The 144,179-nt window shown below is 44.3% G+C and overlaps 1 protein-coding gene across 1 annotated transcript; it reads left to right on the top strand.

Annotated features, from left to right (window-relative positions):
• The first annotated feature begins 34,287 nt into the window (after positions 1-34,287).
• TMX3 (thioredoxin related transmembrane protein 3) lies at positions 34,288-133,921 on the top strand. The gene is made up of 16 exons (XM_040431880.1): positions 34,288-34,407; positions 42,013-42,064; positions 56,269-56,308; positions 58,293-58,416; positions 68,791-68,836; positions 70,747-70,827; positions 73,390-73,489; positions 74,596-74,673; positions 76,230-76,296; positions 113,852-113,950; positions 115,781-115,838; positions 120,746-120,799; positions 122,045-122,101; positions 123,952-124,081; positions 128,828-128,896; positions 133,136-133,921. The coding sequence occupies exons 1-16, from the start codon at positions 34,371-34,373 to the stop codon at positions 133,397-133,399; spliced, it is 1,356 nt and encodes a 451-aa protein (XP_040287814.1). The 5' UTR covers positions 34,288-34,370; the 3' UTR covers positions 133,400-133,921.
• Positions 133,922-144,179: the final 10,258 nt, after the last annotated feature.

Below are 144,179 nucleotides of genomic sequence, written 5' to 3'. Positions count from 1 at the left end.
CTCTATTTTCAATGAATTCTTGTGGAGCACCTAAAGGGTTAACAAAGTTTGTAAAATCAGTTTTGAATACCTTCAGGGGTGTAGTTTATAGAATATGGTCATTTTTGGGGCTCCTCTAGACAGCTAAAGTCCAGAGGAGCCCCAATAATAGTTCCAGTGTTCACATGAACGGCGGCTTGGCCCCCGCCTAAGGTGATGTCTGCTTCCCCAGTTTGCCTTCATTGTGGTTGCACCCAATCCGGTGCAACACAAACAGGTGAGCATAATGTACTCACCTTTATTTAGAGGAGACTGTTTTGCTTCTACACACTCACCCTATGAGCACTTTTCTCTTCTTTTGGCCATTTCTTACTCCTATCAACAGGGAAGGGGATAATGATTAGATCGGTCTGATCCCCATCAATCACAAGAATAGAGACCCTGTATACTGCAGGCTTCACAAATTAAATGGAGAGGCAGGGGCCCACCCTGGTTTATCATATTGGTTTGTTTTGTAAAACTAATTGAAAATTATCAGAGTGACTGAAAATGTCTTCTATTATGTAAGCCTCGCAAAGTGACTTCAGACCTGAACTCGTCCCTAAAAATTGGGTTTTTTAAAATTTCTGAAAAATTTCAAGATTTGCTTCTAAACTTCTAAGCCTTGTAACATCCCCAAAAAATAAAATAGCATTCCAAAAATGATCCAAACATGAAGTAGACATATGGGGAATGTAAAGTAATAACTATTTTTGGAGGTATTACTATGTATAATAGAATTATAAATTTATAAATAAAAATTTATTTTTTTTACTTCATTTTACCAGTGTCATGAAGTACAATATGTGACGAAAAAACAATCTCAGAATGGCCTGGATAAGTCAAAGCGTTTTAAAGTTATCACCACTTAAAGTGACACTGGTCAGATTTGCAAAAAATGGCCGGGTCTTTAAGGTGAAATAGGGCTGAGTCCTATTTGAATGCTTTGAAGATATGTACAGTAGTAAGATAAATAAGAGTGGGGGGGAATTACAACAGTTTTTGGGTAACAGCTGATCAAAGAGAAAGCCTAGAAGCCCCCATAAATTCGATAGAGGTGGAGGCAATATTGTCAAGGATAACTAAGAACAAGACCCCAGGAATAGATGTGATTCCATTTGAAGTTTATGTACAATATAAAGAGATACTGAAATATATAGAGAATTGAGGGGGCACTCACAAAAGGGATCACTAGATAGATATAGTACAGATATTTATTAATAGTATTAAGAACATCCCCTAAAAATCATTAAAACATATATAAAATAAATATGCACTAACAATATTCACTGACAATATTCACTGACAATATTCCTGACACCAAACTCTAAAGATGAATTAGGGATTGCCGACAATGTGATATAATGACACAGTAATTGTCCCAATATGAGTTCTGTTCCACCCAGGTGCAGGGATAAAGTCAATGGTAATGCAATTGATACCGGCCTGTTGGAGCGGTGATACTACTAATGTCCCTTTGTCCGTTTAGGACATACAGAGGTAGGTGGCAGATTTGGAGACTGAACTCCAGTACTTACAGTCTCTTTGTCGCTTGCAATGCTCCGGTCTAACCCTTCCTGGCTGGCTCTGTGCAGCGCTGATATCCCAGGGCCACTGAGGAAGGGGTGTATGACCCTGAAACGCGTCTGGCATAGACAGAGTGAGCGTGGATTCTGGAAAAGAACAAGCAAGCTCTTCACCTTAAAGATATTGGCATATGAGATTTCTCTCCAGCACAGTATCGGAGGTTAAGTCGCACACCAGTGACGTCAGTGCAGCGTCCAGCCGGCACCCTAGAGAACCAGGTCACGTGGGACGCCACGTCTTGGCCGAGTGCACAACGCAGGACGCGGTGAGTGTACGGCCGCCTGGGATATCAGCGCTGCACAGAGCCAGCCAGGAAGGGTTAGACCGGAGCATTGCAAGCGACAAAGAGACTGTAAGTACTGGAGTTCAGTCTCCAAATCTGCCACCTACCTCTGTATGTCCTAAACGGACAAAGGGACATTAGTAGTATCACCGCTCCAACAGGCCGGTATCAATTGCATTACCATTGACTTTATCCCTGCACCTGGGTGGAACAGAACTCATATTGGGACAATTACTGTGTCATTATATCACATTGTCGGCAATCCCTAATTCATCTTTAGAGTTTGGTGTCAGGAATATTGTCAGTGAATATTGTCAGTGAATATTGTTAGTGCATATTTATTTTATATATGTTTTAATGATTTTTAGGGGATGTTCTTAATACTATTAATAAATATCTGTACTATATCTATCTAGTGATCCCTTTTGTGAGTGCCCCCTCAATTCTCTATATATTTCTTTATCTTTTGAGTCCTGAGGGTAGGACCAGAGGGTGAGCACCTACCCATACGGAGCGAGGGTGAGCCGCTGTACGTTATACGCTTTTTCCAATAAAGAGATACTAATGTCACGGGTGGTGTTGCAGAAGGTGAGGCGGGGAAAAAAAGAGAAAAATACATTTCCCCCCCTTTTTTTCTTCCTTTTTGCCCCCACCAGTACAAGACAAAGCAACAGGAAGGTACAAGGGGTTATGTAATTATATATGGCTGTTTATTACTTATATTGTTAATGAATAAGAATAACTGAAAAAGTTTATTACTCTTGATATACTTGTATCTATTAAAATTAATAAAGATTTATATATATATTTAAAAAAGGGGGTTCTAGTCCTTCACATTGCCTCCTGCATGTTCATGTTCCTGTTCCCGCACAGCATTTGCATCCACCACATGGTCAAAGGCTTTGCTACAGACAGTGACTGACTTTAGCGGTGACATGGCTACAAGCAGTAAGTCATCGCGGAGGCCATTCATTGGCTGTGGCTATGCCCATGCTGCAGCAGATGTAAGATTTATTTACAATCAATTTTATTCTATTCAGTAAACGGGGGTTTACAATTAATCGTGCACCTAGCCTGAGTTCCTTCTATTAAGTAGAGCCACCCTTATTTGAATAGATGTAAACATCGCGTGGGGCCTAGAACATGGACGTGAGGGAGGCAGCACAGAGGACTGGAGTGGTGGAGGTAGGCTGTGAGCACTTGCAAAGAAATTATTATTCCCGGAGAACCCCCTGTAAAGGGTTATTCCAGTTTTTATGTCACTATTCAATCTAGAGTGCTAATCCTAAAGTAAAAAAGGTCAATGACCTTTTCCTTACAGCTTCAGTCCAGTGCTGAGGGACCGACATCTTATGGTCCCTGTAGTATAATCTTGCGGATAGGGTCACATATGTCCCCAGGTAGCACATCACTGCTGGGTCAGGCTGAGGCCAGTGATTGGCTTCAGTTTCATACGTGACCCTATCCGCCCAGATGTTTACACCACAGTCGAAGACCTATGAAGAGAGCCAGGGAGTCAGAACAGAGTGGGAAGAAACAGGTGAGTATGGATTTTACCACAGATGCAGCTGGCTGTGATGCAAACTAAAAAAATATATATTTTAGAGCCCCCTGGGATGTTACCAAGTGAATATGTCACTTGCTAGTCTCTTTACAATGCTCCTGAAAGGTGGATTGTCTGCTGAGAGGATATGTATAAAAGGCCATTCATGTAAAGATGTTCAACAGAGAAGACATGAGACAAAGATAATTGGCTGCAGAAAGCTTCTTGCTGTATACTGGTGACATTCTGTCATGCCATATCATAAAATCTGTGTCTCAAATCTTCAGGTCAGGATGGGAAATAATTGAGTACTCAACAAGAAGATACCAAGTGTAGGCACTGGTCAAGTACTCCAGACCTGTGCAATGTTTATTTGTTGGTGCTCAGCACATGAAAATAGCAGTCCATAATTCAACTAACAAGAGAAGCAAGTGGCACTCACTAATATGTAAAGGAAAGGAATGGCTGTATCGCTTTACCCCAGGTCATTAACAAACAACAACTAGTTAGCCCTTATTTTATCAGTAGACCAGCTGGATCTGAAGAACAAGTAGCAGCCACTGCATGGGACATCACTCTAATAAGTAGTTGCAAAACTCATGACCATATTCACAACAAGCAGATTTTAAAAAATTATCTCCAATCAAAAAGGGGTCCTTTGAACTCCGAAACACGTTGTCCTACAATAAATCTGATTGCACTAAACATCCGGTTGTGATATGCGCCTCGTGTCCACACGCTCACTAGACAGCTAAAGTCCAGAGGAGCCCCAATAATAGTTCCAGTGTTCACCTGAACGGCGGCTTGGCCCCCGCCTAAGGTGATGTCTGCTTCCCCAGTTTGCCTTCATTGTGGTTGCACCCAATCCGGTGCAACACAAACAGGTGAGCATAATGTACTCACCTTTATTTAGAGGAGACTGTTTTGCTTCTACACACTCACCCTATGAGCACTTTTCTCTTCATTTGGCCATTTCTTACTACTATCAAAAGGGAAGGGGATAATGATTAGATCGGTCTGATCCCCATCAATCACAAGAATAGAGACCCTGTATACTGCAGGCTTCACAAATTAAATGGAGAGGCAGGGGCCCACCCTGGTTTATCATATTGGTTTGTTTTGTAAAACTAATTGAAAATTATTGTTTTTGGCGACAGAGTGACTGAAAATGTCTTCTATTATGTAAGCCTCGCAAAGTGACTTCAGACCTGAACTCGTCCCTAAAAATTGGTTTTTTTAAAATTTGCTTTTCCATCTGTCAGAAATTCCTATCCAGTGATTGTCGTTACCACTATTACTACAGCGTGTAAGGGGTACTGATAGTGATCCCCATATTAAATGCTAAAGATCGAGTGTTTGGTGATCCAGACGCTGGTAAACATCTGGATAATGGCGTCAGAAAAATACATAATAAGGTGCAAAAGGTGATAAGATGGGCAAGCACTCATCTTCTCTCTCCTTTTCTGAAAATAAAAAGACTCCCATATGTGAGAAACAGAGATCAAGTAATCTGATTGATGCAGGGATTTATTAGGAGCATTTAGTGCAAATTCAAACAAAATTATGGGACAGAATATCTCAAGCTGTATAGCAGCTAGAAATACATCCATACATATTTGGGAGTGAGATTGGCAGGTAATAACTCTCACTTCTGAACCACATTTTAAGAGATAAAACTTGGGCTGTATGAGAGCAATTACTCCAATCCTGGTCTTGATTTAAAGCTTAGATTCTTAGCTTCAGCTCATATTTGTAGGTGCTATATAGCCGGAGATAAAGAAGAATCTCATACCCCCTTGTAGGTCTGGTAAATTATCACAATTAATTGAACATTTTACCTCAAGTGCAATTAATGAACTTTTATTTTGTTAGTGATGTGCTGAGTTGGCAGTGGAGGCCCCTTTCTTTTGTCTCCACCCTGGGGGGTGGCAGTCTCTCTGGCATGCATGATGGTGCACTGGATAACACACATGCCATCATGCCTGGAACGTAACAAAACTTGGATAGACTTAGAAGCAATATAAAAATAGCAAAGACAGGTGCACTCTGCAGACTTACTAAGCCCTCAAACTGATGATAAAATTGAGAGATTAGCCAACATGTCCTACTAGGAGGACATGTCTGAGCCCGAGCACCGCACCAAGGTTTCTCAAGTAGCTCGGGTCCTAACACTCACCTACCTGAGCCATATGGGCAATACCAGGAGCCAGTGGGCAAATTACAGGAGCGTAAAGGTCCGACTCACAGACAACTCACCAGTTACCTCCAGCATGAAACCATGCTAGCAATGGGAGGAGGGAGGAGTCTGCGAGTCCCACTCAAGACTGGCTGATATGGCCCAGGCCTCACAGGTGCACCTAAATGTAGCCTGTGGATGGAAAACAGGCTCATTTAAATTTGAGTTTATACACCTCCAGGTATCTCTATATGCAAACAAATGAAAAAAATGGTGTGTTGTTAAACAGGCAGGAAGTGCTCAAACCCATATGCAGTTGTGCATATATAAACAGGGAAGCAAATCCTGCACTTGTGGCCCATTGCTAATGGCGATCCCCAGCAAAAATGCTTACAGTGGAGGATGCCTGCGGCGGACCACAAGTACGGGTAACTGGTGAGTTGTCTGTGAGTCGGACCTTTACGCTCCTATAATTTGCCCACTGGCTTCTGGTATTGTCCATACGGCTCAGGTAGGTGAGTGTTAGGACCCAAGCTACTTGAAAAACCTTGGCGCGGTGCTCGGGCTCAGACATGTTCTCATAGTAGGACATGTTGGCTAATCTCTCAATTTTATCATCCGTTTGAGGGCTTAGTAAGTCTGCAGAGTGCACCTGTCTTTGCTATTATTATATTGTTATACTGATTATCACATCCACATAATTGCTATCTTGTGTAGGATGTCTATTGTGGTACTTGTGGTCCGCCGCAGGCATCCTCCACTGTATGCATTTTTGCTGGGGATCGCCATTAGCAACGGGCCACAAGTGCAGGATTTGCTCCCCTGTTTATATATGCACAACTGCATGTGGGTTTGAGCACTTCCTGCCTGTTTAACAAAAACACAATTTTTTTCATTTGTTTGCATATAGACTTAGAAGCAGCCTGGGGTCCCTGAAGTATTACTTGCTGTCTGTCCCTGTCCTTACACATTAGCAAAAAAAAATCTAAATAATAATAATAATAATAATAACAGCAAAACAGCAAAAAAGTTTATTAGACAAAAAGGTCAAACATTACGTTGTAGAACACATCTGAAAAAGTGCACCAAAAAAATCTCAATTGCGCCAAAAAATTATACACATGTGGACAATACTAACCCTACTAACCATACTAACCCTTTCCCAACCAGAGCCGTACATGTATGGTGCTGGTTGGGACTTTAAAGATGGCGCCCGCTCACAAGTGCAGCGGGCGCCATACCTGCCGGATGCCTATTTCATACAACAGACACCCGTGGCTAATGTCCAAGACTGACAGTAATGCCCGTCACGGACATTTAGCCCTTCAGATTTCCATGTTTGACTACGGCATCTGTACACATTAATACCCGCAAGCGTGCATCCAGGTGTGCTCTGGCTTCCCCCTGCAGGGATCGCGGGAGATGAAGTGTGTGTGCAGCAGCCCCTGTCCTCCTGTGTGACAGGAAGCTGCTACACATTAGTTCCTATGGAGCTCCTGCCTGTGGCAGAGCTCCATAGGAACACAGTATACACTGACAATGAAAAGGGTAACAATGTTTTGAACTTTTGACGTTCAGGCTCCATATCTCACCATCCACTACAGTTTCGAACATGAGACTGCCATCATTTTATAGACAATCATCTTGGCTATCTCATACATAAATTGGACTTGCAACTATTTAGCATATGATTAGTTATGCAGATACTTGTCATGTAACTGCATTGTTGCTGTTTTGCTTCTGGTGGAGGAACAATCTTTTTCTTCTCATATACTACAAATTACAACCTGTTCTCACATTCCCTAATAGCTCAGTGTGTTATTAGGTTGATTCACAAGTAAAAGGTCACCGGTTTGAATCCAGGAACAGCCGTGAAGAAGGTTTCCCAAGAAAAAGGAAGCAGCATTATCCAGCTCATCTATAGCAGTATCTCAGCCAAGAAAATTGCCAAACTGCATCATGTGAGTGCCATGGCAGAAGAATATGAAGTCCATCCATCCATTCCAAAGCCAAGAGGTGGATGTCTAGGCAAAATATCGAAGTGAACAAGTCGGCTCACTATTGCAAAGCATACGAGCCACCTCCACTGCTGTGTATGTCGTATACACAGCAGTGGAGGTGGCTCGTATGCTTTGCAATAGTAAAATTGCTGACGTCCATGGCAAGCACCGTGACACGCACATTACACAAGTCTGGAATGGTGGCCCAAAAATAGGTGAAGAAGCCTCATCTTCAATAGTGTCATAAGAAGTGTCAGCTCTAGTTTTAAAAAAAGCATTAACAGTGGACATCAGAAGATTGGAAACGGGTGATATGGTGCGATGAGATGAAAGTCAATAGATTGGGCTCTGATGGGTGCAAATGGGTCTGGAAGAAACAAGGGAAAAGGGGGCTAATGGATTAATAAGCTTTTAACTCGTGTGCCCTTAGAAGCCATCACAGCCATACCTACTAATGGCATGGCTGTGATTGGCCAGTGCAGCATGTGACCCAGCCTATATATAAGCTGGAGTCACGTAGCATCGCACGTCACTCTGCTCTTGCTAGTGTAGGGATAGGATGCTGCTGCTGTGAGGGAGAGAATAGGAAAGAATCTTATATCAGAACTTGTTGTTAACTCTGCGATCTACAGCAATTTTTTTTTTTGTGTGGACGCAATGCAACATTTTTGTGCCCTGCCCTGAGCCTAGTGACACAGAAAAATACGTTTTATCCGTCTGTTAGTTAGGTGGGTGTCGGCGGCAATTTTGTGCAAGTTCAGTGCACCTGCAGTGCATATGTGCCAGGGGAAGAGAAAATAAAATAGGTAATCCATCTGTGAGTTCAGGGACCCGGGGGGTGACATATTCACATTTTTTTCAGTAAAGTACCCCTGTGCTGCATATGTCAGTGTAATCAATTCAGTAAATCAATTTGTTAGATTCTGAGGGGACAAATTATAATTTTTTTGTTAAAAAGTACACTTGCGCCCTGCACTGCACTTGTGATAGTGAAAGAAAATCAGTTAAATCCATCTGTTTCACTGTCGGAGAAAAAATCTTATTTTTTTTCCATAAAGCACCTTTGCGGCCTGTGCTGCATTTCTGATAGTCCAATACAACCGTTAAATACTGCTGTTATATTATGGTTTAAAAAAAAAACACCCTTTTTATGCTAGATACTACATTTGAGGCCTTTGATACATTTCTGACAGTCCAATACAACCGTTAACCCCTTAGGGACACAGCCTTATTTCACCTTAAGAACCAGGCCATTTTTTGCAAATCTGACCAGTGTCACTTTAAGTGGTGATAACTTTAAAACACTTTGACTTATCCAGGCCATTCTGAGATAGTTTTTTCGTCACATATTGTACTACATGACACTGGTAAAATGAAGTAAAAATAAATCATTTTTATTTATAAAAAAATACCAAATTTACCAAAAATTTGTAAAAAATTGCAAATTTCCAAGTTTCAATTTCTCTACTTCTATAATACACTGCTCAAAAAAATAAAGGGAACACTTAAACAACACAATGTAACTCCAAGTCAATCACACTTCTGTGAAATCAAACTGTCCACTTAGGAGGCAACACTGATTGACAATCAATTTCACATGCTGTTGTGCAAATGGGATAGACAACAGGTGGAAATTATAGGCAATTAGCAAGACATCCCCAAAAAATGAGTGGTTTTGCAGGTGGTGACCACAGACCACTTCTCAGTTCCTATGCTTCCTGGCTGATGTTTTGGTCACTTTTGAATGCTGCCGGTGCTTTCACTCTAGTGGTAGCATGAGACGGAGTCTACAACCCACACAAGTGGCTCAGGTAGTGCAGCTTATCCAGGATAGCACATCAATGCGAGCTGTGGCAAGAAGGTTTGCTGTGTCTGTCAGCGTAGTGTCCAGAGCATGGAGGCGCTACCAGGAGACAGGCCAGTACATCAGGAGACGTGGAGGAGGCCGTAGGAGGGCAACAACCCAGCAGCAGGACCGCTACCTCCGCCTTTGTGCAAGGAGGAACAGGAGGAGCACTGCCAGAGCCCTGCAAAATGACCTCCAGCAGTTCACAAATGTGCATGTGTCTGCTCAAACGGTCAGAAACAGACTCCATGAGGGTGATATGAGGGCCTGACGTCCACAGGTGGGGGTTGTGCTTACAGCCCAACACCGTGCAGGATGTTTGGCATTTGCCAGAGAACACCAAGATTGGCAAATTCGCCACTGGCGCCCTGTGCTCTTCACAGATGAAAGCAGGTTCACACTGAGCACATGTGACAGACGTGACAGAGTCTGGAGACGCCGTGGAGAACGTTCTGCTGCCTGCAACATCCTCCAGCATGACTGGTTTGGCATTGGGTCAGTAATGGTGTGGGGTGGCATTTCTTTGGAGTGCCGCACAGCCCTCCATGTGCTCGCCAGAGGTAGCCTGACTGCCATTAGGTACCGAGATGAGATCCTCAGACCCCTTGTGAGACCATATGCTGGTGCGGTTGGCCCTGGGTTCCTCCAAATGCAAGAAAATGCTAGACCTCATGTGGCTGGAGTGTGTCAGCAGTTCCTGCAAGACGAAGGCATTGATGCTATGGACTGGCCCGCCCATTCCCCAGACCTGAATCCAATTGAGCACATCTGGGACATCATGTCTCGCTCTATCCACCAACGTCACGTTGCACCACAGACTGTCCAGGAGTTGGCAGATGCTTTAGTCCAGGTCTGGGAGAAGATCCCTCAGGAGACCGTCCGCCACCTCATCAGGAGCATGCACAGGCGTTGTAGGGGGGTCATAAAGGCACGTGGAGGCCACACACACTACTGAGCCTCATTTTGACTTGTTTTATGGACATTACATCAAAGTTGGATCAGCCTGTAGTGTGTTTTTCCACTTTAATTTTGAGTGTGACTCCAAATCCAGACCTCCATGGGTTGAAAAATTTGATTTCCATTTTTTTATTTTTGTGTGATTTTGTTGTCAGCACATTCAACTATGTAAAGAACAAAGTATTTCAGAAGAATATTTAATTAACTCAGATCTAGGATGTGTTATTTTTGTGTTCCCTTTATTTTTTTGAGCAGTGTACATAGTAATACCTACAAAAATAGTTATTACTTTACATTCCCCATATGTCTACTTCATGTTTGGATCAATTTGGGAATGATATTAGATTTTTGGGGGCTGTTACAAGGCTTAGAAGTTTAGAAGCAAATCTTGAAATTTTTCTGAAATTTTCAAAAACCCACTTTTTAGGGACCAGTTCAGGTCTGAAGTCACTTTGTGAGGCTCACATAATAGAAACCACCCAAAAAATTACCCCATTCTAGAAACTACACCCCTCAAGGTATTCAAAACTGATTTTACAAACGTTGTTAACCCTTTAGGTGTTCCACAAGAGTTAATGGCAAATGATGATAAAATTTCAGAATTTAGATTTTTGGGCAAATTTTCCATTTTAATCCATTTTTTCCAGTAGCAAAGCAAGGGTTAACAGCCAAAAAAAGCTATTTTTATTGCCCCGATTCTGTAGTTTGCAGAAACACCCCATATGTGGCCGTAAACTACTGTACGGGCACACAGTAGGGCGTAGAGGGAAAGGTGCGCCGTATGGTTTTTGGAAGCCAGATTTTGCTGGGCTGGTTTTTTGACACCATGTCCCATTTGAAGCCCCCCTGATGCACCTCTAGAGTAGAAACTCCATAAAAGTGACCCCATTTAAGAAACTATACCCCTCAAGGTATTCAAAACTGATTTTACAAACTTTGTTAACCCTTCAGGTATTGCACAAGATTTAATGGAAAATAGAGATACAATTTAAAAATTTCACTTTTTTTGGAAGATTTTCCATTTTAATATTTTTTTTTCCAGTTACAAAGCAAGGGTTAACAGCCAAACAATACAAATTTTTTATGGCCCTGATTCTGTAGTTTACAGAAACACCCCATATGTGGACGTAAACTGCTGTATGGGCACACGGCAGGGCGCAGAAGGAAAGGAATACCATACGGTTTTTGGAAGGCAGATTTTTCTGGACTGTTTTTTTTTACACCATGTCCCATTTGAAGCCCCCCTGATGCGCCCCTAGAGTAGAAACTCCAAAAAAGTGACCCCATTTTAGAAACTACGGGATAGTGTGGCAGTTTTGTTGGTACTAGTTTAGGGTACATATGATTTTTGGTTGCTCTATATTACACTTTTTGTGCGGCAAGGTAACAAGAAATAGCTTTTTTGGCACCGTTTTTTATTTTTTTTATTTACAAAATTCATCTGACAGGTTAGATCATGTGGTAATTTTATAGAGCAGGTTGTCATGGACGCGGCAATACCGAATACGTATACAATTTTTTTATTTATGTAAGTTTTACACAATGATTTCATTTTTGAAACAAAAAAAATGTTTTAGTGTCTCCATAGTCTGAGAGCCATAGTTTTTTCAGTTTTTGGGCGATTATCTTAAGTAGGGTCTAATTTTTTGTGGGGTGAGATGACGGTTTGATTGGCACTATTTTGGGGTGCATATGACTTTTTTATCACTTGCTATTACACTTTTTGTGACGTAAGATGACAAAAAATGGCTTTTTTTACACCGTTTTTATTTTTATTTTTTTACGGTGGTCACCTGAGGGGTTATATCATGTGATATTTTTATAGAGCTGGTCGATACGGACGCGGCGATACTTAATATGTATACTTTTTTTTATTTATGTAAGTTTTACACAATGATTTCTTTTTTGAAACAAAAAAAATCATGTTTTAGTGTTTCCATAGTCTAAGAGCCATAGTTTTTTCAGTTTTTGGGCGATTAATTTGGGTAGGGTATGATTTTTGCGGGATGATATGACGGTTTGATTGGTTCTATTTTGGCGTACATGCGACTTTTTTGATCACTTTTATGACCTTTTTTGGGAAGTAAGGTGTGCAAAATTTCCATTTCATCATAGTTTTTTCTTTTTATTTTTTATGGTGTTCACCGTTTGGGTAAAGTAACATGACCGTTTTATAGATCAGGTCGTTACGGACGCGGTGATATCAAACATGTGTAGGGAATTATTATTATTATTTTTTTAATCAGTGATAAATGTGTTTTTTGATCTTTACTTTTTTTTCACTTTTTTTTGACCCAGACCCACTTGGTTCTTGAAGATTCAGTGGGTCTGATGTCTGTATAATACAGTACAGTACACTATATAGTGTACTGTACTGTATTTTACTTACACTTTGTCTGAACAGATCTATGCCTTTAGCACAGATCTGTTCAGCACCATGGACAGCAGGGTGCCTGAGAAGGTGTCCTGTTGCCATGGGAACCTTCCCCGTCTGCTCAGTTGTGGCCACAACTGCGCAGACGGGGAAGGGTAAGGAGGGGGGCTCTCTCCCTCTGTGATCCCATCCTGTCTGGGGGCTGCAATGGCACAGCAGCCCCCCGATGGGAGAGGGAGGGAGCTCCCGACTGTTAACCTCTGCTCTTCCATACCGCGGTCCGTATGGAAAGGGTTAAACGGCTGACATCGCATCACAGATGTCAGCCGTTTATACCAGAGTGTCAGCAATGTGCTGACACTCTGGTATACCCACTGGCCACCAATGATTATTCAAGAGGAGGCGGGCGGGGGATCGCGATCCCGCCTGCTGCACCGCCCGCCTCCCGCACCGCCCGCAACCCTCCCCCCTGCACCTATCGTCGCCATAAAATCATTCAGGGGTGCAGGGGGGGAATGAAAAAACTATATTTTAGGCATATTAAAGGACCGCGGGGATCAGAAACTGCAGAAAGCGCAGAAAAACGCAGGTTTGTTGCGATCGCCGACATGGGGGGGTCACGGGACCCCCCCCCCCGCGCATTTAGCCGAGCAGCAAATCATTGAGCAGGCACCTTGTTCCGATCACCGCCGGGCGGCAGTGATCGGAACAACACATGACATACCGGTACGTCATGTGTCCTTAAGTATCAGGACATCATGACGGTACCGGTACGTCATGTGTCCTGAAGAGGTTAAATATTGCTTTTATATTTTTGTTTGAAAAAAAACACCCATTTTCTGCTAGATACTACATTTGCGACCTTTGCTGCATTTCTGACAGTCCAATACAACCAGTCAATAGTGATGGACGAACATCTGCCGGGACGGTTCGCAAACGCGATCAAATGTTTGCGAACCGTAAGTTTGCGTTGGGTCCCATTCTTTTTAATGGCAGGCGAACCTGAAAAACCTTCAGCTCATATTTGCAGCCAAGAAATAATTACTAGAAGTGCACAAATAGTCCCACAACATGGACAGTGACATACCAGATGTATTATTTGAATTTGCGATCTCCATTCATTATTTTTTTTTATGCAAAATATCGGCAATATAATTTTTTGCGTACGCGCATGCGCAAGTGCACTATACAGTACACAAGTGCACTATAAAGAAAGTATATTGGTATATAACACCCCGCTTCAATCTGTTTTTTTGGGGGACAACTGGTATATCACACCAGTAGAAATTATTTGTTCCAATAACGCTTATCCCTCTATATACCTGCAGTATTGCAGCAGAACCGCACACAACTGCCGCACAATACATAGAACATAGAAAGTATATTATAACATTGTACAAGGAAGGCAATCCATTAGAATATACATGAAGATAAAACGTAACTTTTAATAATTTTACTATGAGGGTCCATTCACACGTCCGTAAGTGTTTTGCGGATCCACAAACCCGGACACTGGCAATGTGCATTCCGCAATTTGTGGACCGCACATCGCCGGCACTATAATAGAAAATGCCTAATCTTGTCTGCAATTGCGGACACGAATAGGACATGTTCTATTTTTTTGGAAGCACAGATGCGGAAGTGCGGATCCGCAAATGCGGATGTGGATCTGCAAATGTGGATGCGGACAGCACATTCCGGACCCATTGAAAATAGATGGGTCTGCACCCGTTCCGCAAAATTGCGGAACGCATTGCGGACCCATTTTGCGGACGTATGAATGGAAAATAAATTAAATTATTAAAGTTAAGCAAAAAGTATAGATGTGGTAGGCAATAACAAGTGCTCGGCGGCACCAAATCAGAAACCATATGTCCTACCACAATCCGGGGGGTTCCAGTGCACATCGATGAATCCAGGAGGGAAATCAAAAAAACATCCATCCCTGGGCTAGATGATGATGTGGTATTGAAGGACAGGGTGGGCAAAGAACTGTCCCTGATATTGCCATACAGGGGGGTGCTATTCTGGCCCTGATAGCCTAACCACAGACCACCCGCCCTGATAAGAGCGACCCCGTCCGGAACCTTACCCTATATAAAAATGGCCCTAGTAAGCCCCTAGCCCCCTGACTTCCAGGTGATCACTATATAGATCTATGTGTTTTTGACTCATTATAAAAGCATATTATAAGTATATTACATCCCTCTGTGTATCACACATATAGATAGCACACCTATACTAGTGCTTAAAATGACATTTGTGGCCCTATTAGCTAGCGTTTGGTGTCCCTAACAGCCTGTTCCTGCTCCACACAGCAACCTCTTCCTACACTGGCAAACACTGAATGTAAAATGACGGCCACATCAGGTTTATTTATAAGGTAGGGGGTATATCCATGTGCTGAAACATCTCAATTGGCTGTCCTGTACCACCTGATGGATGTGTCATGGTTCAAAGTTCTTCACAATGTAAAAGAATATGGCGGGCGCAAATTTCTCCATATGTTCGCATGTTCGGCGAATCGCGAACACGCAAAGTTCGCCGCGAAACGACCGCCGGGCGAACCGCAAGGCCATCTCTACCAGTCAATACTGCTGTTACATTGTTGGTTGACAAATTCACATTTTTTGTGACCGTGAAGTAATTGGATAAAATTCGCCTGCCACACTGTTGTCTGACCTCAAGAAATTTTTCTATCTTTATGACACCGGAACAGCCTTACTGTCAGTGAACTTAATTGTTGACTATTGGCGGTTACATTGTCGCCTGACATAAACCATCTGTTAGTTTAGTGGGTGAACGCAAAGAATGAGGAGAGCGTCAAATAAGGGACGTTTCCCCGGTCGTGGTGCTGCTGGTGTTGGTGGAGCTCCTGATGCAGGGAAAGGACGTGGTCGATCTGTGCCAGCTACACGCACAAGTGAAACACCTTCCTCAGGTGTGAGTAGGCGACAGAACCTTCAGCGTTATTTGGTAGGGCCGAATGCAGCTCTACGAATGGTGAGGCCAGAACAAGTACAGGCAATAGTAGATTGGGTGGCTGACAGTGGCTCCAGTTCCTTGACATTGTCTCCCACCCAGTCCCTTGCTGAAAGATCAGAGTTGGCACCTGCAGCCCATGGCCATCAGTCTTTCACCTCACCTCCTTGCAAATCAGCAAAGCAGTCTGATCCCCAAGTCATACAGCAGTCTCTTATGCTTTTTGATGACTCTGCTAGCAGGGTTTCCCAGGGCCATCCACATAGCCCTGCCCCAGAAGTGGAAGAGATTGCGTGCACTGATGCCCAACCATTTATGTTTCAGGATGAGTACATGGGAGGACCACCACAGCACGTATCGGATGATGACGAAACACAGGTGCCAACTGCTGTGGCTTTCTGCAGTGTGCAGACCGACAAGGAAGGCAGGGGTGAAGACTGGGTGGAAGATGATGTGGAGAACAATGAGGTCCTCGACCCCACATGGAATCAAGGTCATGCGAGTGACCTGTGTAGTTCGGAGGAAGAGGCAATGGTCCCACAGAGCCACCAGCACAGCAAAAGAGGGAGCAATGTGCAAAAGCGGAGCGTCCATCCCCTAGACAGTACGCCTGCTACTGCCCACCGCACCAAGGGACCGAGCACACCAAAGCCAGCTCCAAGGAGTTCCCTGGCGTGGCAGTTCTTCAGACAATGTGCTGATGACAAGACACGAGTGCTTTGCACGCTGTGCAATCAGAGCCTGAAGCGAGGCATAAATGTTCTAAACCTGAGCACAACCTGCATGACCAGGCATCTAAGTGCAAAGCACTTGGAGTAGACAAAACAAAAACCACTGCAGTGGAATAGACACCTCAAAAACCAAGAAAGGTCCCTAGCTCCTCCTGCTTCCTCTTCTGCTGCAGTCTCAGCCTCTACATCCCCCTCCGGAGTGACAGTGGCACCTGCCACCCCGCAAACAGAGGATTGGCCAGCAACGCCACCACCTGGGTCACCAAGCATCTCCACAATGTCCCATGGAAGCATTCAGTTGTCTATCTCCCAAACACTGGAGCGAAAGAGGAAGTACCCCCCTACCCACCCGCGATCCCTAGCCCTGAATGCCAGCATTTCAAAATAACTGGCCTTTGAAATGCTGTCATTCCATCTGGTGGAGACTGAGAGTTTTAAAAACCTTATGGCGGTGGCTGTCCCACAGTATGTCGTTCCCAGCCGCCTCTACTTTTCCAGGCGAGCCATCCCTTCCCTGCACAACCAAGTGGGGGACAAAATCAGGTATGCACTGCGCAACGCCATCAGTGGCAAGGTCCACCTAACTATGGATACTTGGACCAGAAAGCACGGTCATGGACGTTATATCTCCCTAACAGCACAGTGGGTAAATGCAGTGGTGGCTGGGCCTGAGGCGGATAGCAGTTTGGCGCATGTCCTTCCACCACCGAGGATTGCAGGGCGTTTCTCTTTGCGTCCTGTTGCTTCATCCTCCTACTCCCCTTCCTCATCCTCTACCGCCTCCTCATCCGGTCAGCATAACACCTTCACCACCAACTTCAGCACAGCCAGTGGTAAACGACAGCAGGCAGTTTTACAACTTATCTGTTTGGGGGACAAACCCCACACCGCGCAGGAGCTGTGGACGGGCATGGAACAACAGACCGATGAGTAGTTGGTGCCAGTGAGCCTCAAGCCCGGCCTGGTGGTGTGCGATAATGGGCGAAATCTTGTAGCAGCTCTGGGCCTAGCCTGTTTGATGCACATCCCTCGCCTGGCGTATGCACTGAATTTGGTAGTGCAGAAATTCCTGAAAAATTACCCCAATATGTCAGAGCTGCTGCATAAAGTGCGGGCCGTCTGTGCGCGCTTTCGGCGTTCTCACCCTGCTGCTGCTTGCCTGTCAGCGCTGCAGCGTAACTTCGGCCTTCCCGCTCAACGCTGATCGTAAGATGGTGGTAGACGCGCTGCTGGTGGCATTCCCACCTGACAGCGGGGGCACAGTGGAAGCACAAAGCGAAGGCAGAGGAGGAGGAAGAGGTCGCCAACGCAGCTGGGGCACCGCCAGCACCTCAGAAGGCAGGGATAGCCGAAATGTGGAAAAGCTTTGTCAGCACGCCACAACAACCAGCACCACCAGCTAATATGGAGGCAGTGTATTGTCTGAACGTGTGTTTAGCATGGCAGGGGGCGTTATCACAGACAAGCGCAGCCGCCTGTCCACAGCCAATGTGGACAAGCTCACCTTCATTAAAATGAACCAGGCATGGATCCCACAGGTCTTGTCCGTACCTTGTGCAGAATAGACATGTATACCGGCCTCACCCAGCCAATGTTGTACTCCAGCGCACTTTCTCTTTGTTTTATTTTTTATATTTCCCAATGTTTTGGGGTATACCCAAATTTGAACAAAATAAATAAATAAAAATTTAAAAAATTTAAAACAAAACCAAAAACTAGTGTAGGCTACCTCCTCCTCCACTGCCGCTTCCACCTACACTGCCTCTTCAACCTCCTACTCCATATGGACCTCCTCCTCCTCCTAGATCAAGATTTATTTATTTTTACGTATTTTATGTTATTTAAAGTCATTTCCCTATCCACATTTGTTTGCAGAGCACTTGCCATGCTCTTAACCACATTTTGCTGCCCTCTAGCCCTTTCCATGACTTTTTTAGAGCCATTTTAGTGCTACAAAGTTTGGGTCCCCATTGACTTCAATGGGGTTCGGGGTCAAATTTGGGTTCCGAACTCAAACTTTTTTTCAAAGTTTGGCCAAACCCATCGAACCCGAACTTCCAGGTGTCCGCTCAACTCTAGTGTTGGATTCGCCCTCACAGTCCCCAGACCTCATCCCAATCGAACACTTGTGGGTAGGGTTTAAATAAAACAACAACTGTATTTGTACCTAAGGCTACTTTCACACTTGTGTTTGGTGAGGATCCATCATGGATCTGCACAGATGGATGCGTTCAGATAATACAAACGTCTGCATCTGTTCAGAACGGATCCGTTTGTATTATCTTTAACATAGCCAAGACGTATCCGTCTTGAACAGCATTGAAAGTCAATGGAGGACGGATCCGTCCCCATTGACTTACATTGTGTGTCAGGATGGATCCATTTGGCTTAGTTTCGTCAGACGGACACCAAAACACTGCAAGCAGCGTTTTGGTGTCCGCCTCCAAAGCGGAATGGAGACAGAACGGAGGCAAACTGATGCATTCTGAGTGGATCCTTTTCCATTCAGAATGCATTAGGGCAAAACTGATCCATTTTGGACCGCTTGTGAGAGCACTGAACGGATCTCACAAACGGAAAGCCAAAACCCCAATGTGAAAGTAGCCTAAGTGAGTCGACCAGCATGCACCAACATTCGGAAAGTGTAGAAGAGACCTGGGAACAGATTCTGGTCAAGATATGCTTGAATCTATAAAATTATGGCAGTCTCACGTTAGGGAACTATAACAAGCAATTATTAGATTGCTTCTTTCTTAGACTCCAATGCTCTAACATCTGAGTCTATGAGAATTACACTGACGTGAAAAAGTGTTACAATTTTTTGAACTTTTGACTTTCAGGCTCCATATCTCACCATCCACTACAGCTTTGAACATGAGACTACCATAATTTTATAGAAAATCATCTTGGCTTTCTCATACATAAATTGGACTTGCAACTATTTAGCATATGATTAGGTATGCAGATTATTATCATGTAACTTATTTTTTACTGTTTTGCTTCTAAATTTTAGAATTTTAATTTTTGTTATTTTGTTAGTATTTAGTAAATCCACCTTTAGCTTTTAACACTGCCTGAATCCTTCTGGGCATGCTCTAAATCAGATTCAAGCATATGTTGACCAAAATCTGTTCCCAGGTCTCTTCTACACTTTCCCAATGTTGGTGCATGCTGGTCGACTCACTTAGGTACGAATACAGTTGTTTTTTTAAACCCTACCCACAAGTGTTCGATTGGGATTAGATCTGGGGACTGTGGTGGCTAATCCAGCATCTCTACTTCATTGTCATATAAGTAGAACCATTTCTTCATCAATCTTGACATATGGTTTGGGTCGTTGTCCTGCTCGAAAACTATGTCATCCAGTTCATACCCACAGTACTCAAGTGTACGAAGTAACTCGTCTTGTAGGATACTCACATATAGCTCAGCATTGAGACCACCATCGATCCTGTTCAAGTATCCAACACCTTTGGCTGTGAAACAACCCCATATCATCAGGCTTCCTCCACCGAACATGACAGTTTCTTGATCCATTAGCCCCTTTTCCCTTGTTTCTTCCAGACCCATTTGCACCCATCAGAGCCCAGTCGATTGACTTTCATCTCATCGCTCCAAATCAACCGTTTCCAATCTTCTGATGTCCACTGTTAATGCTTTTTTGAAAACTTGAGCTGACACTTCTTATGACACTATTGAAGTTGAGGCTTCTTCACCTATTTTTGGGCCACCATTCCAGACTTGTGTAATGTGCGTTGCACGGTGCTTGCATGGACGTCAGCAATTTCATTATTGAGAAGCATACGAGCCACCTCCACTGCTTTGGTGTGTTTGTTGCGCCAGAAATGATAGACCTTGTGGTGGGCCGACTTGTTCACTCCGATATTTACAAAACCTACTACAAACATGTGCATGCCCAGATCATATGACTACGAACGACCATATTGTAAGCAAAAAATATATCTTTATTAAATACAATTCATTAAAAACACAGAATGGAGTCCACACCTTACAGCGGGATTGTCCTGTTCTCACAACATGTACCCCCGGGGTCTATATGCAGCTCAACAGGCAGATATCACCATTCTACTAGTTAATAAGATGAGACTTGTTTCTGTAGTCTGTGGTTTTTATTAACTGGCAGTAGATAAGGTAAACTATAAGAAAATGAACATACTGAATATACAGCACAATGTAAACAAAACTTATACAAAAACATTAATTAATCCCTTACCGACGATGCTTTAGTAAGAGACACACAAAATGAGGCTGCCCCTTCCAAGAGGTGAAGGGAAAAGGAAGAAAGTGCCTCTTTCCCAGAAAGCACTGTGAGCAGGAAGTTAGGTGACCTAATGCCTATGCATAGTTTATAACAAGGCAGACAATGCACTTACAGCTAAAGGTCACTAGATGGCGATGTAGGCACACATATGAACACACACATTAACAAAACTATGCAATGGTTAGTGAAGGGAAGACAGTACAGGGATAAAAGATGTATAAAAGAGAGACAACCGAGATGAGGCTAATATCCGCTTACATATACTGGGAAGAAGCGAAAAATATGTATACATAATATTCAATTGCATATAATCATATACTGTACATTAAAGTGCCAGTGCAAAGAAAAAGAAAAAGTCAAAGTATATTGGTCTCCACTGCAGATTGCACATTAGGGCTCATTCAGACGGCCGTATGCTGTCCGCAAAAATGCGTATCAGTTTTTTTGCGGATTAGATGCTGCCCTATTTACTTCTATGAGGCCTTTTCTTCCATTTCACGGCTCCGCAAAACAAATAAAACATGTCCTATAGTTGTCAGTGAAAATCAGGACATGGCCCCAATGAAGTCTATGGGTCAGCAAAAAAACACAATGCAATCCGTTTTTTTGCGGACATGCTGAATAGAGTTTAGCGGACACCTGGATGTTCGGGTTCGGCAGGTTCGGCCGAACTTGAAAAAAAAGTTCGAGTTCGGGACCAGAACTTGACCCCCAACCTGTACCCCATTGAAGTCAATGGGGACCCGAACTTTTAGGCACTATCATGGCTCTTAAATTGTCCTGGAAAGGGCTAGAGGGCTGAAAAAGGCATCAAAATGTGCTTAAGAGCATGACAACTGTTCTGAAAACAAATGTGGATAGGGAAATGACTTAAAATAACATAAAATACAGAAAAATTTAAAATAACAATCTGGATCTAGGAGTAGGAGGTTGAGGAGGTGGTGGATGGGTGGATGTGGCGGTGCAGGTTGATGTGGCGGTGTAGGAGGAATAGGTAGCCAACACTGATTTGTGTTATTTTTAAATTGGGGTATCCCCCAAAATATTGGGAAATATAACAAAATAAAACTAAGAATAAGTGCACTTGAGTACAAGAATGGATGGTTGAGGCTGGTATAAATGTCTATTCTGCACAAGGTACGGACAAGTCCTGTGGGATCCATGCCTGGTTCATTTTAATAAACGTAAGCTTGTCCACATTGGCTGCGGCCTGTGATAATGCTCTCTGCCGTGCTAAACACACGTTCACACTATACACTGGCTGCAGGGCAGGTCAGCACCTCCAAGGCTGACAAAGCTTTTCCACATTTTGGCCATGCTAACCCTGCCTTCTCAGGTGCTGTCACGGATGAAGTTAGCAGATAGCTGGAACATATAAATAAACGAGCGACTGGCTTGATCCCAAACTAAGGAGCTAATAGGTGAGCCCTATAAAACCCTAAGAGCTCTCCCTGACTGCTATGCACATGCAAGGGTCTGTATGGTAGACGATTGCATGCCCGCGTACCTAATACTGTGTGACACCTGAAAACCCTATAATAGTGAGGGGACACGACCACCGGCTCCCTGCACTTAATACGGACGGAGTCAGGATCATCTAGAATCAAGCCAGTAAGGAAACACAATAAATTAAATGGAAAATGCAAATGTGATCGCACACTACATCCAGCATTCTGCCTCCATGCTGGATGAGACATTGGTGTACATTTTGGCCAAAGCGTAATAAGCCACTCACCGCGTCAAGGTCGTCTCATTTGAGTGGTCCCTAACGCTATTTCCTACCTGTTTATGGGCCATGACAGCCACATAAAGTCCAGGGAATGCAGGTCAGCATGCAAGCCAAGCACACTCTGCTTTTAACCCCGTCCGGTGCCATTACAGCTTTCATCGGATCCAGGGATGCAAGTACCAACATGCATGCTGAGCCCACTATATACTTCTCCTGGAGCCAAATGGCTACTGGTAGGTTCTATATAAGCAGACTCAGTTTTATACTGACTTTAAAACCAGCCTCCAGGACAGATTGACTGGTCAGGTGTGCAGGACTCAAAGGAGATCGCCACACCTCCAATACATACTACAAAGAAAAAAATGTGGGGGGGTTGAGTCCGCACAACTCGCCTGTAGGTGCAGATCACTAGGGCGAAATACATATACAAACTGAAAATGCAAATGTGATCGCACACTACATCCAGCATTCTGCCTCCATGCTGGATGAGACATTGGTGTACATTTTGGCCAAAGCGTAATAAGCCACTCACCGCGTCAAGGTCGTCTCATTTGAGTGGTCCCTAACGCTATTTCCTACCTGTTTATGGGCCATGACAGCCACACAAAGTCCAGGGAATGCAGGTCAGCATGCAAGCCAAGCACACTCTGCTTTTAACCCCGTCCGGTGCCATTACAGCTTTCATCGGATCCAGGGATGCAAGTACCAACATGCATGCTGAGCCCACTATATACTTCTCCTGGAGCCAAATGGCTACTGGTAGGTTCTATATAAGCAGACTCAGTTTTATACTGACTTTAAAACCAGCCTCCAGGACAGATTGACTGGTCAGGTGTGCAGGACTCAAAGGAGATCGCCACACCTCCAATACATACTACAAAGAAAAAAATGTGGGGGGGTTGAGTCCGCACAACCCGCCTGTAGGTGCAGATCACTATGGCGAAATACATATACAAACGGAAAATGCAAATGTGATCGCACACTACATCCAGCATTCTGCCTCCATGCTGGATGAGACATTGGTGTACATTTTGGCCAAAGCGTAATAAGCCACTCACCGCGTCAAGGTCGTCTCACTTGAGTGGTCCCTAACGCTATTTCCTACCTGTTTATCTGAACAAACAGCAGAAGCAGCCTCCAGCAGTGAACACCTCGTCCAGGAAGTAGTATAAACCGCAAAGTGAGGCAGTATGGGCGGGATTATAAAGGAAGACGATTAGTCGAAATAAGTGACACCTGGCAGAAGGAAAGGAGATGAGAAAGTGAAACCAAAACAAAGAACATCATACAAGAGGTAGAGAAGAACGTCTGCCAGATCTTCTCACAGAACTGGCGGTGACAGTACCCCTCCCTCTACGGGTGGACTCCGGACACTCAGAGCCCACCTTCTCAGGATGAGACCTATGTAAAGCCCTGATGAGACGAGTGGCCTTAATGTCTGGCACTGGGACCCACATCCTCTCCTCAGGACCATAACCCTCCCAATGAACGAGGTACTGAAGAGAACCGCGGATAATGCGAGAATCCACAATCCTAGAGACCTGAAATTCAAGATTACCATCAACAATAATCGGAGGAGGAGGCAAAGAGGAGGGTACAGTGGGTTGGACATAAGGTTAATAGGGACTTGTGAAAAACATTATGGATCTTCCAAGTCTGAGGAAGATCAAGACGGAAGGCAACGGGATTGATGACGGACAAGATTTTGTAAGGCCCAATAAACTTAGGACCCAACTTCCAGGAGGGAACCTTCAGTTTGATATTCTTTGTAGACAACCACACCAGATCACCAACATTCAGGTCCGGACCAGGCACACATCTCTTATCCGCCACACGCTTATATCTCTCACTCATCCTTTTCAGATTAGCCTGAATCTTTTGCCAAATAAATGACAAATCTCTCCTCATCAGGTAAACCAGAAGACCCCTCTCCAGAGATTGTCCCAAACTGCGGATGAAACCCATATGCACCAAAAAATTGTGACTTATCAGAGGACTCCTGGCGACGGTTATTTAAAGCAAACTCAGCAAGGGACAAAAAAGAATACCAATCCTACTGATTCTCCGCCACAAAACAGCGCAGATATGTCTCCAGATTCTGATTGACGCGTTCGGTCTGACCATTCGACTGAGGGTGAAAAGCAGAAGAGAACGACAACCAAACCCCCAAGCGAGAACAGAAGGCCTTCCGGAATTGCGTGCCCCTATCAGAAACGATGTCTGAAGGAATGCCATGCAATTTAACAATATGATCAAAAAACGCTTGCGCCAGACTCTTAGCATTGGGTAACCCAGGAAAAGGAATGAAATGTGCCATTTTGCTAAAACGGTCCACTACCACCAGAATCACAGTCTTCCCCGAGGAACGAGGCAGGTCCGTAATGAAGTCCATGGACAGATGCGTCCAAGGATGGGAAGGAATGGGTAACGGGAGGAGAGAACCCGATGGCCGTGAATGAGGGACCTTGGCACGAGCGCAGGTCTCGCAGGCTGCCACAAAACCCTCAACCGTCTTACGAAGAGCCGGCCACCAGAATCTCTGAGCAATGAGATCCACTGTGGCTCTACTCCCCGGGTGCCCAGCAAGGACAGTATCGTGGTGCTCCTTAACCACTTAAGGACCACAGGTTTATACCCCCCTAGTGACCAGGCCCTTTTTTACAAATCGGCACTTCACAAATTTAACGGTTTATTGCTGGGTCATGCAACTTGGCACCCAAATGAATTTTACCTCCTTTTCTTCTCACAAATACAGCTTTCTTTTGGTGGTATTTGATTGCTGCTGCGATTTTTTGTTTTTCTGATATTAATCAAAATAGACAGCAATTTTCTCAAAAAAAGGGTATTTTTAACTTTTTCTGGTAAAATTGTTCAAATATAATTACATTTCTATACAAGTTTGTGTCAGAATTTATTGTGCTACATGTCTTTGATAAAAAAAATCCAATAAGTGTATATTTATTGGTTTGCGCAAAAGTTATAGCGTTTACAAACTATGCTACAAAAATGTGAATTTCCACATTTTGAAGCAACTCTGACTTTCTGAGCACCTGTCATGTTTCTTGAGGTGCTAGAATGCCAGGATAGTATAAATACCCCCCAAATGACCCCATTTTAGAAAGAAGACACCCAAAAGTATTCACGGAGGGGCATGGTGAGATCATGTATGATAAAAAAAAAATTCACAAGTTAGCGGAAAATGACACTTTCTGAGGAAAAAAAATAAAGTTTCCATTTCTGCTAACTTCTGGCAAAAAAATAAAAAAATCTCCCACGGACTCACTATGCCCCTCAGTGAATACCTTGGGGTGTCTACTTTCCGAAATGGGGTCATTTGTGGGGTGTGTTTACTGTTCTGGCATTTTGGGCGGGGCTAAATTGTGAGCAACCCTGTAAAGCCTAAAGGTACTCGTTGGACTTTCGGCCCCTTTACGCACCTAGGCTAAAACAAAGTGTCACTCATGTGGTATCGCCGTACTCAGAAGAAGTAGGGCAATGTGTTTGGGGTGTATTTTTACATATACCCATGCTGAGTGAGAGAAATATCTCTGTAAATTGACAACTTTGTATAAAAAAAAAAAAAAAGTTGTCATTTACAGAGATATTTCTCACACACAGTATGGGTATATGTAAAAATACACCCCAAAACACATTGCCCTACTACTTCTGAGTACGGCGATACCACATGTGTGAAACTTTTTTGCAGCCTAGGTGCACAAAGGGGCCCAAATTCCAATGAGTACCTTTAGGATTTCACAGGGCATTGTTACGCATTTGGATTCTAAACTACTTCTAACGCTTTAGGGCCCCTAAAATGCCAGGGCAGTATAAATACCCCACAAGTGACCCCATTTTGGAAAGAAGACAACCCAAGGTATTCCGCGAGGGGCATGGCGAGTTCATAGAAGATTTTCTTTTTTTGGCACAAATTAGCGGAAAAAGATTTTTTATTATTTATTTTTTCTTACAAAGTCTCATATTCCACTAACTTGTGACAAAAAATAAAATTTTACATGAACTCGCCATGCCATGATGAACGCGCAGGTCATCCCCTGAAGACGCCGAAATACACGGGGAAACATGTAGGGATGCAGGCACAGATTTTAGTTCAGGGATTATAGGTAGAGACCCCATAGTGGGAAAGTTCATTCAGATAGTGATAGATAGAGTGAAATTGCAGGGTTGAGAGACCTGAGAAGTGATCAGGTGTTCCACCCACACAAGGTCCATCTGAACACGTATTAGAATATATAATACACAAAGGAAAAAAATTCCCTTCCTGTCTTCCCTGAGGAATTTTAAGTTAGTTCCTAAGAGTTATATGTGTTTTAACCGCCTCCGGACCGCCTAACGCAGGATCGCGTTCCGGAGGCGACAGTCTCAGGCAGAGTCACGCATATACGCGTCATCTCGCGAGACGTGAGATTTCCTGTGAACGCGCGCACACAGGCGCGCGCGTTCACAGGAACTGCAGGTAAGCGAGTGGATCTACAGCCTGCCAGCGGCGATCGTTCGCTGGCAGGCTGTAGATGGGATTTTTTTAACCCCTAACAGGTATATTAGATGCTGTTTTGATAACTCTATAGTATATTAAATATAGCGTCGCAACCTCTAGAGGGATCCTTTTGTTTGTTGGATGAATTATGCACGTGTAATCCCAGATGTGCAGTATATTAGAGGGTTTTTTCACCCTAACCAAAAAGCTGTATTTCTGTCCTAAATGTGACAGTGACTTATGCACGTGTAATCCCAGATGTGCAGTATATTAGAGGTTTTTTTCACCACATTATGCCAAAGCCGAATTTCTGTCCTAAATGTAACAGTCACTTATGCACGTGTAATCCCAGATGTGCAGTATATTGGAGGGTTTTTTCACACTAACCAAAAAGCTGTATTTCTGTCCTAAATGTGACAGTGACTTATGCACGTGTAATCCCAGATGTGCAGTATATCAGAGGGTTTGTCCACCCTAACCAAAAAGCTGTATTTCTGTCCTAAATGTGACAGTCACTTATGCACGTGTAATCCCAGATGTGCAGTATATTAGAGGAATTTTTCACCCTAAACCAAAAAGCTGTATTTCTGTCCTAAATGTGACAGTGACTTATGCACGTGTAATCCCAGATGTGCAGTATATTAGAGGGTTTGTCCACCCTAACCAAAAAGCTGTATTTCTATCCTAAATGTGACAGTCACATATGCTTGTCTAATCCCAGATGTGCAGTATATTAGAGGGTTTTTTCACCCTAACCAAAAAGCTGTATTTCTGTCCTAAATGTGACAGTGACTTATTGTCACCGCCAGCTCTCTGAGAAGCTCTGGCAGACGTTTTCTGTACCTCTTGCATGATTTTCTTTGTTTTGGTTTCACTTTGTCATCTCTTTTCCTTCTCCCAGCTGTCATCTATTTACACTGATTGCCTCCCTTTATATTCCCTCCCATACTGCCTCACTTTGCGGTTTATACTACTTCCTGGATTGTGTTCACTGCTAGAGGCTGCAACTGCTGGTTCCTCAGATAAGTCTTTTTCCTTTATTTATGTTTCAGTGCTGGCTTGATTCTAGGTAACCCTGACTCCCTCCGTATTAAGTGCAGAGAGCCGGTGGTCGTGTCCCCTCACTATTATAGGGTTTTCAGGTGTCACACAGTCTAGGTACGAGGGCATGCAATCGTCTATCATAAAGATCTTTGCATGCGCATAGCAGTCAGGGAGAGCTCTAGGGGTTTTATAGGGCTCACCCATATGTTCCTTAGTTTGGGATCAAGTAAGTCGGATGTTTATTTATAACTTCCAGTTTTCTGCAACACCATCCGTGACACTTATGCACGTGTAATCCCAGATGTGCAGTATATTGGAGGGTTTTTTCACCCTAACCAAAAAGCTGTATTTCTGTCCTAAATGTGACAGTGACTTATGCACGTGTAATCCCAGATGTGCAGTATATTAGAGGCTTTTTTCACCCCAGTATGCCAAAGCCGTATTTCTGTCCTAAATGTGACAGTGACTTATGCACGTGTAATCCCAGATGTGCAGTATATTAGAGGCTTTTTTCACCCCAGTATGCCAAAGCCGTATTTCTGTCCTAAATGTGACAGTCTCTTATGCTTGTCTAATCCCAGATGTGCAGTATATTAGAGTTTTTTTTTCACCCTAACCAAAAAGCTGTATTTCTGTCCTAAATGTGACAGTGATTTATGCACGTGTAATCCCAGATGTGCAGTATATTAGAGGCTTTTTTCACCCCAGTATGCCAAAGCCGTATTTCTGTCCTAAATGTGACAGTGACTTATGCACGTGTAATCCCAGATGTGCAGTATATTAGAGGGTTTGTTCACCCTAACCTAAAAGCTGTATTTCTGTCCTAAATGTGACAGTGACTTATGCATGTGTAATCCCAGATGTGCAGTATATTAGAGAGGTTTTTCACCCGAACCAAAAAGCTGTATTTCTGTCCTAAATGTGACAGTCACTTATGCTTGTCTAATCCCAGATGTGCAGTATATTAGAGGGTTTTTTCACCCTAACCAAAAAGCTGTATTTCTGTCCTAAATGTGACAGTCACTTATGCACGTGTAATCACAGATGTGCAGTATATTAGAGGGTTTTTTCACCCTAACCAAAAAGCTGTATTTGTCCTAAATGTGACAGTTACTTATGCACGTGTAATCCCAGATGTGCAGTATATTAGAGGGTTTTTTCACCCGAACCAAAAAGCTGTATTTCTGTCCTAAATGTGACAGTCACTTATGCTTGTCTAATCCTAGACATGGAGTATATTAGAGGATTTTTTCACCCCAGTATGCCAAAGCTGTATTTCTGGACTTGCAGATAGCCTATGCTGGTGCACTATCGTTGTATAAAATGGCTGCCGATCATGTATTGATATTGACTAACTGAAGAAAAAAAAGTTCGTTTTCAGCAGTAGTTGGCTCAGGGCAGGCTTAAAAAAATTGTGCACTGCACCCACAAAACACTTTTGCTGTAGATCGCTGAGTACATAAACCAGTTCTTGATAAGATTTCTCCCTAATCTCTCCCTCACAGCAGCTGCAGCCTCTCCCTACACTAATCCGAGCAGAGTGACGGCCGGCGCTTTGTGACTCCAGCTTAAATAGAGGCTGGGTCACATGCTGCAGTAGGCCAATCACAGCTATGCCAATAGTAAGTATGGCTGTGATGACCTTTTGGGGCAAGTAGTATGACGCTTGTTGATTGGCTGCTTTGCAGCCTTTCAAAAAGCGCCATAAAAATCGCTGAACACCGAACCCGAACTTTTACGTAAATGTTCGGGTGCCGAAAACCCTAAAGTTCGGTATGAACCCGAACTTTACAGTTCGGGTTCGCTCAACTCTAATGCTGAACTGTCCGCAATGGGGCGCTGTATTTCTGCAGTGATGGGGGAGGACTTTAAAGTCAGCAAGTGTCGTGTGTGTGTGTGTGTGTGGGGGCCCTTATTGTTTTTCGCCCCAGGGCCCCATTTCACCTAGAACCGGCCCTGCCAAGCTGGACACATGGCACGAACTGGCGCTCTACGCCTTGGAGGTGCTGGCCTGCCCTGCCGCCAGCGTTTTTTCTGAGCGTGTATTTAGTGCTGCTGGTGCCATTATAACAGATAAGCATATCCACTTGTCCACTGGCAATGCTGACAAGTTGACTTAGATAAAAATGAACAAGGCCTGGATTGCCCCAGACTTCTCCACTCCACCAGAGGAACGCTGAGCTGATGATGAACAAAAACGCAATTTAGGGCTCTTTCACACTTGCGTTCTTGTCTTCCGGCATAGAGTTCCGTCGTCGGGGCTCTATGCCGGAAGAATCCTGATCAGGATTATCCTAATGCATTCTGAATGGAGAGAAATCCGTTCAGGATGCATCAGGATGTCTTCAGTTCCGGAACGGAACGTTTTTTGGCCGGAGAAAATACCGCAGCATGCTGCGCTTTTTGCTCCGGCCAAAAATCCGGAACACTTGCCGCAAGGCCGGATCCGGAATTAATGCCCATTGAAAGGCATTGATCCGGATCCGGCCTTAAGCTAAACGTCGTTTCGGCGCATTGCCGGAGCCGACATTTAGCTTTTTCAGAGTGGTTACCATGGCTGCCGGGACACTAAAGTCCTGGCAGCCATGGTAAAGTGTAGCGGGGAGCGGGGGAGCAGTATACTTACCGTCCGTGCGGCTCCCCGGGCGCTCCAGAGTGACGTCAGGGCGCCCCAAGCGCATGGATCATGTGATCACATGGATCACGTCATCCATGCGCATGGGGCGCTCTGACGTCACTCTGGAGCGCCCCGGGAGCCGCACGGACTGTAAGTATACTGCTCCCCCGCTCCCCGCTCCTACTATGGCAACCAGGACTTTAATAGCGTCCTGGGTGCCATAGTAACACTGAACGCATTTGGAAGACGGTTCCGTCTTCAAATGCTTTCAGTACACTTGCGTTTTTCCGGATCCGGCGTGTAATTCCGGCAAGTGGAGTACACGCCGGATCCGGACAACGCAAGTGTGAAAGAGGCCTTAAATGTATGCTGTAAAAGGTACTCAATCCACAAGATTCAGATGCACCCTTTTCACCGCAAAAAAGGATATATGTTTGAATCTTGTTTTTTCATCCTCCTCCTCTTCCATACAGTATATATGCCCTCACTACAATGTTTATAGAGTCCGCTCACCTTCAGACCCTCACTTCCAATGTTTAATACGGTCTGCTCATGTGTAGGCCCTCACCTCCAATGTTGTATACGGTCTGCTCACCCCTAGGCCCTCACCTTTAATGTTTTATGTGGTCTGCTCACCTGAAGGCCCTCACCTCCAATGTTTTATATGGTCTGCTCACCTGTAGGCCCTCACTGCTAATGATTTATACGGTCTGCTCACCTGTAGGCCCTCACCTTTAAGGTTTTATGCGGTCTGCTCACCTGAATGCCCTCACATATAATGTTTTAGATGGTCAGCTCAGCAGCAGGCACTCACCCCTAATTTTTTTATAGGGTCACCAGCATGCCCTCGCTCTGAATGTTTTGGAGGATCATCAGAAGGCCATCAAGGATAATTTTTCAAGGGTGTGTATTATGCCCTCCTTTATGTGTAAGAAAGGGTGTATTGGAGTGCCGGTTCCTTGTAATTTTTGGCAGCCCTTTCACTTAGTGCATAAGCTTTATGAGTGTAGGAGTCCCACTACCTGAACAATTGTACCACCATGTGAATGAGGCCCTCCTTTAGGTGAAATACAGGCTGTATCGGAGTGCTTCTTCCTTGTAATATTTGGCAGCACTTACACTGTATATACAATTGAATATACAGGAAAGAATGTTTCCTAACAATTTTCCCTCTAAAAAGTTTTTTTTTTTGTTTGTTTTGGTGGGGGGGGGGGGGGGGTTGGGCATTTTTTTGTCAGTCTGTAAAAGTGGCGTACAACATGGTTCCCAGCAGCGACATCGGAGTCCAAGATGCATGGTCCCCCTGCTGTTCATGATCGATTTCAATTTCAGAGGTGTTTCCATCACTTTCAGACCTTTTCCTATGAACCAGGCACCCTCCCCTCATCCAATCAGGGGGTGGCTGGTTGTCTCCCATTAACTTCCATTATACTCGGGTTCTCGGCCAAACGCACGAATATCGCTATGTGTTCGGACCGAGTACCCAAACACTTTGGTGCTCGCTCATCACTAATGCTAATCCAACGCTTATTTTGTAAATTAGAGATTCTTGGCAAATGCATTTTGTACAAAATTATTTGAGCCCGTCTGCCACACGTCAAGGCGATCTCTGTAAGACGGGAACCTAACACTAAATACTACCTGTTATGCGCCATAAAGACCACTATAAAATTCAGAGAGTGTAGGTTCCACATGCATGCTGGGTCCACTCTGCTTTTTTATCATTTTTGGTGCCAAAATGGCATCCATTAAATTCAGGGGATGCAGGTACCAACATTTTTTCTATTACTATGGCATTATTGTACTTTATTTGGCCTGCAGAGTTCTGTTGCATTGTGTTTTTTTTTCTTTGTGTTTCTAGCCATGGCAGCGCGTACCTGCGCATTGGGATGTTCTGACTGACGCCCTTTTCTTTGCAGTTTGTACTGGAGGTGGGTGTGGCTGACACTTCAGTCGTGCACTCCTGACCAGCCTGTCTGCCCCATAGGCTGATTTTAATTAGTGTAAGCATAAAACTGTAGCCTGCTCTCCCTCACTCACTGGAAGCCATTTGGCACCAGGAGAGGTAAAGCGTGGACTCTCATTGCATTCATTGGAAGCCATCTGGCACCAGGAGAGGTGTGGAGTGGGCTCAGCATGCATGTTGGTACCTGCATCCTTGAATTTAATGGAGGCCATTTTGGCACCAAAAATGATAAAAAACAGAGTGGACCCAGCATGCATGTGGAACCTGCACAACCTGAATTTTTTGGCGGCCATTATGGCACATAACAGGTAGCATTTAGTGGATAATAAATAAAAGTAGGACGCACAGGGTTGCGGGTCCACCAACCAGGGTGCTCATAGTCCAGTAGTATCACCCCACTACTCAATAATGCCTTGAAAAATTATATAGAAAAGACTGGGCACACCTAAGACGTTGGGTCACTAAATTTATTAGGGTTGGATGCAATAATATATGATATGTCTAAAATTGACATGCAATAATATATGTTATGTCTAAATTTTAGACATATCATATATTATTGCATCCAACCCTAATAAATTTAGTGACCCAACGTCTTAGGTGTGCCCAGTCTTTTCTATATAATTTTTCAAGGTAGCATTTAGTGTAAGGTTCCCGTCTTACAGAGATCGCCTTGACGTTTGGCAGACGGGTAATTTTTGTACAAAATGTATTTACCAAGAATCTCAAATTTACTAAATAAACGTTGCATTAGCACCAGAATATTTTCTATAATTATAGCATTATTGTACTTTATCTGGTTTGCAGAGTTCTGCTGCGTTGTGTTTTTTTTCTTTGTGTTTCTAGCCATGGCAGCGCGTACCTGCGCATTGGGATGTTCTGACTGGCCCCCTTTATCTTTGTAGATAGATAGATGGATAGAAAGATAATAGGAGATAGATAGGTAGATAGAGAGATAGTAGATGGATGATAGATAGGTAGATAGATAAGTGATAGATAATAGGAGATAGATAATAGGAGATAGATAATAGGAGATAGATAGATAAGTGATAGATAATAGGAGATAGATAGGTAGATAGAGAGATAATAGATGGATGATGATAGATAGATAGATAGATAGATAGATAGATAATAGGAGATAGATAAGTGATAGATAATAGGAGATAGATAATAGGAGATAGATAAGTGATAGATAATAGGAGATAGATAATAGGAGATAGATAATAGGAGATAGATAATAGGAGATAGATAAGTGATAGATAATAGGAGATAGATAAGTGATAGATAATAGGAGATAGATAAGTGATAGATAATAGGAGATAGATAAGTGATAGATAATAGGAGATAGATAGGTAGGTAGATAATAGGAGATAGATAGGTAGGTAGATAATAGGAGATAGATAAGTGATAGATAATAGGAGATAGATAAGTGATAGATAATAGGAGATAGATAAGTGATAGATAATAGGAGATAGATAGATAAGTGATAGATAATAGGAGACAGATAATAGATGTAATGTTAACCAAACTGTAACGCTATTATAATAAAAATGAAAGGCTGCGGCCCGAGGACGGGGTGAGGACACCTAACGCCCGCCGGTGTGTGACACTGTGTGACCCCATTCCGCCGCCAGGGACCGCTCCGGGTGTCTCCAGGAAGCAGTGTCCTCACCACACACATGACGGGGAGGAGGGACGGCTCCATCACACAGTTTCCTTCCGGTATCACATCCTCCTAACATGGCAGCTGCCGGGCTGTGCTCCTTCTTAGCAACAGGTAATGACAGCAGCGCTTTGTGTCTTCCTCCATGGGGAGTTTGATGAGCCCTGCCACCGCCATGTGAGCTTCTGCTGGAAAGGGCGTGCGCCCACCTATCCCTGCACCCTGAGTGTGCGCCCACCTATCCCTGCACCCTGAGTGTGCGCCCACCTATCCCTGCACCCTGGGTGTGCGCCCACCTATCACTGCACCCTGGGTGTGCGCCCACCTATCACTGCACCCTGTGTGTGCGCCCACCTATAGCTGCACCCTGGGTGTGCGCCCACCTATCACTGCACCCTGCCACCTATAGCTGCACCCTGGGTGTGCGCCCACCTATCACTGCACCCTGGGTGTGCGCCCACCTATCACTGCACCCTAGGTGTGCGCCCACCTATCACTGCACCCGTGGTGTGCGCCCACCTATCACTGCACCCTGGGGTGTGCGCCCACCTATCGCTGCACCCTAGGGTGTGCGCCCACCTATCGCTGCACCCTGGGGTGTGCGCCCACCTATCGCTGCACCCTGGGTGTGCGCCCACCTATAGCTGCACCCTGGGTGTGCGCCCACCTATCGCTGCACCCTGGGTGTGCGCCCACCTATCGCTGCACCCTAGGGTGTGCGCCCACCTATCGCTGCACCCTGGGGTGTGCGCCCACCTATCGCTGCACCCTGGGTGTGCGCCCACCTATAGCTGCACCCTGGGTGTGCGCCCACCTATCGCTGCACCCTGGGTGTGCGCCCACCTATCGCTGCACCCTGGGTGTGCGCCCACCTATCGCTGCACCCTGGGTGTGCGCCCACCTATCGCTGCACCCTGGGTGTGCGCCCACCTATCACTACACCCTGGGTGTGCGCCCACCTATCACTGCACCCTGGATGTGTGCCCACCTATCGCTGCACCCTGGGTGTGCGCCCACCTATCGCTGCACCCTGGGTGTGCGCCCACCTATCACTGCACCCTGCCACCTATCGCTGCACCCTGGGTGTGCGCCCACCTATCACTGCACCCTGCCACCTATAGCTGCACCCTGGGTGTGCGCCCACCTATCACTGCACCCTGGGTGTGCGCCCACCTATCACTGCACCCTGGGTGTGCGCCCACCTATAGCTGCACCCTGGGTGTGCGCCCACCTATCACTGCACCCTGCCACCTATAGCTGCACCCTGGGTGTGCGCCCACCTATCGCTGCACCCTGGGTGTGCGCCCACTTATCACTGCACCCTGGGTGTGCGCCCACCTATCACTGCACCCTGCCACCTATCGCTGCACCCTGGGTGTGCGCCCACCTATCACTGCACCCTGCCACCTATAGCTGCACCCTGAGTGTGCGCCCACCTATCACTGCACCCTGGGTGTGCGCCCACCTATCACTGCACCCTGGGTGTGCGCCCACCTATAGCTGCACCCTGGGTGTGCGCCCACCTATCACTGCACCCTGCCACCTATAGTTGCACCCTGGGTGTGCGCCCACCTATCACTGCACCCTGGGTGTGCGCCCACCTATCACTGCACCCTGGGTGTGCGCCCACTTATCACTACACCCTGGGTGTGCGCCCACCTATCACTGCACCCTGGATGTGCGCCCACCTATCGCTGCACCCTGGATGTGCGCCCACCTATCGCTGCACCCTGGGTGTGCGCCCACCTATCACTACACCCTGGGTGTGCGCCCACCTATCACTGCACCCTGGATGTGCGCCCACCTATCACTGCACCCTGGGTGTGCGCCCACCTATCGCTGCACCCTGGGTGTGCGCCCACCTATCGCTGCACCCTGGGTGTGCGCCCACCTATCGCTGCACCCTGGGTGTGCGCCCACCTATCGCTGCACCCTGGGTGTGCGCCCACCTATCGCTGCACCCTGGGTGTGCGCCCACCTATCGCTGCACCCTGGGTGTGCGCCCACCTATCGCTGCACCCTGGGTTTGCGCCCACCTATCGCTGCACCCTGGGTTTGCGCCCACCTATCGCTGCACCCTGGGTGTGCGCCCACCTATCGCTGCACCCTGGGTGTGCGCCCACCTATCGCTGCACCCTGGGTGTGCGCCCACCTATCGCTGCACCCTGGGTGTGCGCCCACCTATCGCTGCACCCTGGGTGTGCGCCCACCTATCGCTGCACCCTGGGTGTGCGCCCACCTATCGCTGCACCCTGGGTTTGCGCCCACCTATCGCTGCACCCTGGGTGTGCGCCCACCTATCGCTGCACCCTGGGTTTGCGCCCACCTATCGCTGCACCCTGGGTTTGCGCCCACCTATACAATTGTACATGTATGAGATGTGCGGTCATATATGTGAATGGACAGTATACGATTGTGTACATGTATGAGATGTGCAGGTCATATATGTGAATGGACTGTGTACCATTGTGCAGAGCTACAGTTAGGTCCATATATATTTGGACAGAGACATTTTTCTAGTCTTTGTTCTGTACATTACCACAATAGATTTTGAACAAAACAATTCAGATGCAGTTGAAGTTCAGACTTTCAGCTTTAATTCAGTCGGTTGAACAAAATGATTACATAAAAATGTGAGGAACTAAAGCATTTTTTAAACTCAATCCCTTCATTTCAGGGGCTCAAAAGTAATTGGACAAATTAAATAATTGTAAATAAAATGTTAATTTCTAATACTTGGTTGACAACCCTTTGTTGGCAATGACTGCCTGAAGTCTTGAACTCATGGACATCACCAGACGCTGTGTTTCCTCCTTTTTAATGCTCTGCCAGGCCTTTACTGCATCGGTTTTCAGTTGCTGTTTGTTTGTGGGCCTTTCTGTCTGAAGTTTAGTCTTTAACAAGTGAAACGCTCTATTGGGTTCAGATCAGGGGACTGACTTGGTCATTCAAGAAAATTCCACTTCCGCTTTAATAAACTCCTGGGTTGCTTTGGCTTTATGTTTTGGGTCATTGTCCATCCGTATTATGGAACACTGACCAATCAGTTTGGCTGGATTTGAGCATACAGTATGTCTCTGACAACCCCAGAATTCATCCGGCTGCTTCAGTCCTGTGTCACATCATCAATAAACACTAGGGACCCAGTGCCACTGGCAGCCATTCATGCCCAAGCCATCACACCTGCCTCCGTCGTGTTTTACAGATGATGTGGTATACTTTGGATCATGAGCTGTACCATGCCTTCATAATACTTTTTTCTTTCCATCATTCTGGTAGAGGTTGATCTTGGTTTCATCTGTCCAAAGAATGTTTTTCCAGAAATGTGCTGGTTTTTTTAAGATGTTTTTTGGCCTCATGCACACGTCCATTTTTTTGGTCCGCATTGGGGATGCAAAAGATGCGGACAGCTCTCCGTGTGCTGTCCGCATCCGTTGCTCCGTTCCGTGGCCCCGCAAAAAAAAATAACATGTCCTATTCTTGTCCACGCTTTGCGGACAAGTATAGGCAGTTATATTAAAGGCTGTCCGTGCCGTTCCACAAATTGCTGAACGCGCACGGACGCCATCCATGTTTTGCGGATCCGCGATTTGCGGACCGCAAAACACACCACGGTCTTGTGCATGTAGCCTAAAGCAAAGTCCAATCTAGCCTTCTTATTCTTGAGGCTTATGAGTGGCTTGCACCATGCAGTGAACCCTCTGTATTCACTTTCATGTAGTCTTCTCTTTATGGTAGATTTGGATATCGATACGCCTATTAGGGGTGGGCGATATGGCCTAAAATCTATATTGCGATATAATTTTAAGCATGTGCGATATGCAATATATATCGCGATATATTGTTTTCTATATTTGGGGGGGGCGTGTTTAAACTTTTTTTTACTTTTTATTTAATAACTATTAGTCTCCTTAAGGGCTAGAACGTAGAACCCTTGTCATATTCACCCTAATAGAGCTCTATTAGGGTGAATAGGACTTTACACTCTCCCTGCTGCCCTGTGCTTTGTGCACACAGCAGCAGGGAGCTGATCCCCCTCCCCTAAACGGTGCCATCCACAGATCCCCTCCCTCCCCTAAATGGTGCCATCCATAGATCGGATCCCCCCCTCCCCTAAACGGTGCCATCCCCAGATCCCCCCCCTCCCCTAAACTGTGCCATCCCCAGATCCCCCCCTCCCCTAAACGGTGCCATCCCCAGATCCCCCCCCTCCCCTAAACGGTGCCATCCCCAGATCCCCCCCCTCCCCTAAACTGTGCCATCCCCAGATCCCCTCCCTCCCCTAAACGGTGCCATCCACAGATCCCCCCCTCCCCTAAACGGTGCCATCCACAGATATCCCCCCTCCCCTAAACGGTGCCATCCCCAGATCGGATCCCCCCCTCCCCTAAATGGTGCCATCCCCAGATCCCCCCCCTCCCCTAAACTGTGCCATCCCCAGATCCCCCCCTCCCCTAAACGGTGCCATCCACAGATCCCCCCCTCCCCTAAACGGTGCCATCCACAGATCCCCTCCCTCCCTTAAACGGTGCCATCCACAGATCCCCCCCCTCCCCTAAACGGTGCCATCCACAGATCCCCCCCCCTCCCCTAAACGGTGCCATCCACAGATCCCCCCCCCCTCCCCTAAACGGTGCCATCCACAGATCCCCCCCCCTCCCCTAAACGGTGCCATCCACAGATCCCCCCCCTCCCCTAAACGGTGCATTCCACAGATCCCCCCCCTCCCCTAAACTGTGCCATCCACAGATCCCCCCCCCTCCCCTAAACGGTGCCATCCACAGATCCCCCCCCCCTCCTCTAAACGGTGCCATTCACAGATCCCCCCTCCCCTAAACGGTGCTATTCACAGATCCCCCCCCCTCCCCTAAACGGTGCCATTCACAGATCCCCCGCCCCCTAAACGGTGCCATCCACAGATCACCCCCCTCCCCTAAACGGTGCCATCCACAGATCCCCCCCCCCCTCCCCTAAACGGTGCCATCCACAGATCCCCCCCCTCCCCTTAACGGTGCCATCCACAGATCCCCCCCCCCCCCCCCCCCCCCCCCGACGCTCACAGGAATACATTTAAAAATGAATCAGTAACTTTAACTTTATTCATTGGTGATCTCTTTACTGTATACCTTACTAGGTCTTAGCTCCGATAACAGCAGGCAGTGCGGGGGGCGGCGCTCACTCACTGACGTCACGCGCCTGCGCCGCCTAGTGGGAGGAGCAGGCGCGTGACGTCAGTGAGTGAGCGCCGCCCGCCCGCACTGCCTGCTGTTACCGGAGCTAAGACCTAGTAAGGTATACAGTAAAGAGATTTACTGATTCGTTTTTAAATGTTCTACTGTCAGCGGCGTGGCCCTGTATATTCTAACCCCCAGACAAGAGTCCCTGTCACCATGGGAACGCCTGGGGGTTAGAATATACCATCGGATTTGAGTTTTCACGCGCTCACTGAGATCGTGAAAACTCAATGATTTACTGTCAGTCCCTCCCCTCCTCCTCTTTTGTCATTGGTGGTCAGCGGCAGCCGCGCATAGTGGGGAGGGAGGGACTCTCTCCTTCTCCACTGTGCCGGCTCAGGATCATATCGCGGTCCGGCGATATAGGCGATATGCTCAAAATCCATATCGTGGCACAAATTTATATCGCATATCGCCTATATCGTCTATATCGCCCACCCCTAACGCCTATATCCTGGAGCGTGTTGTTCACTTGGTTGGCTGTTGTGAAGGAGTTTCTCTTCACCATGGTAATTATTCTGCGATCATCCACCACTGTTGTCTTCCGTGGGCGTTCAGGTCTTTTTGTATTGTTGAGGTCACCAGAGCTTTCTTTCTTTCTCAGGATCTACCAAACTGTAGATTTTGCCACTCCTAATAGTGTAGCATTTTCTCGAGTGGGTTCTTTCTGTTTTCCCAGATGAAGGATGGCTTGATTTACTTGCATGGAGAGCTCCTTTGACCGCATGTTTACTTCGCAGCAAAATCTTCAAAATGCAAGCACCACATCTCAAATCAACTCCAGGCCTTTTATGTGCTTAATTGAGAATGAAATAATGAAGGAATTGCCCATGAAACAGACTTTGCGTCAATTGTCCGATTACTTTTGGTCTCTTTAAAAACAGGGTGCCAGGTGTAATGGAGCTGAAACTCCTAAACCCTTCATCCAATTTGTGGATACCCTCAAATGAAAGCTAAAAGTCTGGACTTTATGTCCATGTCCATTATATAACTATAACTTGAACAGTTGAGAAAGGCTTGTATGCCGAAACGCGTCCTGGTTATAGGACACTTTCTGGAACTTGGAATGAAATAAAGAAACCTATTTGCAAAGACACAGCTGCTGGGATTTGTTGTTCCAAATATATATGGACCTAACTGTATGTGTGAATGGCCAGTACATGATTTTGTACATGCAGATCATGTATTTGAATGGACAATGTACGCTCGGGGTACAGATATTATATACAGTGGGGAAAATAAGTATTTGATACACCGGCGATTTTGCAGGTTTTCCCACCTACAAAGAATGGAGAGGTCTGTAATATCATAGGTACACGTCAACTGTGAGAGACAGAATCCCAAAAAATCCAGAAAATCACATTGTCTGCTTTTTAAATAATTAATTTGCATTTTATTGCACAAAATAAGTATTTGATACAATAAAAAAACAGAATTTATTATTTGGTTCAGAAGCCTTTGTTTGCAATTACAGAGGTCCGGCGTTTCTTGTAGTTCTTGACCAAGTTTGCACACACGGGCAGGGATTTTGGCCCACTCCTCTATACAGATCTTCTCCAGATCTTTCATGTTTCGGGGCTGTCGCTGGACTACATTGAGTTTCAGCTCACTCCAAAGATTTTCGATAGGGTTCAGGTCTGGAGACTGGCTAGGCCACTCCAGGACCTTCAAATGCTTCTTATGGAGCCACTCCTTAGATGCCCTCGGTGTGTGTTTTGGGTCATTGTCATGTTGGAATACCTAGCCACAAACCATCTTCAATGCTCATAAGGAGGCTGTTGGCCAAAATCTCGCGATACATGGCCCCATCCATCCTCCCTTCAATACGGTGCAGTTGTCCTGTCCCCTTTGCAGAAAAGCACCCCCAAAGTATGATGTTTCCACTCCCATGCTTCACGGTTGGGACCGTGTTCTTGGGGTTGTACTAGGGGTGGGCGATATAAACGATATATGATATTATTGCCATATGGCCCTGTGGCCATGGTGGAGAGGTTCGGGTGTGGGGACAGGTGTCTTTTATACCGGTAATGAGTGCAGAATAGGAGGGCTTCTTACAGAAAAACCAACAGGTCTGTGAGAGCCAGAATTCCTGCTGGTTGGTAGGTGATCAAATACTTATTTTATGCAATAAAATGCTAATTAACTATTTAAAAATCATGCAATGTGATTTCTGTTTTTTTAATTTTTTTATTCTGTCTCTCACAGTTGAAGTTTACCCACGATAAAAATTACAGATCTCTCCATTATTTGTAGGTGAGAAAACTTGCAAAATCGCGGGTGTATGAAATACTTCTTTTCCCCACTGTAGATGGAGGGTTGGGAATATGTATACGAGGTGCAGGTGATATGAGTGAACAGTATATGATTAAGAATATGTGTTTGAGGTCCAGATAATGTATGTGAGTAGGAAGGGCAGGTAGTCCAGTATATACGAGGGGCAGTTGAACACATCCTGCCCTTATTATTTCCCTGTGTTTTCTTGCAGTCTTATTCCTGTCGGCCCCCTCCTCAGCGTTTGTAGAGGACTTGGGTGAGACGTAAGTATACTGTGTGTACAGATGTGTGTCTACACCAGGGCTTCTTATACTATCCCTACCCAGTCCTTACTAGCCAATTCATGGCGGGGCCTTACAGCGAATTGTTATATCCGTTCAGCTCCAAACAGATACCATACGTGCAGCGCTCATCTTATCCTAATCAGCGCCATACCCACCTGGCAGCGCAGCATACCCTCCTAGCAGTGCAGCACAGCATATCCCCCCCTTCTCCGGCAGTGCAGCAGAGCATACACAACCCTGGCATTGCAGCACAGCATACCCCCCCCCCCCCCCCGGCAGTGCAGCACAGCATATAGCCCCCCCCCCCCGGCAGTGCAGCCCAGCATACCCCCCCCCCCCCCCCCTGGCAGTGCAGCACAGCAGCCCAGCATACCCCCCCCCCCCCCCCCCCCGGCAGTGCAGCACAGCATACCCCCCACCTGGTAGTGCAGCACAACATATCCCCCTGGCAGTGCAGCGGAGCATGCCCCCCTGGCAGTGCCACACAAAAGAGGGATATCTCTAAATGCGTTGCTGGGAATGTCTAGAAACCTGCCTAATCCTCTACCCATAGAAACTAATTATTTTGTCATTCCCTGCTTGGATACTGAGTCTACCTCCCACTTATGGCTCACGCACACGGCCGTACAATTTTTTGCGGTTCGAAAATTGCGGATCCACAAAAGACAGATGCTGGCCATGTGCGTTCTTCATTGAATGGAACAGCAGGCCCCTAATAGAAGAGTCCTATCGTTGTCCATAATTTGGACAATAATAGGACATGTACTATTTTTTTTTTGCACATGGATTCACTTCCTTTTTTTTTTTTTGCTGCCCTATTGAATGGAAAAAAAAATAAGTTTGACCCACACCTATCGGACATTTATGGAATATGCTGTGGATATTCCTATGTGGGATAGGAATGCCCTTTTAATAGGCTGTGTTACAGGGCCGAGATTCAGTCCTGGTTAAGTGAGGAACATCACACTGCCATGTGGTTCCATAGTCATGACCCCGCCCCATCCAGTGCTGACATCAGGTACAATAAATTTGGGGTAGGCAGGTGTTAATATAGTAGCAATACACCTAGTCACGTGGGCATTCCTCACCCAGACCAGCTTCCTGGGAAGTCTTAGATGGAAGAAGTAGGACCATCTTACATTCTAAGGCTAAGTATATGTTGTCTATGGTATTAGACTATAGGCCAGTTACATGGTGGATGTATAACTGATATGACCACGATATTGAAAGTATTTGTATATGTTGTACATTGTAGATAAGTAAAGGTGTCGTTTATGTTACATCTGCAAGAGTTGTGTGTTATTAGTGGTGATGCCAAGGCACCATGCTGTAGCTGTGGTATAAGCCGAGAACAATCCCACAGGCTAGGGGGAAAAGCAGGTCGGAGCCCTGCGTCATGGTCGTGTCCTGCTCATATAATTCAGGGGAATTACCGTACCTGCCAAAATCAGTCAGCAGTACTATATGGCTGGGATGGTTTTATGTACCTGCTCCTTACCTGCCAAAGAGCCACAACCCAGAATTTGAGAAGGTTTGGTCTACACAAAGAGCAGCAGAGGGATGTGTGCTGGAAGGTAAGATAAATCTGCCTTTTCACCTGTATGATGAATACGCTGATGCAATGTTCACATTATGCAATGTTCTATAAAGTCCTATGCTGATGATTGGTGCTCTTTGCCAATCAACTACATGGCACTGTCTTGTTTCCCACTTATGTAATAGATGTTGACTGTCAATACAGTATGACTTTGTCACCCAACTTTCCTGACTTTTTGTAAAGAGAAAGGAGATTGTGGATTCTAGGGCTATCTTTCTTCTACTTCTCTATACCAGAGGTGACGTGAGGGTACTGGTGTCTTGTCTTGGTCAAATACCCGTTACAGCTGGCACAATGGGGAGCCTGCATCCAGGATACACTGACTAACCATCATACAGTACCAAGTGCTAGGGGCGATGTGTCACATACACACCATCACAAGGCCGGCCTAGGGGTGCATTTACACAAATGTATTTTCGGTCGGCGTCCGATCCACAGCTTTTTGCCGATCGCATGCGCACCCATTAATTTAATGGTGCTGCAAAAACTGCACACAGCGCACGGATGCCACCCATGTGCTGCCCACATCCACGCGGCCCGAGCTAGAAATGGTAGAACATGGCTTATTCTTGTCCGTTTTGCAGACCATAAACTTTGTTTCAATGGCACCAGCAAAAAGTGCCAGATGCACACGGACTGCATCAGTATTTGGAGGATTTGCGGAAAGCAAAACGGATACGGTTGTGTGAATGCACCCTAATAATAAGCTCTTTAAGAGAATATTCAGACGCGGGAGATTTCTGTGCTGGTCCCATACATTTGAATCCAGCTTGTAGGAAACCATGTGCAGCCATACAGAAGAATGGACTAGGCTTTTGGTCAATGAATTTTCGGCAACAAATCTGTCACATGTGACTATATCACAAAGGTTACCATTAATGGCCAAGAAGCTTTTGAAACTGGACAGGCCCTGATATTTTGGGCGGGATACCATATGTGAGAAGGTTATTATATTACTAGTTCTACATTTTGCTGATTTTTTTTTTTTAACATCACAACTTATATTTCTTCAAATAACTTTTGATCCAGTTTTTTTCCTATTTCACATGGTACAAAAATATTACTCGCTTCCTCCATCCACTAGGTTTCTCGTGAAGAGGTATTGGGAACTAAGAAGCCAAAATATTTTGGGTCTCATAATTCTGTAATGCACATGTACACGTCCTACAGGCACCATCAGGAGGGATTTATCGAAATTAGAGCAGTGGCCAAATGGAGCAGTTGCCTATAGCAATACGTTATGTTGCATGCTAGGTTCTCTAGGACATCTAACATCCTCAGGATAGGTCATCAATATGAGATTGGCGGGAGTCTGACTCCCGGCACCCCCGAGATCCACTCTGTTGAGTGCTGTGGCCTCCTCGCAGCTTACCAGGCACAGCGCCATGCAATGTGTCGTGGCTGTTCTTGGTATTGCAGCTCAGTTCCATTCATGGCATAGGTCATATGACTGATGAATGTGGCGTTACATGACCTAGGAAGAGGCCTAAGCACTGGAGTGTAGGGGCCTCTTTGTACAGCTGATCGGCAGGGGTGCCAGGTCTGACATCTGGCGATCTCATATTGATGTTCTGTCCTGAAGATAGGTCATCAATATTTAAATCCCAGGAAACCCTTTTAATTTTATAAAGTGTCTCTGGAAAATCTTTTTTTTTTTTTACCCTATTGTGAGCTGGTTTAAAAATAATTGTTATTTGCTCGGCAATTCCCTACGGATATGGCCATATGTAGTGGGTCAGTTGTGGAAAGTACGCTGCGTACCTGGCTGAAATTTTTCCAGCGAGGATATGAGCTTGATAGCAGCTCCAGCTAGCTGTGCACATTAGATGAGTGTAGTCCCAACCCGTCCAGGCTTGTATGTCTATGGGGACGCTGGGGGAGAGACCGGTGTTGTGCTGATAGCTATCTAACGTGTGTGACCACTATAACAGCCACATGGTTATTTCTAAAGCCTCCAGGCATGGCGCCTGGGATGGTGCCATAGCAGTGGTGCAGCCGCCAGTCCATTTCGCCGTGTCGGTTGGGGCTGAAACGATTACTCGAATTAATCGATTAACTCAACACAAAAAAATCCTCAAATCAATTGAATCGATGATTTGTTTGTGCCATGTGACCACAGAGTGTGAGTGAAGAGCTTGCTATTACTCACGCTCTGTGGTCACCCGCCTGCTCGCAGAACGCTGCTTTGGATCCTGACGTACACACATCGTCAGGACAGTTTAGTTCACTGTCGCTGCGCCTGGGCACTGATGGCTAGGAGGGGGAGTGGGAGAACTGATGGCAGTGGAGGGAGCTGGTGGCCTTGGGAGAGGAGCTCATGGCAGTGGGAGAGGGAGCAACTGATGACATGGGGGAGCTGATGGCACTGGGTGGGGGAGCTGATGGCACTGGGGGGGGGAGAGCTGAAGGCACTGGGGGAGTGGGAGCGGATGGCACTGGGGGAGTGGAGCGGATGGCACTGGGGTGGGGGAGAGCGGATGGCACTGGGGTGGGGGAGAGCGGATGGCACTGGGGTGGGGGAGAGCGGATGGCACTGGGGTGGGTGAGAGCGGATGGCACTGGGGTGGGTGAGAGCGGATGGCACTGGGGTGGGTGAGAGCGGATGGCACTGGGGTGGGTGAGAGCGGATGGCACTGGGGTGGGTGAGAGCGGATGGCACTGGGGTGGGTGAGAGCGGATGGCACTGGGGTGGGGGAGAGCTGATGGCACTGGGGTGGGGGAGAGCTGATGGCACTGGGGTGGGGGAGAGCTGATGGCACTGGGGTGGGGGAGAGCGGAGCTGATGGCACTGGGTGGGGGAGAGCTAATGGCACTGGGGTGGGGGAGAGCTGAAGGCACTGGGGGAATGGAGCTGATGGCACTGGGGTGGGGGAGAGCTATTAATTTTTTCTTATTAGAGTACTCGATTAATCGTAAAAATAATCGGTAGAATACTCGATTACTAAAATAATCGTTTACTACAGCCCTAGTGCCGGTGATACCATGGGGCATTGAAGAGGGGCTGTAGAGTTATTGTAGGTCACCTATATGAGAACAGAGCATCCTATGCTACAACTGAATGTGATGCGACATTATTGCTTCCTGTTTCAGTATCTAGCGGTAGTATTGCTCAGAGCTTCCGGATAAATGTAAAGGAGTATAAGGCTCCCTTCACATATATTCGTTTCGTCCGACCAGCAATTTTAGGCTGGGAGCCGGGCACAGATTCGGCATCTATACAATAACTGCGCTGAACAGAAAAACTGAGCATATCTGGCATCCGGATGTATGAGAACATCCCCATAGAAAACTATTGGATCAGTTCTGGCTTCAGTTCCCCTCCAAAGTTTTCTAATTCTCACTGGAGGGGAACTGAACCGGATCACCAGATATATGTGAAGGGGCCTAACTGAGTAAGTAAACGCACTCTGTGTCCTCTTTCAGTACCTCCCCTAAAAAGGGTGTGTGCTCCCAGTTTAAATTCTCCTTCAGAATGGGAAATCTGCCAACTAGAGTCATCAAACTACAGAATATCGCACTACTTATGTTTTTGTAGTGTTTTTCATCACCAACGTAAAATGTGGAGTTTTAAAGCAGTTCTCCTGGAATTAAGAAAATAAAATTGCTGAAAAAATACTTAAATATTAATTTATTATAAATATATTTCCGAATACCTTTCAATATTTAAATCCCAGGAAACCCTTTTAATTTTATAAAGTGTCTCTGGAAAATCTTTTTTTTTTTTTACCCTATTGTGAGCTGGTTTAAAAATAATTGTTATTTGCTCGGCAATTCCCTACGGATATGGCCATATGTAGTGGGTCAGTTGTGGAAAGTACGCTGCGTACCTGGCTGAAATTTTTCCAGCGAGGATATGAGCTTGATAGCAGCTCCAGCTAGCTGTGCACATTAGATGAGTGTAGTCCCAACCCGTCCAGGCTTGTATGTCTATGGGGACGCTGGGGGAGAGACCGGTGTTGTGCTGATAGCTATCTAACGTGTGTGACCACTATAACAGCCACATGGTTATTTCTAAAGCCTCCAGGCATGGCGCCTGGGATGGTGCCATAGCAGTGGTGCAGCCGCCAGTCCATTTCGCCGTGTCGGTTGGGGCTGAAACGATTACTCGAATTAATCGATTAACTCAACACAAAAAAATCCTCAAATCAATTGAATCGATGATTTGTTTGTGCCATGTGACCACAGAGTGTGAGTGAAGAGCTTGCTATTACTCACGCTCTGTGGTCACCCGCCTGCTCGCAGAACGCTGCTTTGGATCCTGACGTACACACATCGTCAGGACAGTTTAGTTCACTGTCGCTGCGCCTGGGCACTGATGGCTAGGAGGGGGAGTGGGAGAACTGATGGCAGTGGAGGGAGCTGGTGGCCTTGGGAGAGGAGCTCATGGCAGTGGGAGAGGGAGCAACTGATGACATGGGGGAGCTGATGGCACTGGGTGGGGGAGCTGATGGCACTGGGTGGGGGAGAGCTGAAGGCACTGGGGGAGTGGAGCGGATGGCACTGGGGGAGTGGAGCGGATGGCACTGGGGTGGGGGAGAGCGGATGGCACTGGGGTGGGGGAGAGCGGATGGCACTGGGGTGGGGGAGAGCGGATGGCACTGGGGTGGGTGAGAGCGGATGGCACTGGGGTGGGTGAGAGCGGATGGCACTGGGGTGGGTGAGAGCGGATGGCACTGGGGTGGGTGAGAGCGGATGGCACTGGGGTGGGTGAGAGCGGATGGCACTGGGGTGGGTGAGAGCGGATGGCACTGGGGTGGGGGAGAGCGGATGGCACTGGGGTGGGGGAGAGCTGATGGCACTGGGGTGGGGGAGAGCTGATGGCACTGGGGTGGGGGAGAGCGGAGCTGATGGCACTGGGGTGGGGGAGAGCTAATGGCACTGGGGTGGGGGAGAGCTGAAGGCACTGGGGGAATGGAGCTGATGGCACTGGGGTGGGGGAGAGCTATTAATTTTTTCTTATTAGAGTACTCGATTAATCGTAAAAATAATCGGTAGAATACTCGATTACTAAAATAATCGTTTACTACAGCCCTAGTGCCGGTGATACCATGGGGCATTGAAGAGGGGCTGTAGAGTTATTGTAGGTCACCTATATGAGAACAGAGCATCCTATGCTACAACTGAATGTGATGCGACATTATTGCTTCCTGTTTCAGTATCTAGCGGTAGTATTGCTCAGAGCTTCCGGATAAATGTAAAGGAGTATAAGGCTCCCTTCACATATATTTGTTTCGTCCGACCAGCAATTTTAGGCTGGGAGCCGGGCACAGATTCGGCATCTATACAATAACTGCGCTGAACAGAAAAACTGAGCATATCTGGCATCCGGATGTATGAGAACATCCCCATAGAAAACTATTGGATCAGTTCTGGCTTCAGTTCCCCTCCAAAGTTTTCTAATTCTCACTGGAGGGGAACTGAACCGGATCACCAGATATATGTGAAGGGGCCTAACTGAGTAAGTAAACGCACTCTGTGTCCTCTTTCAGTACCTCCCCTAAAAAGGGTGTGTGCTCCCAGTTTAAATTCTCCTTCAGAATGGGAAATCTGCCAACTAGAGTCATCAAACTACAGAATATCGCACTACTTATGTTTTTGTAGTGTTTTTCATCACCAACGTAAAATGTGGAGTTTTAAAGCAGTTCTCCTGGAATTAAGAAAATAAAATTGCTGAAAAAATACTTAAATATTAATTTATTATAAATATATTTCCGAATACCTTTCATTAGTTATAATGGCTCCATTGGTCTTGGGAGCAATTGTTAGGAGAAATAAAATGTCAGCTGTCCTATTAGTACACGCAGAACCTGTCCTAATCACACAGGAGGACAAGTTACTTCACAACACTGAGCTAAAGAGCTGCCTCATCCTCCTCTCTCCAATACCAGTCAATAATTATTGTTCTGAATACAGTTTAATATGATCTTCAGCTGAATCTCTGTAGGAATGGAGTTCATGAGGAGACATGAAGTACTGAGAGGATGGACAGGACAGACTGTGGTAATGTGGGGCTGTGGTAATGGAGACTGCATACAAGTCCTGCTGCTCATTACTACATTCGCACCTCCTCTCTGTACTTCATGTCTCCTCATGAACTCCATTCCTAGAGATTCAACTGAAGATCATATTAAACTGTATTCAGAACAATAATCCCTGACAAGTAGGAGAGGAGGATGAAGCATCTCTTTAGCTCTGTGTTCTGAAGTAACTTGTCCTGCTGCGTGATTAGGACAGGCTTTGTGTGTACTAATAGGACGGTGGCCATTTTATTTCTCCTAATGATTGCTCCCTAGACAAAACGAGCCATTATAACTAATGAAAGGTATTTGGGAATATATTTATAATAAAGTAATATTTAAGTATTTTCTTAATTCCCAGAGAACACCCTTCTCGGCACAGTACTGTTAATGGAGCTTCTTGCCATGCTATTAGGCTGGGGCTACGTGGCAATCTTGACCAAAGATGGCTGTGTAGATCAGCATCTAACACCAGCCTTACTGACTCACTGAGCATAACTGTATTTTCCCTTTTTTCTCAAAGTTTCTGAGGTTGACTTTTCTGACTGCTCAGTTTGCAATCTCCCATTTTAAAAGGATCAGAAATAAATGGCTTCCTTCTTCCAAAAGCAGCACCACACCTGTCACCGGGTGGTGTGTGGTATTGCAGCTCATCCCCATTCACTTCAGTGGAGCTGAGCAGTAATACCAGACACAACCCATGGACGGTTGTGAAGCTGTGAAGGTTGTGAAGATTTTTTTTTTCTTCTAATTCTGGACATCCCCTTTAAAGGGCACTTGTCAGATCCCTTGTGCATAATGGTGTAGTGACAGACACATTAATATCGTATATTAACACTACAGTGGAATTTCAGCTGTGGTGCAGATGTGACTCCTGCAGTTTGACAATTTAGGCGCAGGCCTCCATCGTGGGTTTCAGCTTTTGCAAAACAAGGGTGAAATAAACTGAAAAATACTTGTAACGTCAGGATTTTGCAACTGATTTGTTTAGCGGAAGTTGCCATGGCGGATTTTTCCCACTGGAATTTTTGTTCTGTGTGACCATACCATAAGACATATAGGGGCACATTTATTAAGACCAGCCTTTTAGACGCTGGTCTTAATAAAGCCCTGCAATGGCGGTGGATCCGCTGAAGTTATGAAGAGACGTCGGCCCTTCCATAACTTCGGCACATACAGTGCCATTCTTGCTGTCTTACATTTAGAACTTTTTCTACGCCTGAATAAGGCATAGAAAATGGTAAATGAGCCAGCCTGCCCACAGTTTAAGACCTGGCGTAAGTGGGGCGAAGTCGCGCCTAATTTAGGTGTATTTCAGAATAGTAAATGAGCCCCATACTTGACAGCTACATGCTAAGCATCTACAGATGCCTCCATGTAGTAGCACCTTCCGTCAGTATATCTGTACCACCTGACTCAATAGCTGATGAGCGGGCGGCGCTGAATGCCACAGTCCGAGCGCTGCTAATCTTTTCATGCTGGGATTTATTACCGTGCGGTTCACTGAGTAGCCATCAGACAATGTGATGAGTACATACAACTGGAGTATGTGGATTTCCACCGCATTGTGCCAGTGGTGCAAGCTTCGCTTTCTAGATGATGAAACCGCATGTCACAATCACCACAACAATGATTGGTTATGACAGGAGCAGGCGACGGAAAGCTGAGAGAGCCCCCGGGGACGGGATGCTGCAAGAATAGCAAGATGGTGTAACAGCATTTATCCGCTAGATTGTAGATGATGCATTTAACCTATCCAGCGTTTCCTGCCAGTCATCGTTGTCCGATGAACGTGCATGTTTGGAGGGGGGGTCCACGTGGCGGTGTGTCAGATGCGGTAGTGCAGTGTGGTTTTGGCTGCATACCTTGTACAGGTGAAGTACATTGAAGCTGTAGGGCAGTTTTCTTATTTTCTTCACTTTTGCCACTTTTATGGTTTCAAAAAGTTGCAAATTATGGTGCATTCCATATTTTGCGCTATAATTTGAAACTTTTTACCCTTCTCGTTACTTTTCAAAAGTGGCAAGAAAAGTATTGGGGTTTTGCAGGCTGCTTTATAATGAAGTCTGTGACATGAAGTTCTGCTGTGACTGCGGTAATCAGGGAGATCAAGGTGGCAGTGTTTCAAAAACTGGAGATTGGGGGGTTACCTGCTTTTTGTATCTCTAGTCTTAGGGTACTTTCACACCTGCGGCAGAGGATTCCGGCAGGCAGTTCCGGCGCCGCAAAGTTCTGCTGTTCCGTAAAATTATGGTACCTGTTAAAATCTAGTACCCTCGTCACTTCCGGTAGTGACGTAGCCGCACCAGAAGCTTCAAAAGGAGGTGTGATCTTAGAGCCCGGCACCTGATTGGCTGAAAAGAAGGCGTGTTGGCGCCTGCGCACAACCAACCTGGGTACCGTCATTTTACATGCTGCGCCTGTGAACGCACCTATGATTTACGGGCTGAAAAGAAGGCGTGTTGGTGCCTGCGCACAACCAACCAGCCTCGATTTACGTGCCCATCCTTCATAAGCGCGAGCTGTAATATTTCAGTACCCTCTCTGTTTCACAAGGCAATCTGGTTCACGCATGCGTGGTGGCCTGTAAATCAAAGGTACCCTTCCTCCCTCCCTGTGCGCGTTCACAGGCGCTGCATGTAAAATTACGGTACCCAGGTTGGTTGTGCGCAGGCGCCAACACGCCTTCTTTTTAGCCCGTAAATCATAGGTACTCTCCCTCCCTCCCTGTGCGCATTCACGGACACAGCATGTAAAATGACGGTACCCAGGTTGGTTGTGCGCAGGCGCCAACACGCCTTCTTTTTAGCCCGTAAATCATAGGTACTCTCCCTCCCTCCCTGTGCGCATTCACGGACACAGCATGTAAAATGACGGTACCCAGGTTGGTTGTGCGCAGGCGCCAACACGGCTTTTTTTCAGCCAATCAGGTGCTGTGCTCTAAGATCACACCTCCTTTTGAGGCTTCTGGTGCGCCTACGTCACTACCAGAAGTGATGAGGGTACCAGATTTTAACAGGTACCATAATTTCACGGAACATCGGCAATCCGGACGCAAACTGATGGCATTTGTCAGACGGATCTGGATGCGGATCCGTCTGACAAATGCATTGAAATACTGGATCCGTCTCTCCGGTGTCATCCGGAAAAACAGATCCGGTATTAATTTTTTTTTCATTTTTAAAGGTCTGCGCATGCGCAGACCGGAAAGCCGCATCCGTTTTGCCGGAACTCTTAATGCCGGATCCAGCACTAATACACTTCAATGTAAATTAATGCCGGCATTCCGGCAAGTGTTCAGTATTTTTGGCCGGAGAGAAAACTGCAGCATGCTGCAGTATTTTCTCCGTCCAAAAAACGTAAGAGGGACTGATCTGTAGACATCCTGATGCATCCTGAACGGATTGCTCTCCATTCAGAATGCATTAGGATAAAACTGATTAGTTTTTTTCCGATATTGAGCTCCTGTGACGGAACTCAATACCGGAAAACAAAAATGCTGGTGTGTGAAAGTACCCTTACTTATTTGTTGGATCTAAGGCTACTTTCACACTAGCGTTCGGGTGTCCGCTCGTGCGCACCGTTTGAAGGGGCTCACGAGCGGCTCCGAACGCATCCGTCTGGCCCCAATGCATTCTCAGTGGAGGCGGATCCACTGAGAATGCATCCGCCTGCCAGCGTTCAGCCTCCGCTCCGCTCAGTGAGCGGACACCTGAACGCTGCTTGCAGCGTTCGGGTGTCCGCCTGGCCGTGCGGAGGCGAGCGGATCCGTCCACACTTACAATGTAAGTCAATGGGGACGGATCCGCTTGAAGATGACACAATATGGCTCAATCTTCAAGCGGATCCGTTCCCCATTGACTTTCAATGTAAAGTCTGAACGGATCCGCTCAGACAACTTTCACACTTAGAAAATTTTCTAAGTTTTAATGCAGACGCATCCGTTCTGAACGGATGCGAACGTCTGCATTATCGGAGCGGATCCGTCTGATGAAACATCAGACGGATCCGCTCCGAACGCTAGTGTGAAAGTAGCCTAATATTAAAGGGGTTGTCTCACGAAAAATATTCTACAGTTTTCAAACCAGCACCTGGATCTGAATACTTTTGTAATTGTATGTAATAAAAATTTAGTATAGCCACTGAGTTATTCAATAAAATGTATTTGTACAGCGCCACCTGCTGTTTTTTTAAATTTATTATTTCTTTGTCCTGCTCACTGAGATGGCCGCACATGCTCAGTTTTATCGTTCAACTGCCTCCTGAGCTGTGATAGGTAGAGAACAGACACGCCCCCTTAGCTGCAGCAGAATAGACACTCCCCTTGAGCTGTCAGTTTGATATAAATCTCTGGATCCATGTGAGGTACAGGGCTGGCTCTAACTTTGTCAGAAAGAGATTGCCATGTACTATATGATGTCGGATTTTCATTTTTTACTTTAGTCATGGGATAACCCCTTTAAAGATTTTCTTCATGACTATCTTCCTTATTTTAATCAAATCTGATATTTTTCTTCTGTACCTCCTCACTTACAGGACCCACACCTATCAGACATTTATGGAATATGCTGTGGATATTCTGTACCTATCTGAGATAGGAATACCCTTTTAATAGGCTGTGTATGAGTTCACGGTATGAGGTGCGTTGACTAACCTCACATGTACTCCCTGTACTTTGGAGAAAGAGGTCTCAGAATGGGGTGAGGTGTTCTATGCCTTGCAATGACTTTGTGAGTCTCCTGACCTGCTCTTCCTCAGGCAGTGGTAACCTGTCCTAGCCTCCTGGTAGAATCATCTTCGTTCCTCCTCACCGTGGTGCACAGTGAGAGCCACAACACTGGAGCAATCAAAATCCAGGCCTGACTAATCACAGGCAGAGCATAGTCACATGGAAGATATTGCTAGAGGTCGGAGCCCTGCTGCATGGTTGTGGAGGTGGGTGGATATAGTCCTGCTCATACGGCTACTTTCACACTTGCGTTTGGTGCGGATCCGTCATGGATCTGCACAGACGGATCCGTTCAGATAATACAACCGTCTGCATCCCTTCAGAACGGATCCGTTTGTATTATCTTTAACATAGCCAAGACGGATCCGTCTTGATCACCATTGAAAGTCAATGGAGGACGGATCCGTTTGTATTTTGCCAGATTGTGTCGTCGAAAACTGATCCGTCCCCATTGACTTACATTGTGTGTCAGAACGGATCCGTTTGGCTGCAAGCAGCGTTTTGGTGTCCGCCTCCAAAGCGGAATGGGGGCAGAACGGAGGCAAACTGATGCATTCTGAGCGGATACTTTTCCATTCAGAATGCATAAAGGCAAAACTGATCCGTTTTGGAGCGCATGTGAGAGCCCTGAACGCATCTCACAAACGGAAAGCCAAAACGCTAGTGTGAAAATAACCTAATTCAGGGGTATTACCGTACATGCCAGAATCAGTCTGCAGTACTATATGGCTACGATGGTTTTTGCCAAAGTCTAGCACTGGCCGGGACCTGCGCCTTACCTGCCAAGGAGCCACAACTCAGAATCTTAGATGGGTTGGTCTATACAAAAAGTAGCAGAGGGATGTTTGCTGGAAGGTAGCATAAATCAAGGTCATTTTTGGCTGTATGAAGAATAATAAACAATGTTCACATTGTATAAAGTTTACTACAGCCCTAAGCCGATGATTGGTGCTCTTTGCCAATCAACCACATGACATTGTCTTGTTTCCCACTTACGTAATAGATGCTGAATGTCAATACAGTATGACTTTGACACCAAACTTTTTGTAAAGAGAAAGGAGATCGGGGCTTCTAGGGATATTTGTCTCCTACTTAGCTCTACCAGTGGTGACCTCAAGGTACCGGTGTGTTGTCTTGGTCAACTACTTATTACAGCTGGCACCCTGAGGAGCCGGCATCCAGGATATATCACCTAAGCATCATCAGTTCCAAGTACCATGGGCGATGTGTCACACAAACTGTATCACAAGGACACCCTAATAATGAGTATATTCACACACAAAAGATGCCAATGTTTCGACTACTGGAGGTTGTGGGGTACTTGCTGTTTGTATCTCCAGTCTTACTTATTGGATCTAATAATAAATATTTTCCTTATGACCATCTTCCCTTTAAATCAAATCTGATATTTTTCTTCTCATAAATCTTATGACAAACACACCTTATTTTGATTTTGTGAACCTGGCCCCAGGACAACCCTTTGTTAAATGGAAGCTGTTCTCCAGATCTCTGCATTCAGCCACTGCAGGATGATCACTCATGTGGGTTGGTCTGGATCTGCTACAGCTCGTGGTGAGTTGTGTGCTCCCAAGAGGAAAAACCCTTCTCTATCATGTCAATATGCTCTACTAGGGCATATGGAAAGGACTTGACTTTATGACACAACCTCTTAAGGCCATTTTCAGACCATGAAATTTAATTTTATGATTTATATAGTGTTTGGGGTTACAATTTTATCTATACTGTTCAGTAGAAGACCATAGTGTAGATGTATATTCCATGTCATAAGGTTTTAAGAAGGAACTCCTATTTACTGTTTTGTTTCTGTTTCTTTTTGTAGTTTCAAGGATACTAGACAAGACGATGTTTGGCTTGTGGATGTAAGTCTTGGTTACTTTCAGTCTTGTATGCTATCTTGGTGAAGTGAAGTGTATATATATATCTGTCATTTCAGTGCCATTGATAAAGCTGATCATGTATACACTATACTCTTGTATATTGGCTTTATTTTGCCAGTCTTATTATGTTCACATTATGTTTTTAGCCTCCATTTAACTTAATCGGCAGGAAGAGCTTCCAATTTATGCATTAAAGGGCTTCTGTCACCCCACTAAAACTCTTTATTTATTTTTTTTGTGTACTTATAATCCCTATCCTGCGATAGATCTATACATTATGTTATTAATCATTTTCGTTCAGTAGATATGTCAAAAAACGTACTTTTATAATATGCTAATTACCTGTCTACCAGCAAGTAGGGCATCTACTTGCTGGTAGCAGCCGCAAAAAACCGCCCCCTCCTCCTGTTGATTGACAGGGACAGCCGCGATCTCCTCCTCCGACTGGCCCTGTCAGCATTTCAAAAATTGCGCGCCTGTGTTGATTCGGCGCAGGCGCTCTGAGATAAGGAGGCTCGCCTCCTCAGCACTCCCTCAGTGCGCCGATGACGTCTTCTCTTTCGGTGACGTCATCGGCGCAGGCGCACTGAGGGAGTGCTGAGGAGGCGAGCCTCCTTATCTCAGAGCGCCTGCGCCGAATCAACACAGGCACGCGATTTTTGAAATGCTGACAGGGCCAGTCGGAGGAGGAGATCGCGGCTGGCGCTGTCAATCAACAGGAGGAGGGGGCGGTTTTTTGCGGCTGCTACCAACAAGTAGACGCCCTACTTGCTGGTAGACAGGTAATTAGCATATTATAAAAGTACGTTTTTTGACATATCTACTGAACGAAAATGATTAATAACATAATGTATAGATATATCGCAGGATAGGGATTATAAGTACACAAAAAAAAAAAAAAAAGAGTTTAGTGGGGTGACAGAAGCCCTTTAAAGAGGTTTTCCGAGAGATATTTTTACTGATGACCTACCCTCAAGGTAGGTCATCAGTATCTGATCAGTGGGGTTTGAGAAGGCATTGGTGATTGCAGTAGCGCTGTGGCCTTCTCTCAGTTCACCAAGCCCAGCGCCATACATTGTACAGTGGCTGTGCTTGGTATCGCAGCTCAGCCCCATTCACTTCAATGGGGCTGAGCTGTGCCTAGGCCATGAGACCGATGAATGTAACATCACATGGTGTAGGCAAACCTGAAAAAGGCCGAGGTGCTAGCACGAGCACTGCTGCCTTCTCTGCTATAATGGAGAGGACCTCCTGAGAATTACTTGGCAGTACAGGCTTTGTATACTAGTGCAGCTTTGATCACTGAGAGAGATTGTGGCATGTTAATCCAGCTCCTTGCCTCCACTGACGAGCAGGCAATTATTGGGAAGGAATGGTCCCCTCCCAATAATTGCCTAGTCTAAATGCAGCATTATGCAGGCTGTGTAGACCTGCACCAAATTTATCACAGGGGCTTAGGCGGGATAGTCACTTTTTGTCTTACTTTTTATTTTATTGGTTGGTTGGCTTTACGACAGAATTTTATGCCAGGACTGTGCACAATTTTGGCACAAAATGGTGCATCTTAGGCCACACCCTTTTCCAAATAAACCTCACCCCTTAGGTGTGATAGGCACAGTTGATTTTTCTAAAATTGCACCAAGCAATACATCACTGGGCCACTATCTCCAGAGAGCTTGAAGACAGTGGCAGATATTTAATTTCTTTGATGGCATTACAGAGCATTTGAACATATGCTGCTCTCCACACTACCCCTGATCACTGGGGGTACCTGTAGCCGCGGACTTTGAGATTGTCTTATTTTTGGAAGAAGGATATTTTTGGTCAAATAAGTTGTTTAAAACAGACAACTTCTTTAAACCAACTTAATGGAAACACCAGTGTTAAAGTGGTATGTTTCCAATGTCCTCCTTATCTCATCTGTAGGTGAACCTAGAATTTTTTTTAATTCGTTTTTGTTCCCTAGTTTTATGCACCTTGGTGTGGCCACTGCAAGAAACTTGAGCCTGTTTGGAATGAAGTTGGCATTGAGATGAGGTCAAGCGGATCCCCTGTGAGAGTTGGAAAGATGGATGCAACAGTTCATTCAAGTAAGTGTCTACAGTTTGAATAATTTTGTTTGATCAGGTCTACACATGGCAGAATGTTTCCCCCACAAATTTACTGCATTAAATGCTGATTTTGTTAAAGATTGTGCTGCTGATTAATGTATACATATATTAAAGCGGCGAAATCTGCTCTCATATTCCTCGGTGCAGATTTTTTTCCGCTACATATCAGTGGGGAATTCGAACCTCCTATGTAATTTGCTACGGATTTGCTGTACAAAAAATCTGAAACTGACCTTAAAGAGTCACTGTACAGGCACTGTTTTAAATCACTGCCTGCATCCACCTGAAAAATAGCTGTAAAGTCATGGCCTCTAGGGGTCTCACTTCCACCTAATTTGCAGTCCACTGCCTGTTAGGCTTGATCTGTCCATAGTAGCAGAGACATATAAGATAGTTAATAGAAAATGGCATGTCAGAACTAGCTGAGCTCCTGAGCCTGATAGAAGAACTACTTCTACATCTACACTGCTTCTCAAGAGCAGAGAAGTTTGTGTGTCTGTACGTGTGATTTCTCACTCCTTTTCAGCCTTCTGAGCTCCCTAGAATTAAACAAGCATAGTGGAAAGTAAGTAGAGAGAGGTCACTGCAGACAGTAGTGGCAGATTCCACAGAAGCGAGACGTCCCTGCTTGTGAGAGAAATGCATCCAGCTGTGCAAGTGAAAGAGGGAATAATATAGCTGAACAAGACCGTTATGATTCTATAATGAAGCACAGCCATTATGCAAACTTTTTTGAAAACTCAGGTACACTTTAAAGAGGTTGTCCGGGTTCAGAGCTGAACCCGGACATACCCAAATTTTCACCCAGGCAGCCCCCCTGATGTTAGCATAGGAGCATCTCATGCTCCGATGCACTCCCTTGCCTTGCAATAGATCGCGCAGGGCAAGGGCTCTTTTGTTTACAATAACACACTGCCGGGAGTGTGTTCGGTGCCGTCACCTGTTCTGATAAGTGTGCTTTAGCGCTGTCCTACCCGTTTTACTGGCTAGGGCAGCGCTAAAGCCTGCCCATCAGTATGGTTGACGTCACCGGGCTTCCTGGCAGCCCCATGGAAAGCCCTGTTCATCACTGGAACTCCTGAAAATGCCTTTGCCTGCTCGATTTAGCGCAGGGCAAAGGAGAGCATTGGAGCATGAACTGCTCCGATGCTCAAGTCAGGGGGGCTGCCTGGGTGAAAATGGAGGTATGGGTTCAGAGCTGAACCCGGACAACCACTTTAATCTTTGTAAATTGCATTTACTTTTCTGCAGGGCAATACATTTCACATTTCCCGATTAGAATATGAAAGCAGTAATCACATCTTAAGGTTTTCTCATCCATGTACCTTTCAATTTCGCTTTACAAAACCTGTCTTTTTCACAGTATTTTAACGTGAGATCCTTAGTTACCTCCACTACTGTTTCTCTCTCCTGTTTAGGAAATGCGGTATAGCTTGGGTAGATTAAAACTGCAAGCCCTCACTAGCCCTTGTTGCATCAGGCTTTAGGCAAATCTTGTATTCACTCATTTTTCTAATTAGTCTGTTCAACAAGATTGCTACTGAGAAGTGCGTCGGGGATTGTACTAATCTTTAGAAAGTTTTCTTGGAGACAATGAGACGGTTTCATTCTGGATTATCATTTGCATCATTTGCTTTTAGTAGCCTCCAGTTTCTTTTAAAAATATTAAAGGGTATTTCCTACAAATGTGATAGCATGTTGGTCAGATATACTGCCACCTAGTGATCGAAGAATGCACAACTGTCAGGACCACTACTATACTTACAATGTAGAGGTCACAGTTAAAGGAAATCTGTCATCAGCGACCTCCTTATCCAACTATTTGCACAAACACATAGCTGTGGTTCACCAGATTAAAACACAGTTTTTTTTTTTTTTTTGTTTTTTTTTATCTGAGGCACTGTTCTAGAGTTATGAGACTTTTTCTTAAAGGATAACTGTCATATTTTCATAAAAAAATACATTTTAGCATATGTTACTGCTTCAGCAGCATTATGCATAAAGCAGTTTCTTCACTTACCACTGTTTTCCTTGAGTTTTCCCCTTAGTTACGGCTGTTTTGAATCCTACATTATGAGGATCTTCTCAAGATGGCTCCTCTGCCAGTTCTCTGAGGCCAAAACTGCATTCCCTCAGGTCACATTCAAACTTGCTGTAGCCAGCAGCTTCCTGCCAGCCAATCAGATTGTATTACTGAGAGACACGCCTCCTCACTCTGAAGCCTAATGCAGGCATGCAGTGTGAAGGACCGCCCCTCTGTCTTCCTAGCCGGAGACAGATCAGCCATAGCAATGGTCTTTTAAGGGAGCAGTGGAAAGGGACAGGAGACATGAATGAAAGCTGTTATTATAAGATAATTACAGATCTTTTGGCAATCATTGACAGACTTACTCAGGTATACATGCCTAGCTCTAATAAACTAGCAAATAAAAAAATATGATAGTTATCCTTTAATATGTAAATTATCCCTATGGTGCAATGAGGGCATCAGCGTTGCTCTTGTTGCATCCAAGCTTCCTTCCTTTCTGTGCCTAGCCACTCCCTCGCTGCTTTTATTGACAGGGCCAGGCAGTGGCAAAGTATCTAGGGAGTAGCTGGCCACAGAAATGAGTGCAGTGCAACAAGAGCAATGGTGACGCTCTCATTACACCAAAGGCCTAATCTGCATATTAAGAAAAAGTTGCGTAACGGACCGTAGTTACATAGTTAATACGGTTGAAAAAAGACGTAAGTGTGTCAAGTTTAGGGTGCATTCACACGACCGTAAGTGTTTTGCGGTCTGCAAATTTCGGATCCGCAAAACACGGATATTGGCTGTGTGCGTTCCGCATTTTGCGGACCGCACATGGCCGGCGCTATATAGAGAATGCCTATTCTTGTCCGCAACCGCGGACAAGAATAGGACATGCTCTATCTTTTTTGCGGGGCCACGGAACGGAACAACGGATGCGGACAGCACACGGTGTGCTGTCTGCATCTTTTGCGTCCCCATTGAAATGAATGGGTCCGCACCCGTTCCGCAAATTTGTGGAACGGATGCGGATCCATTTATACGGTCGTGTATATAAAACCCTCAACCAAGGATCTACAAAAGAAAAAAATGATGTTAACTGATATACAACTAATCAGTATTACAAGTACCGTATTTTTCGCCCCATAAGACACACTTCCCCCCCCCCCCAAAAGTGGGGGGAAAGTGCCCCTGCGTCTTATGGGGTGAATGCTGGCAATTTACATCGCAGTCGGCGATGCTGCAGCATCGCAGACTGCGATGTATTAGTGAGGAGGGTCTGTAGTAGGCGGGGAGAGCGGCGGGGCAGTGCAGGCACTGTACTCTGGCCCGCTGCTCAGTATGTACTGTATACGTAGTGTTAATAATCATATCTAAACTGCGCTCCCCATGTGTACTGTACTTACCGGTACATGTCACGCTCCTGTAGTAAGCACTAGCAGCTAGCAGGCAGAAATGAATATGTAGTGGTTGGTGAAAAGTGGATATGTAAGCTATGTGGACTAAATCAGAGATATAAGGTGGTAAAATTACAGGGTACATCAAGGATGAAATTAATACTCCATGGTTGTGTGGTAGATTCTAAAACACTCCTGCACAGGCCAGGTTTTTCAGGGCAGGTTTCGCAGTGGTAAATGGTGTCTTTCCTTATCCACCTTTTGGAACATACCCTGCATCTTTTTTGGGTCCTTCCCTTCCTTGCTGTCTGAGGGACTTAACCTGGAAAATGTTGCCCTGGTACAACACGGCACCGTAACTTCCTGAAGTACTGGGACCCTCCCCGGCCTGGCTTTAAAAAATGAGGGCCTTGATAACCTCTTGGAACTGGAGGAAAGTTCCTGTGTGGCCTGCAGATTGAAATAGCACGTACGCATTGCACATTGCCATCTGTACAATGTGAACGGTCAGCTTTTTGTACTACACTTTGTTTTTGGTGTGGCACTGTAGGGATTCAGAACTTGATCTGAAAGATCAACCCCTCCCATGTGCTTATTGTAGTCCAGGATGCAAACTTGTCCTTGTACTTAACCGCCAGCATGTTCTCATGGAGGAGAGCTCTGCTTTCACCTATTCTCAGTGGTTGCCCTACCAGGGATCTAGGGAGGCCTCTCTGAGTTTTGCGCACCGTGCCGCAAGCCACAATACTTCTGGCAGTTAGGGACATTAATAGGGGTATGCTGGTATAATAGTTATCCACATAGAGGTGGTAACCCTTATCCAGCAGTGGGTGCAGAAAGTCCCACACAATCTTTCCACTAACTCCTAGGAGGGGGGCGGCATTCTAGGGGTTCAATGCTGGAATCTTTCCCTTCATAAACGTGGAACTTGTGGGTGTACCTGGAGCTACTCTCACAAAGTTAGTAAATTTTTATGCCATACCTTGCCCGTTTGCTAGGCAGGTACTGGCGGAATCTAACCCTCCCTTTGAAAAGTAACAGGGACTCATCTACACATATTTTTTTATCAGGGGTGTACACCTCAGCAAACTTGGTGTTAAAGTGGTCAAGGACAGGCCTAACCTTGAACAGACGGTCAAATAACGGGTCATTTTGGGGTGGGCACTGTGTATTGTCATTGTAGTGTAGGAATTTCCAAAATTACTCAAAACGCTTCAAGGTCATGGTCTGACTGTAAATTGGAGTCTGATAGAAAATGTTCGAACTCCAATATTGTCTGATGTTTGGCTTCTTTACAACGCCCATATGCAGCACGAGTCCCCAACATGTCATCATCTCTGCTGCACTTACTGGGGTCCAACCTAGGGGTCTAGCATATGGCGAGGTAGGGTTCTGAGCTATAAATTGTTGGGCATACAAATTGGTTTGGGCCACCATTAAATTTATAAAATCTTCAGAGAAGAAGATTTAAAAAAAATCTTGTTCTGTGAAGCCCGCACTGTCTATCTGTATTCCAGAGTTGCCCACAAAATCCGGAATTTGGGGCTTATAATCGCCAGGTCACTCTAGGGAGGTGCCTCCGCTGCTACCCTGGGGCGCCTTCTAGAGGGTCCCTCATCAGCGGATGATGATGATGATGATGAGAGGGTAGAGGAGTAGAGGAGTAGAGGAAAGTGGCATCCTCTTCTCCCTCACTGGCCGACTCAGTATCAGAGGCAAGATTGTTTCAATCTCAGTCGGCTGAGGAGTGGGGTGGGGGGCGTGGCCTAACCTATTCGGGTGCGTGTCCTTTTGAACAGCTCACTCTAAGACAGAAGCATTGTGCTGTCTGAGTGTAAGCTGCAGGGAGAAAGTCACCATCCCTCCCACCCCTGCAGCTGACAGAAGTTGATTTTTACCTTCATTTTTTCAATACCTGTCAGCTGAGGCGACGTGGCCTAACCAGATCTGGGCATGGCTTAGCGGGACCTAGAAGTTGATTTTTAACTTAATAATCAAATTTTTTCTATCTTTCGGCTGAGAAGTGTGTGTGGGGGGGGGGGGTGGCCTAACCGAATTGGGGGCATGTCCTTTTGAACAGCTCACTCTCATTTTTTCAATCGCCGCCGGCTCACGGGTGGGGAGCGTGGCCTAACCGGATCAGGGACGTGGCTTAGTGGGAACTGGGGGCGGGGTTTTAAGTCTTTTGAACGTGGACACATTGTGGCAGGGGGCGTGTCTGGGCTTCTTCCTGTAAGAGTGACGCCCCTCTAGGCACCTTACTGGCTCATTTGCATACCAAATAAACTGGATTTTCAGAGGATAAAAACATCTATTGCTGAACAAAGGCACATCTGGAAATAAGGTACTAAGTGCTATTAGGCCATGGCTTTACTTCAATAGCGATTTTCCTGGTGACAGATTTCCTTTAAAGCTCTCCTACAGCAGTGAAGATAAATGGCTGGGTTGTTATGGAAACCTGGAGTAAAACTGTGTATGTGAAGGCTGGAGGACCTGCGAGCTTCTATTGGCTGATAAGGGTCATGTGACCAAGCTTCTTTTGGCTAATATATATAAAACTAACTACTGGAACGCGTGACGGATTGGCTCCGGATGCATTCAGGGTGCGTTCAGGGAAACTCGCACCATTTTGCAAGCAAGTTCAGTCAGTTAAGTCTGCGATTGCGTTCAGTTTTTAACGCGCGGGTGCAATGCATTTAATGCGTTTTTCACGTGCATGATAAAAAAATGAAGGTTTACAAATAACATCTCTTAGCAACCATCAGTGAATAACGCATTGCATCCGCACCTGCTTCCGGATGCAATGCGTTTTTCATGCAGCCCCATTCACTTCTATGGGGCCAGGGCTGCGTGAAAAACGCAGAATATAAAACATGCTGCGATTTTCACGCAACGCAGAAAAAAAAAAACGCTCATGTACAGAGACCCATTGAAATGAATGGGTCAGGATTCAGTGCGGGTGCTATGTGTTCACGTCACGCATTGCACCCGCGCTGAAAACTCGCTCGTGTGAAAGGGGCCTTAGTGTCGCTCCGGGCATACCCTCCTTCCTGATCTGGCAAAGGGCATAGATAGACACAGCTGCATGCTGGGCAGTACACTTCCCCTGGCAACCATATAACTCCCAGCATGTATCATGAGTGAGTCCTGTTCTGTTGAATAGGGCTATACACAACACTCGCCATGTGTAATACCACCAAACCTACGGTTTTGTCCCTCCATGTACAATGCCCTGGACGGATAGTAGAACAGAAAGATTATTCTCCCCAAACGTCACCATAAACAAGCATGTTTTGCTTGACCTGCATGTTTTCTTAATGGGGAGAGGGAAATGACTCGATAACAGACCCCTCTTGTCTCTGCGAGAGCTAAGGATCTAGCAAGGAAAAAACCAACATAGGTGTTTGATCGCTGGGGGACTGACTGCTGGGACCCCAGTTAGGCCTCATGCACACGACCAAAGTTCGGGTGCGGACCCATTCACTTCAATGGGGCCGCAAAAGATGCGGACAGCACTCCATGTGCTGTCTGCATCTGTTGCTCCGTTCCGTGGCCCTGCAAAAAAAAATAGCATGTCCTATTCTTGTCTGTTTTGCGGACAAGAATAGGCATTTCTACAGTGGGCCGCCCTTTCCGTTCTGCAAATTGCGAAAGGCACACGGGCGGCTTCCATTTTTTGCGGATCCGCGGTTTGCGGACTGCAAAAAAACGAACGGTCGTGTGCATGAGGCCTTATCATGAGAATTGCCGTCCGCCTCTCAACTGCCCATGAGAATGAAGTGTGGTTCACATGTGCGACCGCTGATCCATTGACTTCTACGAGAGCTGTTCCATGGAAGTGAAGGAAGCGGAGGACGCCCATCTGCACCTCTCCTTTCTGGACTTGCGGACTCCCATTCTCATGACCGATGGAGGTCTCAGAGATTGGACCCCCTTTGATTGGTGTTATTAGTGTCTTAACTAGGGATCGACCGATATTGATTTTTTAGGGCCGATACCGATAATTTGTGAACTTTCAGGCCGATAGCCGATAATTTATACCGATATTCTGGGAATTTTCATTTTTGCGAAAAAAAAAAAAATTCCTACACAAATCTGCTGAAAATTAATATGTTTATTGTTAATGTGTATTTTTTTTTGTTTATTGTTAATGTGTATTTTTTTTTTATAAATCTTTTTCATTTATACTTAATATTTTTGTGTTTTTTTTTTTACTAACTTTTAACCCCCTTAGGGACTAGAACCTTTGTCCTATTCACCTTGATAGATCTCTATCAGGGTGAATAGGATCTCACACTGTCCCTGCTGCTCTGTGCATAGTGCACACAGCAGCATGGAGCTGAACATGGCAGCCAGGGCTTCAATAGCGTCCTGGCTGCCATGGTAACCGATCGGAGCCCCAGGCTTACACAGCTGGGGCTCCGATCGGAGGAGCAGGGGAGAGGGGATCCTGTGGCCACTGCCACCAATGATTAATACTGGGTGGGGGGGGGGGGCGCACTGCGCCACCAATGTTTTTACTATTGGCCGGGATTGGGATGGGGGTGGGGGGCGCACTGCGCCACCAATGATTAATACTGGGGGGCTTGGGGGGGCGCACTGCGCCACCAATGAAGATAAGTCTCTCGATCATTCATATACAGGAGGCGGGAGCTGGCTGCAGAATCACATAACCGGCTCCCGACCTCTATCAGCGGTAGCTGCGATCCGCGGCACCTGAGGAGTTAACTACCGCGGACCACAGCTATTGCTCATAGAGGTCGGGAGCCGGCTATGTGATTCTGCAGCCAGCTCCCGCCTCCTGTATATGAATGAATGAGAGGCTTATCTTCATTGGTGGCGCAGCGGCCACAGCCCCTCCCCTCCTCTTATGTTCTATCCCCTTATTGGCGGCAGCGGCAGCAGCAGCACAGGGGGAGGAGACGCTGCTTCCTTTTCCCCTGTGCTGCGGAGGGAACACAGAGAGCGCTGAGAGCAGCGCGTTCTGTGTTCCCCATACGCTATCGGTATATCGGCAAAATAGATGCCGATACCGATAACGTTCAAAATCCTCAATATCGGCCGATAATATCGGCCAAACCGATAATCGGTCGATCCCTAGTCTTAACCCCTTTTAACTCTTAATATCTGTCTTATTACACTGATGCATTCTGAACGGATCCTTATCCATTCAGAATGCATTGGGGATGAACGGATCCGTTGGGGGCCGCTTGTGAGAGCCCTCAAACAGATCTCACAAGCGGAACCCCAAACGCAACTGTTAAAGTAACTGGTGTTTAAGTTAAATATTTCCTGTTAAAAACCAGAATGGCTGACTGTAGTATGGGATGACTGTCACGAAATCCAGAAAGCGGTCTTTGTATCTCACATGTCTGAAAACCTTCAGAAACGCACTTGCAGATATTACACCATTATATAGAAGGTTTAGTTCTGTCATCTTTGTGCTGTAGATTTAATGCTCTTTCCAATTCTAAATCCAGCTGATCCCGAGAATCTCTGTAGAGACCTATACATTTTTAATAGCTGTACATATGCTGCGCTATATCGCATATCACCGTTCTGTTGTCCAGCAAAGCTTGTCGCAGTCTCTTCCGTTCTTGTAGCCTTAAGTAGTGCAGGATAAATGTCACAATCCAGAGGTGACAGATGTTACAGGAGGATGAATATTTCTTATTTGGAGATTAGTCTGCACTAAAATGATTATAAAAGAGATTGCTATAAGGTATTGGCAGCAAATCTCTTCCTGCCCAGCTGCTGCGGGGTCCCGGGGATTGCTCTGTCCTCTAACGTGCCTACTGGACAGCTCTTAGCAATCTCCACATAGCGACTGAGCTCTTCTACACAAGAAAGTTCAGGAATATGTTTTCCTCAGCAAGACATGTTGATGATCTTGAGGTTCATATGCAGGAGCTGAAGTCTTTTAAGGTATATAATGGGTTAAAAAAATGAGAAGAAGCATTACTCACCTGTCTGCTTTTATTTTATTTTAACCCCTTCCCCCCCTTTGTAAAAATGACCCCCCTATAACTTGTAGACAAAATTCTGCATGCAAACAGATCCTATGGACCAGATTTATCATTAGCTCAAGTCAGAATAATGGAGGGAAAAAGTCGCCAGTTTTTGCGCAATCGCTAAAACTGTGCAAAAATTTGCGACTTTTTTCTGCTCTGCACTATGCTCGCCAGTTTTCTGAAAGTGGGCGTGTTTTCTTATGTAAATGAATCTCTAGACAGATTTACTATTGGGACTATTTGAAAAGTTGCAAAAAAGTTGCAAAATTTGTTTCCTAAAGACGTGCGACTTTTGTAAAGCCGCTTACTGACGGATAAACTACTACCGTCAAACCACATTTATTACAGTCTTAAAGGGCCGATCAAAAATCTGACTTGGCTAAAACTGACTTTAGCCATATGTGAAAGTGGAGTGAGCTGTCAGAGTAATGATAAATCTGGCCCTTATATGTTTAACGTTTAGTTAAAGGGGTCTTCCCATCTCAGACAATGGGGGCATATCACTAGGATATGCCCCCATTGTCTGATAGGTGCGGGTCCCGTAAATGCAGCCGGCAAAGTAAAGGAGGGTGCATCGCGCATGTGCGACTGCCCTCCATTCATTTCTATAGATCGCCGAAAATAGCCAAGCGCTGGCTCAGCTATTTCCTTTGGCCCCATAGGAGTGAATGGAAACGGTGGCCGCACAAGCGCAGTGCGCTCCCATTAATTTCTATGGGGATTCCGTGCTCGGCTATTTTCGGCAGGCCAATAGGAATGCTTGGTGGTGGCCAGAACCTTCATTTTCGGCTGCGTTTTACGAGATAGGTGGGATCGGCACCAATGTATCCTAGCGAGATGTCCCCATTGTCTAAGATGGGAATACCCATTTAGATCTGATGGCTCTTACCGCTCATTGTTATTCAGTGACCTTTCCCAACCTTTCCATATACAGGCATTGCTTCAGAATTTGGGGTGCGTGGATTTCCAACTATAAAGCTGTGAGTATTGCTTTGATTGGTCATTTCTCATCTCTCTTCATAATATCACCAATAACATTTGTGTCCTGCAAACCTCCAGCATTGAAGACTACAGGAAATATGGTATAAGAATATCTGGAGGTAGTGCATAAGGGTCCATTCACACGTCCGCAAAATGGGTCCACATCCGTTCCGCAATTGAACATGTCCTATTCTTGTCCGGACAAGAAAAGGCATTTTCTATGAGAGTGCCGGCTATGTGCGGTCCGCAAAAAGTGGAACGCACATTGCCGTTGTCCGTGTTTTGCGGATCCGCAAAACACATATGGAAGTGTGAATGGACCCTCATACTGTGTCCACGCTGGATACAAAGGGTGGCAACTGGAGAATTCTGCCTGCCCCTTCTATAACCTGGCATTTCCATGGAGTTCTAGATTTCCTACAGTCTACGTTTTCTTACCATGGATATGGATGACGTATGCCGTTTCCTTTATGTTCGGCTCATATGGTAAAATCCACAGCTGCCATTCTCGGCTATGGCTGGACTTTTCGCCAAGTGATTTTCACTCTTTTATTCTTCTTGTCTTTTTTTCATAACCACAAATATTTTGTGAACATGAAAAAAAAAAAAGTGACCTGTCAAAAGAGAGCGATGAGGTTTCAGCTGCTTCGTATTCTTGAGCGCCACATAGGTTGTAAAGGCTAAGATTAAATAACTTTTACCGTGTAAGCAGATTATATATTATGGGGGACAATTATTATGACCGAAGTTTTCCATGCAGGTCTCAAGTCCCTCTGCGCTGCCAGAGGAAGCGCCAAAGTCAAGTAGAGTTGCAAGCCTCTTTATACATTTGACGTTTCCTCCAGCAGACCGTGCAGCAGACTTAGGGCTCATTCACGTGACCGTATTTATGTTTCCGCGTCCGTTCTGCAATTTTGGGAAATGGACGCAGACCCGATCATTTCAATAGGGCCGCAAAAGATGCAGACAGTACACCGTGTGCTGTCCACATCCGTACTTCCGTTCCGCGGCCCCGCAAAAAAGATACAGCATGTCTATCATTTGATGGGAGTGGCAAGTACATGGATTTCTGCAAGACCCATTCAGGTGAATGGAACCGATTTTCAGTCACAAAATTTCTGTAACACAATCCAACGTGTGTGAAGGCGTCCTTAAGGAGTTTAACTCCTGATTTAGGCCCCTTGCAGACGAGCGTGTCCGGATGCGTTGCGTCTGCGTTGAGGGAAAATCGTGCGAGTAGGTACGCAATTGCAATTAGTTTTGACTGCGATTGCGTTCCGATGTTCAGTTTTTATCGCGCGGGTGCAATGCGTTTTGCACGCGCGTGGTAAAAAACGGACTGTGGTACCCAGACCCAAACCCGGATTTCTTCACTGAAGTTTGGATTTGGGATCGGTGTTCTGTATATTTTATTATTTTCCCTTATAACATGGCTATAAGAGAAAATATTAGCATTCTTAATACAGAATGCTAAGTAAAATGTGGATTGAGGGGTTAAAAATAAATAAATAACTCACCTCATCCTGTTGTTCGGATGCCTGCGATTTTCACGCAGACCCATTCATTTCTATGGGGCCTGCGTTGCGTGAAAAACGCAGAATATAGAACATGCTGCAATTTTTCACGCAACGCACAAGTGATGCGTAAAAATTACCGCTCATCTGAATAGCCCTATTGAAGTGAATGGGTCCGGATTCAGTGCGGGTGCAATGCGTTCACCTCACACATTGCACCCGCGCGGAATTCTCGCCCGTGTAAAAGGGGCCTTAGGGTTGGGACTTTTTTTTAAAGTTGTGTTTCTAGAGCAAAGTGTTAGGTTTAAAGAGAAGCCTAATGTAACAATATCCCCCTCATGATATATTCTCCCCAATAATTTTTATTTTAACATTTTTTTTATTTTTATGTACAGGTTAAAGGGTGATATGGCCTACAACTATCGCGGTCTTAGAACTAAGGAGGATATCATTGAATTTGCAAATCGAGTTGCTGGGTAAGTCGGTGATGTTACTGTCGGTATATGGAACACTTTTATGTGGTGTGTTATTTTAGTGCTCTTCTCTGAGAAGATTTTTCTTTTTCTTTTACACCATACATGAATTTTTAAACACCACTTACTGAACATCTAAATGCAGTAAAAGCATTATGATTTCCATTATGGTGCTCAGTGTGGATCAGAATACCTAGCGGCACTTTAGGCTGTAGCGATGGCCACCTCGGCAGTGTACCGTGTATTATTATTCTTCTGGAAAAACGTTGTGCGGCTTCTCTTTCCCATGATCTGACTTGACAGTCTGGACTCAAATGCTCTCCGCTATCTCATTGTGCTGTCATTCATACAGATTCATTTCTTCTATACACTACGTTTTGATTCCTCATATAGCTGTCGGTGAATGAAACAAGAATGTTTTAAATCAGGAGACTGACAACCATACATAATAGTCCTACTCCCAGCAGAGTATATATTATTCTTATACGCAGAGTAAGGAAATCCCTGGACTCCAGCCTCATTTCTTTAGTTTGCATTTTGCATTGAATTTACAGGGGTTGTCCATGATTAGAAAAAAAAACAAACAAAAAAAAAAAAACACATCTCTGCCCTTCCAAAAACAGTGCCACACCTGCCTATTGGTGGGGGAGGTTTATCAAACTCTAGTGTAGTGGGAAACTGGACTAGTTGCCCATAGCAACCAATCAGATTCCACCTTTCATTTTCCAAAGGAGCTGTGGGAAATGAAAGGTGGAATCTGATTGGTTGCCATGGGCAACTAAGTCAGCTTTCCTTTACAGCAGGTTTGATAAATCTAGCCTTAGATCCCTACTGATTCTCATCCTATGGATGTAAAGCAGAATGGTTTTATTCACTGACAGCAAACTCACATTGCGCATGGGAAATTGAAGCCAAAAGTATATTCGAAAATGGCAGAACTAGATTAGTCTAACTTTATAGGGGTACATCACGAAAGAATCTCAACTCATTCTTTTTGTACACCAGTACAGTTTTTGGCGCCTTTTCGCCGCAAGAATTTGCACTTTTTCACAAAGTGGGCGGGAGGGGAGAAGCAACAGTTGCGACATCACAGCCCAACTCGTTTAAAGGGGTTCTCTGGGCTTTTAATATTGATGACCTATCCTCAGGATAGGTCATCAATATCAGATCGGCTGGGGGTCCGACACCCGGCACCCCGACAATCAGCTGTATGAAGAGAAGGCGTGGGCAGTTTGTCCTTCCCGCTCGCTGCTGCTTTGACATAGACATACAGCAGCAGAACGGAAGAGAGAAGGGATATGGCACGTGTACGCTGCGCGCCCCTTCCCTGCATACAGCTGATCGTCGGGGGTGCCGGGTGTCGGACCCCGGCCAATCTGATACTGATGACCTATCCTGAGGGTAGGTCATCAATATTAAAAGCCTGGAGAACCCCTTTAACAACATGAAAGCCGCGTGCAATCCGCATTTTATGGAACGTCCGGCCCATAATCCAACAGTCCTATCCTATTTTTTGGGGGACAAGGAGATTTTTATAGTTTGGACTTTTCGGACGTTGCAATATGTGATATGTTTATTTATTTATTTATTGTTTATATATTTTATATGTGAAACTGTGAAAAGGGGTGATTTACACTTAATATTTTGTGTTTTGTTTTTTTATTTAATAACTAGTTTCCCCCTTAGGGGCTAGAACCTGGGATCTTTTAATCCCTTGTCCTATACACCCTGATAGAGCTCTATTAGGGTGAATAGGGCTTCACACTCTCCCTGCTGCCCTGTGCATAGTACACACAGCAGCAGGGAGCGGACTATGGTAACCAGGGCTTCAGTAGCGTCCTGGCTGCCATGGTAACCGATTGGAGCCCCGCGATTACACTGCTGGGGCTACGATCACAACTGCCACTGCACCACCAATAAAGAGGAGGGGACCCTGTGGCCACTGCCACCAATGATTTTAATACTTGGGGGGGGGGGGGGGCGCTCTGCGCCACCAAGTACTCTAATACTGGGGGGCACCAATGATAATTAACGTCTAATACAGATACAGGAGGCGGGTGCGGCGGCAGAATCACATAGCCGGCACCCGACCTCTATGGCAGGGCGCTGCGATCCGCGGCAGTTAACCCCTTAGGTGCGGCACCCAGTGCCTTGTCATAGAGGTCGGGTGCCAGCTATGTGATTCTGCCGCCGCCCTGCCTCTTGTATCTGTATTAGACGTTAATTTTCATTGGTGGCGCAGTGCGCCCGTCCCTCTCTCTTCATTGCAGCGGCGGCACAGGGGGATGGAGAGAGTGACTCCTTCTCCCCTGTGCTGCTGAGGGAACATGGCGCGCGCTGACAGCAGCGTGCTTCATGTTCTCTCATACTGGGCTGCACAGTAGCGCAGCCTAGTATCGATAAAAGGCAAATCCCGGTACCGAACCGATACCTGGACAAAAGTATCGATATTTCGATACCCACAACAACCCTAATACATAATCCGTTTGTTGTAAGTTTGTATTATAGAGGCAAAATGGTGTTTTATGTGTCTTTATTTTATATCATCCATGTATCTGTTTAAAGGCCATTGATACGACCGCTCCCAAGCCAACAGATGTTCGAGCACGTACAGAAGCGTCATAAAGTGCTGTTTGTGTATGTCGGTGTTGAATCAACCCTGAAGGTACGGCAATGCATTTCCGGGCATGTAAGAAAATTTGTTGTACTTGGGCAGTCCACTGAAAAAAAAATAAAAAATTATAAAAGCAAAAAAAAAAAAATAATATTATTTGCAACTGTACAAGTTACAGTAGTCATCTAAGCAATTAATAAAACATAAATGTCCATTTATCTCCATGTTAGTATTCACAGTCTCCGAAAAGGCAATAAAATGTCCCTTTTCTTGCATTTTAATATGTGTCTCCGGATTTAGCACAATGGATCATCACACTAAAGTTGCTTTGTTAAAGGGAACCTGTCACCGGGATTTTGTGTATAGAGCTGAGGACATGGGTTGCTAAATGGCCGCTAGTACATCTGCAATATCCAGTCCCCATAGCTCTGTGTGCTTTATTGTGAAAAAAATAAATGATTTGATATATATGCAAATTAACCTGAGATGAGTCCTGTCCCTGACTCATCTCACATACAGGACTCATCTCAGGGACAGGACTCATCTCAGGTTAATTTGCATATGTATCAAATCAGTTTTTTTACACAATAAAAGCACACAGAGCTATGGGGACTGGATATTGCAAATGTGCTAGTGGCCATCTTGCAACCCATGTCCTCAGCTCTATACACAAAATCCAGGTGACAGGTTCCCTTTAAAGGGGTTGTCCGGGTTAAGAGCTGAACCCGGACATACCTCCACTTTCACCCCGGCAGCCCCCCTGACTTGAGCATCGGAGCAGTTCATGCTCCGATGCTCTCCTTTGCCCTGCGCTAAATCGCGCAGCGCAAAGGCATTTTCAGGAGTTCCTGTGACGAACCGGGCTCTCCATGGGGCTGCCAGGAAGCCCGGTGACGTCACCGGCACTAATGGGCAGGCTTTAGCGCTGCCCTAGCCAGTAAAACGGAGCGGTGACAACACCGAACACACTGCCGGGCGGAAAAGAGCCTGTGCCCTGCGCGATCTAGCACAGGGCAAGGGAGCGCATCGGAGTATTTTTTGTTTTTTTATTTTATGTTAAGGCATTTAGTGGCAGATTTTAAGATAACTCATCAACCCCTTTAAATTTTCATATTAGGAATTTGGATGGAATCATTTGAAAATATTTCTTTCCACAGGAAAAGTTCATTGAAGTTGCATCTGAACTTATTGTGTATACATACTTCTTTTCTGCTTCAGAAGATGTCTTACCCGAGGTAACAATCTGAAAGGACTATTAACTAGTAATTCAAGAATGACAAAGCGGCAGTAAAATGTTTTAACCTATTTGGATTTATAAAATGGACATCGGCATTCATATGACCGTAAAGGGATTCTGTCACCAGCAAATTTACTGTTAGACAAGGTATATTGTCTTGTAGGGCTAGCTCAGCTGAATGTAATGATACCTTTCACTTAGTGATCTGCTGCTTCATTCTGGAGAAAAGGTGCTTTTAATCCATATACAAATGAGCAGTTAAGTGCACTGAGGGCGGGCCCAAGTCGCTCTGTGCACCCTTGCTCTTCCTGCTTCCTCAGAGGACGCTCTTCCTGCTTCCTCAGAGGACAGACTTCCTTTAAATAGGCTAACGTTGCATTAACAGGATGATGGTGGAGAGAAATCATCTCTTCTTCCTCATGCTATATAGTTAATACATGGGTATGCAACATAGGTTTACCTTTTCGGTAAATAAAAAAATAAATAAAAAAACTGTCAACTCCAAAATCGTTTCAAAGTAAGCATGCCACCATGTAGGGTAAGTTCTCCAAAACATAACCATTTCTTGTGAAAATCTTGTCCCAGGAGCCTAAAAAAAAGCACTGTGCACAGGGGTGCTCCACCAATAACACTGCCTATTTCCTCCGGCTGTCCTCTTGTTTGACTGACAGTACCTGAGATTTCCACACGCAGCCACGTCATGTGGTTCCCTATTTTGATGACCTACCCTCAGGAAAACAGTGAAGAGAATGCAGCGTTCGCAGGGGCACTGTGCTCTATTCAAGCAGCTGATCGGCGGGGGTGGCAGGAGTCGGACACCCATGCCCCCCCCTTCCCGATCTGATACTGATGACCTGTCCTGAGGATAGCTCATCAATATAGGAAACCAGCCAACCCCTTTAATGAGGTTTGTTTTTGTACTTGTATTATCGCACAATTCTAGCCGAGTGGTCAGCAGCAGCCTCTGGCACGCCAGCTGTTGTGAAACCACAACTCCCAGCATGCTCTGTTCACTTCTGTAAGAGTTCTGACCACAGCCAAGCAAGTGAACTTGCTAGGGGTTGTAATTTTACAACAGCTGAGAGAATAAAAGATGCTGACCCCTGCCTTTAGCATAGCTTTCATGGTTTGCATCAATATTTTATTCATATATTTTTAAAGGGGCTTTGATGGGAATAATAATGATTTTAGCAAGTGCCGGCAACCTGTCCCCTGAAACAAAAGATCCATACTTACCTGCTCTACAGCGCTTCGGCCCTCCGTGCCGTCCTCAGCTGTGATGTGGACACAAGCAGCACGTCACTGCCGGAGCAAAATACTGGAAGATGGAGGCAGTACAGGGGACCGGAGCGGCATGGAGCAGGGGGCATGCCGTGGGCACTGGCCAAAAAAATCATTAATACCGAAAAACAAACCTTTAAGCTTCTGACTTTCAATTTTTTTATGACCTAGTAGCAGTACAATGCAAGTGCTGGGGTTCTGCAAGCTAATGATGCTCTCTATCTGGCTTATGTTGCCTCCCATATTTTATCCCTTTTTTTTCTTTTCTTTTAGTATGTCACACTGAATGAAGTTCCTGCTGTTTTGGTGTTTAAAGACTCAACTTATTTTGTTTATGACGGTGAGATTTTTTTGTATTCTATCGGTTGTTGTTAACACATAATCTTACATTGTTACCACCGAATATTACATTCTATGAAGACTTGATGGGCAATATAAAATATAAAAGGAAGGGGGTTATATTTTACTTATTCAGAATAGAAATAGAAACTTGTAGTGTTAAAAGAAAAAGTTATGAAATGTTTAGTATTTTTCAATAGTGCTTAAAGGGGTTTTCCATTACATACATATAGATGGGCCTATCTTTAGGATAGGTCATCAATATCAGATCAGTGGGTACCCCACACCCCCACTGATCAGCTGTCTTGGGCAGCCACTAGCATTGGAAACTATACAGTGGAGCTTTCTGTCTGCTATATGCTAAAATGCTCAAACAATGAAAATATTAACGTATGTATTCCATTCGGTAAACTCCGTAACAAAAAAAAAGTACAGTAAAATTGGCCAATTCGCATTTTTTTCATTGATTCACCTCCCCAAATTTTTTTTTTTTAAAAGTGATCTAAATCATACACACCCCAAAATGATATCGCCAAAAACTGCAGATTTTTTTAAGTGTTAAAGCACTAGAAAAACTTTACAGGGGTACTTTCACACTAGCGTTTTTCTTTTCCGGCACTGAGCTCCGTCCTAGGGGCTCAATACCGGAAAATAACTGATCAGTTTTATCCTAATGCATTCTGAATAGAGAGAAATCCGTTCAGGATGCATCAGGATGTCTTCAGTTCAGCCTTTTTGCCTTTTCAAGACGGAGATAATACCACAGCATGCTGCAGTTTTATCTCCGTATCAGTTCCCGGAATGCCAGATCAATTTACATTGAAATGTATTAGTGCTGGATTTGCATATGTGTCAAATCGGTTTTTTTTACACAATAAAAGCATACAGAGCTATGGGGACTGGGTATTGCGGATGTGCTAGCGGCCATCTAGCAACCCATGTCCTCAGCTCTATACACAAAATCCCGGTGACAGGTTCCCTTTAAGTCCATCAAAGGGCATTTTGTAAAGGGCTTGTCTTTGAGCACTTTTTATGCTTTACTTATGGGCAGAGGTGTTCCCAGCTTCTCAAAATTTTGAATACCCCAGCCATAAAAGATGCAACTTTCAGCAACGCGGTTCTGCTGAGCTGGTTTGCCTAATGCTTAGAGAAGTTAGTTATCTGCAACCTGCAGCCAAACATGGAAGTGGACACATGAAGTGAGAACAAGAAAAATGGAGCAGCATATGTAAATGTATTTCATGGCATTAAAGGGTTTGTCTAGCATTGACGTTTTAAAAATTTTCACCCTCACCCTGCTGGAACTGCTCTCCATTGCTCAGTTCCGGCTCCGTGGGTCCCAACCTGTGTTCACAGCACTTCTGCTCCCGGCATGTAAACTTCCTGCACAGGCTGGGTCACATGTGCCATTGCAGCCAGTGACTGGCCTCAGTGGTAACTGCATATGCCAAACAACAAAGTATTTCTGTCAGGTCAAGTGTACATTACGAAGAACATTGAAAATTGCGAACCAGAGAATAAGGAAAAGAATGAGGAGAAAGTGGACTAAGACAACAAAAAAGGAAGGGGGGGGGGGGCTATAACATTTCAGAATTGGTACACCTATGTGTGGCCAGGTTTGGGGCTATGTTCAACCAAGGACAGAATTACCATGTCTTCAACAAGGTCCGTGGGGACCACATTGGCATGACTGTCCACTGACATGACTTTCCTGATCTTCAGATGTAAGTGACTGGTCCATCTCTGCAATTAGCTCTTTAACTGCTGGGGCATCATGGACTTCCATTGTTTGAGGACAACTGTAAATGAAGTGATTTGGAGGAGGGGTAAAATGTCACTCTTACATCAGTCACCTGGAAATAGCTGCCAAAAATGGCCTGGCAAGAAGGCGGTAAGGCCCATGATGCCTACCAAGTACCAGCAAAGATTAGAAACTGTCAGGTACATTCAGTATAAAATCTCTAGGCATCTGTACCATCTTCTCTCAAGTTTGGCGTGTCATTAGCAATTTGTGTGTTTTAGGTAAAAATGTTCAGATTGGATGATATGGAGGTCTGCCTCCCAGTATCCCATTAACACATGCATTTTATGTGTCGACAGGCCATGTAAATGAGATTAGATTTGGATGGATTCAAGCTCAATAGTTTGGGCCATGAGGAACCCGCTGGGCATCACTGATTTTAGTTCATCATTGAGGGTCTGAAATGATGCGATTCAAACTAGGACAGCTAAGAGCAGTTATATGTCTTTAAGAACCACCTCCGGACCGCCTAACGCAGGATCGCGTTCCGGAGGTGGCAGCCCTGCGCACAGTCACGCATATACGCGTCATCTCGCGAGACGCGAGACTTCCTGTGAACGCGCGCACACAGGCGCGCGCGCTCACAGGAACGGAAGGTAAGAGAGTTGATCTCCAGCCTGCCAGCGGCGATCGTTCGCTGGCAGGCTGGAGATGTGTTTTTTTTAACCCCTAACAGGTATATTAGACGCTGTTTTGATAACAGCGTCTAATATACCTGCTACCTGGTCCTCTGGTGGTCCCCTTTGTTTGGATCGACCACCAGAGGACACAGGTAGCTCAGTAAAGTAGCACCAAGCACCACTACACTACACTACACCCCCCCCCCCCCATCACTTATTAACCCCTTATTAGCCCCTGATCACCCCATATAGACTCCCTGATCACCCCCCTGTCATTGATTACCCCCCTGTCATTGATCAACCCCCTGTAAAGCTCCATTCAGACGTCCGCATGATTTTTACGGATCCACTGATAGATGGATCGGATCCGCAAAACGCATCCGGACGTCTGAATGAAGCCTTACAGGGGCATGATCAATGACTGTGGTGATCACCCCATATAGACTCCCTGATCACCCCCCTGTCATTGATTACCCCCCTGTCATTGATTACCCCCCTGTAAAGCTCCATTCAGACGTCCGCATGATTTTTACGGATGCACTGATAGATGGATCGGATCCGCAAAACGCATCCGGACGTCTGAATGAAGCCTTACAGGGGCGTGATCAATGACTGTGGTGATCACCCCATATAGACTCCCTGATCACCCCCCTGTCATTGATTACCCCCCTGTAAAGCTCCATTCAGACGTCCGCATGATTTTTACGGATGCACTGATAGATGGATCGGATCCGCAAAACGCATCCGGACGTCTGAATGAAGCCTTACAGGGGCGTGATCAATGACTGTGGTGATCACCCCATATAGACTCCCTGATCACCCCCCTGTCATTGATTACACCCCTGTCATAGATTACCCCCCTGTAAAGCTCCATTCAGACGTCCGCATGATTTTTACGGATGCACTGATAGATGGATCGGATCCGCAAAACGCATCCGGACGTCTGAATGAAGCCTTACAGGGGCATGATCAATGACTGTGGTGATCACCCCATATAGACTCCCTGATCACCCCCCTGTCATTGATTACCCCCCTGTCATTGATTACCCCCCTGTAAAGCTCCATTCAGATGTCCGCATGATTTTTACGGATGCACTGATAGATGGATCGGATCCGCAAAACGCATCCGGACGTCTGAATGAAGCCTTACACGGGCGTGATCAATGACTGTGGTTATCACCCCATATAGACTCCCTGATCACCCCCCTGTCATTGATCACCCCCCCTGTCATTGATCACCCCCCCTGTCATTGATCACCCCTCTGTAAGGCTCCATTCAGATATTTTTTTGGCCCAAGTTAGCGGAATTTTTTTTTTTTTTTCTTACAAAGTCTCATATTCCACTAACTTGTGTCAAAAAATAAAATCTCACATGAACTCCCCATACCCCTCACGGAATCCAAATGCGTAAAATTTTTTAGACATTTATATTCCAGACTTCTTCTCACGCTTTAGGGCCCCTAGAATGCCAGGGCAGTATAAATACCCCACATGTGACCCCATTTCGGAAAGAAGACACCCCCAGGTATTCCGTGAGGGGCATATTGAGTCCATCAAAGATTGAAATTTTTGTCCCAAGTTAGCGGAACGGGAGACTTTGTGAGAAAAAAATAAAAAATATCAATTTCCGCTAACTTGTGCCAAAAAAAAAAAATTTCTATGAACTCGCCATGCCCCTCATTGAATACCTTGGGGTGTCTTCTTTCCAAAATGGGGTCACATGTGGGGTATTTATACTGCCCTGGCATTCTAGGGGCCCCAAAGCATGAGAAGAAGTCTGGTATCCAAATGTCTAAAAATGCCCTCCTAAAAGGAATTTGGGCACCTTTGCGCATCTAGGCTGCAAAAAAGTGTCACACATCTGGTATCGCCGTACTCAGGAGAAGTTGGGGAATGTGTTTTGGGGTGTCATTTTACATATACCCATGCTGGGTGAGAGAAATATCTTGGTCAAATGCCAACTTTGTATAAAAAAATGGGAAAAGTTGTCTTTTGCCAAGATATTTCTCTCACCCAGCATGGGTATATGTAAAATGACACCCCAAAACACATTCCCCAACGTCTCCTGAATACGGCGATACCACATGTGTGACACTTTTTTGCAGCCTAGGTGGGCAAAGGGGCCCATATTCCAAAGAGCACCTTTAGGATTTCACAGGTCATTTACCTACTTACCACACATTAGGGCCCCTGGAAAATGCCAGGGCAGTATAACTACCCCACAAGTGACCCCATTTTGGAAAGAAGACACCCCAAGGTATTCCGTGAGGGGCATGGCGAGTTCCTAGAATTTTTTATTTTTTGTCACAAGTTAGTGGAAAATGATGATTTTTTTTTTTATCATTTTTTTTCATACAAAGTCTCATATTCCACTAACTTGTGACAAAAAATAAAAAGTTCCATGAACTCACTATGCCCATCAGCGAATACCTTGGGGTCTCTTCTTTCCAAAATGGGGTCACTTGTGGGGTAGTTATACTGCCCTGGCATTCTAGGGGCCCAAATGTGTGGTAAGGAGTTTGAAATCAAATTCTGTAAAAAATGACCTGTGAAATCCGAAAGGTGCTCTTTTGTATATGGGCCCCTTTGCCCACCTAGGCTGCAAAAAAGTGTCACACATCTGGTATCTCCGTAATCGGGAGAAGTTGGGGAATGTGTTTTGGGGTGTCATTTTACATATACCCATGCTGGGTGAGAGAAATATCTTGGCAAAAGACAACTTTTCCCATTTATTTATACAAAGTTGGCATTTGACCAAGATATTTATCTCACCCAGCATGGGTATATGTAAAAAGACACCCCAAAACACATTCCTCAACTTCTCCTGAGTACGGAGATACCAGATGTGTGACACTTTTTTGCAGCCTAGGTGGGCAAAGGGGCCCACATTCCAAAGAGCACCTTTCGGATTTCACAGGTCATTTACCTACTTACCACACATTTGGGCCCCTAGAATGCCAGGGCAGTATAACTACCCCACAAGTGACCCCATTTTGGAAAGAAGAGACCCCAAGGTATTCGCTGATGGGCATAGTGAGTTCATGGAAGTTTTTATTTTTTGTCAGAAGTTTGTGGAATATGAGACTTTGTATGAAAAAAAAAAAAAAAAAAAAATCATCATTTTCCACTAACTTGTGACAAAAAATAAAAAATTCTAGGAACTCGCCATGCCCCTCACGGAATACCTTGGGGTGTCTTCTTTCCAAAATGGGGTCACTTGTGGGGTAGTTATACTGCCCTGGTATTCTAGGGGCCCAAATGTGTGGTAAGGAGTTTGAAATCAAATTCAGGAAAAAATGAGGAGTGAAATCCGAAAGGTGCTCTTTGGAATATGGGCCCCTTTGCCCACCTAGGCTGCAAAAAAGCGTCACACATCTGGTATCCCCGTACTCAGGAGAAGTTGAGGAATGTGTTTTGGGGTGTCTTTTTACATATACCCATGCTGGGTGAGATAAATATCTTGGTCAAATGACAACTTTGTATAAAAAAATGGGAAAAGTTGTCTTTTGCCAAGATATTTCTCTCACCCAGCATGGGTATATATAAAATGACACCCCAAAACACATTCCCCACCTTCTCCTGAGTACGGAGATACCAGATGTGTGACACTTTTTTGCAGCCTAGGTGGGCAAAGGGGCCCATATTCCAAAGAGCACCTTTCGGATTTCACAGGTCATTTTTTACTGAATTTGATTTCAAACTCCTTACCACACATTTGGGCCCCTAGAATGCCAGGGCAGTATAACTACCCCACAAGTGACCCCATTTTGGAAAGAAGAGACCCCAAGGTATTCGCTGATGGGCATAGTGAGTTCATAGAACTTTTTATTTTTTGTCACAAGTTAGTGGAATATGAGACTTTGTAAGAAAAAAAAAAAAAAATCATCATTTTCCGCTAACTTGTGACAAAAAATAAAAAGTTCTATGAACTCACTATGCCCATCAGCGAATACCTTAGGGTGTGTACTTTCAGAAATGGGGTCATTTGTGGGGTGTTTGTACTGTCTGGGCATTGTAGAACCTCAGGAAACATGACAGGTGCTCAGAAAGTCAGAGCGGCTTCAAAAAGCGGAAATTCACATTTTTGTACCATAGTTTGTAAACGCTATAACTTTTACCCAAACCATTTTTTTTTTACCCAAACATTTTTTTTTTATCAAAGACATGTAGAACTATAAATTTAAAGCAAAATTTCTATATGGATCTCGTTTTTTTTGCAAAATTTTACAACTGAAAGTGAAAAATGTCATTTTTTTGCAAAAAAATCTTTAAATTTCGATTAATAACAAAAAAAGTAAAAATGTCAGCAGCAATGAAATACCACCAAATGAAAGCTCTATTAGTGAGAAGAAAAGGAGGTAAAATTCATTTTGGTGGTAAGTTGCATGACCGAGCAATAAACGGTGAAAGTAGTGTAGGTCAGAAGTGTAAAAAGTGGCCTGGTCTTTCAGGGTATTTAAGCACTGGGGGCTGAGGTGGTTAATAGTGTTGAGCACGAATATTCGAATAGCGAAATTTTTTATTGAATATCGGCGCTAATTCGCGAATATTTCAAATATAGTGCTATATATTCGTTATTTCGAATATTCTTTTTTTTTTTAGTTTTTTTTTTTTATTGTTACCCTAGCTTTTCAAAAGGCGGTACTTTTAAGAGATGATTCCCTGCTCCCTGCCCGCTCAAGTCAGTGCCTGTTGCCGCCTCTATCTAATTCCCGTGCGCATGGAAATTGGAACGCCTCCATGCTAGAATGTGCTGTCGGATTTGAGAATCAAGTTGCAATCGCAATGCGAATAATATAACTTGAATAAATCGCATAACGATTTTTAACTTGTACCTGGTTTACAATGGTTGGCTTTCTTGAATTAGCGAAGATGGAGAATATTTCGTTTTGACTAATAAATATATTCGTCATCCTCGCTAATTGAAAGTAATTTAGTAAACCAGGTCTAAGTTGAAATCCCAATTCAAGTTATATTAATCGCATTGCGATTTTAACTTAAAGCTGCTGGGTCTCTAATGGTATGGGTCAGCTTCCTAGAATTAACGAAGTTAACGAATATGGAATCTAGCTGTGCTAATTTGTAATTGCAATGCGATAATATTTGCTATTATTATTAACCGCATTGTGAATCCAACATTTATAATCCACTATTCTTAGATATAGTACTATATTCGTTTTGTGGAGCATTAAACATAGGGAGATAAATCGCCTTACTCGATAATGACGTAGTTGTCATTATCGCGTAATGCGATAATAACTTAAATTGAGGAAGATGTAGAATACTTCGCTATCTTCGTTGATGTCGATTCTACATCAACGAAGATAGCGAAGTATTCTACATCAATGAAGATCGCGAAGTATTCTACACCAACGAAGATAGCGAAGTATTCTACACCAACGAAGATAGCGAAGTATTCTACATCAACGAAGATAGCGAAGTATTCTACACCAACGAAGATAGCAAAGTATTCTACATCAACGAAGATAGCAAAGTATTCTACATTGTAGAATACTTTGCTATCTTGATTCTTTTATTAATATAAAGACATAGAATATAGCGCTATATTTGTGTTAAATCTAGATTTCCAAGATTAAAGAATAGGAAAGTTGCCTTATTATTAAGTTATAAGGCAATTAGAAGTTATAATTTATAACTTCTAATTCTAAGCTTAAAAATCGCAATATGCGAATGATTATATCTCATATTAATCGCGATAAATACAAAAATGTTTTGTATGATTTCGACGAATATAAGACAAATATTAAATCGAATATTCGCGAAATATCGCGAAATCTAATATGGCACCTCCCGCTCAACAATCGTCTTTAAGTCTTGAAGAGTGTGTTTGAGAAGGGACAGAAGTTGAGGGTATATAGGTTGGGATGGAATCTGAAACCTAGATACTTGATAAACTTTGTCATTTAATAGAGAAGGTTTTCATCAGGTGTGCTACCAAAGACGTTGATAAAGTGAAATATAGCACCTGAGTTTGAACTTGGAGTTGCTGTCTTGTCAAAGTGACCAAATTCTCTGATCAGAACTGGAAATGAAATCCTAGGGTTAGAAATATGTAATAGTAGATCATCAGTGTGTAAGCTTATGACTTATTTGTATACCAGAAATATTTGGCAAGTTTGCATACAGTGATTCTGAGGTGTTCCATGACTTCCATGCAATTAGGGGGATAGAGGAAGCAATCATATGTAGTCCTTTTAGTGATTGATTGGGAATAGGGGGGTGACATTATGTTGATACTGATGTGACCAGTATAAAGGCAAGATCTTTACACTTTCTCAGTGCAGAACAAGACCAAACAGCCTGGTCTCTATCCTCTAGTAGAAATACCACTGACCTGTGTCAGTTGTCTTTGGGAGCTTGGGTTTAACTATCATTTTGCAGAAAAATTTGACATCAACATTGAGCAACGAAATTGGCCAAGTAGACACATCACTGTGTCCTTCCCAACCTTTGCTATTATAGTGATCATCACTGCTGGTGTTTGTGGTTTTATAAAACCACACTCTAAACTTGCCTTAGCCAAGATTGTTCCCTCTCTGGAGGATTTATTGCCTGCTTCCACCTTGAGTTCCAAAATGGACTCCTCTTCCGTGATAGTAGAAAGGGATATGAGTCAGTGCTCTTTTGGAGCTGTGTGTCAGGCATATATGCCAAGGGTCCTTTTAGGTTCTATAGGGATTGATAGTAATGCCTAAAGGCCTAGATTTCTTCAGGTCTGTGTCTAGATTTCACCTTAAACGTGTGTTTTTCTTTCTTTATTATTGAGAATAATTTTTAAGGTATTTTGAGTTTTAAATTCCTCACGATTGGTGAAGTTCTCAGCTTCTTTTCAGGCTGAAAACCTGTCCTGGCAAGGCGCCACTGAACAGGTGTATAGAGAATTGTATCAGAGCTTGCTGAGCGTCTTCTGAACTACGTATCTCTGAGCAGTATGTGATCGGCCTCTGAATGAAAATACCTAATGTTTGCAAAACCTCTACTTGCAATCAGGGAATGCAAGCTGCAAATAATTGTCATGCAGGATATATTGGAAAGCTTCAGAACCTTTTAGTTGCATAATGCATGTGTTATTTGTGGATTTTTTTTGTAGATTTTGCTGTGCGGTTCACCATATGCATTGTAAAGGACATTCTCTACAAATCCTTGGCAGAATTGGCAATTTTGAAAATCTGCAGCTTGCCATGAATTTTGCATAATGTTTTTTCCTCTACACATAGACGAGATTTGAAAAGCAGCGGAATGCATTTGAAGTTTTTCTATCTGTGAGCATAAAAACAACATATTACCCTAAAAATCCCAGCTCACCTATTGGCCAACACCCTACTAAGATAAAAAATTGAAAAACAGCAAGAAAAAATGGTGGGGAGGAAGTCAAGTACACAAGCTGAGACAGATAGCAAGATTTATAGTTTAGCTATAACTCTTTATTATTACTAAGTTAGAAACAACATACATACATATTCAAAAACATTCATTTGTATGAAGAAATAACTTAATACTGTATTTGAATAAGTCATACAGTATGTTTCAATCATATACATATGACAAGTAGTTAAGCATAGGGAATGGCAAAAGCTTAAATATAAGATATAAAACTATGGTTAAAAAACTTTGTTGTATAAATAAATATGAAATAGTTCACTTTTCGAGACATGGAAATAAGCCAGCAGTCCCTTTTTTTTTTCCAATTGTAAAATCATTTCATTGACCATGTCTTTAACCACTGAGGAGCCAAATGGTAAATTGTCTGTCTTCGAAAATTTGAACTCAAGTTTAAGTGACTCCCATATGGTTGTTTCCTCCTGTTTGATATTCTGTGGAAGATTAAATTGATGGGTCTTCAAAGTATCTATTATGTCCGCATTGCGGCCATTGATCTGTAGAATGTTGCTATAATGGTTGTTTATAACTTGAACACGCAGAGTTCCCTGGTAACACCAGCAGTATAGTAACCTAAAAAGAAAGATAGCTAGTTAATTATAATTTTTGGGCGAAACACTAAAGAGTAAATTTACTAAGGATGACATTTCTTAAAGGGAATCTGTCATCAGGTTTTAGCATATTAAGCTGTTACCATTGCAATGTTCAATAAACTACCTTCTTTCCAGCAAGGGTCTTCTTTCTTTTTTTCATGTTGTTATTTAGATTAAAAAAGCGATTTTTCGGTTATGCTAATGAACCTTCAAGGTGCCCAGAGGGGTGTTATTCCTCTCCTCTAGAGCCCAGCAAAGCCCCCCTGCAGTGCCCAGCCCGCCTTAATTTCAAGCCCAGCATGCCTCCTCATAAATAAATTTCCTCCCACAGCCGAACTGAACGGCGCCAAGCTGAACGGCGCCGCCCCCTCCGCTACGTCATATAATTTATTCAACATACGAACCTTGCTTCATCCTTTCTTGCGCATGAAATCTTGCGCAGCCGCAGTATCGCCGACTGCCTGCGCCTGTCCGATCCTACGGCTCCTGAGGACAGCAGCCTCAATAGTGTCACTGGGCAGGCGCCGAGCCCAGTGACATAATCAGAGCGTCATGTTGAATAAATTATATGACGTAGCGGAGGGGGCGGCGCCGTTCAGCTCGGCTGTGGGGAGGAAATTTATTTATGAGGAGGCGTGCTGGGCTTGAAATTAAGGCAGGCTGGGCACTGCAGGGGGGCGTTAATGGGCTCTAGAGGAGAAGCTTCATTAGAATAACCGAAAAATGACAACATGAAAAAAAGAAAGAAGACCCTTGCTGGAAAGAAGGTAGTTTATTGAACATTGCAATGGTAACAGCTTAATATGCTAAAACCTGATGACAGATTCCCTTTAAGCCAAGGTGTGCTGGAGTACAATTCAACAAATTGATGCATCTTTACCTTTTTTTTTTATGCGCTAAATCAGGGATGCCCAACCTGTGGCCCTCCAACTGTTGCAAAACTACAACTCCCAATATGCCTAGACAGCCTACAGCTGGACACTCTGCCCAAGGCGGTTCATATATATATGTATATGTGTATGTGTGTGTATATATATATAATATAATTAGTAAGGGATTGCTCTCTCAAGCAGGTCGGCGATGACAGATTCCTTCGCAGACAACAGGATTAAGTCCAAACAATGCTTTATTTTTATGGCACTTCGGCAATTACAGGTGAACCCAGTTATAACCCACTGGGTAAGGTGAGGTTCCATCATCACCAAAACATAATCCCAACAAAATAAACTCCTGCCCGTCTGGGCTCTAGCTAATACAAATTTGTTTCTAGCTCACCTATTTGAGCGCAGGTCACACATGGGGAATCAGGCTTCACTAGCCAGCAAAGCAGTCAGCTTCCTAGTCTTTTTCCAGGCATAACTCTTTCTCAGACTGACAGCCTGGGATGTGCTTTTATTTCCCCCAACGATCCCAGTTGGACTACACCTGGGGATCCCTCAGGCTAAGCGAAAACATGCCCTGGAATGGGGGTGGACTGGGGAGGTCCTACTACCAAACCTACAGTACCTTCCCAGTCCAAATAAAATCCAGCTCTTGAACTTTAACAAAAAATAGCTCCAGCAACTACAGTGGATATAAAAAGTCTAAACACCCCTGTTAAAATGTCAAGTTTCTGTGCTGTAAAAAAAATGAGACAAAGATAAACCATTTCAGAACTTTTTCCACCTTTAATGTGACCTATAAATTGTACAACTCAATTGAAAAACAAACTGAATTCTTTTAGATAGAGGGAAGAAAAAAATATAAAGATAAAATATGGTTGCATAAGTGTGCACACCCTTAAACTAATACTTTGTTGAAGCACCTTTTGATTTTATTACAGCACTCAGTCTTTTTAGGTATGAGTCTATCAGCATGGCACATTTTGACTTGGCAAGATTTGCCCACTCTTCTTTGCAAAAAAACACTCCAAATCTGTCAGATTGCGAGGGCATCTCCTATGCACAGCCCTCCTCAGATCACCACACAGATTTTCAATCGGATTCAGGTCTGGGCCATTCCAAAACTTTAATCTTCTTCTGGTGAAGCCATTCCTTTGTTGATTTGGATGTATGCTTTGGGTCGTTGTCATGCTGAAACATGAAGTTCCTCTTCATGTTCAGCTTTCTAGCAGAAGCCTGAAGGTTTTGTGCCAATATTGACTGGTATTTGGAAATGTTCTTAATTCCCTCTAGCTTAACTAAGGCCCCAGTTCCAGCTGAAGAAAAACAGCTCCAAAGCATGATGCTGCCACCACCATGCTTCACTGTGGTTATGGTGTTCTTTTGGTGATGTGCAGTGTTGTTTTTGCGCCAAACATATCTTTTGGAATTATGGCCAAAAAGTTCAACCTTGGTTTCATCAGACCATAACACCTTTTCCCACATGCTTTGGGAGACTTTAGATGTGCTTTAGTCTTGCCACTCTACCCCATAGACCAGACATATGAAGAATACGGGAGATACTTGCCAGATATTCCTGCAGCTCCTTTAATGTTGCTGTAGGCCTCTTGGTAGCCTCCCAGACCAGTTTTCTTCTCGTCTTTTCATCAATTTTGGAGGGACGTCCAGTTCTTGGTAATGTCACTGTTGTGCCATATTTTCTCCACTTGATGATAACTGTCTTCACTGTGTTCCATGGTATATCTAATGCCTTGGAAATTCTTTTGTACCCTTCTCCTGACTGATACCTTTTAACAATGAGATCCCTCTGATGCTTTGTAAGCTCTCTGTGGACAATGGCTTTTGCTGTGGGATGCGACTAAGAAAATTTCAGGAAAGACCAACTAGAGCAGCTGAACTTTATTTGGGGTTAATCAGAGACACTTTAAATGATGGCAGGTGTATGCTGACTCCTATTTAACATGATTTTGAATGTCATTGTTTAAAGGGAGTCTGTCATCAAAGTTTCACCTTTTTAACCCTTCCCATAGCTTTCTAGCAGCCTTACAGTTAATAAAAACGTTACCTTTATGAGCAATCCTGGACTTATAAAACCGGCAAAAAACATCTTAGTAGCATATGCAAATGAGGGCTCGCAAGTGCCCAGGGGCGGCGTTACCCTTGTAGGTGCCCAGCTAGCTCAGCCTTATCGTCTCTTCCCCCCGCCCATTCTTTCTCTCTGCCCTACCCATCCTTTCCCTCTGACCGCCCATCTACTTACTTCTTGTTTCGCCGAGATCCCGCGCCTGCGCACTCAGTCCGTCGGCCGGCGCACTGCGATGCCCATTCCTTGTACGGCATCACAGTAATTAATGCGCATGCGCCGATGGACCGCCTCCTTTGTGGTGTTTTCGCGCCCTTTAGCCGGCGCATGCGCATTAATTACTGTAATGCCGTACAAGGAATGGACATCGCAGTGCGCATGTGCCGTCCGACGGACTGAGTGCGCAGGCGCGGGATCTCGGCGAAACAAGAAGTAAGTAGATGGACGGTCAGAGGGAAAGGATGGGCGGGCAGAGGGACAGAATGGGCGGGGGGAAGCAACGATAAGGCTGAGCTAGCTGGGCACCTACGAGGGTAACGCCGCCCCTGGGCACTTGCGAGCCCTCATTTGCATATGTTACTAAGATGTTTTTTGCCGGTTTTAGAAGTCCAGAATTGCTCATAAAGGTAACGTTTTTATTTACTGTAAGGCTGCTAGAAAGCTATGGGAAGGGTTAAAAAGGTGAAACTTTGATGACAGACTCCCTTTAATTCTGAACACAGCTACATCCCCAGTTATAAGAGGGTGTGCACACTTATGCAACCACATTATTTATTTATTTTTAGAAACATACACACATGGAATGTGTCGGCAGATAAGAACCATTTGGCCCATCTAGTCTGCCCAATATATCTAATACAAAAACAGAAAGTCAGTCCTGTGTCCCAACACGGACAAATTACTTGCGCTGCTGCAGGTCCCGAAGTAGTGTGGTAGGTCGTTCACACTGATATAGACAAGTTAAAAGGGGTTTTGGAACCGCGCTGCTAGAGACTATGTCTCCCGGTCATCAGTGAATGAAAAAGGGTGTCAGCCCCTCTCCTCAATACCCGCCGGATCCAGTCCTCCCCAGAACTCTTTCACTGCAGGGTTGAAAGGAAATAGGCAGAATAGTGAAGCACCCTTTACACTTTTTCAATAAAGGTTTTATTCTACTCACAAAGGTTCGTAGATAAAAGGCATAAAATCAGTATCAGTCGTCACATTCCTGCCCGACCCGGGTTTCGCTACCTTGCTTCTTCAGGGGCGATAACTGCGCATGCTTGCAGTCAAACCTCTTAAATAGCCCAGCTGATTTAATTACACAGGCCGGTCTAATTTCGGATCATAACATGATTCTAAAAACATCGTTAACAATTCATACATAATAATAAAAATACCATCAGTGATCCTTTGATACCATCACATTTTAAACATAAAGATAAAATATAAAACTGTGAGGGGATTTTTCCCTCTCTTACCAGTTAATACACAAATATATATCTTTCTTTACCCTTTCGGGTTACCGCTATTCCAATATATCTGAATACTATGAATAGCCCCTGGCCCTATCTTATATGAGGGATGGCCTTATGCCTATCCCATGCATGCTTAAAATCCTTCACTGTATTTGCAGCTACCACTTCTGCAGGAAGGCTATTCCATGCATCCACTACTCTCTCAGTAAAGTAATACTTCCTGATATTACTTTTAAACCTTTGCCCCTCTAATTTAAAACTATCTCCTCTATGTAGCAGTATTTTTTTTAAATATTTTCTCCTCTTTTACCTTGTTGATTCCCTTTATGTATTTAGCAGTTTCTATCATATCCCCTCTGTCTCGTCTTTCTTCCAAGCTATACATGTTAAGGTCCTTTAATCTTTCCTGGTAAGTTTTATCCTGCAATCCATGTACTAGTTTAGTAGCTCTTCTCTAAACTCTCTCCAAAGTATCAATATCCTTCTGGAGATATGGGGCCAGATTTATCATTAGCTCAGGTCAGAATAATGGAGTGAAAAAGTCCCAAACGCTAAAACTGCGCACAAATTTGCGACTTTTTTCTGCTCTGCACTATGCTCGCCAGTTTTCTGAAAGTGGGCGTGTTTTCTTATGTAAATAAATCTCTAGACAGATTTACTATTGGGACTATTTAAAAAGTCGCAAAAAAGTCGCAATTTCACTCCAGTGAGGACCATGCTTATCTTATGAGACTTTTTAATAGAACATGCGACTTTTTCATAAAAACATGCGACTTTTTCGTAAAGATGTGCGACTTTTGTAAAGCTGCTTACTGACGGATAAACTGCTACCGTCAAACCACATTTATTACAGTCTTAAAGGGCCGATCATAAATCTGACTTGGCTAAAACTGACTTTAGCCATATGTGAAAGTGGAGTGAGCTGTCAGAGTCATGATAAATCTGGCCCATGGTCTCCAGTACTGAGCACAATACTCCAAATGAGGTCTCACTAGTGCTCTTTAGAGCTGCATGAGCACCTCCCTCTTTCTACTGGTAATGCCTCTCCCTATACACCCAAGCATTCTGCTAGCATTTCCTGCTGCTCTATGACATTGTCTGCCTACCTTTAAGTCTTCTGAAATAATGACCCCTAAATCCTTTTCCTCAGATACTGAGGTTAGGACTGTATCACAGATTTTATATTCTGCTCTTGGGTTTTTACGCCCCAGGTGCATTATCTTGCACTTATCAACATTAAATTTTAGTTGCCAGATTTTGGACCATTCCTCTACTTTTCCTAAATCCTTTTCCATTTGGTGTATCCCTCCAGGAACATCAACCCTGTTACAAATCTTTGTGTCATCAGCAAAAAGACACACCTTACCATCGAGGCCTTCTGCTATTTCGCTGATAAGGAATATTTTTGCTTTCTTCCCTCCACCTTTAAATTTTTAGTTTGTTTTTAAATTAAGTTGTACAGTTTATAGGTCACATTAAAGGTGGAAAAAGTTCTGAAATTATTTATCTTTGTCTCATTTTTTTACATCTTAGAAACCTGACATGTTAACAGGGGTGTGTAGACCTTTTATATCCACTGTATGTTTGCTGAAGCCAGCGCCATCTTCCTGGATTTTACTTACCTTACCCAGTTGAGGAACCTGGGTGAGATATACACCCCTTCCAGGACTTTACCATACACTTTACCACTATATATATATATATATATATATATATATATATATATATATATATATTAGTCACATTATTACGGCCACCAGGTAATATCCAGTGCAACCGCCATGTGCAGCATAGACAGCAGACTCAAAAAGCTCTTGGTAGGTTGTCACAGGTATCTGGAGCCATGTTGACTGCAGTGCATCCCACGGCTGCTGGAGGGTGCGTGGGGGAGGAACTATAGAGAGATCACAATAATCAAAGTAGTCCCAGAGATGATCAGTTGGGTGCAAGTCTGGGGAGAGCCAGAGTAGTTCTTGGAAGTAGGCTTGAGCGAATCGAGCTTCGGGACATAGATCCGAAGTCAATTAGTTGAAAAACTTTGTTTTTAATGCTGTTTCCGTACAGCATTAAAATGTATTTGCTCCGTGTTTTAAATTAGGAATTTGAAGTGGGCTTTGGTACCAAGGTCATCGAAGTCTTGGGTGACTTTGGATGATACGAAGCTTGGCTCCCCAGAGCCAATGCATTCTATATGATTTACAGAAACATCATTAACACCAAAGTTTTTGAACGAATCGACTTCTGTTCTATGATCTGAAGTTCGATTCTCTCAAGCCTACTTGGAGGTCTTGGTCATGCTCTTTCAACCAGTGTCGGACATTTCTTGCCATGTGACACGTCGCATTGTCTTGCTGGAAGATCCCATCCGCCCCATGGAAGACAATCAGCATGTATGGGTGTACGTGATCTGCATTCCTCCAATCAAAACGCTCCCACCACCAGCTTGTGCTCTTTCAGCACTGGTTGCAGGGTGTTTGTTCTCTGATGTTTCTCGCCTGACACGTCAACGTCCATTCGTTCAATGAAGCAGAGAGGGTGACTCATTGGAGAAGGAAACCCTTTAAGTGGAGGTCAAATCCCAATACTGCTCTGAAATTTGAAGCCTTATCTGCCGAGGTGCAGTTGTAGTACCCAAGACCTGGGGTTACTACAATTTGTGCATGGTTATGTTTGTTGTATTGCAAAATATATTTTATTGTCTTATTGTTCCTTCATGAGCTACACGCTGCTGATGTCAAAATTAGGAAGTGGTCAAAATAATGTGACTCAACTGTGTATATAGGGTAATTGTGTAATAAGAGCAACCCAGTAAGGAGTTAACCCTTAGGCTCCCAGCAGCATACGTTTATGGCACTGGGAGGGTCTTTATATATTTAGCACGCTCACGAGCTTCGCGGGTACCATAGCTGGCGTGTCTCTGCTGTTTCAAGCAGCAGAGGCCTGCGACTAATGTCTGCGACCAGCAATAATGCCGATCACAGGCATTTTACCCTTTTAGATGCCGTGGTCAAGCATGACCAAGGCATCTAAATGGTGAAAAACCCAGAAGTGGGCGCGCTTCCTGATTAAGACCGACTCCCCAGTCAAGAGAAGAGACCCAGTGAATTAGACCTGCAGTTCCTATGTTGGCCTGCAGGTGGCAGGCCAACATAGGATAACAGCAAATTGAGTTTATACTTTAGTTCTATGGAACTACACTATAAGCTATAATAAATCGAACTAGTGAATATTGTAGCCTCTAAGAGGGGTTAAAAAAATTAAATGATTAAAAATATAAAAATTTAAAGCACCTGCTTTCCCTAGAATAAAAAGTAAATACATGAGCAATAAAAAAAAAAAAGAAAAACTATACATCATGGGCATCTGAAAACGCCCATACTATTAAAATATAAAAATATTTATCCCATACAAATGGGATAAATGGTGTTATGGATAAAAAAACTCAAATGGCTGATTCGCCATTTTTTCATCTCTTCACTTACCTAAAAATTGAATAAAGTTGCTTCAATGCATTTAGGGATGTGGTCCTGGTCAAGACAATCTCCTGAACTCCAAACTTAATGTCAGAATGGGAAAGAAAGGTGATTTAAGCACTTTTGAGCGTGGCATGGTTGTTGGTGCCGGACGGGCCGGTCTGAGTATTTCACAATCTGCTCAGTTACTGGGATTTTCACGCACAACCATCTCTAGGGTTTACAAAGAATGGTGTGAAAAGGGAAAAACATCCAGTATGCGGCAGTCCTGTGGGCAAAAATGCCTTGTGGATGCTAGAGGTCAGAGGAGAATGGGCCGACTGATTCAAGCTGATAGAAGAGCAACGTTGACTGAAATAACCACTCGTTACAACCGAGGTATGCAGCAAAGCATTTGTGAAGCCACAACACGCACAACCTTGAGGCGGATGGGCTACAACAGCAGAAGACCCCACCGGGTACCACTCATCTCCACTACAAATAGGAAAAAGAGGCTACAATTTGCACGAGCTCACCAAAATTGGACTGTTGAAGACTGGAAAAATGTTGCCTGGTCTGATGAGTCTCGATTTCTGTTGAGACATTCAAATGGTAGAGTCCGAATTTGGCGTAAACAGAATGAGAACATGTATCCATCCTCTGATGGCTACTTCCAGCAGGATAATGCACCATGTCACAAAGCTTGAATCATTTCAAATTGGTTTCTTGAACATGACAATGAGTTCACTGTACTAAAATGGCCCCCACAGTCACCAGATCTCAACCCAATAGAGCATCTTTGGGATGTGGTGGAACGGGAGCTTGGTGCCCTGGATGTGCATCCCTCAAATCTCCATTAACTGCAAGATGCTATCCTATCGATATGGGCCAACATTTCTAAAGAATGCTATCAGCACCTTGTTGAATCAATGCCACGTAGAATTAAGGCAGTTCTGAAGGCAAAAGGGGGTCCAACACCGTATTAGTATGGTGTTCCTAATAATTCTTTAGGTGAGTGTATATATAAACTACAGATCGTCCTGCAGTTAGGGGGTCACAATATTGCGATTTACAAAAACAAATACATATGAGGTATCGTTGTAATCGTAATGACCCAGAGAATAAAGGACACAGGTCAGTTTTGCTTCATAAAGAACGCTGTAAGGACAAAACCCATAAAACTGTTGTGGAATCGCATTTTCTTCCCATTTCCACCCCACTGCTTCCCACTACATTGTATGCCATATTAAATAGGGTCATTAGAAAGTACAATTTGTCTCGCAAAGAGCAAGCCCTCATACGGCTATATGAATGGAAAAATAATAAAGTTGGCTCCGTAAAGGAAAGAAAAAGTTAAATGAAAACCAAAAAAAACTCCAGTATCCAGGGGGTTTAAATAATTGTGGATTTTCTGCTTTTCTTGGATCCCACCCAAAGAAAATGTATAAAAATTAGCCAGTACATTATGTCTGTATCCTGAAATGGCCATAAAAATGACTCTCTAAGAATTCGGCGACAAACATGATTTGTTTTCGCATATAAAAAGTGTAAACTTGCTAAAAGAAGCACATACGTGGTTTCGCAGCATTTGTACTGACTGTAGAATAGACTTGCGCTACATGCACACAAATTTTAGGGCTCCGTGCCGCGGTCCGCAATGCACGGCCACAGACCATGGGGCAGCCGAATGCGGATTGCGGACCCATTCACTTGAATGTGGTCCGCGATCCGCATCCGACTTGCTTGCGGTGCGGAGGCACGGCCAGAAACCCCACGGAAGCACTTCGTAGTTGTAACTGATACTTACGCGATTACAACCACTGAAATCATCATTACAGATAGTACGCTCCTGGGAGTCATCTTGAGGTTGCTCTTTGGCTGTTGTAAAAATCTCTCTCTCTCTCATGACTTTCTTTCTGTAAAGATTTTTAGAGGCGGGTCTTTTTGAAAAATGAAACTTATCCAAGAAACAGCACCTAATGACTGCTGCATGATTCATGTGTGTGTAATGCTGGTTTACTTAGTTATCAGATGTTCCTCCCATTCAGGCAGATGGTGGAGAGAGGATGTAAATGAAAGTAAGGTGGAGGAACTGGTTTCCTCATTGGTAAAATCCCTTAAGGCTTGGGCCAATTTATCGTAAAAGTGACAAAAAAAGTCTGCCCATTTTTTAGAAAAAAAGGTTGGGTGTGATGAAATTTTTTAATTTTCTATACCAGAAAACTGGCATTGAGCTTATATCCCCGCTATATATTTACATGTTTAATACCAGAGAATTGCAGGAATACACATATACTTTTTAATATTTTTGCAGATCATTTACTCTACTTATCTTGTACTGCTTTCTAATAATATTAGATGAATGGATTCCTGTGACTGCTGCAGTTAAGCTTACCATACACTTAAAGGGAACCCGTCCCCAGCGACCATCCTATCACTATTTGCATTGACCAGTATCTGTTTTACTTTTGTTGAACTATGGCTTCGTTCCAGAGTTCTGATACTTTTTCTTAATTTGCAAATTAGGCCTTTGTGCAATCAAGGTGTCACCATTGCTCTTGTTCCACCCAAGCTCCGCTCCTTTCTGTGGCCCTCCCCTTCTGGGCTGCTTGCCATTGCCTGGCCCTGTCAATCAAAGCAGCAAGTAAGAAGCTAGACACAGAATGGAGTGAAGCTTGGGTGCAACAAGGGCAATGCTGACTCCCTTATTGCACCAAAGGGCTAATTTGCATATTAGGAAAAAGGTATCATAACTGAAGAATGGAGCCGCAGGTCAACAAAATAAAAACAGCGTTTTAGTCAGGAGAACCACAGCTTGGAAGCAGTTTGGTAAGGAGGTTGTTGGTGAGAGATTCCTTTTAAGATATTTTCACCTCTTCCCCACAAAATGTGAGTAAGGTTACTTTCACGTATGCGATTTCCTTTCCGGTTTTGAGATCCAGCAGAGGATCCCAAAACAGGAGGAAAACGCTTCAGGTTTGTCCCCATTTATTGTCAATGGGGACAAAACTAAACAAACCGGAACAGGGCTCCAGATGGCGACCAAAATGGTCGCCAATGCGACTTAGAATTTACAAATGGCGACAAGACTTTTTAGTCTTGTCGCCATTTGCGACTAGACCCGCCGCCGCAGCTCTGCTCAATACAGCGGCGGGCACAGGAGATGATAGTTCTCAGCAGCGCAGGAGGAGTCTCTCCCTCCCCCCTGTGCTGCTGCCCCCGCCGCTGCCAATAAGAAGAGGCAGGAGGAGGAGGGGAGGGGCTGTGGCCACTGCGCCACCAATGAAGAAAACTGACCTGTAATACAAATACAGGAGGCGGGTGCCGGAATCAAATAGCCGGCACCCGACCTCTATGACAGGGAGCTGCGATCAGCTGCAGTTGAGTTAACCCTTCAGGTGCGGTACCTGAGGGGTTAATTGTAGCTGATCGCAGCCGGCTATTTGATTCCAGCACCCGCCTCCTGTATTCGTATAAGAAACGTTGGTGGCACAGTGCGCCGCCCCCCCCCCCAGTATAATAAACATTGGTGGCACAGTGGGAAGTGCCAATGAGGGTTAAAAATAATAAAAGAAAATTAACTCACCTCCTCCAGTTGATCGCGTAGCTGCCGGTCTCCTGTTCTTACTTCTTTCTTCAGGACCTGTGGTGACGTCACTGAGCTCATCACATGGCCCATTACCATGGTGATGGATCATGTGATGAGCACAGTGATGTCACCACAGGTCCTGAATAAAGAAGTAAGAACAGGAGACCGGCAGCTACGCGATCAACTGGAGGAGGTGAGTAAATTATTTTTTTATTTTTTAACCCTCATTGGCACTGCCCACTGCGCCACCAATGTTTATTATATTGGGGGGGCGGGGGGGCACACTGCGCCACCAATGTTTATTATATTGAGGGGGGGCGCACTGCGCCACCAATGTTTATTATACTGGGGTGATGGGGGGGGGCGCACTGCGCCACCAATGTTTATTATTTTGAGGGGGGGCGCACTGCGCCACGAATGTTTATTATATTGAGGGGGGCGCACTGCGCCACCAATGTTTATTATACTGGGGTGGTGGGGGGGCGCACTGCGCCACCAATGTTTATTATATTGGGGTGATGGGGGGGCGCACTGCGCCACCAATGTTTATTATACTGGGGTGATGGGGGGGCGCACTGCGCCACCAATGTTTATTATTTTGGGGTGATGGGGGGGCGCACTGCGCCACCAATGTTTATTATACTGGGGTGATGGGGGGGCGCACTGCGCCACCAATGTTTATTATATTGCGGCGATGGGGGGGGCGCACAGTGCCACTAATGTTTATTATACTGGGGTGTTGGGGGGGGCGCACTGCGCCACCAATGTTTATTATACTGGGGTGTTGGGGGGGCGCACTGCGCCACCAATGTTTATTATACTGGGGTGATGGGGGGGCGCACTGCGCCACCAATGTTTATTATATTGGGGTGATGGAGGGGTGCACTGCGCCACCAATGTTTATTATACCGGGGTGATGGGGGGGCGCACTGCGCCACCAATGTTTATTATACTGGGGTGTTGGGGGGGCGCACTGCGCCACCAATGTTTATTATACTGGGGTGATGGGGGGGCGCACTGCGCCACCAATGTTTATTATACTGGGGTGTTGGGGGGGAGCACTGCGCCACCAATGTTTATTATACTGGGGTGTTGGGGGGGCGCACTGCGCCACCAATGTTTATTATATTGACCTTCTACTATGCAGTCTGTATTCAGAATGCTATTATTTTCCCTTATAACCATGTTATAAGGGAAAATAATACAGTGAATAGACTTTCATCCTAGCAACCATGCGTGAAAATCGCTCCGCATCCGCACTTGCTTGTGATTTTCACACAGCCCCATTAACTTCTATGGGGCCTGCGTTGCGTGAAAAACGCACAACAGAGCATGCTGCGATTTTCACGCAACGCACAAGTGATGTGTGAAAATCACCGCTCATGTGCACAGCTCCATAGAAGTGAATGGGTCCGGATTTAGTGCGGGTGCATTCCGGTATTTTGAATGCCGGATCTGGCACTAATACATTCCTATGGGGAAAAATGCTGGATCCGGCATTCAGGCAAATCTTCATTTTTTTTTCGCCGGAGATAAAACCGTAGCATGCTGCGGTTTTATCTTTTGCCTGATCAGTCAAAATGACTGAACTGAAGACATCCTGATGCATCCTGAACGGATTACTCTCCATTCAGAATGCATGGGGATGTGCCTGATCAGTTCTTTTCCGGTATTGAGCCCCTGTGACGGAACTCAGTGCCGGAAAAGAAAAATGCTAGTGTGAAAGTACCCTAAAATATTAAGTTTAAATCCCCCCTTTCCCAATTTTACATATAAAATATATAAACAATAAATAAATAAACATATTACATAGCGCTGTCCAAACTATTAAATTATTCAAAAATATCTCCTATGCGGTGAGCATTCGCCATTTTTTAGTCACCTTGTCACCCCAAAAAATAGCATAGGACTGTTCTATTATGGGCCGAATGTTTCATAAAATGCGAAATGCACGCAGCTTTTTTGGGTGTTTTTTTTTTTTTTTTTCGCGTTATTGAGTATCGCAATACTTTTTTATGGTGACGAAAGCGAATCAAAATTTTGGTTTCAAAACAACCCTACGCCGATCTGATCGGCGTAGCGTTGTCACAATACCAAAATTTTGATTCTGTTTCGGTTTGGCGACTAAAAATTTGATTTGGCGACTAAATTTTTCAGTTCAGGAGCCAATGGCTACTAGGTATTTTTTTTAGGCTGGAGCACTGCGGAAGAGTGTGCAGCAGAATGCATTCTGTTCCTGTTTGTTACATTAGTGTTTTTGTGCCCGGCATGGGAAACTGAACAAGCCGGATCCGGCACCAACAACCATGTAAGTCAAGGATGCCGGATCAATTTTTTTTTAGACACAAAAAAACGTAATGTAATGCTTTTAGTTTTGAATCCGGTTTCTTAATTTTTGATACAACCGGATCTGTTCTGAACGGTCGCAGCCAGTTATACTATTCAAACGGAAGCTTTTTGCGGCGGATTTGAGATCCCCTGCCAGATCTCAAAACCGGATAGCATAAATGCTTATATGAAAGTTGCCTAAAATAGAAAACCAGCAGAACTTGTATTGCCAGGCCCACTACATTTCTGAAGTTCGGTACATGCTGGTCAGATCTGCTGTGTCTTTGCACCGCACAGGCTGATCTTGATTTCCCTGTTGATCGTTGTGTGAGCATCCTGATCTACACTGATTGGAAAACGCCTGGAGCTTCTAGGCAATGTGTGATGTTTTGCCGAGTGGTTTGTTTCCTGGAAAATTCATTTACAGTTTTGCGACATACATCTGTAAGGTGGTACAGTGGGTATATGGTATTTGAGGGGACCACAATATTAAAAAAGGATCCCTTAATGTGTCTATTTTACTGCATGTATAACACACCTATTAAAGAGGCCGGGCAATGTTATGATGTCAGGAGGACAAATACATAATTACTGAACCAAATAAGTATTGAACGCCTCCACACATAAGAATATTACAAAACTATAATTTATTGGAAATTATACCATGAAAAATCTGCAGCAGCAGAATATAATTCATAAGATTGTTACCTAAACAATACTTTATTGAAAAATGATATCAGAAAAATACAACAACATCATTTTAAGTCATAAAATAGGCAGCAGATAAGAACGAGCAAGAGAGGACTAATAGACCCAGAGCTTATACTCTGTCCCTCCCAAAACTTTGTGCAGTACTGCGATCACATGACCGCTACGTTTGCGGTCATGTGATGATCACGAGGGAGGTCAGGTGACCGTGACGCCGCTAGGATAGCGCAATGTTCGGCACCTGACATTATGATGTAGCACTGCTACGTAAACCCAATCGCCATCATGGGCGGAGTTCACGATTAGAGATGCCCACTCCCGATAGATCTATGCCACGCACCGGTCTTCATTTTTATCCAATTTGAGAACTATTTAAGAGGCAGTACATGATCAATACGGCACCCCCGGAAGAAGCCTTAACAGGCGAAACGGCGTTGGGCAGGAGTGGACCGAGGGGCCGACTCACAGCATCTGGTATCACATTTTTTGTATTCATTCCGTTAATTTGCTCTTTCTGTCAGCTTAGGGACTGCCGTACCTAGTTTCGTTGAAACAGGTTTACTTTCATATTGTTTTATATGCTTCCCGCTAGTAGTCTTTCTTTATTTTCTACTTTCTTTTGTCTGTAACCAGAATTTTTGCTGTGGCCGACCCCTCGGTCCCCTTCTGGATCTATTAGTCCTCTCTTGCTTGTTCTTATCTGCTGCCTATTTTATGACTTAAAGGGAATCTGTCACCTGCTTTTAGCCTTTTAAGCTGTGGGAGGTTATTTCAGGATCAGGAGGCGTTCTTGGGATTCAAATTAAGGCGGGCTGGGCACTGCAGGGGGGCGTCACTGGGCTCCAGAGAGGAAAAAAACGCCCCTCTGGGCACCTTGGAGCTTCATTAGCATATCATAAAAAGGGCTTTTTTTTATCAAAATGACAAAACAAAATAAAGTAAATAGGAAATAAGGTACTTTAGTGAACATGGCAATGGTGACAGCTTAAAATGCTAAAAGCAGGTGACAGATTCCCTTTAAATTATGTTGTTTTATTTTTCTGATATCATTTTTCAATAAAGTATTGTTTAGGTAATAATCTTATAAATTATATTCTGCTGCTGCAAATTTTTCATGGTAACATTTCCAATAAATTATAGTTTTGGAATATCCTTATGTGTGGAGGCGTTCAATACTTATTTGGTTTAGTGCATGTATGTAATCTCTGTAATAAAAATTCTTTAGCCATTTTTTCTGTTCCTGTTAATCCTCCCTGACACTTATGAACTGATTGACAACCGAGTGTTGGAGGTGTCCCTGTATTCTATGACACTGTAAGTCAGAAGCGAAAGGGAACAGTCAAATGTTCCATACTTCTAAAAAGAATGTGAAACTTAAAGGAAGCGAAAGGGAACAGTCAAATGTTCCATACTTCTAAAAGGAATGTGAAACTTACAGGAAATGTATCATCAGAAAATGCCCTATTGTTTAAATTATGTTTTTATGTTTTGGTGAGTTTTTTTTTTTTTTTTCTTCCATGCCACCATCTATATAATCCTGCAATTTTCACATCGGCCCCAAGGCATAATAATAGGTCATGATTTTCTGTTCTGTGCAGGTAACTGTTCATTAGCTATTATCATTAGCACTAGGGAAGAGCGAATCGACTTCAGGTGAAACATCCGAAGTCGATTCACATAAAACTTCGTTAGAATACTCCGTACAGTATTAGTGTGTATTGGCTCCTATGAGCCGAATTTATTACGTCGCAAAGTTTCGTGAGACTTTGGGTAATAGCTTCTGAAATTAATTTCCACTGTTAAAAACCTTTTACCGAACGCGAGATCTGTTCCAAACCCGAGTTCGGGAAATGGATTTTGTGGCAAAAATAACCTCGCCACTGGGTTTTGGAGGGGCCTGTTTGCCTCAGGATTATGGTTCATATACTACCTTTAAAGGAGAAGATAGACTAGCCGCACAGCCTAAGGCCTCATGCACACGACCGTATTTTTTTGCGGTCCGCAAAACGGGGTTCCGTTTTCCCGTGATCCGTGACCGTTTTTTCGTCCGTGGGTCTTCCTTGATTTTTGGAGGATCCACGGACATGAAAAAAAAGTCGTTTTGGTGTCCGCCTGGCCGTGCGGAGCCAAACGGATCCGTCCTGAATTACAATGCAAGTCAATGGGGACGGATCCGTTTGACGTTGACACAATATGGTGCCATTTCAAACGGATCCGTCCCCATTGACTTTCAATGTAAAGTCTGGAGTCCCTTTTATACCATCAGATCGGAGTTTTCTCCAATCCGATGGTATATTTTAACTTGAAGCGTCCCCATCACCATGGGAACGCCTCTATGTTAGAATATACTGTCGGATATGAGTTAGATCGTGAAACCTCATTTCCGACAGTATATTCTAACACAGAGGCGTTCTAACACAGAGGCGTTCCTACTTAGAATATACTACAAACTGTGTGCATGACTGCCCCCTGCTGCCTAGCAGCATCCGATCTCTTACAGGGGGCCGTGATCAGCACAATTAACCCCTCAGGTGCCGCACCTGAAGGGGTTAATTGTACTATCATATCCCCCTGTAAGAGATCAGGGCTGCCAGGCAGCAGGGGGCAGACCCCCCCCCCCCCCCTCCCCAGTTTGAATATCATTGGTGGCCAGTGCGGCCCCCCCCCCCCTTCCTCCCTCTATTGTAATAATTTGTTGGTGGCACAGTGTGCGCCCCCCCCCCCTTCCTCCCTCTATTGTAATAATTCGTTGGTGGCACAGTGTGCGCCCCCCCCCCCTTCCTCCCTCTATTGTAATAAATCGTTGGTGGCACAGTGTGCGCCCCCCATTGGCCCCCCCACCCTCTATAGCATTAACAACATTGGTGGCCAGTGTGCGGCCTCCCATCTCCCCCCCCCCCCGATCATTGGTGGCAGCGGGTTACTAGCAATAGTACAATAGTAAAAGATTCATACTTACCTGGGAGCTGCGATGTTCGTGTCAGGCCGGGAGCTCCTCCTACTAGTAAGTGACAGTTCATTTAGCAATGCGCCGCACAGACCTGAGGCTGTCACTTACCAGTAGGTGGAGCTCCCGGCCGGACACGAACATCGCAGCAGCAGCCAGCAGCAGGTAAGTATGAATCTTCTACTATTGTACTATTGCTAAGTAACCATGGCAACCAGGACTGTAGTAGCGTCCCGGTTGCCATGGTTACCGATCGGAGCCCCAGCGATTAAACTGGGACTCCGATCGGAACTCCGCTGCCACCAATGATGGGGGGGGGGGGGGGAGAGATGGGAGGCCGCACACTGGCCACCAATGTTGTTAATGCTATAGAGGGAGGGGGGGCCTATGGGGGGCGCACACTGTGCCACCAACAAATTATTACAATAGAGGGAGGGGGGGGGCCGCACTGGCCACCAATGATATTCAAACTGGGGAGGGGGGGGGAGGGTCTGCCCCCTGCTGCCTGGCAGCCCTGATCTCTTACAGGGGGCCGTGATCAGCACAATTAACCCCTTCAGGTGCCGCACCTGAAGGGGTTAATTGTGCTGATCACGGCCCCCTGTAAGAGATCGGATGCTGCCAGGCAGCAGGGGGCAGTCTTGTACACAGTTTGTAGTGTATTCTAACTAGAAGCGTCCCCATCACCATGGGAACGCTTCTGTGTTAGAATATACTGTCGGTTCTGAGTTTTCACGAAGTGAAAACTCAGCTTTGAGAAAGCTTTTATGCAGACGGATCTTCGGATCCGTCTGTATAAAAACTAACCTACGGCCACGGATCACGGACACGGATGCCAATCTTGTGTGCATCCGTGTTCTTTCACGGACCCATTGACTTGAATGGGTCCGTGAACCGTTGGCCGTGAAAAAAATAGGACAGGTCATATTTTTTTCACGGCCACGAAACACGGCTCACGGATGCGGCTGCCAAACGGTGCATTTTCCGTTTTTTCCACGGACCCATTGAAAGTCAATGGGTCCGCGAAAAAAAACGGAAAACGGCACAACGGCCACGGATGCACACAACGGTCGTGTGCATGAGGCCTAAATCTGTGGAACTGTTTTGGGCAGGAAAGCCATGCTTGCGGTCGGTCAAATATGACTTCCATGGAATTTAGGAACCCTTGCTCGGATCTGGGTGATTTTTGGATATGTTGTTCGCCTAGATCAGAGCTATCCATGGATGTATAATTTATGGGTATATGTGGGGTTTTGAGGTGTTTTCTGTGTTTTGGGAAAAATGGGTGTATTCTGCTTGTGAGTGATTAAGTTATTTCTGTTTGGTAATTGTCTGTGATGCAATGTCCATTGTATTTTGTTGATTGCGTCACAGACAATGCCCATTGTATTTTGTTGATTGCGTCACAGAAAATGCCCATTGTATTTTGTTGATTGCGTCACAGACAGAGGGGGGTGGTTGCTGGGAAGGTTTCAATACTGTAAATGCATGTGATTGGCTAATGTATAAACTGTCGCAGTCTTCCACAAGGTCCCCAGGGGGAGTGTCCGTTGCTGGAAGATCTGCATAAAAGGCTGACATGTAGCCCCATTAAAGAGTTCCTGTTTTACCCTCAACATAGAGCCTCGTCTTATGTGTGGGGAGGCTGTATCTACACTGGGGATTGCTATACAGAGAGGTTCACCCACTGGAGCCTGGAGCCTTTTTGCAGATCCAGGGTGTGGGTAGGAGACAGCGAGACCCCAACCAAGCTGCGGCAGTTTGTGGGGTCTGCAGTGCTTACGGTGTCAAGTGCAGTGCTTGGAGCCCTCGGGAAGCACTAGGAGCATCCATCAACTGAGGTACCCAGTCGGGGTGCCAGGAGTTCCGTTACATTGGTGGTAAGCAGTGGGATGGCGTCCTAGTGAGAGGAGAAGCAGCTCGGAGACACCGTTCGTGGATTTACAAAATTGAGGGGAACGCTTGTCTCCGTACAGCTCCCCTGACTACAGCAATATGGCAACAGTTTGTTCCCGAACAGCGTTCCACTATGAGGAGGAGGATGACCCAGACTGGAAGGAGGCAGCCCAGAAAGGCATCTGGCACAAGGCCCTGAAAGACATACAGCGTTGGCCCCAGTGAGGAGCAGCAGTTGAAGATGCGAGAGGCCCTGCGAATGCCCTTTCTGGGAGAGCAGCCCCTGAGTAAGTGGGTGACAGAACTCGAGAGCCTGGTATGGAAGGAGCTTTGGCTGGATGACGCCTACCAGGCACTCTGGTGGTACTTGATTCGGCACTCCCCCTAGATGGCTGAGCACGACAGACCCGAGGTTGAGGATTACGATGGCCCTGGCCTGTTGTTTGAGGCCTTCGCAGAACCAGTGTTCGGAGATGCTGGAGAGTCCCAGTTCTGAGATATTTATGACTACAGGGAGGGTATGCATGATTGGGCTACAGCGAGAATGGTGAGACAAGACCTGGCATCTCTAGTGACAATGGAGTGGGAACTGGAGCAGGATTACCAATACTTCCTCAGCTCAATTCGGCCCCAATATACACTGCCGGAGAGCTGGGTGGCAGTCCCAGACCTACAACCCTACAGCTGGGAAGACCCGACTGAAGTATCCCCTGCTTCAGTACCAGCTGCGGAGGTAGGGGACTTCATAGAATAGTCCTGGGGGTAACCCCATATGGCAGGTGGAGATGGGACCGAGGTCTCTCCACTGGCCCTACAGGGATGGTGGGCGGTCGGCCCAGATCCCCAACGGCAGCAGGAGTTTCAGGGAGAGGAGAGCATAGTCTCCATTCCCCAGCGGCAGTGTACCTTGCAGGGAGAGGAGACAACCGGTCTCTCTCCCCAACCACAGGGGGACAGCACCCCTAACTCCAATGGTGCAGGGATGCTGGCCGGCCGGTACAGATCCCCAACCAACCCCGCAGGAATGCCAGGAGGAGAAGGTAAGCGATCCCTCCACAGCCGATCCGGAACAAAGTCCTGGGGGTAGGATTTCCTGACCCCATCCCATCGGAAGAGCTGGCATCTGGGCAGAGCGCAGTCGGCCTCTGCCCTCCCCTATCCTTTTGTCCAGAGCCTGACTCCCCACAGGCTACCCCAGCGGAAGAGCTGGCATCTGGGCAGAGCGCAGTCGGCCTCTGCGCTCCCCTATCCAGAGCCTGACTGCCCACAGACTAGCCTAGCTTATGCACTGGCACCAGGGCAGAGTACCGCTGATCCCTGCCCACAAAACAACTTCTACTCCAAGCTAGGGAGCAACACAGAGACCGGGAGTACCAGTTACCAACATAACCTTGGTGGACTCACTGGACAGAGACAGGCTACCAAATTCAACAGGTCCAGTATTTGGTTGTGGGTCGGCTGCCAGACTAACTCGGGTACCGACCGGCGTGAGGTCAGGTATCTGGTTAGTCTTCCCTAGGAGGGGGAGATGTGTGGCGAAAATAACCTTGCCACTGGGTTTCGGAGGGGTCTGTTTGCCAGCCTATTGCATCAGGATTATGGCTCATATACTAACTTTGAAGGAGAAGATAGACTGGCCGCACAGCCTAAATCTGTGGAACTGTTTTGGGCAGGAAAGCCATGCTTGCGGTTGGTTAAATATGACTTCCATGGAATTTAGGAACCCCTGCTCGGATCTGGGTGATTTTTGGATATGTTGTTCGCCCAGATCAGAGCTATCCATGGATGTATAATTTATGGGGATATGTGGGGTTTTGAGGTGTTTTCTGTGTTTTGGGAAAAATGGGTGTATTCTGCTTGTGAGTGATTAAGTTATTTCTGTTTGGTAATTGTCTGTGATGCAATGTCCATTGTATTTTGTTGATTGCGTCACAGACAATGCCCATTGTATTTTGTTGATTGCGTCACAGAAAATGCCCATTGTATTTTGTTGATTGCGTCACAGACAGAGGGGGGTGGTTGCTGGGAAGGTTTCAATACTTTAAATACATTGGCTAATGTATAAACTGTCGCAGTCTTCCACAAGGTCCCCAGGGGGAGTGTCCCTTGCAGAAAGACCTGCATAAAAGGCTGACATGTAGCCCCATTAAAGAGTTCCTGTTTTACCCTCAACATAGAGCCTCGTCTCATGTGTGTGTGGGGGGGGAGGCTGTATCTACACTGGGGATTGCTATACGCTGTATACTCCCCTGGCTCACTGAGCTCTTTTAAGAGCTTGTTCCTGCATCGCTCTCTGAAGGAAGAGAGGTTCACCCACTGGAGCCTTGTCGCAGGTCCAGGGTGGGTAGGAGATGGCGAGACCCCAACCAAGCTGCGGCAGTTTGTGGGGTCTGCAGTGCTTACGGTGTCAAGTGGAGTGCTTGGAGCCCTCGGGAAGCACTAGGAGCATCCATCAACTGAGGTACCCAGTCGGGGTGCCAGGAGATATGTTACCGTTTTTTACAGTACAAATTAATCTATGAAGTTATTACCCGAAGTTTTGCGAGACTTCGCGAAGTAATAACTTCAGTTTATCTGAAGTCAATTCGCTCATCCCTAATTAGCACTGCAGGCAGAATTACAATAACAAGTAACACCTCTGTATAGATAACACATGATCCACTATTCACAATAGGGGATATCACAGTTTTTCTGCTGCCTCCTGACCTCTCCACAGGTCACAAAGCATGCTAGAAATCTCTCTCATAGAAGTCAATGGGGTCAACGCCTGTCCATTGTGTCTATGGCCCAAACCAAGCTAAAACAAACCTTGTAAACCATTAATTGCTCCAATTGCTCTGCTAGATTTATTCCAAGCTGACATCTCAGGAGGGGCATGTCCTTTCTCCTGCAACGGATGGCAGTTAAAGCATGGAACTGGGTGTGTGCTTCCATCTCATTGAGATTTTTGTAAAAGACAGCAGGTGGCGCTATACAGATAGATTTCAATGAATAACTCAGCAGCGGTACTAAATTTTGAATTACATGTAATTGCAAAAGTATTCAGATCCAGGTGCTGGTTTGAAAAATGTAAAATATTTAACATTTTAGGCCTAGTTTTATTTTATTATTGCTTTTTAAATATAGATAGGGATGTGGATTAAAAAAAAAAAAAATCACGAAAAATTCTAATAAAATATGCTTAATATAATACATGATTTAAACAAGAGGTCATTTTCTGATGACTCTTTCCCTTTAAGCTTCTACAAAATTAAGAAAATATTTCATAGTATTAGAGATCGTTAACGTTGCATATTTAAACACTTTAACCACCTCCGGACCACCTAACGCAGATTCGCGTTCCGGAGGTGGCAGCCCTGCGCAGAGTCACGCATATACGCGTCATCTCGCGCGAGCCGAGACTTCCTGTGAACGCGCGCACACAGGCGCGCGCGCCCACAGGAACGGAAGGTAAGAGAGTTGATCTCCAGCCTGCCAGCGGCGATCGTTCGCTGGCAGGCTGGAGATGTGTTTTTTTTAAACCCTAACAGGTATATTAGACGCTGTAACAGCGTCTAATATACCTGCTACCTGGTCCTCTGGTGGTCCCCTTTGTTTGGATCGACCACCAGAGGACACAGGTAGCTCAGTAAAGTAGCACCAAGCACCACTACACTACACTACACCCCCCCCCCGTCACTTATTAACCCCTTATTAGCCCCTGATCACCCCTGATCACCCCATATAGACTCCCTGATCACTCCCCTGTCATTGATCACCCCCCTGTAAAGCTCCATTCAGACGTCCGCATGATTTTTACGGATCCACTGATAGATGGATCGGATCCGCAAAACGCATCCGGACGTCTGAATGAAGCCTTACAGGGGCGTGATCAATGACTGTGGTGATCACCCCATATAGACTCCCTGATCACCCCCCTGTCATTGATTACCCCCCTGTAAAGCTCCATTCAGATGTCCGCATGATTTTTACGGATGCACTGATAGATGGATCGGATCCGCAAAACGCATCCGGACGTCTGAATGAAGCCTTACAGGGGCATGATCAATGACTGTGGTTATCACCCCATATAGACTCCCTGATCACCCCCCTGTCATTGATTACCCCCCTGTAAAGCTCCATTCAGATGTCCGCATGATTTTTACGGATGCACTGATAGATGGATCGGATCCGCAAAACGCATCCGGACGTCTGAATGAAGCCTTACAGGGGCATGATCAATGACTGTGGTTATCACCCCATATAGACTCCCTGATCACCCCCCTGTCATTGATTACACCCCTGTCATTGATCAACCTCCTGTAAAGCTCCATTCAGATGTCCGCATGATTTTTACGGATCCACTGATAGATGGATCGGATCCGCAAAACGCATCCGGACGTCTGAATGAAGCCTTACAGGGGCATGATCAATGACTGTGGTTATCACCCCATATAGACTCCCTGATCACCCCCCTGTCATTGATTACCCCCCTGTAAAGCTCCATTCAGATGTCCGCATGATTTTTACGGATGCACTGATAGATGGATCGGATCCGCAAAACGCATCCGGACGTCTGAATGAAGCCTTACAGGGGCATGATCAATGACTGTGGTTATCACCCCATATAGACTCCCTGATCACCCCCCTGTCATTGATTACACCCCTGTCATTGATCAACCCCCTGTAAAGCTCCATTCAGATGTCCGCATGATTTTTACGGATCCACTGATAGATGGATCGGATCCGCAAAACGCATCCGGACGTCTGAATGAAGCCTTACAGGGGCATGATCAATGACTGTGGTTATCACCCCATATAGACTCCCTGATCACCCCCCTGTCATTGATTACCCCCTTGTAAAGCTCCATTCAGATGTCCGCATGATTTTTACGGATGCACTGATAGATGGATCGGATCCGCAAAACGCATCCGGACGTCTGAATGAAGCCTTACAGGGGCATGATCAATGACTGTGGTTATCACCCCATATAGACTCCCTGATCACCCCCCTGTCATTGATTACCCCCCTGTAAAGCTCCATTCAGATGTCCGCATGATTTTTACGGATGCACTGATAGATGGATCGGATCCGCAAAACGCATACGGACGTCTGAATGAAGCCTTACAGGGGCGTGATCAATGACTGTGGTTATCACCCCTTATAGACTCCCTGATCACCCCCCTGTCATTGATTACACCCCTGTCATTGATCAACCCCCTGTAAAGCTCCATTCAGATGTCCGCATGATTTTTACGGATCCACTGATAGATGGATCGGATCCGCAAAACACATACAGGCGTCTCCCTGGAGCCTTCCAGGGGGGGTGATCAATGACTGTGGTGATCACCCCATATAGACTCCCTGATCACCCCCCTGTCATTGATCACTCCCCCTGTCATTGATCACCCCCCCCTGTCATTGATCACCCATCTGTAAGGCTCCATTCAGACATTTTTTTGGCCCAAGTTAGCGGAATTATTATTTTTTTTTCTTACAAAGTCTCATATTCCACTAACTTGTGTCAAAAAATAAAATCTCACATGAACTCACCATACCCCTCACGAAATCCAAATGCGTAAAATTTTTTAGACATTTATATTCCAGACTTCTTCTCACGCTTTAGGGCCCCTAGAATGCCAGGGCAGTATAAATACCCCACATGTGACCCCATTTCGGAAAGAAGACACCCCCAGGTATTCCGTGAGGGGCATATTGAGTCCATGAAAGATTGAAATTTTTGTCCCAAGTTAGCGGAACGGGAGACTTTGTGAGAAAAAAATTAAAAATATCAATTTCCGCTAACTTGTGCCAAAAAAAAAAAAAATTCTATGAACTCGCCATGCCCCTCATTGAATACCTTGGGGTGTCTTCTTTCCAAAATGGGGTCACATGTGGGGTATTTATACTGCCCTGGCATTCTAGGTGCCCCAAAGCGTGAGAAGAAGTCTGGTATCCAAATGTCTAAAAATGCCCTCCTAAAAGGACTTTGGGCACCTTTGCGCATCTAGGCTGCAAAAAAGTGTCACACATCTGGTATCGCCGTACTCAGGAGAAGTTGGGGAATGTGTTTTGGGGTGTCATTTTACATATACCCATGCTGGGTGAGAGAAATATCATATGGTCAAATATTTGGGCCCCTAGAATGCCAGGGCAGTATAACTACCCCACATGTGACCCCATTTTGGAAAGAAGAGACCCCAAGGTATTCGCTGATGGGCATAGTGAGTTCATGGAAGTTTTTATTTTTTGTCACAAGTTAGTGGAATATGAGACTTTGTATGAAATAAAAAATAATAAAAAAAATCATCATTTTCCACTAACTTGTGACAAAAAATAAATAATTCTAGGAACTTGCCATGCCCCTCACGGAATACCTTGGGGTGTCTTCTTTCCAAAATGGGGTCACTTGTGGGGTAGTTATACTGCCCTAGCATTCTAGGGGCCCAAATGTGTGGTAAGGAGTTTGAAATCAAATTCTGTAAAAAATGACCTGTGAAATCCGAAAGGTGCTCTTTGGAATATGGGCCCCTTTGCCCACCTAGGCTGCAAAAAAGTGTCACACATCTGGTATCTCCGTACTCAGGAGAAGTTGGGAATGTGTTTTGGGGTGTCATTTTACATATACCCATGCTGGGTGAGAGAAATATCTTGGCAAAAGACAACTTTTCCCATTTTTTTATACAAAGTTGGCATTTGACCAAGATATTTATCTCACCCAGCATGGGTATATGTAAAATGACACCCCAAAACACATTCCTCAACTTCTCCTGAATACAGAGATACCAGATGTGTGACACTTTTTTGCAGCCTAGGTGGGCAAAGGGGCCCATATTCCAAAGAGCACCTTTCGGATTTCACAGGTCATTTTTTACAGAATTTGATTTCAAACTCCTTACCACACATTTGGGCCCCTAGAATGCCAGGGCAGTATAACTACCCCACAAGTGACCCCATTTTGGAAAGAAGAGACCCCAAGGTATTTCGTGATGGGCATAGTGAGTTCATAGAAGTTTTTATTTTTTGTCACAAGTTAGTGGAATATGATGCTTTGTAAGAAAAAAAAAAAAATCAGCATTTTCCGCTAACTTGTGACAAAAAATAAAAAGTTCTATGAACTCACTATGCCCATCAGCGAATACCTTAGGGTGTGTACTTTCCGAAATGGGGTCATTTGTGGGGTGTTTGTACTGTCTGGCCATTGTAGAACCTCAGGAAACATGACAGGTGCTCAGAAAGTCAGAGCTGCTTCAAAAAGCGGAAATTCACATTTTTGTACCATAGTTTGTAAACGCTATAACTTTTACCCAAAGCATTTTTTTTTTTTACCCAAACATTTTTTTTTTATCAAAGACATGTAGAACAATAAATTTAGAGCAAAATTTATATATGGATCTCTTTTTTTTTGCAAAATTTTACAACTGAAAGTGAAAAATGTCATTTTTTTGCAAAAAAATTGTTAAATTTCAATTAATAACAAAAAAAGTAAAAATGTCAGCAGCAATGAAATACCACCAAATGAAAGCTCTATTAGTGAGAAGAAAAGGAGGTAAAATTCATTTGGGAGGTAAGTTGCATGACCGAGCAATAAACGGTGAAAGTAGTGTAGGTCAGAAGTGTAAAAAGTGGCCTGGTCTTTCAGGGTGTTTAAGCACTGGGGGCTGAGGTGGTTAATTTCATGTGACATTGATATGCCATACATACATAACTCCATAAAAAGCCTCCTTCATGTTCTCCTAAATCTGTAGATATAACCATTCCACCGCAGTAGGTTATAATGGTTGTGTCCTAACTTGTGTGTTTTTATCCTTCCTTTTTAGAGTATGAAGATGGTGATTTATCAAGCTGGGTTAATAAGGAGAGGTTTGAGGGGTACCTCCATGTCGATGGGTTTACATTGTATGAACTTGGTGACACAGGTAATACATCCAACTGTTTTAGAAGTCATATCTGCTGCATCTCATGATCTCATTATTTGCTTGTGTGTTATTTGTATACAGTATTTTTGATGTTTCATGGAAACTTTGGGTTAAAAAATATGAATCACACTGTAATTTCTTACTAGGTATAATCTAATTAATATTTTTATCTGTACTGTTTACTATGGGCTACTGCTTACTAGAATATGGGACTGCCAGTGAGAGTAATGGGTCACCGTGTTCTTATGGAGGTCTAGTGGTGTCGTTTTCAGTAGAAGATGGATTACATAAAAAATAAAAATATAATGAAGCCACTATGTTTTAGAATCCATTTATGTTTGTTGATTCTTTTATTTTTTTACATATTTAAGTGATTCCCAGGAGTTAAAAAGTTGCATTAAGGGTTTTCTGAGATTTAAATGCTAATGACCTTTCCTCTGGATAGGTCACCAGTATCTATTCAATATGGGTCTGACACCCGGGACCCCCGCCATTCAGCTGTTTGAGATGGTGCTGGCGCTCCTTTGAGTGACGCACCCTTCTCTATGCTCACCAAGCACACCGCCGTGCATTATATAGAAGCTATGCTTGTTATCGCAGCTCAGCCCTATTCACTTCTATGATGGTTAGGTGCGCCTAGGCCATGTGACTGATGAACGTGTCGTCACTCGGCCTAGGGAAATCAGCGACAAGGCCGTGATGCTTCTAAGAGCGCCGCCACCTTCTCAAACAGCTGATTGGTGAGGGTCCCTAGTGTCAGACCCCAACTGATCAGATACTGATGACCTATCCAAAGGATAGGTCATCAGTATTTTAGTTTTGGAAAACCACTTTAAGTTTCAGGCTGCCATCTTCATTAATTTTTAGACCCCATGATATTCACATTGTAACCTGCTCCTAGTTAGTTATGTAGGGTGTCCTTCTCAGTAATATAATTTGGTTGTGAGATCTGTGTTTCCAGGATATTCTACAGGGATCTCCAACAGACACTAAAAATTTGGATGTCTCCCCCCCCCCCCTCTTCTCTCTCTGATTTTCTTTGTACATTCCCTCACCCCCACCACTGTTGCTATTCTATCAATTGTCCGAAAACATGTAAAAAAAATATTCCAGTCGGATAACATAATATCATGTAACTATATTCCCATATGAGCAACTTATGAAACATACACAAGAGATACCATAAAAGTCTGATAAGTTTGGTGATTTTAAGATCCAAACCAGCTGATTTGTAACAGGTATTGTCTTTAATATTTTCTCAGAGAGGTTGCCCAAATAGGGAAATAATGTCCAATGTGAGGAAATGTGAAAAAACAATAAAATAAATAGTATTTAGGTTACTTTCACACTAGCGGCACAGACTTCCGGCAGGCTGTTCCGGCGGGTGAACAGCCTGTCGGATCCGTCCTGCCGCTAGTGAATGCGTGCCCCCGGACTGCCGCTCCGGCCCCATTGACTATAATGGGGGCGGGGCGGAGTTCCGGCGGCAGCACGGTAGCGCATGCCGAGAGGCCGCCGGAATAAAAGTACGACATGTCGGAACTTTGCCCGCCCCCATTTCAGTCAATGGTGACGGAGCGGTAGTCCGGGGGCACGCGTTCACTAGCGGCAGGACGGATCCGTGCCGCTAGTGTGAAACTAGCTTTACCCATGTATTCCCCCACTGTTCCAGTGCTGCCCCCCCTGTCCTCCTTGCTAATCTCTGCTAACTTGGCTGCAGTGGTAATGTGTCCATGTACCTGTGTGACCGCTGCAGTAAATGGCGTTATATGGCACAATTTTTTCGCCCAACTCTGACAACCACTTTAAGCAAGTTTTGTCATTCTTTAGGAAAACTTGTGGCTGTTGCAGTGATTGATGAAAATAACAATTCAGTTGAACATATACGGTAAGAACATTCATTTACTATGGGGCTTCCAATGTTGCTGCATTCTCATTTTCACTGCTACTAGATATTTATTTCCTGTTATGACTTGTTTTATATATTTCAGTCTCATTTGTATTGTAAGCAGTAGATACAGAAGTTGTAACGGACTAGCTGCTGCTCCCTAATCTTACTTATTTCAGTTGTAATTATGTTAATACCGCCTGCAGCTCAGCTCATTAACACATCATCCAAACACTACGATGTAGCTGACACATCCATTGCATGGTCATTTGTTAATAATCTGAGCTCCAGAGTCTACTGATCTGCAAACAATCCCCTAGCTCATTTACTGCATGATATCACTATCTATGCAAGGTATTAGATACAGCCACATCATTAGAATTACAAATCCATCAACAGCAGTTTGATCATTTCCAGGTACCATTGTGAAATTTCTTTTACTTCGCAGTAAAAATTGCAATTAAAGGGATTGTCTCACTTCAGATTGCATTTATCATGTAGACAAAGTTAATACAAGGCACTTACTAATGTGATGTGATTGTCCATATTGTCTCCTTTGCTGGCTGGATTTTTTCCCCATTGCATTATACACTTTTAGTTTCCATGGTTACGACCACCCTGCAATCCAGCAGCTGTGGCCGTGCTTGAACACTATAGGAAAGAAGCGTCTAGAGGAAAGAAGGTTTCTACATAAATCTAGAAGAGGATTCTTTACTGTAAGAGCAGTGAGACTATGGAAGTCTCTGTTAGAGGAGGTGGTGATGATGTATTTCTGGAGTGTAATAATATTACAGGCTATAGTTATTAGATTTCTGGAGAAGGGTCAATGATCCAGGAAATTATTCCCCTGCCAGTCAGCTGTTTGTGAAAGCCTTTTTCGCTGCTTACCCCTAGGCCACTGACATCACAACCAACAGTAGGGGTCCATTCACACGTCTGCAATTCTGTTACGCATTTTGTGGAATGGAATTTTTGACCCATTTATTTCTATGGGGCCGCACAATGTGCTGCCCCAATCCGGAAATGTGGATCCACACTTCCGGGTCTGCATTTCCGTTCCCGAAAAAAAAAAAATAGAACATGTCCTATTCTTGTCCGCAATTGCAGACAAGATTAGGCACATTCTGTTATAGAACGGAATGAATAGGGTGGCTCACCTGTTCACCAGCAGGTGCTCAAATCAGTACGGTTCACCCCCACACACGGTTAAAATAGTTCAAATAATGATTGGCATTCTCTCTGGATTTACATCAAAAAAACTTGTGTTCTTAAAATAAAGTCAATTTATTAATAAATGCAATCCCAATATAACAGTAAATTCCTAATAAAACCGGTAGTTGATAAAGTTGTGTACACATCTGTAAAAACACACAACTTTGGATACTCTGTACTAAAAAGGAAAAAATAAAATAAAAAATCCCTGTACATTCAGAATAAAATATTCGCAACAATAGGCATGTAAAACAATCCTTGTATATTCAAAATAATATATTCGCAATTGTAACATGCGATTAAGGCTACTTTCACACATGCGTTTAGGTCGGATCCGTCTGGTATGTGCCCAGACGGATCCGCACCTATAATGCAAACGTTTAGATCCGTTCAGAACGGATCCGTTTGCATTACCATGAACAAAAAAAAAAACAAAAAAATTTTTTTTTTTTTTTTTTTTTTTTGTTCATGATAATGCAAACGGATCCGTCCAGACTTTACATTGAAAGTCAATGGGGGACGGATCCGTTTGAAAATTGAGCCATATAGTGTCAACTTCAAACGGATCCGTCCCATTGACTTACATTGTAAGTCTGGACGGATCCGTTTGCCTCCGCACGGCCATGCGGACACCCGAACGCTGCAAGCTGCGTTCAGGGGTCCGCCTGCTGAGCGGAGGACAAACGGTGCCAGACTGATGCATTCTGAGCGGATCCGCATCCACTCAGAATGCATTAGGGCTGGACGGATCCGTTCGGGGCCGCTTGTGAGACCCTTCAAACGGAACTCACAAGCGGAGCCCCGAACGCTAGTGTGAAAGTAGCCTAATGCAACAATGCTTCCACACTAAAATCCAGCCTCTGTTAGTCTATGTCCAGAACAGTAACCGTTTTTTTGCGTGTCCTTCTAAATGCCACTTGTTTGTATAGCAATGGATGTATCCGATATAGATAATTCACAAAAAGTTCACGAGCATTTGGACTTTCGATAAGTGAACATAGGTACCTTTTAGAACAAGCTGTAATCCTTCTCCTGTTGCGGCAAAATCCCCTTTAAATTCACCCCATATGCGCACTAACTTACAGTTTGTTGCTGAGGGATCTCAGATTGCAAGCCGGCCGTGGCGTCCCACGTGTCACGAAGCTTGAAACGATCTTACCTCAGTGCGAAGTTTCTGTTTGCTCTCGTACGCTGGGGGATGGTATCAGCTGGGTGCCATGGTTGTTTGTAAGCCGTGCAGCGGTAGTAATCGCAGGTACAGATTTTTCTTCGAAATTGCGGAGCGCTCAGATGTATTGTAAATTCCTTTTATACAATCACATAAAGGTTCAGGGGTCCTCCTCTACCAGACGCGTTTCGGGACTTTCTCTGGTCCCTTCTTCAGTGGTTAAGCCCCCATATTGTCCATGTAGGATTTAAATACCTTAGGTCACATGTGTTTTGAAGTTGTCTGAAAACTATGGGCTGGAATCGGTTCCGATGTACCCTCTGTTCAGACATTCTTATATCAACCGGCTATAATCCAATGTCATCAGTCCATAGAATATATTAAATATACAGTGGAAGCATGCTGCCTATCAGCTCATTTGTGTTGTCATATTCCAGAGCAGTATATGCATAAATATATCTAGAAATATAAATATATATAGATAAAAAATATGAATAAAAAGTGAAAATAAAAGTGAAAGTGAATGTAAAAACAATATTGTTTTTATATTTACTTTTATTTTATTTCTATTTTCACTTTTTATTCATATTTTTTAATCTATATATATTTATATTTCTACATATATTTATGCATATACTGCTCTGGAACTACCGGTTTTATTAGGAATTTACTGTTATATTGGGATTGCATTTATTAATAAATTGACTTTATTTTAAGAACACAAGTTTTTTTGATGTGAAGCCAGAGAGAGTGGCAATCATTATTTGAAATATTCTATTATAGTGTCGGCGATGTGCGGTCCGCAAAATGCGGAATGCACATTGCCGGTGTCCGTGTTTTACGGATCCGTGTGAGTGGACCCTAACATGGCCTAAGCACAGCTCAGTCCCATTCACTTGGGTAGTGGCCTTGTGTAAGCAGTGAGATGGCCCTGGCTCTCACACGAATGCCCAGGCTTTCTCAAACATCTGATCAGCAGAGTTCTGGGTGTCGGACCCCCACCAATCAGATACTGATGACCTATCTAGAGGATAGATCATCAGTTACAAAGAGTCGGATAACTCCTTTAAAAATAAATGAATTGTTGAGATTTTGTGCCATTGTCACTATCTGTGAAGCCATACCACCTGGTTCACCATTCTCCCTTCAAAATAACGCTTCTCCATCCGTATTGTGCTTGCAGAAGGAGGACCCATGACCAGAGCTGTTACCATAACGTCTAATGAATCCTACTGTACAAGCACAGAAGAAACTAGCGCATGTGCTGTGGGTTCCATTGGAGGTACTTGTACGTCATGTGTGCTTCCAACTAGAGTCCTATTATGGATGGAGTGCCACATTGTCAGATGTCAGCCTGGTGACATGGCTACACAGATGGCGTAAACAGAGCAGAGCCTTAATACCTAAATGACTAACCCCTTTAATGTCATATCACTGCAAATAGCTAAATACCTTATATTAGCTAATTAATGTGAAAGGATATAAAAGGGTTTTATATTTTTTCTCTTTACGATACCTATTAAACATGGTCTTCTAGACATTGTCTATTAGTCTTTAATGGTGTAAGAGTAAATCCTGTCTCAAGGTAAAATCTATTGGTACCGGGATATTCAATGCATTATTTCAGCTTTAGTTATTAAAGAAGTTGTCTGGGCTACACATTTTGATGACATCAATATCAAATCGGTAAGGGTCTGATTTCCAGCACCCCCCGCAATCAACAGTTTGAAGGGGCAGCAGCACGCATCCTCTTCGGTGTTTACCTGCACACTGTCTACTTAGTAGTGGTACTGCAGTGTAATTACACTTGCGTGGTAGAGGAAGCTAGAATTACACTGCACCACCACTAGTAAATAGCCAATCGGACCCCTACTGAGCTGATGTTGATGATCTGTCCTGAGGATAGGTCATCAATATATTTAGTCCTGACCACCCCTTTAAATTAAAATTCAATATACCTCACTTTTATCAGGCGCTCTCTTCTGGTTACCACCACCTCTTGTGTTACTGTTTAGGGGGCATATGTATTTTGCGGTGCGCAAAATAAGGATGACATCCACATGGTTTCCTTTTCTGCGGACCAATTGACTTCAAGGGGTCCTTGGACTGCATTTACGGCCAAGAAAAGGATATTTTCTATCTTTTGCGGAATGGACGTACAGATGCAGAAAGCACACGGAAGACATCTGTGTGCTTTCCGCACCCGCATGTCAATTTTACCCAAGATAGAGAATATCCTATGCTTGGCCGTAGATGTGGACCGAGGACTCCTTGAAGTCAATTGATCTGCAAAAAAAGGAAGCCACGTGGATGTCATCTGCATTGTGCCGATCCACATTTTGTAGACCGCAAAATACATATGGTCGCGTGGATGTATACTTATAAACTTCCTAATCGGAGAAGTTTTCTTTGAGAAAAAGTTACTGGTGACTGTGCATAGGTGTATGTCTTACAAATGTCACACAGTGTAGACCTAAATGAAATATGGTGTAATTCAAACATTGTTTCATATTCCCTTCTTTTATAGATTGAAGTCTATTGTTCAAGAAGTAGCAAGAGACTACAGAGATCAGTTTCACCGGTATGTCCCGATTTTGTTGCTGTGGTTGGCCTGTTACAGTTCGTTCTTTGTCACTATATGTAATCTATACGAACACTACCAGGGAAAGTGTCGTACCAACAACCAGGGATCAGCAACTTTCAGCACTCCAGCTGCTGTGAAACTACAACTCCCAGCATGCAGACATGCTTGGCTGTTCTCACAACTCCCATAGAAGTGAAAAGAAGCATTCGGGGAATTCAGAATCTCTTTAACAATTCTCTGAAAAAACACACCTTAAATACATAATGAAAAAAGTACCAGGGATTCTGTTCAGGACAGTTGGCTGCTCTTATGAAGTTCTTTAGGTCCTCGGGCTCTTTCAGTGCTTCTGGTGCTCCTTCTATGTAATCTTACTGTTCTAGACAAGGTTGTGGCTCTGTCTGTGATAGACATCTCTACATACTCACAGCCTCCTTGCTTCTGACAGCACATCATAGATGAAGCAAGCAGGTGTGCTGGTAAAACAGAAGCCTTCTGTGATACCTAGGAGCTTCTACCCATGCCTTATGGCTGCTCGCTACAGTGCATGTTTAGGTCTTGTGGACCTCAGCCTGTATTGGAGGATCCTGATGCAAGGTCAATGACCGAAGACATATTAGATAATAAATTGTATAAAAATTTATTTTAAAAACGTCTAGAAGTAATTTTGCACGTAGTGTAGCTTCAGTATACAGTAATGTGGCTCAGGTGCTTTTAGCTAGCAGTAGTCTGCAAAGGGTCTATACATTCCTACCACATCTCAGTTGGAGTTCCTGAGAGGCTGTGAACAGGTGAGCTCTTTGCACCAGTTCACATGCGGCGCTGGACGGCGGCCGTCACTGCTTTTGTGCCGTGCTGGTGGAGTGATGGGACCCGGGGCCCAGGTGGCCTCACTGTGTGGCTGCTGGATCCCGTTGCCTGCTGGAGCGGTGTGGAGGCGCGGTGGTCGCCGCACGGCTCTGCGCCATGGTTAGAGTAGGTTCCCACTTAAGAGGCAACCTTGTCGCGGTAAGTGGGCCTATGCGCTTTGATCAAACTGTATACTAATTGTCTCTTTATAGTGCACAGCAAATGATTGATAGCATCGCTGTATAGCCATGTTTTATCATAAGAAATGCTGATAATTGAAAACAGTTGTTATATCAGAAGCATAGGAATGAGGATGTGCGATTCAGATTCTCTCTACATATTAATACAGTAATGAGAGTTCAGGGTTATTGTAATATATTTTTATTTTGCTCATAGAGACTTCCAGTTTGGACATATGGATGGCAACGATTACATTAATAGTCTACTTATGGAGTAAGTCTCTTTTTCTTTCTGTGTCCTTAATGCCATTTACATATTGTGCTGTATTGCTGGATTCATAGACACAGGTAAACCTTTTACATGCCATGTTGGTTCAAAATACTAATCCGCACAAGGTACAGTAGGTACCGGCATATACTTTATGGATGCAACATACATTGTAATGACAAAAGTATTGGGACATCCCATTCTAAATTCTCAGCCTGGTAACAAACGTTAAAATAAAAATAAAACTAACTTTATTGCGGATTTAATACTAAAATCTGGGGCAGTACAGCTCACCTAAAGCGTCAAATGCAGGCTAGGGTGCAATAGGTAATCAGAGGTTTGTCTATAAATATTCCCTGCAATCCTATTTCTCCCCATAAGGTGTAAGGATACACTAACAGTGTGTCAGCCCGGTAGTTTTCCACACTGGTATACACCTCAGCTACGTATCAGCTGCTACAAAGAGCAGCAATCACGACCAGCCGTGCTGGTAAACAGCCCAGTCTATACCAGTGAGGTTTTAGGCAGTAAGTCAGCGCTCTGTATTGTGTTTTACAGCAGCGCTCACTTAGTAATAGGGTTACTGACGTTAGGCGCCGATATTTGCCCTACACATATTACCCTGCCTGTGGAATACTATCTACTAGATGATGGTTCACCATATCCACTCAGGATGTGAACCTAATAGTTGCTCAACACGTTTCTACTGAGGGGGTAATTCCCCTGTGACATCAGGAGCAGATATTAATAATGGCTGCAAAGACAGAAAGTGCTATCCGCCGCTGATGGTGTGCGGACAGCATGTATCCGGCACTGAAATGGCCGTACGCGCCCTCTTAGACTGCGGGCTTAAATGCCCAATGCCCCGCCCCCTGGGTGTGAGCTTGTGGCAGCCGGCCAATACGGAGTGTGGGCGGGTTAATCACTCCACCCCCAGAGGCCGGCTAGTCACTGTATCAGATGACAGCTGGCCTTGTCATATGTCCCTATAATTCTCAGCTCATTGTCCTGTTGTCTGTCAGTTTTGGGGTGTAATAATTGTGTACAATTTGAACTCAGAGAGTGGTGGTAAGCCTGTTTGATGATGTCTTGTGGATAACCCCGTTTAGTAAACCGAGTTCTTAGACCCTGGGCTTTCTGAAAGTCTCCCAGCTCGGAGCAATTGCGCCGTGCCCTCAAATATTGCCCTTTTTGAGATTTTATTTTATTTTTTATTTATGTTTTTTAGGGCTAACAGATGTCCACTCTCCCATCGCAACAGATTGTTAGTAGCCGTCTTTTTGCGAAACATATTTGTAACAATCTGCCCCCCACTATCCAAAGAAATAGACAGATCTAGGAATTTGATGCATGTGGCATTAATGTCAGAGGTGAAAAACAAGCCCAGTTGGTTGTTATTTAGTAAAAAAAAATAATATATATAAATGTATAAATTACACGTTTTACTGAATCTTTACCCACAGAACTATATATCAACAGCTCCTCCTGCTCTATAACATGATGATTTCAGATTGCACTGTATTTTGTATTGTCTGGTTCCTTTTAAATGGTCATTGTACTGTCAACAAGCTTTGAGTAAATCAGTAGTAAAGGTGAATATATGAAACTTTGTAATATATTTTATCAGAGCAAAAAAATAAATAAAATGATTCTTTCCTCCTGAACCTATTTCATCTGGGAAACCTGACAGAGATGTAGCCTGCAGAAGGGAAAACTGATGGAAAATGCCATATACGAATTGCATAATGGCCAGTTATAGCGTTATTCCCCATGCATCCACACGTGGCAGCTTATTCTGAAATGTCACCTGAAAAGCGTGGTATACCTTAATATATTTTGATTGTATCTGCTTGCAGTGAAGTCCAGGTGCCAACTATTGTTGTACTCAATACCTCCAATCAACAGTATTTCCTTCCCAACAAGGAAGTTGAAAATATTGAAGACCTGATTCAGTTCATTAACAGCATTTTGGATGGAACAGCAGAGGTGAGCTCAGTATACATATTCCTCTCCCACCGCTTCACAGATCTGTTCAAGAACTTCATACATATAATCCTTGATTTTTAGAAATAAAAAACGAATATGAGGCTTGAACATTACCTAGTTAATAGTAGCCCCTTCACGACCACAAGCCGGTGGACTGGTCCCTGTGTCTGCTTGACACAAGTACGTTTTGCTCAGGCATCTGGTGCACATGCATTGATATGTCTGCACTTGGATGAGTGTCATCCGTGTACATAGACTGCATCTATTCGTGAAGGGGATGCATTTTTTTGTTAAGTGGTTAATTGGTTAATCAACATGAATTGTGCTAATTGTGCTTGATTGTCAAGTATTCTCTATTTTTAGGTTTTATGCTTAAATGTCTTGGTTTTATATAACATTCATGAAGGGCATGAATTTTAGGTTGAATTAGGAAATATAGTCTGTTTTCTTAGTGTTCTGTTTTATAAAATTTCTAAGGAACTTTAGACACGGCAAATAGAGAACTACTCAGACACTGGGACGCTATGAAATATAGACAGGAACCCTTTGAAGTATTCTCAGTCATGTCTGTGTGTCTACATGTATTGTTCCCTACCATTATGCTTCTGATTGGCTGCTTTAATAAATACAAACCGGATTCCAAAAAAGTTGGGACACTAAACAAATTGTGAATAAAAACTGAATGCAATGATGTTGAGATGGCAAATGTCAATATTTTATTTGTAATAGAACGTAGATGACAGATCAAACGTTTAATCTGAGTAAATGTATCATTTTAAAGGAAAAATACGTTGATTCCAATTTTCACGGTGTCAACAAATCCCCAAAAAGTTGGGACAAGTAGCAATAAGAGGCTGGAAAAAGTAAATTTGAGCATAACGAAGAGCTGGAAGACCAATTAACACTAATTAGGTCAATTGGCAACATGATTGGGTATAAAAAGAGCTTCTCAGAGTGGCAGTGTCTCTCAGAAGCCAAGATGGGTAGAGGATCACCAATTCCCACAATGTTGCGCAGAAAGATAGTGGAGCAATATCAGAAAGGTGTTACCCAGAGAAAAATTGCAAAGACTTTGCATCTATCATCATCAACTGTGCATAACATCATCCGAAGATTCAGAGAATCTGGAACAATCTCTGTGTGTAAGGGTCAAGGCCGTAAAACCATACTGGATGCCCGTGATCTCCGGGCCCTTAAACGACACTGCACCACAAACAGGAATGCTACTGTAAAGGAAATCACAGAATGGGCTCAGGAATACTTCCAGAAACCATTGTCAGTGAACACAATCCACCGTGCCATCCGCCGTTGCCAGCTGAAACTCTACAGTGCAAAGAAGAAGCCATTTCTAAGCAAGATCCACAAGCTCAGGCGTTTTCACTGGTCCAGGGATCATTTAAAATGGAGTGTGGCAAAATGGAAGACTGTTCTGTGGTCAGACGAGTCACGATTCAAAGTTCTTTTTGGAAATCTGGGACGCCATGTCATCCGGACCAAAGAAGACAATGACAACCCAAGTTGTTATCAACGCTCAGTTCAGAAGCCTGCATCTCTGATGGTATGGGGTTGTATGAATGCGTGTGGCATGGGCAGCTTGCATGTCTGGAAAGGCACCATCAATGCAGAAAAATATATTCAGGTTCTAGAACAACATATGCTCCCATCCAGACGTCATCTCTTTCAGGGAAGACCCTGCATTTTTCAACAAGATAATGCCAGACCACATTCTGCATCAATCACAACATCATGGCTGCGTAGGAGAAGGATCCGGGTACTGAAATGGCCAGTCTGCAGTCCAGATCTTTCACCTATAGAGAACATTTGGCGCATCATAAAGAGGAAGGTGCAACAAAGAAGGCCTAAGACGATTGAACAGTTAGAGGCCTGTATTAGACAAGAATGGGAGAGCATTCCTATTTCTAAACTTGAGAAACTGGTCTCCTCGGTCCCCAGACGTCTGTTGAGTGTTGTAAGAAGAAGGGGAGATGCCACACAGTGGTGAAAATGGCCTTGTCCCAACTTTTTGGGGATTTGTTGACACCATGAAATTCTGATTCAACATATTTTTTCCTTAAAATGGTACATTTTCTCAGTTTAAACTTTTGTTCCATGATTTATGTTCTATTCTGAATAAAATATTAGAAGTTGGCACCTCCACATCATTGCGTTCAGTTTTTATTCACGATTTGTATAGTGTCCCAACTTTTTTGGAATCCGGTTTGTACTTGTGATTGGACATATTCAAATTGATGGCTAAAGGGGGAAATGGGTTAGACCCACAATGTACAACTACTAAAATTGACTCTACGGGCATTGCCCGGTAGAGAATTCTTTAACCAGGAGACAACGTTTAGTGTAATGAAGAGGAAGCAGTGCTCGCATGGAGTGCTGCCGCCTCTTCAAACAGCTGATCGGCGGGGTGTCGGATGAGATATGGATGACCTACTGTATCCTCAGGATTGGTCATCAATGTAAAAACCCTGCATAACCCCTTTAAAACACAGCATGAAAATTAAGGAAATCTACTTTTTACTATATTTGACCATTTTTCCATCTAAAAGACCTACAAAATGAATTGATATCCATTCCAATTTTGAATAATAAGAAAGCCCAATGTCTCACACCAAAAAAAGAAAGAAAACATATAAGGAGTAAAGTAGAAAAAAAAAAAATCACAATCAATTACAGTGCAGCATCCTAAAAGGTAAAATTTTGCTCTCAGCATGAACTGCCAAAACCTCCTCTTTCACGAAGGGGTTGATAAGTTTGCATAGTTTTGGTTAATTCTTGACCATGATCAGCAATACTTTCACAGTGTACACCACTTAAAGGGCTTCTGTCACTCCACTCAACTCATATATATATTTTTTTGTCTCCTTAAAATCCTTATGCTGCGATTTCTCAATATATAATGCTATTACTCAGTTTGGTTCAGTAGTTATATAAAAAAAACTGACTTTTATAATATGCAAATTACCTCTCTAGCAGCAGGTAATCTCACGCTGGTCTTCAGTTGGCGCCGATGACGTCACATGTACACCCGGCGCAGGCGCACTGAGGATGGAGCGGCCGAGCGAGCGTCCTCCACTCAGTGCGCCTGCGCCAACTGAAGACCGGCGCGAGATTTAAAACGCAGACAGGGCCAGTCAGAGAACGAGCGCGTCCGCTGGCCCTGTCAATCAACATGAGGAGGGGGCGTCATTATGAATGGAGGATGCGGCTGCTAGCAGCAGGTAGCCACCCTACCTGCTGCTAGACAGGTAATTTGCATATTATAAAAGTCAGTTTTTTTATATAACTACTGAACCAAACTGAGTAATAGCCCTATATATTGAGAAATCGCAGCATAAGGATTTTAAGGAGACAAAAAAAAATATGAGTTTAGTGGAGTGACAGAAGCCCTTTATAGCCGTAATCAGCCCTATTAAACCAGGCATACTGCCTGTTAGGATTGATCATGCTGATTAAAATAATATGTTTTTTTACTCTGTACCTGTTAGCATTGTTGAGTAGTCTCTGAAGCCACCGGCGCATCCACTTCCGGATTCAGTGACATCATCTCCAAGCAGCAGTTCTATAGCACAGGTGCAGAATTGGTCAGCCACAGAACAAGACAAGATGTCTTGCCTTGTCAATCAACTGTCAGGGGGGAGTGTTATGAGCACCGGGGCATCACTTTAGTGGTGCTTGAAGGGCTACAGCCCACCCCTCGGTGCTCCAAATGCTAATTGACATATGGATAAAAATCCACCAACACTAAAAGGTACAAAGTAAAGAAATAAATTGTTTTGAGGAGCTGAGTACTACCTTGGCGCTCTTACAGCTATATCCATGGCGACCTTGCAGATAAAATCAGCTTTTTTGAAATATGAAAATGATGCCCGCAATGGAATGATGATGGTGACATCGCTCTCATTCAGGGGATATTAGGAACTAAAAGTGGCCCCATGCTGTAGGCGGGTCCAAGTTGACAGAAGACGGGGCAACACAAGTAGGCAGGGACAACGGAAGTAGCCAGGGCCTACAATACCATAGCGCAGCACAAAATACCCACTAACATTATACAACTGTATGACCATCCTGAGGACGGTAATACAGTTGAGTTCAGGAGGGTACCTGTGGCCGTTAAGCATCAGATCATTATGTACCTGTCCTGTGGCCTTCAGGAAGGCTTGAGTGGCCCCCTGGGCATCGGCCCACCGGGAAATTTTCCTATAAGGTCTATGGCCAATCCGCTCCTGCTCTTATCGCACAGAAGCTCCACTCACTGTCCACCCCTCAGTCGGACCGTTTATTGACAGGGCTAGGCAATAGCATCCTTTGCTCTTATCAGTCAGCCATAAACACAAAAAATGTCCTCAAAAATGAAACTCTAACCAGAGTGGTGTGTGTATAGAGACTACAACTTGCACAAACCAAGACACCAAGTTGCTGCGCTGATACAGACAAATAAAAACAAGTTTTGGCTCTGAAATTTTGAGGTGAAAAATCAAAGCAACTTATGTGATCCTAAAGCCCCAAAGTCCTCTTCTAGAGTCAGGTAGAGCCCATGAGCTTGTACATTAAGTGCCTCTCTGAGGAGACATTGCTGAGCACTCAGCCTCTGCCTCCTTATTCCACCAATGGATCAGAGTTTCATCACAATGACCCGCACCTTTTGACTTAAAATAATAATACAGTCCCATATTCAGCAGCTAGTTGAACACTCTGGAATTTTCTTTTTATATTTTTTTTTTTCCATTTTAGGCTCAAGGAGGCGATGGAATTCTGCAGCGCATTAAAAGAATTGCTTACGATGCCAAATCTACCGTTGTAGTAAGTGAAGGGCATTCTGGGGTTATAAAACTACTAGTGTTACGTTAACAAAAGTAATGCAACTAAAGAAACTAACTTTACATCTGATAGATGATGGGGGAGATTTATAAAAACTGGTGCAAAGGAAAACTAGCTTAGTTGTCCATAGCAACCAATCGGATTCCACTTTTCATTTTTCAGAGCTCCCCGATGTGTTTGCTGGTTATGATTGGAGGACGTGTATTTGCCAGTATATTTAAAGGGAATCTGTCACCATGATCTTGGATTATTGTCTGTAGTACTTCATGAATATTACTGAAGAGGAAGAGTCCAATTTTTTTTTAAATTTCCCTATTGCCCTCCCATTCTTCCGCTGTCAGCTCTCAAAGTTGCCAAGAAATCCATTGTCAGGATTGCTGTGCATGCGCTCAGACCTCCCCATTATGTTAGAATGGCCCAACAGTCCTGACTGTGTATTTCAGACCATCTTTGAGTGCTGTCAATGGAGGACAGTAAGATAATAGCGATGTGGACTCCTGAAGCACTGCAGATAATAGTCCAAGATTATGGTGACGGATTTCCTTTAACCTCCTCAGGACCGCCGTACGCAGGATTGCGTCTTTGCGGCGGCCCTGCTCTTCTGGGTGGACGCGCCGGCGGGTCCTCTCGCGAGACGCGAGATTTCCTGTGAACGCGCGCACACAGGCGCACGCGTTCACAGGAACGGAAGGTAAGAGAGTGGATCTCCAGCCTGCCAGCGGCGATCGTTCGCTGGCAGGCTGGAGATGTGTTTTTTTTAACCCCTAACAGGTATATTAGACGCTGTTTTGATAACAGCGTCTAATATACCTGCTACCTGGTCCTCTGGTGGTCCCCTTTGTTTGGATCGACCACCAGAGGACACAGGTAGCTCAGTAAATATGTTGCACCAAGCACCACTACACTACACCCCCCCCCCCTGTCACTTATTAACCCCTTATTCACCCCTGATCACCCCATATAGACTCCCTGATCACCCCCCTGTCATTGATTACCCCCCTGTCATTGATCAACCCCCTGTAAAGCTCCATTCAGATGTCCGCATGATTTTTACAGATCCACTGATAGATGGATCGGATCCGCAAAACGCATACGGACGTCTGAATGAAGCCTTACAGGGGCGTGATCAATGACTGTGGTTATCACCCCATATAGACTCCCTGATCACCCCCCTGTCATTGATTACACCCCTGTCATTGATCAACCCCCTGTAAAGCTCCATTCAGATGTCCGCATGATTTTTACGGATCCACTGATAGATGGATCGGATCCGCAAAACGCATACGGACGTCTGAATGAAGCCTTACAGGGGCGTGATCAATGACTGTCGTGATCACCCCATATAGACTCCCTGATCACCCCCCTGTCATTGATTACACCCCTGTCATTGATCAACCCCCTGTAAAGCTCCATTCAGATGTCCGCATGATTTTTACGGATCCACTGATAAATGGATCGGATCCGCAAAACGCATACGGGCGTCTCCCTGGAGCCTTCCAGGGGGGGTGATCACCCCATATAGACTCCCTGATCATCCCCCTGTCATTGATCACCCCCCCCCTGTCATTGATCACCCCCCCCTGTCATGCTGCATTCAGATGTCCGTATGATTTTTACGGATCCACGGATACATGGATCGGATCCGCAAAACACATACGGACATCTGAATGGAGCCTTACAGGGGGGTGATCAATGACAGGGGGGTGATCACCCCATATAGACTCTCTGATCACCCCCCTGTCATTGATCACCCCCCTGTCATTGATCACCCCTCTGTAAGGCTCCATTCAGACATTTTTTTGGCCCAAGTTAGCGGAAATTATTATTTTTTTTCTTACAAAGTCTCATATTCCACTAACTTGTGTCAAAAAATAAAATCTCACATGAACTCACCATACCCCTCACGGAATCCAAATGCGTAAAATTTTTTAGACATTTATATTCCAGACTTCTTCTCACGCTTTAGGGCCCCTAGAATGCCAGGGCAGTATAAATACCCCACATGTGACCCCATTTCGGAAAGAAGACACCCCAAGGTATTCCGTGAGCGGCATATTGAGTCCATGAAAGATTGAAATTTTTGTCCCAAGTTAGCGGAAAGGGAGACTTTGTGAGAAAAAAAAAAAATATATAAATTTCTGCTAACTTGTGCCAAAAAAAAAAAAATTTCTATGAACTCGTCATGCCCCTCATTGAATACCTTTGGGTGTCTTCTTTCCAAAATTGGGTCATATGTGGGGTATTTATACTGCCCTGGCATTCTAGGGGTCCTAAAGCGTGAGAAGAAGTCTGGGATCCAAATGTCTAAAAATGCCCTCATAAAATGAATGTGGGCCCCTTTGCTCATCTAGGCTGCAAAAAAGTGTCACACATGTGGTATCGCCGTACTCACGAGAAGTTGGGGAATGTGTTTTGGGGTGTCATTTTACATATACCCATGCTGGGTGAGATAAATATCTTGGTCAAATGCCAACTTTGTATAAAAAAATTGGAAAAGTTGTCTTTTGCCGAGATATTTCTTTCACCCAGCATGGGTATATGTAAAAAGACACCCCAAAACACACTTGTGGGGTAGTTATACTGCCCTGGCATTCTAGGGGCCCAAATGTGTGGTAAGGAGTTTGAAATCAAATTCTGTAAAAAATGACCTGTGAAATCCGAAAGGTGCTCTTTGGAATATGGGCCCCTTTGCCCACCTAGGCTGCAAAAAAGTGTCACACATCTGGTATCTCCGTACTCAGGAGAAGTTGGGGAATGTGTTTTGGGGTGTCATTTTACATATACCCATGCTGGGTGAGAGAAATATCTTGGCAAAAGACAACTTTTCCCATTTTTTTATACAAAGTTGGCATTTGACCAAGATATTTATCTCACCCAGCATGGGTATATGTAAAATGACACCCCAAAACACATTCCCCAACTTCTCCTGAGTACGGAGATACCAGATGTGTGACACTTTTTTGCAGCCTAGGTGGGCAAAGGGGCCCATATTCCAAAGAGCACCTTTCGGATTTCACAGGTCATTTTTTACAGAATTTGATTTCAAACTCCTTACCACACATTTGGGCCCCTAGAATGCCAGGGCAGTATAACTACCCCACAAGTGACCCCATTTTGGAAAGAAGAGACCCCAAGGTATTTCGTGATGGGCATAGTGAGTTCATAGAACTTTCTATTTTTTGTCACAAGTTAGTGGAATATGAGACTTTGTAAGAAAAAAAAAAAAAATCATCATTTTCCGCTAACTTGTGACAAAAAATAAAAAGTTCTATGAACTCACTATGCCCATCAGCGAATACCTTAGGGTGTGTACTTTCCGAAATGGGGTCATTTGTGGGGTGTTTGTACTGTCTGGCCATTGTAGAACCTCAGGAAACATGACAGGTGCTCAGAAAGTCAGAGCTGCTTCAAAAAGCGGAAATTCACATTTTTGTACCATAGTTTGTAAACGCTATAACTTTTACCCAAACCATTTTTTTTTTACCCAAACATTTTTTTTTTATCAAAGACATATAGAACAATAAATTTAGAGCAAAATTTCTATATGGATCGGAACTGAAAGTGAAAAATGTCATTTTTTTGCAAAAAAATCGTTAAATTTCGATTAATAACAAAAAAAGTAAAAATGTCAGCAGCAATGAAATACCACCAAATGAAAGCTCTATTAGTGAGAAGAAAATTAGGTAAAATTCATTTGGGTGGTAAGTTGCATGACCGAGCAATAAACGGTGAAAGTAGGGTAGGTCAGAAGTGTAAAAAGTGGCCTGGTCTTTCAGGGTGTTTAAGCTATAGGGGCTGAGGTGGTTAAATAAGTGCATTTGCTGAAAAAGTTTTTTCCTCTCAATTTCTTTACAAAAGAGTTTCTTTGTGGTGGCGCAAAATTTTGATTGTTTCTAAGCATATTATGAGCAATTTAAAGGATTTCTCTTGGAGGATAATGTATCTGGAGAAACTCTTTGAAAAGTGCTAGTATAGTGGTAAAACAAAAGAAAAATTTCCACAAAAAACTGGAAAGGAATTTTTGGGTGAAGGATCTAATTATTTACATTTTATGGTAAAGCTTAGAAGAATATTTAGGCTTGCATTTCTGTACAGCGAGTATTCCTGTCGTGCTCTATAAATGTTGTTATACTCAGCATTTACTATTCCATTTTTAAAAATCTGGTGTGCAAAGCTGCTGTGACCACGATCTGCATCCTTAAACCTTCTCTGTTCCTCCAGTCTGTGTTTAAGAGTTCACCCTTGCTTGGGTGCTTCCTCTTCGGTCTACCACTGGGTGTCATCAGCATAATGTGCTATGGAATCTGCACAGCCGACTCAGACGATGGCTCGGAGGAAATGACCCGAAAAGATGTCATTGATCCAAATGCGTCAGATGAGGGCAGCGACGAGGAGCATGACGAGGACAAAACTAGAGAGAACTCTTCAGAGGTGACGGACGAAGACCAAGAAGAAAAGGATATTATGGAAAAGAAGATAGATTAACTTTTATGAAAATTGGATTAACTAGGATTCCAAAAGAAACTTATTTATTAAATTCAACCACTGACACAGCTTTATTAAAAAAAAAAAATCGAAAATAAAAAAGACAGGACTGCTTCACTGATTCTTGGCATGCAACTTCATTTTTAAGGCATCAAGACTATTTCTCATACGTTCTAGAATTTAATAAAAAGGCTTGGAAAATAGAAGACAAATATAGACCTTTTTGTTTGTTTTTTTATTATAGCACTTTCCTCATTCTGTTTGTGCTCAGCTCAAATTCTAGAGTGTTTGTTCAGGCATCCGGGAGTTTTTGCTATTTGATTTATTTTATTACTTTTTACGGCTATTGAAATGAAGCATTGTTTTTTTTTTACAATGGTGTAATTGGAAGGTTATGCACTTCACTTAACCTCCTTAGCGGTAATCCCCAGTGTGGCTCGGGGTCACATTACACTGCAAGCAGTGGTAACCCCGAGCCACACTCGGGACCACCATAAGTTAATTTGAATGGCGCACGGATGCATGCAGATTTCCGGAGCGCGGCGTAAGCTTCCGGCCGCAGCTCCTGAAGTTTGTACCGCTCCGGGTACAAAATTTATGAAGATATCGTACCGCCAGGGAGGTTAAATCAGCTGGAAGCATATTTGACCTAAATCTATGTTGCAACTTGTAGTACAATTCAGGTGTGTTGAATTGATGACTAATAAGCGAAATCCTTTATTATAGGGTTTTTCTTGATATGATTGATTAATTGAGAATGTTAAACGTATAGATTCTACTGTATATATGTTTTATTTTTTACTTGGCTATAGCTGTCTGCCTTAGCAGTAGGGCTGAAACGATTACTCGTATTAGGGTACTTTCACAGTTGCGGCAGAGGATTCCAGCAGGCAGTTCCGTCGCCGGAAAACGTATGCAAACGGAAAATGTATGCAAACTGATGGTATTTGTCAGACGGATCAGGATCCTGATCCGTGTGACAAATGCATTGAAATGCCGGATCCGTCTCTCCGGTGTCATCCATAAAAAAACGGTTCTGGCATTTTTTTTTCACATTTTTTGCGGTCTGAGCATGCGCAGACCGCAAAAACTGATCCGTTTTGCCAGAACACTCGGGGCCGGATCCGGCATTAATGCATTTCAATGGGAATAAATGCCGGATCCAGCATTCCAGCAAGTTTTTCAGAATTTTTGGAGGGAGATAAAACCACAGCATGTTGCGGTATTATCTCCGTCCTGAAAAGGCAAAAAGACTGAACTGAAGACATCCTGATGCATCCTGAACGGATTGCTCTCCATTCAGAATGCATTAGGATAAAACTGATCAGTTCTTTTCCAATATTGAGCCCCTAGGACGGAACTCAATGCCGGAAAAGAATAACGCTAGTGTAAAAGTACCCTTAATCGATTAACTCGACACAAAAAAAATCCTCGAATCGATTGAATCAAATCGATAATTAGTTTGTGCCATGTAACCACAGAGTGTGAGTGAAGAGCTCGCTATTACTCACGCTCTGTGGTCACCCGCCTGCTCGCAGAACGCTGCTTTGGATCCTGACGTACACACATCGTCAGGACATTTTAGTTCACTGGCTGGGCACTGATGTCTAGGAGGGGGAGTGGGAGAACTGATGGCAGTGGGGGGAGCTAGTGGCATTGGGGGAGGAGCTCATGGCAGTGGGAGGGGGAGCAACTGATGACATGGGGGAGCTGGTGACATTGAACGGGGAGCTGATGGCACTGGGGGAGTAGAGCTGATGGCACTGAGGTGGGGGAGAGCTGATGGCACTGGGGTGGGCGAGAGCTGAAGGCACTGAGGGATAGTGGAGCTGATGGCACTGGGGGGAACTGATGCATTTGGGCTGATCTCACAAGGGGGAACGAAGGGTGTTAGGGACTTATGGCAGGGGGTCTGATGAGTTTTTATAAAGGAAAACAGTCTATTAATTCATTTTTTCTTATTAGAGTACTTGATTAATCGTAAAAATAATCTGTAGAATACTCTATTACTAAAATAATCGTTTACTGCAACCCTACTTTGCAGTGTGTACCCAACCCTCAGCATAGAGAAAGGTAGGTAATAGAAGTGTTTCTCCAATTGGTACAATTGCTTATTTTTCTGAGGAGCTCCATTACACCAACAGATAATCTTTGTAGTGGTCACAATCTGTTTGTGTATATGGGCCTTTAGAATGGGTTTACATACTATGATTTGCATTCATTTACCGTATTTCCCACATGATAAGACGCACCGGATGATGAGACACGCCCAGGTTCAGACAACATAAAATTAGAAAATAATGTTTTCTACTTATTAAAACTTCTTTGATGATTTAATGAAGTGGAGGGGTCAATGTCAGTAAAGCCGTGTACTGCAATATTCCATGATGTCACATGTGGGTGGGGCCAGATGGGAAGCGCAGCTTTACTCATTTTCCTGCACTTCCCGTCTGGCCGCACATCAGTGACATCATGGAAGGTTCTTGCAGTACACAGCTTCCATCTCTCAGCTTGAGGAGGACCTTTGGTCTGAGGTTTCTTCTTATTATTTTTTCACTTTCACAATCCTCTGCTGCATGTGCTGAACGATCAGCCTTCTCTCCTGCCTGCTTGCTCACACTTCTCATTGATCGGGCAAAGCGCTCGTTGTATGAGCTGTGGGCCAGATCATTAAGGCATCAGTCAAGAAGGTCTGCCACAGCTTGACAACTACCGACTATAAGACACAAGCACTGTTACCAAGTTTGTTAGTTTTTTCCCTTGCTAAAAAGTGCATCTTATGGTGTGTGAAATACGGTAATTCTTCATTTTCCTTGTGCAAATGACCCCATAATTATTTTAAATTGTTTAAACTCATCTTTAATTTTGTTAATACATGTGTAATATGCACCTTATTTGGACATATTTGTCACCCTCCATTAGCCTGTAGTCCCCCTTTCCGAGCCTGCGTGTTTTCAAAAATCGTTTAGAACAGGCTTCTCTCGCCAAAAATCTATCTGAATTGAAGCGAGAATATTCAGTGGTGAGGATTGGGAAGTTGTATCAGGCTATCCGAGTGTCTGCGTGCTGTGAAAGTGGAGGGAGGAGGGGGCGAGTTAGTCTCTCTGTGCCAAACTATAGATGAGACTGCATGAGGCAGAGACATCTGATTGGCTCAGAGCACACCAGGAGCAGTCCACCCAGCGAGATTTATGTACTGTAGTTGATGCAGATGGAAGTAAAAGACCCTAAATATGTGGATTAGGCCCCATGCACACTATTGGGACTGTTTTGTGATCCTCAAATCTCAGTTTAGCAAAACACTGATCCCGGCCGTGTGCATGCCACAATTGTTTTTCAGACTCCTGTAGAAATGTCCTATCCTTGTCCTCGAAAAGAACAAGTATAGGACATTTTTTATTTTTTTTGCGGGCCCACGTGATGGACATATGAATGTGGACATCACACTGTGTGCTGTCTGCATCTTTTGTGGTTCCATTGAACTGAATGGGTCCGCATCCCATCCGCATTTAACGTTGTGTACATGAGCCCTTACACGCAACATTTCTTATCTGTATTATGTCTAACAGATTTACAGCTGTTATTTTGTGATAGTTAAGCTGACATTAAAACCATGAAATCAAAACTGGTACAAAGGTGAGCTTCCAACTTGGTGCGATCGTTAAAAATCATAATTTAATTGGAAGTTGATAACTGTATAAAAACCAAAATCTGCTTTTCTTATTCTGTGAAGAAATATATCGAAAGCAGCATAGAAAGTTATAAAATAAGAAAAGAAGTCACACTTACCTTACCTATCCCCCCCGCCCTCCCCCGCTCAGGTTACGACTCGTCCGAGTACTTCGCTAGTTTCTACTTCCTTCATAAATTGACCTGTGACTGATGCAGCCAATTACTGGATGCAGTGGGCACATGTTTTTGTTGAGAGGGAACAGGAAATAGAACCGAACAATGAACCTGCGAGGCAGAGGGAGATCGGTAAGGTTCAGTCCGTCAGTGTGGCCCCCAATTAGAAAAGGTAGGCACCCCTGCTCTAAGCTCTTTTCGGAATAATTTTTTGATGGCTGGACAACCCCTTTAAGGACCTCTTTATATTGCAGAGGACTATTTTCTTTATAGTAACTAATTTTAAAGTGGCACTGTCACCTGTTTCAAGTATACCATGCTAGATATACAGTGAGGTAGGGCTCCAAACGGTGAACACAAACATGCCTTTATTTCAGGTCCGACCACACTGTAAAATCCCCTTTTAAAAAGATGCTAATGAGCAAACGGAGCACTCGGAGGCGTGCTTATTGCTTCTGAGCACCGCATCACCGACGCCCTCCTGCCTGTTAGTGCCGCCCTGTATGTAATAAAAACACTGGTCTAGCGCTGAGATCCCACGCGTGCGCACTACACTTGCACCGATGATCCCGGCAAGTCCAGTTCCTCTAGTGCGCACGCGCCGTCATACGTTGGAGGGCACACGCACGGGATCTCAGCGCTAGACCAGTGAGTCTAGCGCTGTCAATGAAGTGAATGGGGGGCGTTTTCATCACATACAGGGCGGCACTAACAGGCAGGAGGGCGTCGGACATGCGGTGCTCAGAAGCAATACACACGCCTCCGAGTGCTCCGTTTTCTCATTAGCATATTTTTAAGAGTGGAATTTTACAGTGTGATCGGACCTGAAACAAAGGTATGTTTGTGATCACCATTTGGAGCCCTACCTCACAAAACAGGTGACAGAGCCTCTTTAAGGAAATTGACATCAATCATAGAGGTGGTATAATATATGTATTGTAAAACATTTTATGTAAAAAAAAATAGTATAATGTGTTTTCTTTGTGGATTGACGAGTGATATGCCAGTCAATATTACATTGGCTTTACCTCTAGTTTCCCCTTTCTTTCCTGATCGTTTTGCAGTACTTTTAAACCTACGGTAACTTTCTCTAGGTGCTTCTTTTTTTGGGGGCGGGGGGGGGGGGGGGGGGGGGATTGTGGCTTTGAACATATGCAAACAAAGACGGCAGTGCTGTAATTATTGTCTGATGACAGTATCCCCTTACATATACTCTCACGGAGCAGTGATTCAGACTTTGCTTTGGTCTACAGTCTCTTGATTTCTCACCATACGGTATGGATGTGTACATTTTCTTTCCTACCAACACAAGCTGTTGTAAGGCAGGCTTGCTTGGAGGTTTATTAGGATTATTTTTTATTATTTTTTACTTCTTTATTAGGTCACTTTGCTGTGAAGGTAATGTGGTTTGCATGACGTTAATGTAAATGACCAGACGCGAGCACTGATTGACTTTTCTGCACGGAAATAGCTGCCTAGGACGATAGGATGTAATATTTTGCTCGATGTCGTTTCTTCTTGTTTATTTGACCATGGTAAAAGCAGCAAGCTTCATATGTGCCCAGCACCCCACCTTACTGCTGGGTGTAAGCGTGACACTGCACTCTGTGTACAGAGTCTCATGGGAGAAGCCAGAGTAAGCTTCACGGATGCCATGGCAATTACCATAGTAACCCAATGTACACTGTGTGTGTGTGTGTGTGTGTGTATGTTATTTTTTTTAATGTTTGTTTGAATCTGCCATTTTAGTCTGGTTTTTAGCCTTTTGAATACAGGATCCAAATATGCAAACTGTCTTTTAAGATGTTGACTTTTATTTTTTATTTTTCTGTTGCAAAGCATATTCTGATGTCATCTCTCTCACACGTTGTATGGCACATCAGCTAGATTTAGGAAGCTGGAGAATATTTCAGAATATATTTACATCAATCGCTAGCAGGCACCAGCTAAACGCAAAAGGCGATGCCAAATTTTATTCAGCTGTATAAAATGTGCATTAAGTGGCTCTTCTAAAAAATAGCTTCTTAACATAGCCTGTTAAAAATATGTCCTCCTTGGGGGTGGGGGTGGGGGGCAGAGTTTTATGCCTCTTGTGTGTTTGCATCAAGACTACTCTGTGAAGGAGATACATGGTTACCTTTTAATAAAGTCTATATGATTCATTGTAAGCCTGCGTAGTGCTGTTATTCCTGCTATATTAGTACTAGTTCTGTTCGCGTGTACTGTCTCATATTTTTTTTTCCATTGCAGTATTTTACTAATGTGACTAGATGCTCCCTGGATTTGAAAAATAATTAGAAAATCTTTAAAGCTGAAGTCTCTCTTTCCTGAGATTTACCTTGTAACAATCAAAATTCTGACCGTGTGAGCTCAGCCTCTGACTAAGAACTGCAGCTCGCCACACGCTTGCTGGGAAAGTGACATTGCGCAGTCAGATGCTCAGCTGTGAGTCTTTGGAAGGTCAGGCGACATCTCGGAGGATGTAGGCTCATTTCTAAAGGCTTCTGAAAATCTCAGCTTAGAGCCTGTTCTTTCTTCTTCAAACAAAGTGTTTCATTGACAGAGTTAAAAGCATTACAAAAAACATGCAAAAACCATGTGGACATACCCTAGGATATCACACTGACACAATGAGATTTTCACATACAACTGTTTGTTTATTTATTTATTTATTTTATTTATTTATTTTTTACCTTTTAGTATTCATACTTGGTTTTATATGAAAATATAATTGATGAAAAATGGATGAAATACAATTGATGAAAAATCTTGTTAGAGTTTTTGTATCGGGCATGTTGATTCCCTGGAAGCTTTCAAATGACTTCAGATAAATATTATATTAGCTAACAATAGAAGAAACCGAATTTAGGCCATAGTATGTGTCTAACATATACTGGACGTGACTGTGATCGACAGCCGCTGCTTCACGGTAACCTGATTATCCAATTATTTAGTGTCACAATCGACTATTTACTGTCATAATAGTATTTGAGGCATCTATAAAGAAAGTGGGCTGTTTCTGCCTAGGGCTCATAAAAGCCGTAAGGGCTGTCCTAAAAAAATGTGGGTTTTTTTTGCGTGGGAAATAATGGATGTAAAAGGGACAAAAAAAATAAAACCTTTTATAAAAGTTAACAGAAAAGGTAGGGAAGTAAACAGTTGCCTTGCCCATACTTCTTTCCCCAAAATGCTGCATTTTTAGCAGTGTTTTGTGGATTTTTTGATTATTTTGCAGCAAAAACTTTGTGGCCAGATGTAAGGTCTAAGGCTATAGGAACTTATGAAATGCACTACAGAGGGCATTTTTATGGCATTTTTCTTCACTTGTGTTGCGATTTTTGGGTTCATGGTCATATATTTCAGAACACAGCATGCTGTCTGTATAGCATTTTTCAGGCATTTTCCCATAGACATCTCTATAAGGGCTCATGCACACGAACATGTGGCGTCCGTGTGGTCCGCAATGCACGGGCACCGACAGTAGGGCCGCTGTATGTGGAAGCAGGACCCATTCACTTGAATGGGGTCCGTGATCCGTATCTAACAATCCACACCACAAAAAGGTAGTGCATGCGCTACTTTTTTGAGGTGCTGAGGCACGGACAGAAAACCCATGGAAGCACTGCCTCTGTTACGCACCACACCATATCTCCCGAATTGCAGACACATTCAAGTGAATGGGTCCGCATCCGTGAAACGGTGAGCACAGGGCCGGTGCCCGTATATATGTTTGCAGTGCAATGGCCGTGTGCATGACCGAGTCCTAAGGGTGTGACCAAAGAACACTATCAAAAAAAGCTTTGTACTTCATGGTGTTTTTCTACAAGGCCCAAAAACCTGCCACAAAAAAAGCCTCCAAACAGGCTTTTCGAGTTTTGGATATTGATGGCCTATTCTCGGAAAGAAATACAGCGTTTTAATCAGATGAACTACAGCTGTGTGTCTATATAAATAGTTTGATAGGGAGGTCTCTGGTTAGAGACTACCTTTAGGAAGTGGTGAGTGCCACAGACTTTTCTCTTTCTACAAGATGTTATAATTCCTATTGCTCAAACACGGAGTACTGCTGCTGAAATGTTTCCCCTACATTTGAATGAGTGGGGTTTGCCTGTGTGTACTGAGGAGGTACTTTAAGGTTGAATATTAATAATAAAACAAGTTATCTGCAATGATGAGCACAGGCTCATGTAACTTTGTTTACCCTAGACCAGTGATGCCCAACCTGTGGCCCTCCAGCTGTTGTAAAACTACAACTCCCATCATGCTCTGTTGTAGGTTAATAGCTGTAGGCTGTCCGAGCATGCTGGGAGTTGTAGTTTTGCAACAGCTGGAGGGCCGCAGGTTGGGCATCCCTGCCCTAGACTGATTTGCCGTAACCATTTGTGGTATAGTCCGTATATCAGATGAGGAATTATTTTCATGTTTATTTTTAATATTATAGCTGCTTGGTAAATGGTTTAATATTTTGCCCCTCCTGAATATCTGCATAGATTTATATATGTCATTTTTTATTACACTCCTTGTTTCTACAATTTATACACTGCATGCACATGTAAGGGTATTTTACATCCATAATTAAATACTGATTGGTTTTATCTGATTTCAATAGGATATACAGTTGCAAGAAAAAGTATGTGAACCCTTTGGAATGATATGGATTTCTGCACAAATTGGTCATAAAATGTGATCTGATTTTCATCTAAGTCACAACAATAGACAATCACAGTCTGCTTAAACTAATAACACACAAAGAATTAAATGTTACCATGTTTTTATTGAACACACCATGTAAAGATTCACAGTGCAGGTGGAAAAAGTATGTGAACCCTTGGATTTAATAACTGGTTGAACCTCCTTTGGCAGCAATAACTTCAACCAAACGTTTCCTGTAGTTGCAGATCAGACGTGCACAACGGTCAGGAGTAATTCTTGACCATTCCTCTTTACAGAACTGTTTCAGTTCAGCAATATTCTTGGGATGTCTGGTGTGAATCGCTTTCTTGAGGTCATGCCACAGCATCTCAATCAGGTTGAGGTCAGGACTCTGACTGGGCCACTCCAGAAGGCGTATTTTCTTCTGTTTAAGCCATTCTGTTGTTGATTTACTTCTATGCTTCGGGTCGTTGTCCTGTTGCAACATGCATCTTCTGTTGAGCTTCAGCTGGTGGACAGATGGCCTTAAGTTCTCCTGCAAAATGTCTTGATAAACTTGGGAATTCATTTTTCCTTTGATGATAGCAATCCGTCCAGGCCCTGACTCAGCAAAGCAGCCCAGAACTATGATGCCCCCACCACCATACTTCATAGTTGGGATGAGGTTTTGATATTGGTGTGCTGTGCCTCTTTTTCTCCACACATAGTGTTGTGTGTTTCTTCCAAACAACTCAACTTTGGTTTCATCTGTCCACAGAATATTTTGCCAGTACTGCTGTGGAACATCCAGGTGCTCTTGTGCAAACTGTAAACTTGCAGCAATGTTTTTTTTGGACAGCAGTGGCTTCCTCTGTGGTATCATCCCATGAAATCCATTCTTGTTTAGTGTTTTACGTATCGTAGATTTGCTAACAGGGATGTTAGCATATGCCAGAGACTTTTGTAAGTCTTTAGCTGACACTCTAGGATTCTTCTTCACCTCATTGAGCAGTCTGCGCTGTGCTCTTGCAGTCATCTTTACAGGGCGGCCACTCCTAGGGAGAGTAGCAGCAGTGCTGAACTTTCTCCAGTTATAAACAATTTGTCTTACCATGGACTTATGAACAGGAAGGCTTTTGGAGATACTTTTATAACCCTTTCCAGCTTTATGCAAGTCAACAATTCTTAATCGTAGGTCTTCTGAGAGCTCTTTTGTGTGAGGCATCATTCACATCAGGCAATGCTTCTTGTGAAAAGCAAACCCAGAACTGGTGTGTTTTTTTATAGGGCAGGGCAGCTGTAACCAACACCTCCAATCTCATCTCATTGATTGGACTCCAGTTGGCTGACACCTCACTTCAATTAGCTCTTGGAGATGTCATTAGTCTAGGGGTTCACATACTTTTTCCACCTGCACTGTTAATGTTTACATGGTGTGTTCAATAAAAACATGGTTACATTTAATTCTTTGTGTGTTATTAGTTTAAGCAGACTGTGATTGTCTATTGTTGTGACTTCGATGAAGATCAGATCACATTTTATGACCAATTTGTGCAGAAATCCATATAATTCCAAAGGGTTCACATACTTTTTCTTGCAACTGTAATTTGTAACCAAAATGCATGTTCTTTAGTTCTGTTCAACCTACTGATCAGAGCTATATTGTGTATCTAATAAATCCTCTTGCCTGTTACTGCTTCCTTGAGAGATGGAGACCTTACTAGATCTGAAATTCTACAACAGACAGAGGAGTAAAGCAGAGTCCCCACTGTTTTAGTAAGTGATCTGCAATCCATTTTTACAAGACACATAATAGTGATATTAATATTTTTTGTCCTCTTCCAAGCAGCTAATTTTCATGTGTGAACCCAGCCTTAAAGAAAAATGATTATATATGTGCACTACCAATTGAGTAATACCACATGGCATATAAAATGATTAAGGGATGTGTGATATTGTACTCATTTTTTTTTTTACAGAATGAAGATCAGAAGATGTTGGCAAGTAATGGCATAAATTCTGGATTTGGTGTGTAAATGTGTTTCCAGAAAAACTGGGTGACTGTATAGTTTCTGTGATATCACACGGAGGGGGGCTTGTAGCTGTGAAAAGTATGGCAGCCATTATTCATTCATTGGAATGGATGCAGCTTTCAGTTGCTCTTGTGGATGTGTGAAGTTGTAGTGGAGAAGAATTTGATCCTCAACTGACTCTGACTCTCCAAACATAGCATCCTATGTGCGCTGGCAAGAAAATTACCTTCTCTACAGTTTACATCATGCACTTTTCTACCTGGTCAGAG

This window comes from Bufo bufo, chromosome 5 (assembly GCF_905171765.1).
Source record: "Bufo bufo chromosome 5, aBufBuf1.1, whole genome shotgun sequence".
NCBI lineage: Eukaryota > Metazoa > Chordata > Amphibia > Anura > Bufonidae > Bufo > Bufo bufo.
Note: the sequence above shows the minus strand (reverse complement) of the source record. Positions and strands in the feature narration are given on the sequence as shown.

Excerpts from the sequence above, each read along its gene's own strand:
- TMX3 (XM_040431880.1), top strand. The coding sequence starts at position 34,371 with ATGGCAGCTGCCGGGCTGTGCTCCTTCTTAGCAACAG. Across the intron at positions 42,065-56,268 it reads GTAGAGGACTTGGGTGAGAC|TTTCAAGGATACTAGACAAG; the intron begins GTAAGTATACTG and ends TTCTTTTTGTAG. Across the intron at positions 113,951-115,780 it reads GTATGAACTTGGTGACACAG|GAAAACTTGTGGCTGTTGCA; the intron begins GTAATACATCCA and ends GTCATTCTTTAG.